At 42.1% G+C, this 125,098-nt stretch overlaps 2 protein-coding genes and 1 pseudogene across 9 annotated transcripts; 2 read left to right on the top strand and 1 right to left on the bottom strand.

Annotated features, from left to right (window-relative positions):
- The first annotated feature begins 19,912 nt into the window (after positions 1-19,912).
- RBBP7 (RB binding protein 7, chromatin remodeling factor) lies at positions 19,913-46,969 on the top strand. 4 transcript variants are annotated; one of them, XM_059050861.2, is made up of 12 exons: positions 19,913-20,342; positions 21,171-21,315; positions 27,020-27,165; positions 30,767-30,940; positions 32,068-32,183; positions 36,449-36,609; positions 37,360-37,486; positions 37,603-37,680; positions 39,068-39,144; positions 41,094-41,151; positions 44,438-44,548; positions 45,285-46,969. In XM_059050861.2, the coding sequence occupies exons 1-12, from the start codon at positions 20,327-20,329 to the stop codon at positions 45,351-45,353; spliced, it is 1,278 nt and encodes a 425-aa protein (XP_058906844.1). In that variant the 5' UTR covers positions 19,913-20,326; the 3' UTR covers positions 45,354-46,969. The 4 variants fall into 4 exon arrangements, with proteins under 4 accessions (XP_058906844.1, XP_066879845.1, XP_066879843.1 ...); XM_067023744.1 differs by having other exon boundaries at positions 20,018-20,342; positions 30,794-30,940; XM_067023742.1 differs by lacking the exon at positions 19,913-20,342 and adding an exon at positions 20,506-20,894 and having other exon boundaries at positions 45,285-45,730.
- TXLNG (taxilin gamma) lies at positions 44,405-113,168 on the bottom strand. 5 transcript variants are annotated; one of them, XR_010838697.1, is made up of 14 exons: positions 112,994-113,168; positions 74,526-74,829; positions 70,917-71,008; positions 66,272-66,442; positions 63,049-63,243; positions 60,788-60,907; positions 58,803-58,877; positions 52,536-52,628; positions 50,936-51,031; positions 50,061-50,171; positions 49,722-49,760; positions 48,457-48,502; positions 45,851-45,891; positions 44,405-44,965 (listed from the first exon to the last, which is right to left on the bottom strand). XR_010838697.1 is itself a non-coding variant. In XM_067023740.1 (13 exons), exons 1-12 carry the CDS (start codon positions 113,093-113,095, stop codon positions 48,479-48,481), a joined length of 1,422 nt encoding a protein of 473 aa, XP_066879841.1. In that variant the 5' UTR covers positions 113,096-113,168; the 3' UTR covers positions 46,794-46,940; positions 48,457-48,478. The 5 variants fall into 5 exon arrangements, 3 of the variants coding, with proteins under 3 accessions (XP_066879841.1, XP_066879840.1, XP_066879842.1); XR_010838696.1 differs by having other exon boundaries at positions 44,418-44,968; XM_067023740.1 differs by lacking the exons at positions 44,405-44,965; positions 45,851-45,891 and adding an exon at positions 46,794-46,940.
- Positions 88,349-88,807, top strand: LOC131748675 (cytochrome b-c1 complex subunit 7 pseudogene; annotated as a pseudogene).
- Positions 113,169-125,098: the final 11,930 nt, after the last annotated feature.

Genomic DNA, 125,098 nt, shown 5'->3' on the forward strand with positions numbered 1-125,098 from the left:
TATGTCATATATGGCCTTTATTATGTTGAGGAAAGTTCCCTCTATGCCTACTTTCTGCAGGGTTTTTATCATAAATGGGTGTTGAATTTTGTCAAAAGCTTTCTCTGCACCTATTGAGATGATCATATGATTTTTCTCCTTATAGAAGCTAAGAAAAAATGTCATGAAGAGACTAGGGGTGGGCCGGGAATAAAACACAGACCTACTAGAGAATGGACTTGAGGATGTGGGGAGGGGGAAGGGTAAGCTGTGACGAAGTGAGAGAGTGGCATGGACATATATACACTACCAAACGTAAAATAGATAGTTAGTGGGAAGCAGCCGCAAAGCACAGGGAGATCAGCTCGGTGCTTTGTGACCACCTAGAGGGGTGGGATAGGGAGGGTGGGAGGGAGGGTGACTCAAGAGGGAAGAGATATGGGAACATATGTATATGTATAGCTGATTCACTTTGTTGTAAAGCAGAAACTAACACACCATTGTAAAACAGTTATACTCCAATAAAGATGTTAAAAACAAAAAAAGAAAGAAAGTAATAAAGAGCTTCACTTATTTAAAAAAAAAAAAAGAATACCTGCCATCTAGCAGCTGTCAGACTGCAGCCACTCCCCACAGTGAGCCCTGAGGAAACTCAGGATGTGAAAACACAGGATGCTGGCCCTAGATAGCTGAGGTGCATATCAAAGGAAGCATTTCAGTGAGCCCAGACTCTTGCATCTTCCCATACATAAAAAAGCAGCACTGGGCTTCCCTGGTGGCGCAGTGGTTGAGAATCCGCCTGCCGATGCAGGAGACACGGGTTCGTTCCCTGGTCCGGGAAGATCCCACATGCCGCGGAGCAACTAAGCCCGTGAGCCATGGCCGCTAGGCCTGCGCGTCCGGAGCCTGTGCTCCGCAACGGGAGAGGCCACAACAGTGAGAGGCCCGCGTACCGCAAAAAAAAAAAAAAAAAAAAAAGCAGCACTAAATTTCTTAACTTGAGATATCCAGTTTTCTTTAATTAACAATAATTTTTTGATGTTCCCGACTACCTGCCCTTTGTTGCAACACTCCTATATATCCTGGCTCCCCCCTCACCTCCTCGGAGCAGTTTCTCAGAGCTATCTGAAACTCTGTCTCTCTCCCGGGCTGCAGTCCTCATTTTGCCCCAAATAAAACTTAACTCGCAACTCTCACGTTGTGCATTTTTTTAAGTCAACACTACACAGGACAGAATGATAGCATTTACTAAAAAGGTCCCCATATCAAGCATTGGTTCCTATTATAGATTTCCAGTGTCTATAATAGTGCCTAGCTGATATATTTATTGGCACATTGCCGGTTCTCAAAAAATATTAAATGAGTATATCTGGCTTGATGACTATCTCGATGACTTTGGGCCAGTTACTTCTTCTCTCTGGAGTCTGCTTCTTCATTCATAAAATGGACATACTAATATCCATCTCTCAGGGGCCTAGTGAAGGTCAAGTGAGATGGGTATATAAATGTGCCTGGCACAGTAGCTGGCCAATGGTGGGAACATCACTGTTAGTGTCCTTTACCTCTTAAGTTATTGCTATTAGAGTCAAAATTGTTTAAATGCCAACATCATAAAGCCATTCAGAAAAACCATATTCCTCAGCTTCCCTGGTGGTGCAGCGGTTGAGAGTCCGCCTGCCGATGCAGGGGACGCGGGTTGGTGCCCCCGTCCGGGAGGATCCCACATGCCGCGGAGCGGCTGGGCCCGTGAGCCGTGGCCGCCGAGCCTGCGCGTCCGGAGCCTGTGCTCCGCAACGCGAGGGGCCCCAACAGTGAGAGGCCCTTGTACTGCAAAAAAAAAAAAAAAAAAGAAAAAAAAAGAAAAACCATATTCCTATAAAGTCTAGTCCTCTAGACTTGTGCGGTCCAATATGGCAGCCACTAGCCACATGCAGCTATTTAAATTTATAATTAAATTAACTAAAATTAAAAATTCATTTCCTCAGTCACATAGCCACATTTGAGTTCAATATTCACGTGTGGCTAGTGGTTGATCCACTGGACAGCACACATACAGAACACTAACAGCACCACAGAAAGTTCTACAGGACAATGCTGGTCTACACTAATAACAAGAGTACTATACTGCTCATGTTGTGTTTTGTTTTGTTTTGTTTTCTCTCTCAACCCAAGTAAGGATCTTCCCAAAACGTTTTATACCAAACTTCACTTGATGGATGTATTTGTGCGCCCTCCTGTGGCTATAGATGGAAACTAGTCTGTGTTTTACTGAGGTGAAGTGGCACATTTATGAAAGGGATAGTTTAGAAATCTTTAGTAATCTCTAACAGAACATTGTAAATCAACTATACTTCCATTAAAAAAAATTTTTTTAGGGACTTCCGTGGCGGTCCAGTGGTTAAGACTTCGTACTTCCAATGCAGGGCATGTGGGCTCCATCTCTGGTTGGGGAACTAAGATCCCACAGGCCGTGCGGCCATAAAATAAAATAAACATTTTAAAAGAAATCTTTAGTAATCTGACCGTTAGCAAGAAATGTAACAAAAAACAGTATATGCACTTTGAATTCTCTCTACACTACTAAGGAAAATTGATTTGAGAAGGTATGAGCCTAGGCTTGTGAGAGAGACACTCCCCGTTTAAACAAAGGATAGTACTATGTAACTGCTTAAAAGGGAGGAGAGACAGCAGGGATTATTAGATGAACGATCCCAGGAACTCTCTCAGTGGTAGCTGGCAACAACCAAGCGGGAACCCATGACTCCCCCACTGCGGATTGGGGGTGGAGAAGCTAACCTGAGACCCAGCTTTCCACTGGATGAAGGGCATTCCTGTTTCTGGGCACCGGGCACGTGGCACTTCCTGGCACTCCCCTACGCAGCTGGCACCTCAACTCAGCCTGCTTGGTGTCTGATCCCCCAAATGTATTCCCCACCTCTCCATTCACTATGCCAGGCCGTTCAACGCGCCTGTGCAATGAAAACGGAGACCAGGGGTGGAGGGGTGAGGCCTCTCCTGGATCAGTTGGTGCCAGAATTCAGCAGCCCCTAACCGAGCACGCGCTCCAGCCAATGCGCACAGAATGGGAGGGTCCTGGGCAGGTACTGACTCTTCCGCCCAGCATCCAGTCCGACCACTGACACTCCCGGTATGGTAAAAACAAAAAAGCTAAACTCTTTGTAAAGGTTTATTTTTTTCTTAAGACAACATTACTATATCATTTCCAACAACAACAACAATAAATCAGAGAACTTCTGGGTGGAGGTGCTGGGACAGTGGAGCTAGGAGAGGGCTTGGAAGCTCCATTCCCTTCCCATACCTTGCCCTGTGCATCTCTTTCATCTGGCTGTTCCTGAGGTATGTCCTTTTATAATAAATCAGCAATCTATAACAAATTATTCCTATACTACCCAACTAACAAGCTCCAGATTATAGAACAGCATGCAAACTCTCTAATTCATTTTATGAGGACAGTATAACCCTGAAATTGAATCTTGAAGAGTTTACAGGCATAACTCGGAGATATTGCGGGTTCAGTTCCAAACCACTGCAATAAAGGGAATATTGCAGTAAAGAGAGTCACGCGACTTTTTTGGTTTCCCAGTGCATATAAAAGTTGTGTTTACACTATACTATAGGCTATTAAGTGTACAACAGCATTATGTCTAAAAAAAAGTACGTACCTTAATTTAAAAATATGTTATTGCTAAAAAATGCTAACCATCATCCGAGCCTTCAGCAAGTCATAATCTTTTTGTAATACTAATATCAGCCGAGCCTTTAGCGAGTCATAATATTTTTGTAATACTAATATCAAAGACCACTGATCAGGGACTTCCCTGGTGACGCAGTGGTTAAGAATCCACCTGCCAATGCAGGGGACACAGGTTTGAGCCCTGGTCGGGGAAGATCCCACATGCTGCGGAGCAACTAAGCCTGTGTGCCACAACTACTGAGCCTGTGCGCTACAGCCTGCAAGCCACAAGTACTGAGCGAACTCACGTGCCACAACTACTGAAGCCTGCGCACCTAGAGCCCATGCTCTGCAACAAAGAGTAGCCCCGGCTTGCTGCAACTAGAGAAAGCCTGTGCACAGCAACGAAGACCCGATGCAGCCAAAAATACAAATAAATAAATTTATACCAAAAAAAAAGATCACTGACCACAAATCACCATAACAAATATAACAGTAGTAATTTAAAAGTTAAAATATTGCCAGAATTACCAAATGTGACACACAAAGTAAGCAAATGTTGTTGGAAAAATGGTGCCGATAGACTTACTCAAAGCATGGTTGCCACAAACCTTCAATTTGTAGAAAATGCAACATCCGTGAAGCACAATAAAGTGAAGGGCAATAAAATGAGGTACGCTTGTAGTTGGAAAAAAAACAGAAGACTAAAGCACTAGATGAAAAACTATAAACAGTATAATAGCAAACAATTCAATAGTACGTTAACAGAATCATTCACCATGACCAAGCAGGACTTAGTCCACGAATGCAGACTTCTGTTTTTCAGACCATTTTATTTAAAAAGAAAGAAAATCTTATAGATTAAAAAAAAAATCAGAAAATACAGATAAGTATAAAGAAAATAAAGGTCACCCAGAATTTTGTCACCCAAAGAGAATCACTAGCTAATATAGCTAACTAGAAGAATGCACTACACATTGTGGTAACGCCCCCTCCCACACTAGTTTACACATATTTAAAAGATATGCAATAAGCAATGCAATGCATGTGGCCAAAAAGCAGCTGCTTTCTGGGATGGTCAGGCACGGCTTCCAGGTCCCTCCACCACACGGAGCATGCTCAGTTGCAAGCATTGGGTTGAACCCGGTGCTGAGTACTTCAACTCAGGGCCGCCACCCCTTCAATGCAGCACCTACGTGTACACTACACTCGGTGCCTTGTCTCTGAGAGTAAGTGCCAAATCACCTCCCTCCTAGTGCAGCTGCAACTCATCAGTCAGGGGTTTCACAATGAATGTTTTTGAAAACCAGGTACAAGCTGACCCACTAACATTCCACATTTATCTTACCAAACTACATTTGAGGGAGCAAATACACGTAGTGTTGCTTTTACTTTTAAAAAAAATATATCTTTATTGAGATATAATTCACATACTATACAATTCACCCATTTAAAGTGTACAAATGACTGGGTTTTAGTATATTTACAGGTTTGTGCAACTGTTGACACAATCTACTTTTAAAACATTTTCATTCTCCCTAAAAGAAACCTGGACCCATTAGCAGTCACTCCCCATTTCCCCCCAAACTTCCCAACCCTAGGCAATCACTAACCTACTTTGTTGTCTCTAATGGATTTACCTATTCTGTACATTTCATTTAAACAGACTATTACAATACATGGCATTTTATGCCTGGCTTTTTTCACTTAGCATATTTTCAACGTTTATCCATGGTGTAGGATATATCTGTACTTCATTTCTCTTTATTGCCAAATAATATCCCATTTTAATGGATATACCACATTTTATATAGCCATTCATCAGCTGATGGACATTTGGGTTGTTTCTACTTTTTAAAAAAATAAATTTATTTATTTTTGTCTGCGTTGGGTCTTCGTTGCTGCACGTGGGCTTTCTCTAGTTGTGGTGAGTGGGGGCTACTCTTCATTGCAGTGTGCAGGCTTCTCACTGCGGTGGCTTCTCTTGTTGTGGAGCACAGGCTTCAGTAGTTGTGGCTTGCAGGCTCTAGAGCGCACACTCAGTAGTTGTGGGGCACGGGCTTAGTTGCTCCGCGGCATGTGGGATCTTCCCTACCCAGGGCTCAAACCCATGTCCCCTGCATCCGCAGGAGGATTCTTAACCACTGTGCCACCAGAGAAGTCCTACTTTTTGACTACTGTGAATAATGCTGCAATGAACGTTTGTGTACAACTTTTTGTGTTAATATATGTTTTCATTTCTCTTGAGTACATATCTAGTGGTAGAATTGCTGGGTCATATGGTGACTCTATGTTTAATTTTTTGAGGAACTGAAAACTGTTTTCCAAGGTGGCTGCCTTATTTTACATTCCCACCAGCAATGTGTGAGAGTTCCAGTTTCTCCACATCCTCACCAACACTTGTTATTGTCTGCCTTTTTCATTATAGCCATTCTTGTGTGTGTAAAGCAGCTTCTTATTGTGATTTTACTTACATTTCCCTCTTCATGTGCTTATTGGTGTAGGGTTCAGGACACACAATACCCCAGTTTACTATTCTTAGCTCATATCCTTTTTGTCTTATTATATTTCTCTGCAACTCTCTGCTCTTCATCAAACCTAGCATAAAAGCATTCATGTTTAATTACTTCTTCAGGTCTTCATTTCCTTATGAAAGCTCCTGTGTCACATAGAACTTATATTAAATAAATTTGTATGCTTTTCTCTTGTTAATCTATCTTTTGTTACAGGGGCCCAAGCTGAGAACTTAGAAGGGTAGAAGAAAAATTCTTTTTCCCTCCCCTGCATTGGCTATTTGTATATCTTCATTGGAAAAATGTCTATTCATATCCTTTGCCCAATTTAAAACTGGGTTATCTTTTATTATTGAGTTGTAAGAGTTCTTTATGCATTCTGGATACATTCTCTTATGAGATATATGAGTTCCAAAAATTTTCTCCCATTCTGTGGGTTGTCCTTTCACTTTCTTGATGTATCATTAGCAGCACAGAAGTTTTAAATTATTCTTTAATAAATATTTACTTTTAAAAATAAATTTATTTATTTTATTTACTTTTGGCTGCACTGGGTCTTTGTTGCTGCACACAGGCTTTCTCTAGTTGCAGCGAGCAGCGGCTACTCTTCATTGCAGTGCACGGGCTTCTCATTGCGGTGGCTTCTCTTGTTGCGGAGCACGGGCTCTAGGCGCGTGGGCTTCAGTAGTTGTGGCACATGGGCTCAGCAGTTGTGGCTCGAGGGCTCCAGAGTGCAGGCTCAGTAGTTGTGGTGCACAGGCTTAGTTGCTCTGCGGCATGTGGGATCTTCCCAGAACAGGGCTTGAACCCGTGTCCCCTGCATTGGCAGGTGGATTCTTAACCACTGTGCCACCAGGGAAGCCCCAGAAGCTTTAAATTTTGATGAAGTCCAGTTTATCGGGGGTTTTTTGGTGTGGTTTGTTGTTGTTGTTGTTGTTGTTTTTGGTCACTTGTTCTTTTGGTGTCATATCTCAGAAATAGCTGCCTAACCCACGGTCTCGAAGATTTACTCCTATCCTTTCTTCCGAGAGTTCTACAGTGTGAGTCCTCCATCTTTGTTCAAGACTGTTTTGGTTTTTCCAGGCCCCTTGAACTTCCATCTGCATTTGAGGGTCAGCTTAACAATTTCTGCAAAGAAGTTAGTTGGCATTGTAATAAGGGCTGCACCGAATCTATAGATCACTCACGTTGTTTTCTAATCTGCTTTTTTTCCAGTAAAGTATATTGTGGACCTCGTTCCATTTCAATACTTACAGTGCCATGATCTGTTATTCTTTTTTTTTTTTTTTTTTTTTTGCGGTATGCGGGCCTCTCACTGTTGTGGCCTCTCCCGTTGCGGAGCACAGGCTCCGGACGCGCAGGCTCAGCGGCCACGGCTCACGGGCCCAGCCGCTCCGCGGCACGTGGGATCCTCCCGGACCGGGGCACGAACCCGTGTCCCCTGCATCGGCAGGCGGATTCTCAACCACTGCGCCACCAGGGAAGCCCTGATCTCTTATTCTTATGTAATAACTCAACAAACATTTATTAAACAGTTACAAGACACAAGGTGGTCTGGTTGCTGGTTATACCGAGATGAATCAGGCACGTATTCTATCTGTAAAAAGGAGCTTTCTACCTAGGAAGGGAAATAAGACATGAACATAGATAACTGTATTCCAAGTATGAGAGAGAGATAGATAAAATGCTACTAAAAAAGATTATTTACAGATATGAGGGAGATAAAGCTTCCATGATAATATAAGAATCATTTAGCTAAACTAGGGTTTCTCACCCTTAGCACTATTGCTATTTGGGGATCATTCTTTCCTGTGGAGGCTGTCCTGTGCACCGTAGGATGTTCAGCAGCATCCCTGGCCTCTACCCACTAGATGAAAGGAGCCCTCCCCTCCCCCAGTGTGACAACCCAAAATGTCTCTGGACATTGCCAAAGGTCCCCGGGGAGGCAAAATCATCCGATTGAGAATCACTGAGCTAGACCTTAAATCATCATTGTTAATGGCTGTGTAGTACACTACATGGATAATTTACAATTTATGGAACTAATACCCTGTAATTGCACGTTCCTGTTGTGTCCAATTTTCCACTGTTTTTTGTTAAGTAGTACTTTTATTTTATTTATTTATTTATTTGCTGTGCCATGCTGCATGCAGGATCTTAGTTCCCCGACCAGGAATCAAACCGGTGCCCCCTGCATTGGGAGCGTGGAGTCTTAAACACTGGACCGCCAGGGAAGTCCCTCCACTGGGTTTTATAAAACATAACTTTTAGAAGTATGACATGACATCGGCTCCTTAGGATAAATAGCTAACATCATGCTAGACTTCTTTTGTACTATAAAAGTTATACATGTTAAAAATTAGTCTTTCAAACAATTTGAAAAGTAAAATTAAAAGGCTTGATCTGGGGACTTCCCTGACGGTCTATTGGTTAAGAGGCCACGCTCCCAACACGGGGGCCCAGGTTCGATTCCTGTCAGGGAACTAGATCCCACATGCATGCTGCAACTAGGAGTCCACATGGCGCAGCTAAGAGTGCATGCCGCTGCAACGAAGATCCTGCAATGAAGATCCCACGTGCCGCAACTAAGACGCAGTGCAGCCAAATAAATAAATAGATATATTTTTTAAAAAGACTTGATCTATCAATCTCAATCCCCAGAAATACAGTCTGTGGTATGTCAATTTAAAATTTTTATATGTATTCAGAAGTAAAGTGGTAAAAGCCCTCTTTTAATGCATTTTGATAATCACATGTGACACTTTGGTCTATTCACTGCAAATTTCATCTGGAGCTTTCCAAGCCACATTTTTTAAACTATAGGTCTTGGCCCATTAGTGAAACGAATTAGAGGATCATGATCAGCATTTTTTTTAAATGAAAGAGAACAGAATAGAATAGATCACATCAGAGTGTATTACACACAGTGAGGATAGGTACTACTTTGTGAGAAATTTGTTTCAGTATCATAGAAAGATGGAAAGATGATAGACTGAAAGATTACAGATTGATAGATAATGTAAAATGTATACGTTGCTGTGGATTGCAGCCAAGAAAAGTTTTAAAGCCACCACTTTAAGCAATCTAAATATATATACATATTTTAAAAATAAATTTATTTATTCATTTATTTAATTATTTTTGGCTGCGTTGGGTCTTCGTCGTGCACGGGCTTTATCTAGTTGTGGCGAGCGGGGACTACTCTTGGTGTGGTGCGCGGGCTTCTCATTGCGGTGGCTTCTCTAGTTGCAGAGCACGGGCTCTAGGTTTGTGGGCTCACTAATTGTGGCTTGCAGGCTCTAGAGCACAGGATCAGTAGTTGTGGCCCACGGGCTTAGTTGCTCTGCGGCATGTCGGATCCTCCCGGACCAGGGCTCAAACTCGTGTCCCCTGCAATGGCAGGTGGATTCTCAACCACTGCACCACCAGGGAAGTCCCTAGGGATTTTATAGTTTTACATTTAGGTCTACTCTCCATTTTGAGTTAGGTTTTGTAAAAGATGTATGGTCTGTGTCTCCATTCAGTCTTTTGCACGTGGCTGTCCTGTTCTTCCCACAGCATTTGTTGAACAGACTATCCTTTGTCCATTGAATTGTCTATGCTCCTTTGTCAAAGAAAGGGTAAGACTTTTTCACAACACACCCAGGTGCTCTTCTCGTGTCAGTTCCTGTGTTTAAGGGAATTGCACTGGAGTCAAGGACCTAGTATTTATAATCTAAGCTCCTTCAATTACAAGCTGTGAGATTATGGGTATGTTACCTCTCTGAGCCTCAGCCTTCTCAATTGTATAATGGGTTTGATAATAATAGGATTGATAATAATCGGAGAGTTATCATGAGACAAATTAGATAATAGATGTAAAATAACTAGCACATACTAACTGCCCAATAAATGTTAGCGGTTATTATTCAGTATTCTAAATTTAACTTGCTTCCTGTCTCAGGGACTCACCATCAAAATATATCAGACAGGAATATACACATATTTTTCTTCATTCTCTAAAATTCTTTCTAATTTTTATAAAATCATGTACCATTTAGGTTTGTTGGGTTTTTTCAAAACCACATTCTCTGTAAACTCATCTATAGTGACAGAAAGCAGATCAATGATTTTTCTGTGGCCTGAGACAGAGGAAGGGGCACAGGGAAACTTTGGGGGATAAATACAATGTTCTGGTTTTTTAAATTGTGGTAGTGCTTTTATGGGTGTTTACATCTGTAAAAACTTGATGAATTGTATACTTTAAATCGGTGCAGTTTATGGTACATAAACTATGCCTCATTATGAGACAAGTCAGGAAATGTAAATGCTATCTGGATACTGATATGAAGAAATTCTTACCTAATTTTTTGGCGTGTGAGAATGTATTGCAGTTATTTTGAATTTTTTGAAAAAGAAGCCCTTAGAATCTTCGTACACTGTTGATAAGAAGGTAAACTGGGCTTCCCTGATGGCTCAGTGGTTAAGGATCCACCTGCCAATGCAGGGAACACGGGTTCGAGCCCTGGTCCAAGAAGATCCCACACGCCAGATCCCACATGCTGCAAAGCAACTAAGCCCGTGCGCCACAACTACTGAGCCTGCGTGCCAGAGCCTGCATGCCACAACTACTGAAGCCCACATGCCTAGAGCCTATGCTCTGCAACAAGAGAAGCCACCACAATCAGAAGCCCGCACGCCGCAACAAAGAGTAGCCCCCACTCACCGCAACTAGAGAAAGCCCACGCACAGCAACGAAGACCCAACGCAGCCAAAAATTTTTAAAAATTAAAAATTTTTAAAAATCTCGAAAGGAAAAAAACGAATGTAAACCAGTGCAGCCGCTATGGAAAACAGCATGGAGGTTACCCCAAAATTAAGAATAGAACTACGATATGATACAGCTAATCCCCCTTTTTTTTTGGCTGTGTGGTTTGGCTTGTGGGATCTCAATTCCCCGACCAGGGATTGAATCAGAGCCCCAGTAGTGAAAGCCTGGAATCCTAACCAGTAGGCCACCAGGGAATTCCCCCAGCTATTCCACTTCAGGCTATTTATCCAAAGAATATGAAAACACTAATTCAAAAAGATACACGCATCCATATGTTCATCTCAGTATTATTTATAATAGCTAAGTGTCCATCAATGGATGAATGAAAAAAGATATACACACGCGTGCACACACACACACACTGAAATACTAATCAGCCATAAAAAAAGGTGAAATCTGGGCTTCCCTGGTGGCTCAGTGGTTGAGAGTCCGCCTGCCAATGCAGGCGACACAGGTTCATGTCCCGGTCCAGGAAGATCCCACGTGCCGTAGAGCGGCTGGGCCCATGAGCCATGGCTGCTGAGCCTGTGTGTCCGGAGCCTGCACTCCGCAACGGGAGAGGCCACAACAGGGAGGTGCCTGTGTACCACAAAAAAAAAAAAAAGGTGAAATCTTGCCATTTGTGACAACATGGATGGACCTTGAAGGTATCATGCTGAGTGAAATAAGTCAGACTGAGAAAGAAAAATACCACGATTTCACACATGTGTGGAATATAAAACACACACACACACAAATAAATGGACAAACCAAAAGAAAACAAATACGTAGATACAGAGAACAGAGTAGTGGTTACCAGAGGGGAAGGGAGGAAGGACAAAATAGGTAAAAGGGGGTCAACTGTATGGTGATGGATGGAAAGTAAGTTTTTGGTGGTGGGCACGCTGTAGGGTGTAGAGAAGTAGAAATATAATGCTGTACACATGAAATATGTTATAAACCAATGTTAACCTCAATGTAAAAAATTAATATAAAGGAGCCCTTGTATTTTAGAGATGCATATAGAAATATTTACAGATGAAATCATATGATGTGATATATCCATCAAAATAAATGAGGGATGGTAGGAGTGGCGGGGGGATAGATGAAACACATTTGACCATGAATTGATCACTATTGAAGCTAGGTGGTGTATACATGGGCATTCATTCCACTATTTTATTTTCTTTTGTGTATGTTTGAGATTGTCTATAATTTAAAATTTGAAAAACCCCACACATGCAGGAACTATTATTTCAGTAACTGGAACAAGACTGAAAGCACCACTAAGGTTTTTTGATTGTTGCTGCACACCATTTTTAATTTTAATTTGTAAATAAAAATTTTGAGATAGTTGTGAATTCACATGCCGTTGTAAGAAATATTATAGAGACAGCCTTCATACACTGTGCCCAGTTTCCTCCAAAGGTAATATCTTGCAAAACTATAGTATATTATCACAATCAGAATATTGTTACTGACACAATCCACTCATCGTCAGATTTCCCCAGTTTCACCTGTACTCATGTGTATGTGTGTATCTTTGTGTATTGTGCTACACAATTTTATCCCTGTATAGGTTTATGTATCTACCACCACTGTCAAGATACTGAACCATGCCAATACAACAAGCACAAGGATTCCTCATTTTGCTGTTTTATTACCACACTCACATTCCTTAAACCTCACCCCTAATCCCTAACCTCTGGCCACTATTAAGCTCTCCTTGATTTCTAAAGTTTTGTCATTTCAAAAATGCTATATGGGCTTCCCTGGTGGTGCAGTGGTTGAGAGTCTGCCTGCCAATGCAGGGGACATGGGTTCGTGCCCTGCTCCAGGAAGATCCCACATGCTGCAGAGCAGCTGGACTCGTGAGCCATGGCCGCTGGGCCTGCGCGTCTAGAGCCTGTGCTCCGCAACGGGAAAGGCCACAACAGTGAGAGGCCCGCATACCGAAAAAAAAAAAAAAAGCTATATGAGTGGAATCATAAGGTATGTAACCTTTTGGGATTGGCTTTTTTCACTCAACATAATTCCTTGTAGATTCATCTAAGTTGTGTGTATCAATAGTTCCTTTTTTTATTGCTGAGTACAACTCCGTGGTATGAATTGTAGAACAGCTTGTTTAACTATTCACCAGTGGAAGGACATCTGGGCTGATTTCAGTTCTTGGCTATTGCAAATAAAGCTGCTATGAACATTCACAGATACATTTTTCATCTAACATTTTGTTTTCTAGCAGTATAATAATTTCTCCTATTCATTAATCTTAGAAGACTGGTAATTTTGCAAACTTTCCAAGTAAAATCTGTTAGGTTAATTGATGTATACATTTTAAGCATAAGTAATTTCCCTTAAGTGAGATTATGAAATATTTTCTTAACGATATAATGAATTTCTCTGGCTTTTCTTCTAACATATTTTGAAAAGCAAGTCTCAAAAGGAATTTGTAAATTACCTTAAAATTACAGAACCTCTTGATGACTAAGAAAGCTTTACATCAATGCTGGTTTCCTCTCTGTAATAACCAAATGAAGCAATCTTGCTGTAACTTCTGCACCTCATAAATATGTATTAGGAGACAAATTTTCCAACTGATACATCCATATGCCATCACTAAGGGCCAGAGAACATGTTACAGGTTTGAAATTTGTGCCTTTAGGTCTTTCGGCATAAAGTACAATAATGATGTAATTTACATTCAGCCACAGATATACTGAAAACTTCCAGTTTACCAGGGAATTCTATTTTCAAAAACCACTACAGATCCTTTTAAAGGTAAACCATGCTTTTGTTATTTACCTGCCTCAGAGCTAAGCTGACCCTTTTTTTCTTTTAAAATATTTATTTATTTGGCTGCACCGGGTCTTTGGTACGGCACATGGGATCTTCGTTGTGGCATGTGGGATCTTAGTTGTGGCACGCCTGTGGGATCTAGTTCCCTGACCAGGGATCCAACCCGGGCCCCCTGCACTGGGAGCACAGTCTTAACCGCTGGACCACCAGGGAAGTCTCATAAGCTGACCCTTTTTAACTCTGCTCTGTGGTACCAGGGCTGGGACTCTACAAACTGTTTTACCCAAACTCCCAAGCCATTTGCCTTCCCGTGAGGTTCTGTTAATGGGAGGTTCTGATGGGAGATTGGAAGGAGGGACAAGGGACCTCTGGTTGCCAGCTTCCATCAACAGCCCCCACTCACCCCCCCCACCAGCCTCCAGCTTCTTTCAGCCTTCCCAGCATCACCATACCAGGCCTCCACAGAAGCACCAGCGCCCACCAGCCACGCCTTTTTTGGGGTCTGAGCAGGGGCTGTGTGGAGTGCCCCCACTAGAGGTCCATGCACCAGCCAGCACAGGACCTCTCCTCCAAGCTCCCAGGTTCTGGTAACCCCACTGCTTTCCTTTCGTTCCCCAAACCCCAAGTGTGGTAGCTGCTTCTTGCAGTTACTACTATCAGCTCTAGGGGTACAGGAAGCAGTGACAAATATCCAGGTTATCTTGTCCTTTCTTTCAGCTGTGTACCCAATTTGCTGTATTGAATCCGCTGTTGGAAACACTTTGCACAACTTTCTGTTTTCCTGTAGCTTTCATACAATTGTAAATACACATTTGCAAAGATTTTAGTACCTTATCTATTTCCTCTCCAACTACAGGGCCATAGTCCTTATTCAGGAGAAGCTATGGTTGAATTCAGGACTTGGAGGGGGAAGGGGTTAGGTGAACATCAGACATTCTTTGGTTGTAAGCAACAAATGGACTCAGGCTAACTTCAGCAAAAAGGAAATATATGATAGGGCATGTGGAGCTCATAGAATAAAAGCAGCCATTCTAGAGATCTTGGAAGCAGGAACCAGTGGCCAGCACGTTGGGGTGCTTTGCCAGCAAGAGTTTAGGGAATCCACATTCCGGAAAGGGCATGGCTGACGGGCCCAACGGGGGTTAAGTACCTACACTTTGGCTGGTGGAGAGCAGAGTATCCTGATGGACAGTCCTACCAAACTACAAGAAGTTTGAAGAAGGAAGAGGGGCTCACTCTGGAGAAGGAAGAATGGACAATGGCCAGCAATTACAAATTTTCACTCCAGTGAACTTCAGAAGAGGTCTTCAGTTGTAAATTAAAATGCACAGTACGCTAAAATTTTGAATAAAAGAACAACATGCTTGGGGTAGAATGCTTAGAGCAAGGTTTCTAAAAGGAGGTTCTATGCGTGAAGCCTTCTCATCTCTGCTTATGGACTGGGCCAAGGCCAGGAGGAATTTCCTATTCAACATTTTTCATTTGACAAATATTTATTTACTTTGCGCCATTGATTCTAAGTCTAAGCCCCAGGGATTCTGCTCTAGGTCATTTCCTTCATTCACTGTCACAAATGCAGAGCTCGTGTAGCTTAACATTAATGGCTAGCACAGCGGGGAAAGGTGGCCTTTCAGAAATCCAGACGGACACTCCACAGGGTTAAATATTAACGCATTTATAAGTATAAAACAATTATTTCACTCTACCTAATATCACAATAGTAAATGAAAACAAGGTACAAGTTCAAACAAGTGCAGTGTGCTTTCAATTTTATAATTTTCCTCCAACTCCCTCACACAATTGCATTAAATATTTTAAGAGAAATTACTTAGAATTCCATCACACTAAGACAACTTTTCATTTGTCTGCATCACTCATCTACCATTGCTTTTTATATTTTTTCTAAAATGTGTGGGGTTTTTATTGTTTATAAGACTACTGTCTGTCCGTTGGAGAAAAATTTTAAATAGAGCAATGATATAAAGAATAAAATAACCATCATCCATAATATCAGTAACCAAGAGCCAATGACTATTAATGTTTTCGTGTATTTTCTTCCACTCCTAGTGATTTGAATAAAAACAATTTGGCCAGAAACAAAATTGGTATTCTTTTTTTTTTCTTTATGTTCTTCTTTTGTTTGTGTAATTTTCAGGTTTTTCTGTAACGAGCTCTGCTTTTGTAATAAGAAAAACAAACAATAAAGGGATTTATAAAAGGGCAGGAGAGCTGTATATGTCTTGTTCATTCCAGGTATCTCCAGTTCCCAGAACAACGCTTGGCACACAGTGAGTACTGCAACATTTTTTTGAATGGCTAAGATTTTTTGCCAAAAACTAGTGAGACAGAGTTGCTAATGAACACAGAATCACCCGCAACTATGTCCGGGTATTATTTCCCTCCCTCATTCCTTTTGGTAAACAGTTCATTTTATCAGATACGATCACTTTTTCTTTTTGCTGTCTTTTAAAAATCATGAGATAATTTATTATAATTAATAGTATATGGTATCATATATATATATTTTTTTTAATTATTATTTATTTATTTTTGCGGTACGCGGGCCTCTCCCTGTTGTGGCCTCTCCCATTGTGGAGCACAGGCTCCGGAGGCGCAGACTCAGTGGCCACGGCTCACGGGCCCAGCCGCTCCGCGGCACGTGGGATCTTCCCCGACCGGGGCATGAAACCGTGTCCCCTGCATCGGCAGGCGGACTCTCAACTACTGCGCCACCAGGGAAGCCCGGTATCATATATTTTTGTCAATAATTCCACCGGTCAGCCAGCTGGAAACTTTAAAATGCCCAATATATAATAAGTAGTCAATAAGTATTTGATGACACTTTCCTCCCAGTCACCCTTCATCAAGTCTTGTTGATTTTTCTTTGCAGCATAGCTCACCTTTTATTTTCCTTATACTCCCAGTGCCATTAGCCTTACAACATAATTATTTTACCTAGTTTATCACAAGTAACTCTTAACTAGTCTCTCTCCATCTATTCATTCTTGTCCAAAGTGATTCATTCTCGGAAACACTTTTGCTGTCTTAATACAAGATCGATTAAATTCAAATTCCAACTCCAACACTCACTATGTGACCTTGGCACTGTCTGCCTGAGCTTCCTCATCTGGTAAGCTCTGGTTCAGTTGCTGGGGGTAGTGTAGGAGAAAAAGCCTATGAACAAACATTTGTCAGATGGTGATAAGTGCTATGAAAAAAAAAGAAAGGGGATAGAAAGTGATTACCTGTGGAGGAGGTGTGTTGCTATTTTATAAGGGGTGGTCAGAGAGAGAACAGACTTGTGGTTTCCAAGGTGGAGGCCAAGACGGGGGCTGGGGAGGGAAGTATTGGGAGGTTGCGATTAGCAGATGCAAACTACTGTACACAGGATGGATAAACAAGGTCCTACTATAGCACAGGGAACTATATTCAATGTCCTGTGATAAACCATAATGGAAAAGAATATGAAAAAGAATACGTATATATATGTATAACTGAGTCACTTTGGTGTATAACTGAGTCACTTTGGTGTACAACAGAAATTAACACAGCATTGTAAATCAACTATACTTCACTAAAATCTTTAAAAAACATAAAAGGTGGTCAGGACCTGGCTAGAGGTTTCAAAAAATACACTAGTGTCCAGCCTCAAACCACAAGTTGTGACTCAGTGTGATCGTGAAAGCAATGTAGGGGGTCGTTTGCATACTTTTAAAAATGAAATAAAATACCAGAGTGCATCACACATATTAAAGGCCAGCAATGTGTGATCTAACTTGTTTTGGTTTATATAGAAGTGTACTAGTCTGTAAAACACGGTCGGCATGAAGAAAGTGGTGGTTAACACTATAGCAACTTTGAGGTAAGTAGTCTTAAGAGAAAGGTACCTGAACAGGGCATCTCTCGGTTAAGAGAGCCCACACCTCGTGCGCACACCTGTTGGTGCCTTATTCAATTAGTGGACTCAGCTGACTGCAAGAGAGACAAAAAGACAACCACAGAAAGTGAAAGATTAGGACCAGAGTTAAGAAGGTGGAGTGAAAGGCAAAACCAAAACTGAACAGTTCGCAATTCAACAGAGAAAAACTGATACTACATTTTTGACGCAAAAAAGTACCTGACCAGAAAAAGACCAAAAAAATTTAGAGAAACAGAACTGACAGATTCAATTTAACAACAACAAAATCCCAAACTAACAAAATAGGCTGTACCAGTTACTTTTGGATTAAGTGTATGATAGTGCCTGAGTATTTTCACAAACTCCCAAAATATCTGCTCCATATTTCCTACTCAGACCCTCAGTGAGGTGGACAGCATAAAGATTTTAAAGTCAAATCGTCTGGGAAGATTTCTTTCAACCATTTAAACATTTAATAGGTTTTGGAAATCATGCCTACTCACCAGAAAATAAGTAAAATATATTAATGGGAGACTGGAAATTGTCTGCCAAGCCTTCTCTTACTGTGCACATGAGGAAGTTCCCATTGAAGCAGAGTTACACGACACAATTATTCTAGAACACGGTGGGCAAACTACAGTCCTCCATCTAAATCTAACCCGCCACTTAATTTTGCATGGCCCACGAGCTCAAAATGATTTTTCAACTGTCAAGTGGTTGAAAATAATCAAAAGAACATTTTGTGACACGTGAAAAATATATGAAGTTCACATTTCAGTGTCTATAAAGTTTTATTGGAATACAGCCAGGTTCATCCATATTGCCTAGGGCTGCTTCCGCGCTATAACGCTGCCAAGTAGTTGCCCCCAAAGCCTAAAATATTTACTATCTGGCCCCTTTTAGAAAAACGTTTACCAACCAGTGTTTTAGAACAAGAGGGCTGTATTGTTTAAACACCCTTCCAACCCTCTTCCCTGCCCAGCCGCTCCCCCCTTCCCCAGCTTCAGTCACTAACATTCCTGAGGCTGACATGAAAGGGAGAGCGTTATAATAATGAATTGTACCATATCGGAAACCAGAGACACCAGACAGTAAATTTCTATATAAGGTAATACGAGTGGTTCTGCCACGGACTAGAGTAATGCCTGGGTTTGTTTCCCGATCATAAAAGTGGGCATCAGAGCAGCAACCGCACGATTTCATTTCAGAATCACCATCGTCACTTGCAAGAAGGTGCTTTGAAAGCATCACGGCAGCAAGTGTCCCGGCGCGGGGGTGCTTTTGCAGCGGGGGCCTCTCGGAGTCTGGATGTAGACTGAGGCTCCCTTTGCACTAGGCACCTCGGCCACCTCCCCCACAGCCCGTCCGCTCTGCTCCTGGCCCTCATTTTCATTCCCTTTTGGCCTTGCAAGCCTGCTTTCTCCTCACCCCCGAGCACTCCTCAGGGGCTACCAAGTTCCAGGGCAGAGCAAGCCTCCGGCAAGCCGGCGACAGGTCAGCTCTGCCCAGCTCTTTCCAGCTTCGCCAGCGTGGGGTGGGGCCACACTGGGACCCCCGCAGGTGACAAGTATGACTCAGCAGGGCCCGGGGCTAGGACAGAGACCAGAACGCCAGTGCAGGGACTAAATCCCCTGCAGTTCAAGAGGCCTCAAACATCATTTGAAGGACTCAAATTTGTGAACAAACAAAAGTGTAATTCAAATCAGTTTCGGAGCGTTTAAGGCCTGTGCCTGAACAGGCCGCAGGTTTAGCCTACTAGGAAGGCCCAGCGGCTTCTGCAGTAACAACACGCCCGCGGCCTCTGCAAAAGGCCCCCTTTGCCTCCAACAAACCCTACCTCGGCTCGACCAGGCCCCAGAAAAGGCCAGTCGGCTGGAGGGAGAACTTTCGGGTGCAGAGAATTGCATGCCCGCGACTGTCAGGGAGACTTTGAGGGCACGGTAGTCTCTCGAGACTAGAAACCATTTCCCTTTCTCGCTCTGAGATTTTGCTTGGCTAAGCGGCAACAGCCTCCCTGCCCCCTACCCCCACCGCCACGGCCACAGCCGCTGCAAGCAGCCACGCCCCGCGGCCTCAGGGCTCGCCGCCCCGGGCCTCGCAGCCCCCACGCAGCTTGCAAGCCGCGCCTCCTTTCGCCCCACCCCCGCGCGCCCCCATCCGCCCCCGCGGCCGGCCCTGGGAGCGCCGGGCGAGACCTCGCGCCTGCGCCTCTCCAACTTCCTGCCGCGCAACGCCCCGCCCACCCCCAGAAGCCCGCCTCCGAACGCCGCGTGAAACCTGCCTGCCGCACATCATTGGTCGAGGGGACGAAGTCGTCGGCTCCCAGGCCCGCCTCGCCACCGCCTCTCACTTTTCCCAGGGCGGATGCGCCTGCGCTCAGCTGCCTGGGCGGGCTGGGAGGCGCGGGTTGAAAAGTCTCGTTCCAAGTTTGGAGAGAGAGAGAAGAGCGCCTCAGACCTCGGTACCCGTAAGCGGGGAGGAGGCAAGAGAGAAGGACGCAGCGTCTGGGGAGCACCCAGGCTGTAAGACGGGGCTCAGGCTTCGAGAGCTAGAAGTGTGTGACGTGCCTGGGAAAGGCAGGAGCGCCTGCGGTTGGGCTGCTCTTGGCTCGCAAGGGGAGTCCGAGGAGGCGGCGAGGGGCGAACACTCGACGCAAGATGGCGAGTAAAGAGAGTAAGAGGCCCTGCGGGGCGGCGCGCGCCGGGCGGCGGGGGGCGGCGGGCGGCGGCGGGCGTGCGAGGCCGCGGCACGCGCCGGCGAAAGGCGCGAATTGGCGTGAGGAGCAGGGGGCGGGGCCGGGCGCGAGGCTCGGCGCGCGTCTCGAGGGGCCTACGCGGGACGGGGCCGCGGCGCGGAGGGCTCCGAGCACTTCCGGAGCCGGGCGTGGGGCCGCGGGTTGGGCCCCCTTCCCGCCACCCTCCCCTCCCGCCACCCCCCTCCGGCGGCGGCGCTCCCTAGGCCCCCGGGCGGAGGCGGCCTAAGCAGCCGGAAAGCGGGCACGGCGCCTCCTAACGCGCGCGCGTCGACCGCCTCGGGGTCGCGGCCCTTGTCCGGGGGATTCTGGAACCCGCTGGCTTATGGCTGCCGACGCGGGCTTCGTGGGATCAGAGGCTTCTCCTGGTGGGGGATGGAGGGAGCGGGCTGATGGGTTTCCGCTACACGTGGATTCGTCTCGCCGGGTGGGTCCGGGAGGTCCTCTACATACGGGTCGTCATCTTGGAACAGGTGCGAACAGCTGTTACCTGTAAAACAATTGCGATGGCTGTGTAAATTACCCAATTTTGTATACGCAGGCGGCATTGATTTTAAAGTGCAAAAAATAAGCTGCCTGGTGTTAATATTATCTCCACGTTCTGGAAGAGCAGTTGGTTGTTCGTGTCCAAATTAGAGGTAAAGGGAAAGAGGAGATTAGGTGTGGCCGTCTCGAGGTGACCTCCAGTGGAGATTATGACTCCGATCCCTCTCAGCCACTTAATCGTGTGGGCTTTCTCCAAATTTCAGTGTTTGAAGATACTGTGGAGGAGCGTGTCATCAATGAAGAATATAAAATCTGGAAGAAGAATACACCGTTTCTGTATGACCTGGTTATGACCCATGCTCTTCAGTGGCCGAGTCTTACCGTTCAGTGGCTTCCTGAAGTGACTAAGTAAGGGTTTTTGGCAACTTTTATTTCGCATAAATTTAACTGTTGACTTGAATTTCCTAGTTTGTTTTTTTGGGGGGCGTTTTATACATGGAACATAAGTAATCAATTTAGACCTTGCGTCATGTGGCAGGTGATTTTTATTTTCAAGACTTAAGCGATTTATGGGGTGGTTTCTGACGTATAAATGTGGCGTTAAAGGGGGACAAAGAATCTGTTGTGAGATTAAGGATATATGTAGGATGCACTGGATATATTTGACATTTCTTGGGCTTAAATATAGATCAGCATTTCTTTGGGCCCCAGACTAATGGATTTCTTTATAACTTTATGGGAAAATAGCATGTGTACAGAAAAGTGCACAAATCATAAGCGTGTGGCTTGATGAATTTTTACAAAGTGAATACACTCTTGTAACCAGCCCCCAAGATGAATACGTTTTAATTGGCAAAGGTGAAGAGAATTTAGCAGCAGTTTACCAACGAAAAGGTGGTGTTGTTGGCCTATAGTATGGGATACACTTTGAGGTTGCTGTTGGTTTTTATAAGAGTGTTCTTTGGGGCTTCGCTGGTGGCGCAGTGGTTGAGAGTCCGCCTGCCGTTGCGGGGGACGTGGGTTCGTGCCCCGGTCCGGGAAGATCCCACATGCCGCGGAGCGGCTGGGCCGGTGACCATGGCCGCTGAGCCTGCGCGTCCGGAGCACACGCAGCGGGAGAGGCCACAGCAGTGAGAGGCCCGCGTACCGAGAAAAAAAAAAAGAGTGTTCTTTGCACCTCTTTGTAAAATTTCTCTGGTAATAATTGCTGACATTTATTGAGCACTTAGAACAGGGCCTGGCACATCTGAAGAGCTTTATGTCCTATTATTTGGTTGAATACAACAGTGCAATAATTACTTTTTATCATTCTTTTTTTTTCATCATGTGGAAATTGGGGCTGAGTTATGACGTAACATGCCCCAGATCACACAGCTGGTAAGTGGTGGAGCAGGCTTTCAAACCTAAACCAGGTGGCCCCAGAGTTGAGGCAACCTCTGCGCTAGGTTATCTTTCTCATGCAGTTGCACTTTTCCTAGTACGAACTTGGCCTTGTACTTAATTTTTTTAATATAAATTTATTTATTTATGTATTTTTGGCTGCATTGGGTCTTCATTGCTGCACGCGGGCTTTTCTCTAGTTGTGGCAAATGGGGGCTACTCTTCGTTGCAGTGTGCGTGGCCTTGTACTTTAAAAGAGTATTAAATTTTGAGTATTGTGAGCATATAATTTAATGAGGATTAATCAAACTCTAATCTAGAGAGGGGATTTTGCAACAGCTTTTAAAAATAAGAGTAAATTACCTTCATATAAAACTCTTCGTATGATGGCCAGATTCTCCATATGTGAACATTGACTTCCATACAGTTAGGGACTTCCACTGGGCCTCCGAAAAATCTCAATGTAAATACGCACATGTGGGAAGAAGAGCCAAGAACTAAATAGTGGAGGTTTCTAATCCTTGACATATATAACTTTGACCTCACATGCTTAAGGGTATTGAGGTTCTGGTTTAGAGCATAATGTGCATTTGACTCTCTTTGTCTTCCTGTTAAGCAAATGATTTACATTCGCTTGGATCTTTTTGACCTACTCTAACCATAGAAAAGAGCCGAGGCTTTAAGGTTAGAGACATGAGTTTGAATTCTGCCCCTTGCTTCTTAGCTTTGTGAATTAGGGCAACTTGGTCAGTCTCTATTCTGGAGTAGTCTGGTCCGTAAACGGAGGTGCTGATGGTTCTGACAGCCTACACTTGAGGAAGTAAATAAGATCATGCGCAGGATCAGCGGCCATGGCTCACGGGCCCAGCCACTCTGTGGTATGTGGAATCTTCCCGGGCCGGGGCACAAACCCGTATCCCCTGCATCGGCAGGTGGACTGTCAACCACTGCGCCACCAGGGAAGCCCTGTTTTTCTCTTTTTGACTTACTTCACTCTGTATGACAGACTCTAGGTCTATCGACCTCACTACAAATAATTCAATTTCATTTCTTTTTATGGCTGAGTGATATACTGAAGTCTTTTTTTTTTTTTTTTTTTTTTTGCGGTATGCGGGCCTCTCACTGTTGTGGCCTCTCCAGTTGCGGAGCACAGGCTCCGGACGCGCAGGCCTAGCGGCCATGGCTCACGGGCTTAGTTGCTCCGCGGCATGTGGGATCTTCCCGGACCAGGGCACGAACCCGTGTCTCCTGCATCGGCAGGCGGATTCTCAACCACTGCGCCACCAGGGAAGCCCCTGAAGTCTTTTAAAAATGTTACCTATAACATGTTTTGCGAAAAGATTTTAAAATTATAGATCTGTGTGTTCTCAGCCCAGATATTACTTTTTAAAAATTTATTTATTTATTTTTTAAATTTTTGGCTGCTTTGGGTCATTGTTGCTGTGCGCGGGCTTTCTCTAGTTGCGGCAAGCAGGGGCTACTCTTCTTTGCAGTGTGTGGGCTTCTCATTGCAGTGGCTTCTCTTGTTGCAGAGCATGGGCTCTAGGCACATGGGCTTCAGTAGTTGCGGCGCACAGGCTCACTAGTTGTGGTGCACGGGCTTAGTTGCTCCATGGCATGTGGGATCTTCCCAGACCAGTGCTCGAACCCATGTCCCCTGCTTTTGCAGGCAGATTCTTAACCACTGTGCTATCAGGGAAGCCCCCCAGATATTACTGTTATATTAACACTTAGGAACTTAACAGAAAATACTTTAACTAAATTATGTATTCCATGGTGTTCTTTGCATGCAAAGAAGTGGGATCTGGTTGTGGGACATGCAGTGGCTCTGGGAATGCAAGAACATGCCAGCCAGCCTGCATTCTTGGGTGTTGAGGACGGCTGTCTGGTGCTTTTCAGGGTTCTGTTTGGGGGTATGAAGGGACTGTGATTGTGTTTCGTCACTATGTAGGGTCACTATGTAGGGCAGTAAAAATGTTGGCTACTCTTTTAGCCTGGCTCTTTGAAAGCTAGGCTCTACTCAGCCTCATCAGGCTGGCCTCCTGCCTACATACAACATGCTTCCGAATGATTACTTGCACTTTCTAAGCTGTTGTCCTTAAATTCACTTAGGTGATCATCCATGTAATTGATTTGGCTCCTTAAGTTTTTTATATAGGTATCTCTACGAAATTATTTTTCAAAACTGGTAGATCATTATTTCATATCTCTTAATTGGATAATTTCTTAAACATGTTAAGACTTACTCTCTACCTAAAAACCTGTGTATACATTCAAACTCAGATGATACAAAACTGCATAAGTCCCCCTTCCACATCCTCTATTCTCCTAGTTCCCTTACCCAGAGCGGAGGCAGTCCTTGTTTGCGATTTCTTATCCATCCTGCCGGCATGAAGAAGTACATGCTATGTCCCTCCATCTTTTTTTCTGGTAGCAAGTTGTTGACTTGACTTTGCATCTTAGTTCCCTGACCGTGCCCCCTGCAGTGGAAGCATGGAGTCTTAACCACTGGACTACCAGGGAATTCCCAGTTCACTTGACTTTTTAATTAGAAGTTTATATTGAAGACTTTTTTCCTATCAGCATACTTCGATATATGTTCTTTGTTTTAAGGGCTCCATAAAATTCCATTTATGGATATACTATAATTTATGTCACCAGTTCCTTATTGATGGATATTTGTTTTCAGTCTTTTGCTGCTTCAGGCAGTGCTACTGAGAATAACCTTGTGATAATCTGTGATTGTTGGGTGAATGTCTTAGCAGTAGAGTTAAAGTGATCAAAGGATTCTGGCACTGAAAATGCACAAGGTCTTTTATAATGAGTGCTTCTGCAGCCTTAGGTGCATCCACTATTGGAGGAAAATAGATATTGATTGGCTCAGGAAAATAGACTTGTATTTTAATGATGGAGATTGAAAGAATTTGTAGTAAAAAGAAAAATCCTTATATGATGATCGGGTCAGGGGAAACCAGAATAATTGAATTTTAGAGTCAGAAGGAGTTTTTCAGATCCTCTAGTCCATCTTGTGATCCTGCTCCTTAGAAAGGTTGTATGATGAATTGACGTGTTTAACCTGTAACTTTACGTGTTGGTTTTAGTTTTTTTCTGCTTAATGCCATTAAAAAGAAGTCACTTTCTTGCTTTTATGTCAGTCCTAACCTTGCTCCGTGCTGCCTCCTTTCTCTCAAGTATTCCTGTTTCTTTTCAAATGGTTCTCATGAGATATGTTTAGGTTCCCTTTCATTTTAAGCCATTATTCCTTGTAAAGGTTTCATTTTGTCTAAATCCTCCTAAAGTACATTGCTAGAGCCTAATTTCCTAAGTGTGGTTTTTCCAGTTAAAAATAAGCGAGTGAATGCTCATGTGTTTTGCCTTCTTCCCTATATAAGTTCATCTAAGATGAAATTAATTACCTTTTTTGATAGCCACATCGTATTCTTGGTCACTGAATGTACGTTGACTCAGACCCATGTCTTTTTTCAAATAAACTGCTGTTGCTTAGCCATGGCTGCCTTATTCTGTTCTTGGAGTTTTTGTGTATTTATTGCTGTTTTTTTACCCTAAGCCAAATATTGGTAAAATTTCATCTTGTATTTTTTAGTTATTAATAGATTTTTAAAAATTTATTTACTTTTACCTGCGTTAGGTCTTTGTTGCTGCTCACAGGCTTTCTCTAGTTGTGGTGAGCGGGGGCTGCTCTTTGTTGCAGTGCGCAGGCTTCTCGTTGTGGTGGCTTCTCGTTGTGGTGGCTTCTTGTTGTGGAGCACCGGCTCTAGGCGCGTGGGCTTCAGTAGTTGTGGCACACGGGCTCAGTAGTTGTGGCTTGCGGGCTCTAGAGCACAGGCTCAGTAGTTGTGGTGCCCGGGCTTAGTTGCTCCGTGGCATGTGGGATCTTCCTGGGCCCAGGGCTTGAACCTGTGTCCCCTGCATTGGCAGTCAGATTCTTAACCACTGCACCACCAGGGAAGCCCAGTTATTAATAAATTACATGCCTAGAAGTAACCCACAAACCTTTTTTCTAAACCACTGAATCCTTTGTGCAACTGGAATTTAGAAACAGATAAATAGTCTAGGCTGTCTGATGCTGGGGCCCAGAGCCTTACTTCTCAGCCTTCCTTACTGAGATGGGACCATGGAACAGAGGTGAAAATTGCTCTTCTAGATAATACAAATGGGAAAGCCTTGTTAATAGATACAGATGCAGAATCACTGCTTAAGCCTTGTTAATAGATGCGGATGCAAAATCATTTCTTGGACCAGGGTGCCAAGAGGCATCAGTGATTTCTTCAGCCACGAAGTAAGTTTCCACAGAATAGGGTAACAAAGACCCACCTCCCCTCTCCCGTAAAAGTGAGAATGCCTATTTTATAAGTTTTAAGCACCATAAATATAAACAAGGGGTTTTCACATCGTGCCATTTTCATTCATAACCTGTTGTTTAGGTGAAGAAACTGAGGCCCACAGGGAAGTTGTGATATAAGGAATTGCATATAACTAATTTTAGTTTGAGCCAGGATTTAAACCCAGTTTTTCTGACACAACACTTTATTTTTTCCATTTTACTTTGTTGCCTCTTACTCGGAAACCAGAAACAACTAGTGTATTAAAATTGAAGATTTTTTTTAGGCAAGAAGTCATGATTTATGAACATGGGGATGGATGGTGGACTGGATTTGTTAGCAACTGATTTCTTAAAGGATTAGTATGACTTTCTTTCTTTCCTAAACAGACCAGAAGGAAAGGATTATGCCCTTCATTGGCTAGTGCTGGGGACTCACACATCTGATGAGCAGAATCATCTCGTGGTTGCTCGAGTCCATATTCCAAACGATGATGCACAGTTTGATGCTTCCCACTGTGACAGTGAGAAGGGTGGTAGGTATACCATATATTCCAGCATTGGTGTCTAAAGGAATAGACCTCGAATTATATGTTATTAAAACATTATACTAATATCTTTTGGCCCAGCAGTTTAACTTCTAGGACTTTACCCTACAGAACTACTCACCCACATGTGCACAAGGATTTTATAGTAGCATTATTTGCAAGATTGAAAAATTAGGCTCAACCTAGCAACCCAGATGTTAGTTCATAGGAAGTTGGTCAAACACATTATGGTATGTTTGAAATACTGTGCAGCAATTACTAAGAATGAGCTAACTTTGAATTTTACACACAGACAGGGAGATAAATCTGTATGCACTGGTATGGAAAGGTTTCCAAGATAAAGTGAGTAACTGGTATGTGTGATTACAGTAACTATTTTGGTAACAGTAAGAATATGTGTTGGTGTAGGCATAGAAAAAAGTCAGGAGGCATTTACACCAAACAGTTAATAGTGGGTTTTTTATGGAAGCTGTTGACTCCCATCCCCCAATCCAATCATACATTCCCCTGTTTTAGTGTTCCCACAACCACCCAAGTTTGGTGATTTTGCTAGGAGGACTCACAAGACTCAGCAGATTATGCTCATGGCTAAAGTTTGTTACAATGAAAAATACAGAAAAAGATGTGCATCAGGGAGTCTACAGAGGTCCAGCACAAGTCTCATCCAGGGCCACACAGGATGTGCTTTCCCTCTGGCAGCGAACGACAGGGACACGTGTGGACTGTCTCTGCTCAGGGAAACCCATTCAAGGGTCAGGGTCTCAGTCTTTCATGGCAGTTGGTTTTGTAGGCACATCATGTTGGCAGCCAGCCATGACAGCTGAAACTTGGGGACCCCTGTAATGAAATCAGGTGCGAATCATCAATCTTGATATTTGTGCAAAGCAACCCTGACAGACTGGTACAGAATGGTCCCTTGCTTCAGGTGTACACCACAGAATCAACCCGTCAGTGATATCGAGAACATTCTGAGGTCCATGTTCCTGGGAGTTGGTCAGGGGTCAGTCATGGGCCCATTGCCCGTCAGAGCTGTGAGGGCTAAGCAACCAGAACTGCTGGGTTAATGCTTTCCCCACAGCCCCAAATGGTTGAATAGAGCTTTCTTATTGAAAATAAAATTCTACTTTTTAGCTAAAGTCCTGCCATTCCTACTCCGTTCCTCCTTGCTTTCTTCTCCAGAATTCATCACTGTCCTGAAATTAGTGTGCCATTTTCAACTATTTGTATTTTTATTATTCATACAGTAGTAAACATACATAATGTTGTTTTGCAGTTTGCTTTTTTCATTCAGTTTTGTCTGTGTATACTATGTAAACGTCTAGGTCATTCTTTTAACAACCGTATAGTATTCCATTATGCTTAAACCTCAATTTATTCTTCTATCAAGGGGCAGTTGGATTGTATCTATGTGGGCGTTTTGCTGTTATGAGCAATGCTTCAGTGAACATCCTTGTCCCATCTCCTCCTACACGTGGGAGAATTTATGTAGTGGAGTGGAATTGCTGAGTTGTGTGGTATATTCATTGTGAACCTAAAATAATATAAACCTTTTCCAAAACGGTTTACTCAGTTTACCACTTCTGCAATTCATAGTCCATTACCCTACAACCTTATGCATTATTTCTGTAAATATTGTTGTAATCAGAAAAATTTTAATCGCTGTTAGTCCTAAACTATGTACTTAATTGGACTTTCAGCTTAAGAATTAGTCTCTGTGCATAATACATGGAGATATTGTTTTTAGTAACTTGTTCAGTGAATTACATTCTAACAAGTGACTACAATAATTCACAGTTAACACCTTTTTAAGTTTTCAGTTACGGTATTTTTAATGGGTACTATTGTCATTAAGTTAGTGATTTTTCAAGCTTTTCCTTTTGAGTTTGAGAAAACAAAGCCCTGTGTACACAGTAAATCTTACCTGGAAGCCCAGTTTTTATTAAAGGAGAGCTGTTGAGTTTGTTTTCACTAAAGGAATTTGGAAACTTGAGTATCTTTGTAACAGAAGGGTGAGAAAGAATCCTTGGTGTCCACGGTGGTGGGAGATTGAAAATATAAAAACGGCAGTTTTGGAGCAGGGTCTCTGGAGGTGGCAGGTGATAGGATCAGGAGGGGTGTCTTAGAAAGGCTGAGGCATTTTCTTCCATTGACACGATGGGAAGGGGAAGTGCTAAGAGGGAAATGGGTGATTGCGTATGGTTGTGTGAAATGGGATATGACTTTGAGCCGCCGAAATAGTAAGCAGTGTTTGCCATAGAGGAGAATGGCTAAATTCTTCCCCCCATCCCCCCACTCCGGCCCCGAGGCTTGCGGGATCTTAGTTCCCCAACCAAGGATCAAACCCGGGCCCCGAAGTGGAAGCACTGAGTCCTAACCACTGGACCGCCAGGGAATTCCCAAGAATGGCTAAATTCTGATAGTAAGGCATTGGGAGCTAGTGTTGCTTAAGCATTCCCACATAGCAAGACCTGGCTGAAACTGAGAAAATGGCTTACTGCTTTCGGTGTGTTTTTGCCAGGCCCTAGCCAGTCTGTTTTAGTTGTTACCTGCCTGGTTTCATTAGGCATTTGAGTTAGTGTTACTTGACCTGAGACACAGGGTGAGCTAAAAAGGAATGTGCAGAGGAGAAGAGATATAGGTCAGGAAGAAGTAACAGTTACAGTGTGAAGCCTCCGAATTTTTAAAAGTCAGCAGCTAATTCAGATTTTTATCTATAAGCACAAAAAACCAAATGTTCTTGTTTGCTATTATCTGCTTAGGTGTTCTCTACTTGTATTCTTTCTGCTATCACCTTGCTGCTGCTCCGAAGTTAGACTTTTTATGTGGCTTTCTCACTTTTCCAAGGCCTTTTCAGTAACTATTGAACATTGTAGTCATAGTCCTACACCGGATATAGAGGTTAGCCCCGCTCATTTAGGCTTTGGCACTCCACTGCAAGTTGAACCGACGTGTTCAACTGGATGGAATGTGTTCAAGGATTCTGGTGGGACTGACGTGTGTGTGTGTGTGTGTGTGTGTGTGTGTGTGTGTGTGTGTGTGTCTGTCTGTCTGTCTGTCTGTCTGTCTGTCTGTCTGTCTATCTGTCTATCTGTCTTGGGATTGGGTGGGTGTTAGTTGGATTTCCGATATGAGGATGTTTTTGATTTTAGACTCACGGAGTGTTCATACTCCTGAGGAAGAACCTGTGTTAATGAAACCTAAAATACAATTCTAATTTCAGCACTTCCAAATGAGTTGTCTTCGAACTAAAAGGCTGAGGTGTGTTAATTGTGTGGTTATTTGAATTTTCGTGAATAATTACATCATCTTCACAACTGAAAGAAGCCAATTTTTAAATGTTTTAAGTCCAAGGTGGAACTGAACTGCATAAAATAGGTATCAACATTTTCCAATTCACATGGGCTTTGAGAATAAATTAATTCCAAGTGGCAAGTGAGCCTATATTTTTGTGTGCTGGTGTGCCCTCTCGCCCTCTCTCTTGTCAATTTGTGTTGTATTCTGTCAGATTAAAATCTCAGGTTGATTAAACTGAGTGACTTGTGAATTTTAATCGTAAGTGTATGTGTTTATTTCTTTCTTCTCACATTAGAATTTGGTGGCTTTGGTTCTGTAACAGGAAAAATTGAATGTGAAATTAAAATTAACCACGAAGGAGAAGTAAACCGTGCTCGTTACATGCCGCAGAATCCTCACATCATTGCTACAAAAACGCCGTCTTCTGACGTGCTAGTTTTTGACTATACAAAGCACCCTGCTAAACCAGGTATGTAGTAATAAAGTCAGACCATTGCTTGACCCTTCTTCTTGATTCAAAATAATTGCTTTGACGTCATTCAAACTAGTATACTTTAATTTTTAAAGGTTTAGAAATTGTTTCAGGGGTCCCCAAACTATGCTCAAGTTCAGTGATTTAACAGAAGGACCTCACAGCAGGTTATTATATTCCTGGCTAAAGTTTATTAGAGTGAAGGATATAGAGCAAAAAAACGGGAATAAAAACTGGCTAAGGTTTATTATAGCAAAGGATACAGAGCAAAGATAGGAGGAGAAAGATACACATCAGGCAGAGTTCAGAGAGGTCAGGCATAGACTTGAGAATCCTTCTTCTCCTCTGGGGCCACATACCACAGGGGCATAAATATCTCTGCCCAGGGAAGCCCATTTGAGTCTCGGTGTCTGGAGATTTTATGGAGGTCTGGTCACACAGGTACATTCTGCTCTGTGACCAGCCATGGTAAGGGAAACTCAGGGCCCCAGCAGTGAAGCCAGATTCATCATGAATCTTGCTCAACAATCCTACAGGTCTCGACAAGCTGCCACAGCGTGCCCCACTGCTCTGGGCGTACACAGCTTCATCAGATGGCGACATGAAGAATTTTGTGAGGGTCACATTCCCAGGGGCTGGCTAGGTCAGTCATGGTTGCAGGCTACCTTGGAGACATGCAAGGACTGAACAGCCAGACCTTCTGTGTTAACTATTTCCTCACAAAAATGTTTTTAAAACTTGACTTGGAGCTGGGGTGGGTTGTCACTATGTAAATTTGTGGGCTGGTATAGTTTTCAGTATTTTGTGTTAGAGCTTAGTACTCGGTTTTGCAAAGGAACAAGTCATTTTATGGTCACGAGACCTGGTTTGCATTGAGTATTTGAAATGAAGCACAGAGAACAGCTTTTCAGGGTGGTCGTGGGTGAAACCAAGTCCTTGTTTGTGTGCAGTTCTTTTTTCCAGTCATTATGATAAATGTTATGGCTCACTCAGGAGTGAGAGTTTGCTCTTACCAGTTCTGATAAACAGATAATCACTTAGTAGTTAATATATTTCTTTTTCTTTTTTTTTTTCTTTTCTTTTCTTTCTTTCTTCCTTTTTTTTTTTTTATTTTTTTTTTTTAGACCCAAGTGGAGAATGTAATCCTGATCTTAGGTTAAGAGGCCACCAAAAGGAAGGCTATGGTCTTTCTTGGAATTCTAATTTGAGTGGACATCTCTTAAGTGCATCTGACGACCATGTGAGAAACCTATTCTTCCTAATCTACTCATGCACTGAGAGTTAAAGACTGTGTCACGGACAGCTCTGCACTGATGGAGACTAATAGATGAAAGGTTTTCTAAGATAATACTGATTGTTGTGATAACATTTCCACAGGATTTAGAGAAATGGTTATCACACTGCCCTTTTGGAGCCTTAGAATTCCACAAAGCTCTTTTGAAGCAGCAGCCTTAGAGTGGAAGGAAAGTGGGCAAAAGGTGTCCCATTATTTAAAAGTGGACCTCTGTAACGGAGACCCTTTAAAGTGTTTGTGAGGCCTGATTAATATAAATTACATTTTAGTTTAGTTGTTTTTTGCTTTTGGTTTTTTTTAATACTGTTTTTTAAGTGTACAAGTCTGTGGGTTTTAGTGTATTTACAAAGTTGTGAAACCATCACTACTATCTAATTCTAAAACATTTTCATCAAATGTCACAAAAAGTAACTCCATACCTATTAAACAGTCACTCCTCGCTCCTTCCTTCCCCCAGCTTCTGTCAACCACTAGTTTACTTTTAACCTATAGATTTGTCTTTTCTTGAAATTTCATATAAATGGAATCATATAGTATGCGGCTCTTTCTGTCTGGCTGCTTTTATTTAGCATTAATGTTTTCAAGGTTCATCCATGGGAAAGCAGTGTCGGTACTTCATCCCTTTTTATGGCTGAACAATACTCCATTATATAGATATACCACAATTGATTCATTTATCAGTTGGTAGACATTTGGGTTGTTTCCCCTTGGGGCTACTTTGAGTATTGCTGCTGTGAACATTTTTGTATAGGTTTTTGTGTAGATATGTTTTCATTTCTCTTGGGTAGTCACCTAGGAGTTGAATTACTGAGTCATGTGGTAACTTTATGTTTAGCTGTTTGAAGAACTGCCATACTTTTCCAAAGCAGCTGCACCACTTCACATTCCTACCAACAATGTACGAGGGTTCCAGTTTCTCCATGTCCTCCCAACACTTGTTATGGTCTATCTTTATTATAGCCATTCTAGTGGTGTGAAGTGGTACTTCATTGTGGTTTTGACTTATATGTACTAATGATGTTGAGCATTTTTTCATGTGCTTACTGGCCATTTCTGTACCATCTTTGGAAAAATTTGTATTGAAATCTTTTGTCCATTTTCATTTTGTTTTTCATTGTTGAGTTGTAAGAGTGCTTTATATATTCTAGATTCAAGTTCTTTATCAGATATATGATTTTTAAAAAATTTCTTCCATTCTTTGGGTTGTCTTTTCCCTTTTTTTTTTTTTTTTTTTTTTTTTTTTTTGCTGTACGCGGGCCTCACTGTTGTGGCCTCTGCCGTTGCGGAGTGCAGGCTCCGGACGCGCAGGCTCAGCGGCCATGGCTCCCGGGCCCAGCTGTTCCGTGGCATGTGGGATCCTCCCAGACCAGAGCACGAACCCGCGTCCCCTGCATCGGCAGGTGGACTCTCAACCACTGCGCCACCAGGGAAGCCCCCTTTTCACTTTTTTGATGATTTCCTCTGAAGCCTAGAAGTTTTAAATTTTGAGTTCAGTTTATATATTTTATGTCACTTTTGCTTTGGATACCATATCTAAGAAACCATTACATAATCCAACATCACAAAAATTTACACCTATGTTTTTTCTAAGAATTTTAGTTTTCGCTCTTATATTTAGGTCTTTGATCTATTTTGATATGGTGTGAGGTGTAGGAGTCCAACTTCATCCTCTGCGTGTGGCTATCTAGCTTTCCCAGGCAATCTTTCCCTGTTGAGTTGCCTTGGCATCTTTTAATATAAAGTGTTTTAATTAACAATGAAAAGTACCACACAAATGCAAAGTGATCTTGTTAATTTATTATAGATCAACGTTTGTAGCATTCTCGCCACTAACAGCCCCATATTTTATTTCATGGTTCCCATGCTGTAAGCCTAAAGTGTCTGGTATGACTCCAAGTACAAGCCGAGAGTAAACTTCTGGAGCTTTTGAAAGCTCATGTAACTTGGCCACAGTTAGCGTTTTATGTCAGCTTTGTGAGAGAAGGTTCCTTGCCTTCTTCCTTAGCACATCCCCATACGTAGAACAGGGCCTGTCACATCGCAGATCTTCTTTATATGTCTGTTAACTGCAATTTCTGTTCAGCTTTTTGAAATATTGAAAGTAGGCAATCGGCCCAGTCAAGACTGTTTAGTTACAAGCAACCAAAACCAACTCTGGCTGATGGTTTTGTTTTGTTTTGTTTTCTATAATTTTCTCTACCTTTTTGTAAATTTAAAATTTTTACTATTTTTATTTTTTGTTTTTAAGGATATTCTTCAGGTGCATTTTCTGAGTGATCTTTAAAAAAATATCTCTTTTAATTTGTTTTTAAAAAATAAATGTATACCCCCTTCACCTATTTCTCCCACCCTCCACCTCTGGCAACCACCATCGTTCTTTGTGTCTATGAGCTTGTTTTTTGTTGTTGTTGTTTTTAAGTTTCCATATATAAGAGAGATCATGTGGTATTTGTCTTTCTCTAACTTATTTCGCTTAGCATACTGCCCTCAAAGTTCATGTTGTCACAGATGACAAGATTTCCTCTTTTTATGGCTGAGTAGTAGTCCATTGCCTATATATAGCACATCTTTATCCATTCATGCATTGATGGATACTTAGGTTGTTTCCTTGTCTTGGCTATTGTAAATAATGCCACAGTGAACATGAGAGTGTATATGTCTTTTCAAGTTAGTGTTTTCGTTTTCTCTGCATAAATACCCAAGTGGGATTGCTGGATCGTGTGGTAGTTCCATTTTTACTTTTTTGAGAATTTCCATAATTATTTTCCTTTGTGGCTGCAAAGATGGTGCTGGCTGATTTAAATAGAAAAGGAATTGATTGGAAGGGCATTGGGTAGGGTAGCTCACAGAAGTGCTGTGGCGGCTAGAAAATGGCCTGGAAAAGAGGAGAGACCAGGTCGTTAACCCAAATTAGGCCAGTGAGGATGTCACTCTTGCCACCCTTGGAAAGTGGATGTAACACCCCCACCCCCCAGTCATCAGAACAGATTCTCCTTTGTTGCTGTTCACAATTCGAAGACCTGGTCAGATGATTGAGCCCATGTCATGTTCTTGGAACCATGCTCCAGGGGAGGCTGGGAAGCAAGGGTCTACCTCAGTTCTCTGGAAGGAAGCTTTCCTTTGTTTCCCTCAAAGTGAACATCCTCCCAATAGGGAGGATGGGTTATACTCAGGAACTTAACTGCTAGTACTTTCTGAAGACACCAGGCTGGGAGTTGCTAGTCAGAATTAATAGCTGACGTTCCCCAAGGGCTGCACATATGTCAGGCATCTTGCTAATGTTCCCAGGATCCTTCTGAGGTGAGGAGCAGGTGATGGCAAGAGTTCCACACGTTCCTTCTCTTCCGTGCATGTAAATTGTGCATCCGAGTGTGTAAGTATCAACAGAGACTAAGGGCCATGTATGTGTATTGTGTAACAGAAACCCTTTCAGGTAAAAAAAAAAAAAAGTGACTTATAAAGAGATGAAGCTGATACTAGTGTCAGTGGAATTTAGGTCGAGTATAGCTTAATGGAATTACCTCTTGTTTTAAACCATTGAGATGAGAATCATTGCGCTATAGCTTGCAGTATTTTTTCATAGAAACTTAAGACTTTTCTCAACTATTTTTATGATGAGATGCTAAGAAGAGACTCAGCTCCCAGAGCCTGCTGATCTGTGATCTTTGAGGTCTGGGCAGTCCCTGTGGCGTCTTCCAGTAGCCTCGCAGGGGTTCCTAGGTCATTCACTTCGCACTTCCTGATGTTTCTGCCATGAAGTGAGACTTGTCCAAAGGCTTTTGCTTTTTAAGAGGCATATTTTAGTTTTAATTCCCAATCTCCCAGCCCAGCGTTAAGTTTTAAGATGTGCGTTTCTGCTCAGTAGATTCCGAACACCAGGCTCTCAGTGTTGTGTTGTGTAATCTGGGTGAATTTTAGATACTTGACTGAATGTATGTAGGTGGAAACTCTAACTTGAATTTCTTGCCTGCCACCATGCTGTCTTCCTGTCCCCATCACACTGTATCTTCCTTGCCCTCTGCATCTCAGATTGTGGAAGCTGTACCAATACACTCTTCTGTTTATGAAGCTTCACTTATGTTTATATTTCCTCCTCGTGTTTATTTGTAACTTTTATATAGTTAAGTAGTTTTGTTTTTAATAAAGGTGTTTTAAATAAGGTGTTAGCATTTAAATTCAGTATCTTATAACTTGTTTTGTTCCTTCTTCAGACTGTCTGTCTGTGGGATATTAATGCAGGACCAAAGGAAGGCAAAATTGTGGATGCTAAAGCGATTTTTACTGGCCACTCGGCTGTTGTAGAGGATGTGGCCTGGCACCTGCTGCATGAGTCATTGTTTGGATCTGTTGCTGATGATCAGAAACTTATGATGTAAGGTGGAAAATTCAGTGGGGTCTCATTATATGGGTGTCCTGAATGACCATCAGTGATTGTGGTGGCCTGTAGTTTGATTTCTTTTTTAAAAAAAATTATGTCTTGGCCTTCAGAAAAGAAAAAAAATAGCTTTAGTGAGGTATAATTGACATAATAAACTGCAAGTAGGTATGGCCTTTTTACATAAAAGTTACTGTGCTGTATGATTGAACACATTTTATTTAGAAAAAGAAAGGAAAACAGGTATGTACACACAAAGAAACATGCTTAGGGCAGTGGTAGGTATCAAAATTGGGATCAGGGTGGTTTGCATTGAAGTTGAGGGGGCTGCATTCAACTGCCTGGAATGCTTTTTATCTCATAAACTAATATCTGAGGCAAACAAAGCAAAACATGGAAATTTGACAAGGCTACGTCGTAGGTATCAAATTGTTACATTTTTCTTTATGTAGTATTTTGTGTGTGCTTAAAATAGCTGGTAATCCAGACAGGAACCTAAGGAACAAGGAAGCAGAAATGGCCCTAGTTTGTTTTGCGCAGGTTTAGCACATATCACGTAGTGGTTGGACATATCGCTTAGTGGTTGGAAGTCCACCTCTGCGTGGTTGGTGTCCCTGAAGGGACGAGTTAGCGAGAGAACAGTGGCGTGGAGCGGTGCTGGCGTGGCCGCCGAGCGTTGGGGAGAGAGGCTGGGTTGGGTTGAGCGGCCTGCTCGTGTGCTGTGTGCCTTGTACCTTTGTGTTTTAGATGGGACACCAGGTCTAACACCACCTCCAAGCCGAGCCACCTGGTTGATGCGCACACCGCCGAGGTCAATTGCCTGTCGTTCAATCCCTACAGCGAGTTCATTCTCGCAACTGGCTCTGCAGATAAGGTTTCTAAGTTTTTCCATACTTGGTGTTTACAAACCCAGTGGTCTTGTTACTGCAGTATTTTAAAATTCTTATGTAAAGTGCAGAAATGAATTCCTTTTCATTTATTTTTCTTCAGACTGTAGCTTTATGGGATCTGCGTAATTTAAAGTTGAAACTCCATACCTTCGAATCTCATAAAGATGAAATTTTCCAGGTATGTGACAGTTTTCTGATGTCTCTGTCAGATTTTAGTAACATTTTGGTAGAGGGAAATCAAAAACTTTTTTTCTTTTATATCATGGGCGGTGGGCGTTGTTGTTGTTGCTGTTGTTGCTGTTGTTGTTGTCGTCTGCACCTCGTGATTTGCAGGATCTTACTTCCCCGACCAGGGATTGAATCCACGCCCTTGGCAGTGAAAGTGCAGAGTCCTAACCACTGGACTGCCAGGGGAATCCGTTTTTTATTTTTGAAAGCTCCTCTTCTCCTGTGTAAGTTAACTAGTGAGAAATAACTTGGAGCTTTTTAGAAACTATTAGTTCAGAAGTAGAAGGAAAAAACCTTGCAAAATAGGATCAGTTTAAAAAGTGAAGGGAGTTCCCTGGTGGTCTAGTGGTTAGTATTTGGCACTGTCACTACTATGGCCTGCGTTCAGCCCCTGGTCGGGGAACTGAGATCATGCAAGCCATGTGGCACAGCAATCAATCAATAAAGTAAGTAAATAAAATTTTAAAAAGTGAAATCTAAGGATTCTTCCCATAAGGTATATCAGCATGGTGGGTCCTCTAGTGAAAAATATCTTGTATGTGGTTTAAAATAGAGATTTGCATAGGCTAAAATGTAGTTCATTGAGAATGTTAAAAGCTTCTGGGACGGTTTTGGGGCTGAATAATTTTATTTGGATCCCTAGCTGAGTTCCCCTGTGTTGGGGAGTGTGACCTTCCTGGGGGCAAGCTGAGGAGATGGTCCAACGAAACTGAGTTATCTGTAGTGAGGTGGATGGACCTAGAGTCTGTCATACAGAGTGAAGTAAGTCAGAAAGAGAAAAAGAAATACCGTATGCTAACACATATATATGGAATCTAAGAAAAAAAGATGTCATGAAGAGACTAGGGGTAGGACGGGAATAAAACTCAGACCTACGAGAGCATGGACTTGAGGATATGGGGAGGGGGAAGGGTAAGCTGTGACAAAGTGAGAGCGGCGTGGACATTTATATTCTACCAAATGTAAAATAGATAGCTAGTGGGAAGCAGCCGCACAGCACAGGGAGATCAGCTCAGTGCTTTGTGACCACCTAGAGGGGTGGGATAGAGGGAGGGTGGGAGGGAGGGAGACGCAAGAGGGAAGAGATATGGGAACATATGTATATGTATAACTGATTCACTTTGTTATAAAGCAGAAACTAACACCATCGTAAAGCAATTATACGCCAATAAAGGTGTTAAAAAAAAAAGTATCTGAAGAGATAGGACAAAGAGGGTGAGGGCCTGTAGGCCAAGGAGAGGGTATAGAACACGAAATGGGAAAATGTCAAGGATTAGAACAATATCCACAAACCTAGGAACGGATGATTCTTTACATTTTCAAATATGTATTGCTAGGTCCACTGGTCTCCACATAACGAAACTATTCTGGCTTCAAGTGGTACTGATCGCCGCCTGAACGTGTGGGATTTAAGGTAACTCAGTATCTGGTGACAAGAAATTGCATAAATATGCTAATCTGGCAGATTATGTAGTAATTGATAAACTAGAAGAGCACTTTGCTAACCCCAGTCTAGTAAGTCTAATATTAATTTTAAGTACCTTCCTGAAGAGTCTTTGTTCCATAAAATAGAAGTGAAAAAAAAAAGTTTATCAGCAAATGGACTGTAAAGTAAATTTATGCAAACGTGAGTTTTGTTTTTCTGTTGATAATTAGGACTGAAGTCGGGGCGGGGGTGCATGTGTGTTTGAACATCCAAATGATGGCATTGAAAACACTTCTGCTGTAGAAGGGGATAAAGACGTTAGCTGTTCATGTCTTCTTGGGTTGCAGGTACACCTGCAGGACTGGTCTTTCTCAGTTTTTTTACCATTTGCTCTTCTGTGCTTTCATTGGTTCTTTTCGCAGGTATGAGCTCCCGCTGTGGGTTGTGTAACTGCTGGGGTAAACTTGGGAGCAGGATAAGCACAGGACGTGCTCTCAGAGATCTTAAGTTCTTCTGGGCGCTCACTGTGTTCCTCCCAATTCTTAAAGTTCCTTGACTGCAGAGTTGCTATTGCAAGAATTTCAGACTCCTTTGCTTATTTTGAGCCTTTAGAGCCATTAATAATGTTCCATTACATACATCTCTGTAAGATGTCCTTATCTCAAAGTTAAATCATTAAATTCCTGAAGGTAACTTCTTTCCTACCTGGATTGCTTTCAAGTGGACTAAGTTTTTAGTCAAGGCTGCCTTACTTACAGAGACAGTAGACCGACTTTTTGGTGTATGGAATAGAGCCAGTGCAGAATAAAATGCTTGTGTTATAAAACTGCTAAACATCTAATGTTCTGTGTTCTTATGGAACAAACTCTGGCCTTGATAGATGCTTGAAAATGTAGAGAATCTTTAAAACAGACATTTGAGTGGTTTTTTTTTTTTTACTTGAAAACAATTCTGGTAGTAAAATTAGAAACCTTAAACAAAAACTATAGTGTTGTATGAATTGGTACAGCAAGGTTTGTAAGTCTGATGTCCAGGCAACTGGATTGTCCTTAGGGGTGCCGTAAATAAATTTGCAGGCATTGTATGATTTCTTCTTAAAGTTCATTTGTGTCTTGCTTGCTATTAAAAGAATACGTTAGATAAAATTGTGGATTAAAATGGTCGATGTTAGCTATTGTACTCCTGACAGTGGGAGGAGAAACATAATTGTCTAGCAGTCCCACATGTTTGGTTTGTTTGATTAGTTTTATTGGAAAGAAAAAGTCTAGCGAATGGAAAGTTGTGTTTTGGCTCTTTTTTTTTTTTTTTTTTTTTTTTAGCAGCTATTACTAGCAAAGTCCGCCTGTGTACCTAGGTATCAGGGCTGATGATTGGTGTGTAACGAGTGATTTCACTGTTGGAACTGCTAGCAGCAAATTCTACAAATTGAAGTTTTTAAGATAAGAAAAAATTAAAACTTAACCTTTCCTTGGCTTATACATGCCATAGTTAAAGTTCTTTTGTTATCATATCTTTAGACACATCTACAGTACTGATGTGTAATTGTATTTCACTCCTGGGATGAAAAAGGCTTTAAGAGTGAAGTGTAGGGACTGGGCATCAGTTCTTCTACAGATATTTTATATTCTTTTCACCTTTTAATCCTAATGCAGGAAACACCTCAGTTAAAATATTGAATGAATTTTAAGTTAATATTTATTAACACTAATTTCTATTCTTCAACTTCGGTTATGAACGGCTCTTATTACCATTTCCAGAAAGTAAACACCCCACCCTCCCACCAAATAATTAATACAAAAACTCTAACCGATAACACTAGAGAAATAAGTTGCTTTTAGAGTGTGTGTTTTAGGATGGGATTTCTGGGCTGATGCTGGCTTTGCAAACTGATGCTGGAAGAATTTCAGTAATGAAGGCATTATGTTCTTTCTCAATAGCAAAATTGGAGAAGAACAATCAGCAGAAGATGCAGAAGATGGGCCTCCAGAACTCCTGGTATATATTGGCTTTTCTTAATGCAAGATGAAATGTCATATGCAGATTGGACTGTTTGTCATTGTTTCATGTATCTGGAAAATGAGTGAAGAACCTCAAATTCTAGCTCTTGAAGATGATTTCAAATTGGAGGCCTTGGAGGTTATTGTGATAGTTTTGACATTTATTGAAAATAGTAAATAGAGCCCAGTAGGTTTTACCAATGTTTCACTAAGAATAATTTAGGCTCCTGGAAAATAGTGTATTATAATTTCTCACTGATTCTCTCAGTTACGATGTTTCTGAGGGTTTGGGGGTGAGGGGCATTGATATTCAGTTAGTAACACTTAACACTTTCTAACAGTATGGAAAAACTTAATGACCTAATTAAGTTCCCTGCCCAGAAAAATGAATGCTTCCTCGATTTTTTTTTTTTTTTTTAAGATGTTGGGGGTAGGAGTTTATTTATTTATTTATTTTCGTCGTGTTGGGTCTTCGTTTCTGTGCGAGGGCTCTCTCTAGTTGCGGCGAGCGGGGGCCACTCTTCATTGCGGTGCACAGGCCTCTCACTGTCGCGGCCTCTCTTGTTGCGGAGCACAGGCTCCAGATGCGCAGGCTCAGTAGTTGTGGCTCACGGGCCCAGTTGCTCCGCGGCATGTGGGCTCTTCCCAGACCAGGGATTGAACCCGTGTCCCCTGCATTAGCAGGCAGATTCGCAACCACTGCGCCACCAGGGAAGCCCGCTTCCTCGATCTTGTTGATGCCAACAGTGCCCACCATCTTCCTTCCATTCCTAATTAAATTATCTTGGCATCTCCTTGGCCCTTTGAAGGTTTGCATGGTGGTATCTGTCCTCATCCTTCCTGACTCTGAGTCCTTCACTGTACACTTCAGGTCACTTTTATATGAATCATTGCCAGACTTGGTAATGGTTCTTTGTCCTCACTCTGAATTCAGCATTTGTCTCCACCAGTCATTTGGCGGATACTCATTCGTTCCTCTGTAACGTATATTTAGCTCTTAGGCCAGGACTAATTTTTGGAATGCTTGAGCTTTGCCCACCACTTTTAAAAGGTAAAGAAGGCCATTGAGGATGAGCCCTGCACACAGATGTTCACTAGATCCCACACAGTATGAACATCTGAGACCCCCTTACTCCTTGTCCTGTGTGTTACCATGCCCGACAGTGCTGGACTGTGGCAAAGACATACTAGCATGTTCAGTGTTAATACTTCTGCTGCTTATAGTATTTCTCAATAAAGTGCTACCACAGACAGATGACAGCATCTAAATGCTGTATTCTGTATTGGGTGTCTTAATCTGAGAAGTCTTGTTTTGTGATGCAGGGCCTCGTAAAATTTTTAAGTCTTTTTTTAGCTAAGGTGTTGCCACCAACCATTTTTACTTTTTTTTTTTTTTTTTTTTACTTTGTTAACATTTACTGAGATATAATTTACAGATCATACAGTTCACTGAAGTATACGCTTCAGTGATTTTTAGTATGTTCAGAGTTGAACAACCATCACAAGTCAATTTCAGAATATTTTTGTCACCCCAGAAATTGTACCCTTTAACCACCATTTCCCAGTCTTTTGTGAGCCCCTGGCTACCACTAATCTTTCTGTCTGTCTAGATTTGCCTGTTCTAGACGTTTCATGAGAGGAATCATACAGTATGTGGTCTTCTGTGACTGATTCTTACACTTAGTGTTTAATGTTTTCAAGGTTTCCTGGTATTTTTTGATATTGCAGGGAGAGGACAGTGTATTTGTATATAATGTCTCTGTAACAGTTTCATGGGCCTTGACAAAATCCACTAGTATTTTGCTGCTTTTTTCATGAGAGTCTGAAATCAAGGGACATTTAAGTGTAGTAAACTGGATACTAACAAGAATTTAAATATAACAATGTCTTGATTTAATGACTCCTATATATATTCCAAGCCTGTGGTCTGAAAGTATTTCCACTTATGTCCCCTTTATGACTATTTTTAAAAGCTGTTTATCCCATCTTAATTTTTAAACTAAATTACTAAGTAAAGTAGTTACACTGCATATAACCTAATTGGTGGAGATAGACCTCATTTTCAAACCTTTCTGTCAGGAAGGGTGACTTACCAGTTCATAACAAAGTATTCATATTGTCCATGTGAAAATTGGTGGTTTTTTTTTTAGTTTTTATTTCTTTTGGCTACACTTGGTCTTGGTTGCTGCACGCAGGCTTTTTCTCTAGTTGCAGTGAGCAGGGGCTACTCTTTGTTGCAGTGTGCGGGCTTCTCTTGTTGTAGAGCACGGGCTCTAGAGCATAGGCTCAATAGTTGCGGTGCACGGGTTTAGTTGCTCCGTGGCATGTGGGATCTTTCCGGACCAGGGCTCAAACTTGTGTCCCCTGCATTGGCAACTGGATTCGTAACCACTGCACCACCAGGGGAGTCCTTTTTTTTTTTTTGGCCACACTGTGTGGCATGTGGGATCTTAGTTTCCTGACGAGGGATCGAACCTGCGCCCCCTACAGTGGAAGCAAGGAGTCTTAACCAGTGGACCGCCAAGGAAGTCCCAAGAATTGTTTCTTCGGGATCTTAATTCTAAGATAAGGCCCAGTGCAGGAAGTAAGACTGCCCCCTTCAGCATTTCTTAGCAAATACCTCGGTTTAGCCCTTATGGGGGACTTTCTGGAGTCCCGAGAATTTTTTTTCCCCCAGCCCTGGGGCAGTGTGCCTTGGAGAGATTGAAGGATGGCTGATAAGTATGCCTTTCCGTTAGTAAGGGGGAGAAAGGGATCCTTCAGGGGCCCACAGAAGAACCAGGAGACTCCAGGTGGGGCAGTTTTAGGAAAGAGTATGTAACATAAGACATCCTGGAAATGTATTACCTTGAATATTTGTATCTAACTATGTATTTGCTAATGAGGCAGAATTTTAGTGTTGTATTAGCTATGGAAACGGCACTGTGGTCATGAAGGAAAATGTCCTTTGTTTTTGGTGATGCAGGCTGAAGTATTTAGGGGTTAGGTGTGCTGTCTGCAACTTCGTGGTGGCTCAGCAGGTGGCATGTTAACAAAATAGTTATTTGGGGAACCTAGGTGAAGGTAATCCAGGCGTTCGTTGTACTGTCCTATCACCTTTTTGGAGGGTTTGGAAGTTGGCAAAATCAAGAGTGGTGGAGGGCTGGCTTACTAAGCCTGCACCACCCTCCCTCCAAACTGCAGTTCTGTGACCCGTTAAAAGACTAATGCTCTACAAACTAACTTCTAACATGAGATACGAAACCAAGGCTTTTTTTCTTATTAACAGTTTTTCTTATTAACAGTTTATTCATGGAGGACACACTGCCAAGATATCAGATTTTAGTTGGAACCCCAATGAGCCTTGGGTCATTTGCTCCGTGTCCGAGGATAACATCATGCAGATATGGCAAATGGTGAGCCTAAAGTATTTACTTTTCCTCAATGACTATTTTGGAGAGATTTTGCTAATGATATAATGTAATAGACATATCAAATATTTAGGTACATATTATATCAAATATTTATAGAAAGTCTTAAAAGACCTTTTTCCATTTTAACAGCAGTCTTTAGTTCAATATGCACCTGTTGGGTTGGGAGAAATCTGTGCACATGTTGATGTAGACATGGCAGCTGCTCCGATTTTCATGATCGTTACGCCCTTTATCAGCTGGCCTCTTGGCGGCATCACTGCTCCACGTCCAGTGTCTGATGTGTCGTAGGCATGAGGGACACGGGAGGAAACGTCAGTGCGTTCACGCTGAGACGCTGAGTTCTTCGGTGATGCGCGCTAAGCACTTCAGGGCTGTCGTTCCGTCGAAGTGTCTGAAATGCTTCTGGAAAACACCTTTTATGGATAACTGAAATAAGTAGTAGTGCACGGGCAGCTAGGGGTATGTGTGGAGTTACACGCTGGCAAATAGTTTTTGAGAACACTGGCCTGCCTTTTCCTCATGAATTTATTAGTCTTTGGGGGTAAAACAAAAAGGAAACTAAGTTTACTCTAAAATGTGTCCACATTTAATTTCCAGCACTAAATCACGCTGACCAGACAGCTAAAATCTGGATAGAACTAGTGAATGCTATTTTTAGATAGTCTTGTAAAATCCTTGGGGAGTTTTACCTCTGATTTTATTTGGTTGTTATCTCCAGGCTGAAAATATTTACAATGATGAAGAGTCAGATGTCACAACATCGGAACTGGAGGGGCAAGGATCTTAAACCCGATGTACGAGAAACATTTCTATTGAATGTAATGCTACACAAATGCTTGATTTATCAAGCGCCAAAATGGCATTGTATAGTAGGAAGTCTAAGTGGGGTGGCATATGGCGTTCTTTACCTTCTGATCCTAGCACTTTCAAGTGAGCTATTGCGTACTGTATCATATTGTAGCTTTTAGGGAAGAAAGGAATGTTGCTTAAGAAAGATCATCGGCCATTGTTTTAAAATACAGTAGCAGGGTACTGCCTTTGATTCAACTATTTTAAGTCCTTGTTTTCTCAAACTAAGTGCTTGCTGTTCCTAAATATGCAAGAATAACTTTTACACTTTTTCCCTCCAACACTTCTTGATTGGCTTTGCAGAAATAAAGTTTTAAAATAAGCTGTTTTATTCTTTTAGAACCTGGGTTAGGGGGGAGTGTGTGCATATGCATGTATCTATGTATGTCCCTTTCTTATGAGGAGGCTGTCAGGGTATACATGCTGAGAACTTACCTGAATTTCTTTCCAAGGTACGCGACGTATCCTATGCAGACCTGGGGAGAAGTTAGGTGTCTGTATTTTGTGCTTGATTGGTGAATCTAGAACTACCTAACTTATTACATACATGTCATTTGACCCACGTGCTATTTCTGCCTTAACTTGGGCAGGTTTAAACAAACACGAGATTTCTCCCCAGGAAAGAACAAGCGCTTGTGTGGCAGGTGAGAAAAGGGGACAAACTGGCCTGCAGCTTGGCCCTCGACCTCTTTTGTGAGGCCTGCCAGCTAGGGATGGTTTTCGCATTGATTTTTTTATAAATATTTTTTAAGAATTTGAGTGAGTGAGTGAGTTGCACTGCACATTCCCTGACCAGGGACTGAACCCGGCCCCAGGCAGTGAAAGCATAGAGTCCTAACCACGGGCCAGCCAGGGAATTCTCTACATTGAATTTTTAAAGGTTGTTGAGGAAGAAACAACCACACTAACCCTAACAACATACTTATTCGACCTGACTGACTGACTGACAGGAAAAGTTCGCCAACTCCTCCTTCTATCTGACTGTACGTGCTTAAATACCTTTTGCTCACCATCAAATAAGGTCTTTCCTATGTGCCCCTGTGTACATACCTACTCTCCTGCTGTTGAGATAGGTACACCTTGGAATGTGCTAAGAGCGCCCAAACGGAAGAAATCCAGTCCTTGTAGATTTTTAAAGCTTTGACAGCAACTACACTGTAGAGTTTCCTAGTCCTCTATTTTAGAGGTTAAAAAAAGGGTCTGGCTACATAAAACTCGTCTTCTGTCACCCAGTCTGAGTGGCTGGTGCCCCATCCCTTCTTTCTTAAATCTTACAATAATGAAACTTTTTTAAGGCACAAGGAACAGTATCTACAACTGTCTTTGCACTTGACAGGCATTAAGGTCACATGGGCAACAAAAGAATACACAGAAGCTGTTAAATTTATCATACATATTTACTTAATCTATACAGAATTGAGTAGATAAAATCAGATTCACATTAGTGAAAAATCTCTACAAAATGTCTTTGAAAAGCAAAACAAGACTGCCTCTTAACAATTCGTATCCTCATGAAAGACGTGGGCTGTAAAAATAAAGCAGTGTGTTTAGCACAAACTAGAAGATATCTGCATCATTTTTTCACAGTTATTTCCATCTACAGTCTGAAAGAGGTAGATTTTTCTGCAACACCTGAGAATTGAATTGATAACCAGGTGTAATAAAGGCAGTTGCATACATAACTAAACAATACTGGTCTCAAGACCAAGAAATGTACTCCTACAAGTCTGAGGATGAAATGGTCCATATTATCCAAGACCCAAGTTTGCTCTACTCCTCGGAGTCTCCTGCCACTATAAATAATATACATCAGGATTCCATGATGGTACAGCAAATGCAGTTGAAGCAAATTTGACATTTCAGTCTTTCCCGGGCCAGCCTTAGTAGCATTACAGTGTTCTAGAATGTGGTAGAAACAGGGTGTGCTACAAAGCCACAACACGGGGCTGGCGAGGTGCCTGCTTTAGGAGTGTGTCCTTCTCAGAGGGTCCCGTTTGTATTTATTCACAGGGTAATGGGAGGAGAGATTCTGAAAGGATACCAAATGCACCCCAGAGAGAATCCATGTCCTTTAAACACCATGAGAGCATCTAGCTAAAAATACACAGTAAGCCAAAAGCAGCAGGCCAAGTACTGTAAATCACGTCGCTTTATAAAGCCCTTGAAAATATGCAACAGGTCCGTTACAATCTTCCACACAGGACAAGCACAAGGAAACGTGGTGGGCTACACAATGGCTTAAGACAGTCAGAGCTATACATCCAGCAGGGCGCTTGTGAAATGGGGTCATGAGCACTAATTTGACACTAGAGTGTATTTCTGACGTGAACCTCCATTTCCTCTCAGGGAAATGAGTCCAGGATTTCATTTAGTAACCGAAGGGGCTATCCATAAAAGGCTGTTGGAGGAGGATGTGTGTGTTTTTGCTTCCGACTCATTTTGACAGTAATTAGACAACCAACTTTGTGGGTTTCTTTTCCTTCACTGTCTGGCCCTTTAATTAACATGACTGATGGCGGAAGCTTAGCTATAATCCACCACTCCAGGCGCTGTTGCCTATCTATCTATTGGACAGTTTTCAATTCTTCAACCCAGTTTAGACCATGAACGTGACAGGACAAATAAAACTTTAACAAAGAGAAAAACCCTTTTAACTGGACAGAAGAGAGTTTTATTCGGTCCAGTAAGCAATATAAGAAGTGTCAGTTTGATAGTTTTGCTCAGTGGAATGTGCTAACATCAGTTATAATAGAGCCTTTTTATTTCATAAAGTATTTCAATGCAAATTATACCAGGGACAAAGTCAAAACTCTCATCAGTGCACCCTGGTTAATGATGTGTATAAACTCGACCACATGTGACATTGTGAAGAACAAAGGAAGTTAGAGAGCAAATCCAAAAGTCATGTGCTGCATTTCCAAAGTCCCCCATTCCAAGTGCAGACACCTTGATAACACTGGTTTTTACTTCAAAAAAACCACTAAGAAAAGGGGCAGAAACAGACTGAAAGCCTAAGTAATAAATAGATCCGGGCTACTTACTCTCTGCCAAGTTTCCTCAAAGTTAAAAATGCTGGTTCCAGTCTTTCTGTTTTAGAAATGGAATCAGTTTCAGTTAGCATGATCAAAATTAAAATTCCCTGTAAAAAACCCTGGAGAACGGTGCTATCTGGACTGTGAGAACAGCTGGACACCAACTTTCAAAGCAGCCAGAAGGTAGTGGAGGGACTTCCGCTTAAGGAAAGCTACACACGATTGTACCCTCATCACCTGACACTTACTGACAAAGCACTGTCCGTGGCAGCTCTCCGTGGGGAGTGGAGGATGCGCACCCAAATGCCGAGTTAAAAGCAAGCGAACCACCAGGGTCCCCACCCAGCGGGCATCCACGTGGTCCAAATTCAGATACTGCTTCTATCCTGAAAACAGCGGTGGGACTGTTTAATCACATAAACATTAGCCCTGTTTCTCCAATGATTTGCCTGTATATACTACTTTAAACGTTACACCTTTATGTACATATTCTGCCAAAACCAAGTCTAGGCTTGCGGCCATCTCAATTTGTCAAGTGATAGAAATATCAAACAGCTAATTTGAATCAAATATGCTATGTTTTTTTCTTTTTTTTCTTTTTTTTTTTTTTTTTTTGGTGGTACGCGGGCCTCTCACTGTTGTGGCCTCTCCCGTTGCGGAGCACAGGCTCCGGACGCGCAGGCGCAGCGGCCACGGCTCACGGGCCCAGCCGCTCCGCGGCACGTGGGATCCTCCCAGACCGGGGCACGAACCCGCGTCCCCTGCATCGGCAGGCGGACTCTCAACCACTGCGCCACCAGGGAAGCCCCGCTATGCTTGTTTCTGACCCAAGCCTAGAGTTTTATTTTTACTTGGCATTTAAAATGAGCTATTAGACAAATATCTAATCATCTTGATATTTTTGAGTGATATTAATGGGGGGGCAGGATGTTTAAACGAGTATTGTTTTCACATCAGGAACCATTATCAGGGACTTCCCTGGCGGTCCAGTGGTTAGGACTCGGCGCTCTCACTGCCGGGGCCTGGGTTCAATCCCTCGTCAGGGAACGAAGATCCCACAAGCCGTGGGGCGGGGGACGGGACGACGACAGACCGTTATCAGAACAAAGTTCCCTTGTAATGGTCAGCCCTGGTGAGTGACATTTTAATTTGGACAATTCTGTGCCAGCAGCAGGGGAGAGGGAGAAAGGCGATGAGCACATGCATTCCGATGAAGGGGAAAGAGGCAGATGTGCAACACAGCTGAGGAAAATGTAGAGTAAAACTATTCAAACCTGCCAAGCAGCCTCCTGTACCACATAAGTCCAGTAGTTCTAAGAAAATACAGATATGGTAGAAAAAGTAAGAAAATTTTCACCACAAAACCAAGTTACTACTAGCAGAGAAAGTTATACACAAAATAGAGCTCTCGATAACAGTGATCATACTTGATCTCAGTCAACTGACTCGATGCTGGGCCCGGCACCTGGGAACTCGGCCTCCGGGCTGCCGCGGGCAGCGCTCCGCCAGGCGGCGCCGGGCTCCTCGGCAGAAGCCGGGGCAGCGCAGGGCCGGGCCCCGGGCAGTGCTGGGCCCCCGCCTGCCGCCCTCCCCGACACCTGCTCCTTCAGCACCTCCACCTTCTCGCTGAGCTCGTTCCTCTCCGTCTGCAGGGCCCGGCACAGCTTCTCCAGTCGTTCCAGTTTTATGTGAAAGGCCTTGTACTCTTTATCTCGCACAGTTTTCTGCAAAGAGGAAAAAGCAGGATTTATGTAACCCAACTGAATACGAATTAGGTTACCAGATACAACAAAGTTAAGTCTTTTGAGCCACTTGTTGGGTCACCTCTTGAACACGTTCAGTTTCTTCAACACCTCCCGACGTGCCGCCACCTGCCTTCCGCACACATGGCTACGGACACCAACTAACGTGGTTCTGGGGTGACACAAATGAAATTCCCTCTCGTGTTTCTTATAAAAGAACCAAAGCCCACTTTTAGAAGCATTTTGTATTGATGAATTACTAAGGAAATTGAAGATACTCACCACCAAAGACTAGCAGATAAAAAAATGAAGGGCCTGCCTTAAAAAGAGGAGGACTCATCTTATTTTCACCTAGATTTCTCTTGTTTTTACCAATCCTCAGACGAGAACAGGATCTGAGGTGTGACATTTAGTGTTTGCAAACAGTACATCTCAGCTTCGTGAGACTGGCAAAAAGTACTGTGCTACCTTTTCGGAAAGAGTAAGGCGAGGCGGGGAGAGAGGCACCCGAGTCAGTGGCCTGTCCTGGCCAGGTGGGCGCCTGGTCGGAAGGCAGATTCCCCGACCCTCAGCCCCAGCCCCAGTCAATCAAAGTCGGTAGCAAAGCCCACGTCACCCGGGGCTCTAGCTGCGACTCCTGCCGGGACAGAGCCCACTCAGCAGCTCTGGCCAGAGGCCTCGGCTAGGACGCCAGTGTCACAAGGCCCGTGCCCTGCCCTGTCAGCTACCGCGGGAAACCACCTCACCTCTTCAGCCATTTGCAGAAGTGCTTTGTTATTGTTTTCCCATTTGGTCCGCCATATTATCGTTTCTTTTTCCAGTTTTTTAATTTTCTTTGTCATCTGCGAATTGATACAATTGCAAATTTAAATTCAAGGTTCCCTTTCTTATCTCTACAGCCCGCCCCACCCCCTGGCTGGCTGACCGGTCCTTCCCGCCCCCATCACGGTGCCCAGGGCACAGCTCATCCCACAAGCTCCCCGGATGGTGGTGGCAGGACCAAAGCGGGGGTTCATATGATGAGAAAGCCACATCTCATCGCCTCAGTTTCAGAGGCCACACCTAGAGGAAGCTGCCTGCCGGCACGCTCTGAACACTCACTTCAGGCCGAGGCCAGCCTTCCTCCTTCCCAAGTCGTACCAAAAATACATCTCCGTTCCTGAATTTTCTGTGCATTAACTACTTCACGAGAGTTCTGGAAGGATCAAGGTTCCCCCCTCCTCCCCAAGATGAAGAGCTGGCGCTCTGCCCCGGCCGCCGAGGCTGCAGCCGTCCGGGAAGCAGCGGCAGCGGAGAGGAGAGCAGGTGAGGGACCGGGGACCAGGGGAAAGTTGTTAACCCTCGGCTTCCCTTATCCTCACGACTCACATGACCGTTCCACTTCACATTCTGCTAAAAATAAAACGGGTCCAAAAGTCGGGGGAACGTTCTTAACCGACGCTGCCAGAGTCCACTTTTCAGAAATTCGGAAGGTTTCGTTCTGGCACCTACGAGGCTGGTTCTCGGGTCCTGTGTGCCGGGGGCACCCGCTCCCCGGCCCCCCACCGAGGGCTCCCGATACCCGCAGGGGCTCACCGGAGCGCTTCCCACGGCCAAGCGCTGCCTGAAGTAGTCTGCTCTATGAAGGGCAGGCGTTTTTATTTGTAACAAGGAAGGCACAGAAAGGGTAACAACTCGCCTGTGGTCACACAGCGCCGCGCGGCGGACCCTGCCCGCAGGGCCGGCCGCCACCGCCTCCCCTGCCGCCCATCCCTAAAAGCCCCCGACATAAGGCGGAACGCGTGGATACATGGGCGTACTGGTTCCTAGTTTAATATCGAGGATACCGCCGCCTTCCTTATCACAGGCAGGAAAAAGAACCAGGCGCCAAAAAATTGGTTTGCTCGAGGGAGAAAGAATTCAGTGGGAGTATAAATGAAGAAGAAGAAAAAAGCTAAAAAGGTAGAAACACCAATCTGCATCGACCAACCAAAATATGTAGTTACTGTTCTGGGCTTGGATGTCTTTAAATAATGTGATCTCCAAGGACACTGAGCTTTGTGAAAGGGTACCGGGTGGGGCTGGCAGGTATCACCTGAAGCAAATAAAGACACCGCTTTACTGCTAACAACAAATTGTATTTAATAGAGGGGTGAACTTTAATAAAGACAACTGTGAGGGCCTAGAGGTCACTAGCTACGTGGGCTACCAGCGAGGGCAGAGTGACCAGGCATGATGCCACTGCAGGGTCAGGAGAGGAAGACAGCACAGTAAACACATGAACTCATCCAAGTAGCAAACATGCTGAAAATAGCTTCGTATATAAATTCCCTTCGAGGCAATACTCCACTAAAAACAGGCAAATACCTTTTCCATTTCCTGCCGGAAGGTTGTAAACAGTTCATTACTTTTTGCCATGGTAGTCTGGAATTCTTCAAACTTATCCATATAAAGAGAAAGCTACAGAAAACAAGTATAAAAAATTCAGAGTTCTAGGTAAATGATTTAAAATCCCAAACGCTTTCAAAAAGAACATAATATGGTTAAACGTTACCTGTTACAAGCGGCAGAAATAAGAACAAACGCACACCCAACCCTCGACCCCAGACATCAATGGCTGCAGTTCTAAGAACCCACCGAAATGCACTGAAACTTAGGAAGTTATGTTAACCTCACCATCTTTAGATGTAACTGTTTAAAATGTACAAATAAATATTTATTAGCTCCATTCCTCCAATTATAATAAAAACTGAAGTATGTGGAATAGCTATAAATTTCATACAATTAATCCTTTATGAACTTATGAACTTAACTCTCCTTATATTTGAAAAATTGTCCTTGGAAAAAGATCATTCTTTTAGAATACCACCTGCACAGTTCCTAGCTTGAAATCAGGGATTATCTCTCTTCTTAATGTAGGCAGGAAAATGAAACAGAAGCCAAAGGATTGGCGTGGTTAGGGGAGAAAGAATTCAGTGGGAGTATAGTTAAGAGAAAAAAGCTGAAAGAGGTAGAAACACCAATTTTTCTTTTAACTCCCACCCTTAAGGAATTTTTATTCTAGCTGGGAAAATAAGGCACTAACCAATAAGGCAAGCAGAATTTAGAACACAGTCACCTTCTTCTCCCCCAGGACAGGAATTCACAGAAGCCCGGGGTGTGGGGAGGTGCGGTAGGGGTCAGAATAGAATAGTTAGGGAAGCTCCTTGTGGCCGAGGCTCAAGCTAGGTCTCAAGGGCAGGCTGAATTATTTCATTTCAGACAAGGCAGGAACCCTGAGAGCCCACCTAATGTAACTGCATTATTTCAGGATGAGGAAACAGGCCTGGAGGAATAAAAGTGCTTTGCTCAAGATCACACAGCACATATACAGAAAGCGGAGAAGAAAAGATCACCAGAGGCCAAGAAGCAGCGTCAGCGATGCCTTTCCACCTTCAGCAGTGCTGTGTGCAGAGCATAAAGAGAAGCCAAGACCAGGGCGGGAGGGGAGATGCCCTGGGAGGGGAGATGCCCTGGGAGGGAGCGGAGCAGCAGGTGGAAAGACAGGAGGCCAGCTCTGCTGTGTGGGAAGAAGACGCGGACCAAAAGCGACGCTACCAATAGCAACAGGCCAGGGGAGGCGACGATAAGACAGCCAAAGCACACCCCCAGGAGGGGGAGGCTGCGGGCCAGGACGAACAGAAATTTCAGGGTGAAGAATATAGCGCAAAGGATTTCCATGCAGAGCAGTCCATAGAGGGGCACATGGTGACAGAGCCTCCAGGGCCACTGGCCTGGGGTCGGAACAGCGGTAAGACTCGGGCAGACTGATGGAGCAGTTCTGGCACTTGAGGGAGATTAGAAGTTATGGCAGTCTTAGCATGGTCTGTTTTTATCAAAGAACATCCCGGTGGGCTGTCCCGTCAGAGTTCAACGCTGGCCCCCTCTGGGTAATGAGTAAGTGGCAACTGCCATCTTGGACTTACGGGCCTAGATTACAAAATTGGTCAAAACACACCAAAAAGACTAAGATCATCAACAAAGCCTGGTAACGGACATGGCGAGCAAGAGCAGAGAATGAGATGGACTCTTCGGAAGAACAGGAAAAGGAAGGAGCGGTGCAAAGGAAACAAACTAATGATCAGATAACATGACTCAGGGCGACACAGATCACAGACAAGAGAAGCTGCACTGCTAACAATACAACAGAACTGGAGCTGTCTGTGAACTCGGTAGAAGGGCCCTCTGGGGCCCTGCATTAAAGTCCATCTTCCAAAGCCATCTATAGACTTTTTATACCTTTTCCACACTGATTCTCTTCTCCATTTATATGGACAACTGAATTTATAGGGCTAGTAAGGGGCTCAAAGTTTCCTAGAAGCATTCTAGCACAATAACTTATGGTGGAAAGTTCAAAAGACTTCTTCAATTTTCACTCTAAGTTAGGCTAGCTTTATAAGAAATGAGTGCCACACCACTGTAAAACGTGCCCAAAGACAAACAGCACTCAAACAATGTGTTTACCTAAAGATTCAGGCCAGTCTGCATTTTAGAACTAATTTAGAGTCCTTAAATTTAAAAAACTTGTTACATAACAAACTTTCAAAATGCATAATACACTTTTCATCAAAATGTAATCTACTTTTCTGAGAAAGGGTGAATTGTAGGTACAAATGCCTCATTTCACCTGTCTGTGAAGACACGTGAAGTCCTTCCTGTACCTCTTCTTTGAGTGGGGAGGCATCTGCCACCCTTACTGCACACAAGGCACCAGAGAGAAAGACTGCATTAGAACAAACCTAAGGGGTCTGGACTGAAAAGCAGGGAGGCAACGAAGAAAAGCCTAGGCCTACCTAGACAGCTTCATGGATGGGTGGTGAATTCTACCAAACACTGAAAGAAGAACAAACACCAATTCTTATCAAACTCTTCCCAAAAAGCGAAGAGAAGGGAATACTCCTGAACTCATTCTACAAGGCCAGCATTGCCCTAATACCAAAGCCAGATAAGACAGTACAGGCCAGATAAGAAAACTACAAGGATGGTTCAACACAGGCAAATCAATAAATGCGACACACCACGTTAACACAATAGAATGAAAGACAAAAATTGTACGATCTAATAGATGCAGAAAATGCATTTGGTAAAATTCAACATACATTCACGATAAAAAAAATACTTAACAGGGAATTCCCTGGTGGTCCAGTGGTTAGGAATCTGCGCCTTCACTGCCAAGGGTGCGGGTTCAATCCCTGGTCAGGGAACTAAGATCCCACAAGCCGCGCAGTGCAGCCAAAACGAAACAAAACAAAACAAAATAACGCTCAACAAACTGGGTACAAGGAAGGAACATACTTAATATAATAAAGGCCATATGACAGAGCCACAGCTAACATCATACTCAAGAATCAGTTAAAGGCTGAGAGCTTTCCCTCTAAGATCAGGAACAAGACAGGATGCCCACTCTCACCACTTGTATTCAACGCAATAGTGAAATTCCTAGCCTGAGCAATTAAACAAGAAATAAACAGCATCCAAATCAGAAAGGAATAAGAAAAACTGTCTGTCTGCTGATGACAGGATCTTATATACAGAAAATCCTGAAGACCCCACAAAAAAAAACCTGGTAGAATAAATTCAGTAAGGTTTCGGGATACAAAATCAACATACAGAAATCAGTTATGTTTCTATGTTTCTATACACTAACAACAAAATATCTGAAAAAGGAATAAACAGAAATAAAATAATCCTATTTTCTATACCATTAAAATAAAAATATTTAGGAATACATTTAACCAAGAAAATGAAAAATCCATACACTGAAAACTCTAAGACGTTGATGAAAGAAATTGAAGACAAAAATAAGTGGAAAGATACCCTGGGTTCATGGATCAGAAGAGTCAATATTGTTAAAAATGTCCATACTAGCCAAAGCCCTATCAAAATTCCAGTGGCATTTTCCATAGAAATAGAACAAATAATCCTAGAATCTGTATGGAACCACAAAAAACAAACAAAACAAAATAGCCAAAGCAATCTTGAGAAAACAAAGCTGGAGATATTACACTCCCTGATATCAAGCTTTATTACAAAGCTATAGTAACCAAAACAATATACTACGGGCATAAAAGCAGAGACATAGACCAACGGGACAGAACTGAGAGCCCCCAAAAAAACCCACACAGGGACTTCCCTGGTGGCGCACTGCTTAAGAATCCGCCTGCCAATACAGGGGACATGGGTTCGAGCCCTGGTCCAGGAAGATCCCACATGGCACAGAGCAACTAAGCACATACGCCACAACTACTGAGCCCATGTGCCACAACTACTGAAGCCTGTGCGCATAGAGCCCATGCTTTGCAACAAGAGCAGCCACTGAGATGAGAGACCTGCGCACCACAATGAAGAGTAGCCCCTGCCCGCTGCAACTGGAGAGAGCCTGCGGGCAGCAACGAAGACCCAACGCAGCCACAAATAAATAAATAAACTGTAAACAAAACAAAACAAAAATAAACCTACACAAATATGGTCAATAATATTTGACAAGGGAGCCAAGAATACTCAATGGGGAAAGGAAAGTATCTTCAATAAAAGGTGTTGGGAAAACTGGATAACCACATGCAGAGGAATGAAACTGGACTGCTATCTTCTACCGCTCACAAAAATTAACTTCAAACAGGAGATATGAAACTGTAAAACTCCTAGAAGAAAACATAGGTTAAAAAGCTCCTTGACAGTGGTCTTGGCAATGAAGTTTTAGATATGACAACAAAAGCACAAGCAACAAAAGCAAAAATCAACACGGGGGACTACATCAAACTAAAAAGCTTCTGCACAAAAGCAATCAACAAAATGAAAAGGCAATCTACTGAATGGGAGAAAATATCTGCAAACCATATATATCTGATAAAGGGTTAATAGCCAAAATATATAAGGAACTCATACAACTCAATAGCAAAAAATAAATTACATTTTTAAAAATTTTTTTAAATTTTAATTTAAAAACCAGCTTGAATAGACATTTTCCCAAAGCCTTACAGATGGCCAAGAAGTACCAGAAAAGGTGCTCAGCATCGCTAGTCATCAGGGAAATGCAAATCAAAACCACACTAAGATATCACCTCACAGCTGCTAACAAATGCTGGTGAGGATGTGGAGAAAAGGGAACCCTTGTGCACTGTCAGTGGAATTGTAAATTGGTGCAGCCTATTATGGAAAACAGTAATAAAGGCTCCTCAAAAAGTTAAAAATAGAACCACCATATGATTCAGAAATTCCACTTCTGGGTATATATCCAAAAGGAATGAAAACAGGATCTCAAAGAGATATCAGCACTCCCATGTTCATTGCAGCATTATTCACAATAGCCAAGATACGGAAGAAACCTAAGTGTCCATCAACATGTAACTGGATAAAGAAAATGTGGTGTATATACACAATGGAATATTATTCAGCCATAAGAAAGAAGAAAATCTTACAATTTGTGACAACGTGGATGGGCTTTGAGGGCATTATGCTAAGTGAAATAAGCGAGACACAGAAAGACAAATACTAAATACTGTATGATATCACTTACCTGTAGAATCTAAACAAGCCAAACTCAAAGAAACAGAGTAGAATGGTGGTTGCCAGAGGTGGAGGGCAGGGAGAAAGGGGAAGATGTTGGTCAAAGGGTACAAACTTTTGATCAGAAGATGAGTAAATTCCAGGGATCTCATGTACAGCATGGTGACTGGAGTGAACAATATTGCTCAGGGGAAGGGAGGAAGGGAGGATGGGAGGGAGGGAGGGAGGGAAGAGGGGAGGGAGGGAGGAGGGGAGGGAGGGAGGGAGGGAGGGAGGGAGGGAGGAGGGGAGGGAAGAGGGGAGGGAGGGAGGGAAGAGGGGAGGGAGGGAGGGAGGGAGGGAGGGAGGGAAGAGGGGAGGGAGGGGAAGGGGGAGGAGGGGAGGGAGGGGAAGGGGGAGGAGGGGAGGGAGGGGAAGGGGGAGGAGGGGAGGGAGGGGAAGGGGGAGGAGGGGAGGGAGGGGAAGGGGGAGGAGGGGAGGGAGGGAGGGAGGAGGGAGGGAGGGAGGGAGGGAGGGAGGGAGGGAGGAAAGTCGGGGGCCCCCATTAAGGAGGCCACCACCTCCATACTCTACCTGGGAGTGGAAATGCATGATCAATAGGCAGTTTTAAAAAATAGGTTACAGGCTCATAGCACAAAATTCTAAAGATTTCAGGTTACACTATATGAAAATGCCATTTTGTAGGTCAAGTAAGTATCAGCAATTTCATATGGTTCAACTTCACAAAAAAGAACTAAAATCTGAAGATGTATCAGTTTTTCTTTAGTAGGAAGTTAGCTGACACACATGGGAACAGACAAGAGAAAGGGAGGAAGTATGTGGGATACTGGAAGGAGGACCTGCAGATAGTGGGACAAACTGTCCCATCTGCCTGGTTTCTGGGACCGAGTGCTAAAAGCAGGAAAGTCCTAGGCATATCAGGATGAGGTGGTCACCCTAAACGAAGAGGGAAACTCCAAGAGGGACGTGTGATCTACTCTCAGGTCTGCTGGGAACAAGCAAAATCATCTTAGAGGAGATTCAAGGTATGTATCAAATGAACCATAGATTTTTTTCTTACAAATTCTACTACCCCTGCTGTCAAGTTACCTGCTGTTTTAGTTGTACTTCTTGTTGTTTCATCTGTTCATATTTGTGTCTTGATTCCGTTGCTTCTTTTAATAACTAGAAAACAGAAACATTCTGGCAAAATACTAATAGTCATTACAAATATGACTACAACGTCCAACGACCAGATAGTGAGGCTTAATCCTTCCACTCATTATTTTAGCAAGAACCACGATTCTGTCGCACCAATTGCTAATTACCTGTATCTTTGATCTGTTCCATTGTTAACACTTAGCAATGTAGGAATACTCTTTTATTGCTTAGAAGAAGTACCCAGGAGGCCTAATAACAGGTTTACAAAACTCATGGTTAAATTGTTGTCTTTTAGATGAAAATAATTAGAAGTCTATTATTGAGCAGAAAACATGGCTGAGAATCTCGACATTATCTGGGTCATTTAGAAAGCCCCTCTGGGACGTCCCTGGCGGTCCAGTGGTTGAGACACTGTGCTTCCACTGCAGGGGGCACAGGTTCGATCCCTAGTCAGGGAACTAAGATCCCACGTGCTATGCGGCATGGCCGAAAAAGAAAAAAAAATTAGAAAGCCCCTCTGCTCCACGAGGCAAGATGAGGCATTGTATGGAGCAAAACAATGAAATCAGGAACTGATTTCATTTTTTTAATCACTTTTTTTTAAAGCTGGGGGCGGGGGTGTGGGGTGGTGATGGGATGGGAGCTTTAATTTATATACTTGAGTTTAAGAAAATTATGTAGTGAAATTGCATAGTAGGCAGCTGTGAAATTCAGCCCCTGAAGTAAAATGTCACACTTAGTCCAGTAGGTTTTGAAAAGTCCTTAAAACCAACCAGAAATACATGTATCGTATGTATTTATTTAAATATGTGTATCATATTTCTATTCTAACTTGGGAAATGACAACTGTCTCTTCAGTTATGCACGGGACAGCGCTGTCAGTTCACATGGAACGACCATGCTGTGTGAAAAATGTATCTCTCTTAACCCTAGACTCGCACTCAGAGGGACATGTTCACATCACGAGGGCCATTCAGGATCCGAGTCTTCAGACCTGGCTTGCCTCAGGGCCTAGGTTACTTGAGTGAAATCTGGATGGGACAGTCCTCATTATCATAACCACTTCTGACTTTCTTTTTTTTTTTTTTTTTTTTTTTTTTTGGTTAAGCAGGTAAACTTAAATTTGCATGTGTTATACATACCCAATGACATTCCACTGTATTCACAGTTATTGACAGGCCATATAATCTGAGCACACATTCTGAGAATAATGCTGAGTGATTAGGATGTAGAAAATTCTGTTAAAGTTTTTCAGAAAATTATACCAGAGTAAACAAATAGTTTCCCTAGTTTCAAGTTACTTGTTTGGAAATAAACTGTAACAGTATGAAGGACACCCATGTTTGGTAAGCTTGCTATTAAATCAAATCCCCAAATTTAATGTGCTAAATACTGCTATAATTCTTAAACTTGGTGGCCATTATCTAAAAAGTGAAATAAATATTCTAAGCACAGAAAAGTCCAATCAGTGCAGGTCTTTGCACTAACTTGGTCTAACCTCTCCAGTGTATCTTCTGTATATAAAGTTAAATAGAAAGAAAAGGCTAATGTTTTCTAACACATACATGCCCTTCACAATCTAGAGCAAAAAAACAATTAGCGGGGCTTCCCTGGTGGCGCAGTGGTTGAGAGTCTGCCTGCCGATGCAGGGGACACGGGTTCGGGCCCCGGTCCGGGAGGATCCCACATGCCACGGAGCGGCTGGGCCCGTGAGCCACGGCCGCTGAGCCTGCGCGTCCGGAGCCTGTGCTCCGCAACGGGAGAGGCCACAATGGTGAGAGGCCCGCGTACCGCAAAAAACAAAACAAAAAACAAACAAAAAAACCAATTAGCACAACCCAGTGCTAATTTAAATGTAGAATAAGTTTCAATGTTTTAAATGGCTTTGGTTACAATTTTGGCAATCATTTCTTTTTTTAAGAAATTGCACTTACAAACTCTCTCTCTCTTTGATGTTTCTCATCAGCTTCTTTTATCAGCTGTGTTGTCTGCTGCAGTTTGGCGTCCACAAGCTGTTGCTGCAGTTCCTTATGTTTGAATACTTTATCAATGTGCTACGGGGAAAGTAAAATTTCTTCTGTCACTTAATGAAAAAAGGGACAGAATGACGAGGAAACACGACACAAGTTACAAGACCTCACTCACGAGGCTGCTTTTCCTGCTAATACCACCAGGGCTAATACCAGCAGGTGCCTGTCCGCGTGCTGTGCTGGCAGAAGCCTGTGTCAGCATCCCTCCCTCCGCTGATGGCCCATCAGCACCTCAGCAGCTGGCCTCGTACCTCCTATTTGTGCCCTAAGGTGAAAATGAAGCTCAACTTGTATCAAGAAAAAGACGGCTAAGGAGATCAAACTGTTAAATCCATAATGCATCATACACATAATTCCTGGATATTTTTTTCTCCCCATTAAATGTTCCCAAATCTCTCAGTTGGAGGCAGCATGCTGTGATGGGAGGAACGGCCCCAGGAGAATTCTCCCCCTTGCTCAATGTCAGTCCCCTTACCCATGGCGGGTAGCCACATCCACACTGCAGAACTGTAAAGGCCAAAGCAATGGCTATACTATGTAAGGTGCTTGGTGCCTGGCACTTAGCAGATAAATTTGGTAAAAGGTCATTATGATTTCCAAGTGAAATTATTAAGTGGTTATTTATGTATAATAAAGTCATCAGAACATCCCTCCCTGACCAAGGAAAGAACATTCAATAATACTCAAACTGAATAAGGCTCACAAGTAATGTGATTTCAACATACATAGCTTTCAAATTTTCTACATCTATAATGTGGCAGACTGTCATATTAAACAACAAAACTAAAACAATAATTTTAAGAAAAGTGAGGGATTTATAATCTAATAGAAAATTTATTCTCTAGGACAAAAAAAGTTTCTTCAATAAACACACTGTAAGAAGAGAAAAGGAAATCTTTATGTTAGAGACTTGACACATATCAACCAGTGAAACAGATGGGCTTTATTTGGATGAGTCAAATGGTTTTTTTCTTTAAAAAAAAAAAACAACGGGGAGACAATCGGAAAAATTTAAACGATGACTAGATTTTAATATTAAATAATTACTGCTAATTTTTTAGGTGTGAAAATGGTATTGTGGTCACAACTAAAAACGAATCCTTAGTCTTTCTGAGGCACACCCTCAAATATGTATGAATGGACTGATACCTTGGATTTGCTTCAAAATAACCCAGGGGAAAGTGATGGGAATATAGTTGAAACTATGGTTTCATCTGCTAAAGCCAGGTGATACAGTCTCTACTTTTCTTCATTTATAATTTTCCATAATAATAAGGAAAAAAAAAGGTAAGCAAAAAGCATCGAGAGTGATAAAAAGAAAATCTTTACAAAGCTAACAGTTTTTGAAGGGCTATATGGAAAACTCTAAATGAATATAATGTAAAATTTGCCTTGAAAACTAGATAAAATAACCCAGAGATACCACAATCTTTTTTTTTTTAAAATCAGCTATTTTAATCTATCTCTATAAAGGATACAACACACATAAGAGAACATTTTACTAACTTAAAAGGCAGGGGATGTGTCATTTAAAGAACCTAACCCTTTGTTCCTGCCCATTTGACCTCTAAAATGGAGGAACTTTAAAAAAGCACATGATCGCCTATTTGCGTTTAATCTAGACACCAGGCCCAGACTTCCCAACCAGCTTGTAGAATTCTTAGTTGGAGGCCAGTGACCAAGATGAGGTGCCACAGATCCTTCCAGTAAACTTTTTACTTCAACTGGGTGTATAAGGGTTTTAGAAATAGGTTCATTTTTTTCTCCCAAATACTATAAAACCTCCACTAAAAAAAATCTCTGAAACACAGGCATAATGGAATGACAGTGTAGACCATACAGATTATCATAGACATCTAAAATACAGTGTATTTGGGGGCCAGGTATTTTACTCACTTTTAGTCTAGATAAGGGGAAAATCTACGCTAAAATTACAGTCTTCCAGAATCACAGAGAAGATGAGTAGTGCCTAACACTGCCTCCAAGAAATTGCCTCACGCACCCAAATCCACTGACTTCTGGGCCATCGAGTATGGTCCCCACGAATCCTGTGAGGGAAAGCCAGACTTCCACCATGCATACACAAAGGTTCTAAAACACCCTGAAGACAGAGTTTTAGTGAATGCTTTTGGTTCGCAGTGAGGGGGACACACCAGTTGCCCTACCTCCTCCCTCAGTGCGTACTGCTCGATAAGCTTCTTCAGCTTCTCGCCAAGCTCGACGTTCTCCTGGCGGAGCTTGGCGTTGTGTATGTCGTGTTGCTCCAGCTGTGCCTGGATTTCATTCAAAGTGATTTGGAAGTGCGCAGTGGCCTCTTTCCGTCTTTCTTCCTCCTCTCGTGCCTGCTGCATATTTTCTTCCTTATGATCCAAAACAATTTCTGTTAATCATACAGACCTATAGATGGCACAGATGCCCACAAAAGACACTACTGCCATGTGGGTTCACTGCTTGCTGCCCTGAAGTGGTGCTTCTGAACTAGAATTCCTTCCCTTTATTTACGACCAGAAGGCTCTCGTTTGAAAGCAAGCAGCTTCTCCTAGGTAGATAATCAGAGAGGCGCCGCCTGCCCTGCTCTATAGTAAGCGCTCTGTGGCCAACTGAAGCTCACCACACTGAGAGACGAGGAAGGAGTCTCGCCAGGCTGCCAGCCCCCTCCACGCAGGCTTCCCCAATACCCTCCCCCTTGCTAGTCCTGCAGGGCAGCATCTGAAATCAGACTGAAGAGGGAGATCCCTTCCTGCCCCTTACTTTCTGGGTCACACCTTCTACTCCCTACAGGGTAAGGGACAAAAGGAATCTGCATCTTCAAAAAAAACAAACCCAATCCAAAAATGGGCATTTCTCCAAAGAAGATATACAGACTGCAAACAAACACATGAAAGAATGTTCAACATCATGAATCATTAGAGAAATGCAAATCAAAACTACAATGAGAGGGCTTCCCTGGTGGCGCAGTGGTTGAGAGTCCGCCTGCCGATGCAAGGGACACGGGTTCAAGCCCCGGTCCGGGAAGATCCCACGTGCCGCGGAGCGGCTGGGCCCGTGAGCCGTGGCCGCTGAGCCTGCGCGTCCGGAGCCTGTGCTCCGCAATGGGAGAGGCCACAACAGTGACAGGCCCACATACCACACACACACACAAAAAAAAAAAAAAAAACCTACAATGAGGTATCATCTCACACCGGTCAGAATGGCCATCATCAAAATATCTAGAAACAATAAATGCTGGAGAGGATGTGGAGAAAAGGGAGCCCTGTTGCACTGTTGGTGGGAATGTACATTGATAGTCACTATGGCGAACAGTATGGAGGTTCCTTAGAAAACTACAAATAGAACTAACATACGACCCAGCAATCCCACTACTGGGCATATACCCTGAGAAAACCATAATTCAAAAAGAGTCATGTACCAAAATGTTCACTGAAGCTCTATTTACAATAGCCAGGACATGGAAGCAACCTAAGTGTCCATCATCGGATGAATGGATAAAGAAGATGTGGCACATATATATAATGGAATATTAGTCAGCCATAAAAAAACCGAACTTGAGTTATTTGTAGTGAGGTGGATGGACCTAGAGTCTGTCATACAGAGTGAAGTAAGACAGAAAGAGAAAGACAAATACCATATGCTAACACATATATACGGAATCTAAGGGGAAAAAAAATGTCATGAAGAACCTAGGGGTAAGACAGAAATAAAGACACAGACCTACAAGAGCATGGACTTGAGGATATGGGGAGGGGGAAGGGTAAGCTGGGACGAAGTGAGAGAGTGGCATGGACATGTATACACTACCAAACGTAAGATAGCTAGTGGGAAGCAGCTGCATAGCACAGGAGATCAGCTTGGTGCTTTGTGACCACCTAGAGGGGTGGGATAGGGGGGGTGGGAGGGAGACGCCAAGAGGGAGGGCACATATGTATACATATAGCTGATTCACTTTGTTATACAGCGGTAACTAACACAGCACTGTGAAGCAACTATACTCCAATAAAGATGTTAAAAAAAAGAATGGAGTATATATGTGTGTGTGTGTGTGTGTGTGTTCACACACACACACACACACATACTACCAACTAAGAGTACTGTAGAAATTTAATGAATTGACATAGGACAAGTGCTTGGAACCATGGCTGGTACATATCTATCTGAATCACTGTGCTGTACACCTGAAACTAACACAATATTGTAAATCAACTCTACTTCAATAAAAATTTTTAAAGGAAAAAAAAAAAAAGCTTAGTCCCAACTCTTGCTCAGATCCAAGTGCTAAGAGACCTACCTTTACATGTCTAGTGTCTAAAGCGTTACCAGTCCAATCAAAGTGTGGACTTGCTATGGGGAAAAAATACAACTCAGTTTCATGAACACCGAAATCCAAGGATTCAAAAGCAAAGAAACCTAACGGCTCCCACATCAGGTAAAGATGCATTTCCTGAGGGCTCCTATGTTCTAGGGCCTTGGGTGCCTGCCATGGTTGGGGAGTCTCATGAGCAATCCGGCTCAGTCAAAATCATACCACAACTGCACATGAGGACGGCCCACCCCTGTGTCTCTGCCTTCTTCCCGTCTTCCTCTGTTGGTACCAACTAACTTCTGGGTACCTGATGCTTTGTCTTTTCATCAGCTGAGGAAGAAGCGCTCTTCTAAAAGTACTTGGCAATGGGGAACTGGGATGGACAAGGGTGGCCGGTGATGTAACCAACAAACAGCCCTTGAGCTCAATGCGGCCTTTCCCTTACTCAGCTTCTCATTTCACATCCACTTTTTCACACATGCTAATGAACGACCTCAGTGCTCAGCAGGAAACTGCAAATTTCAGCTTCCTAAGCCATGGCTCCTAGTGGGAAAGCTGTGGTCTAAACATCAATCTCATCTAGATTCCCCACGAGCAAGTATGAGCAAGTATGAGGTGCGTTAAGAAGCACAAGGCCAAGCAAAATAGAACAGTGGCATCCCTGTCTCCAAGGAGAGACAAGGATTTAGTTCAAATAGGTACACAGTGACTATACATCAAGCTAAGTCAGTCCCTCCTGAAAAAGAGAAAAAGGAACCAGACTTCCCTGGTGCTGCAGTGGTTAAGAATCCACCTGCCAATGCAGGGGAGAGGGTTCGAGCCCTGGTCCGGGAAGATCCCACATGCCGCGGAGCAATTAAGCCCGTGCGCCACAACTACTGAGCCTGAGCTCTAGAGCCCTTGAGCCACAACCAGTGAGGCCATGAGCCACAACTACTAAAGCCTGCACTCTGCAACGAGAAGCCCGTACACTGCAACAAAGAGTAGCCCCTGCTTGCCCCAACTAGAGAAAGCCCATGCACAGCAATGAAGACCCAGCACAGCTAAAAATTTTTTTAAATTGGAAAAAAAAAAAGGAACCAACTCACCTTTAACGTCTTATTGTGACGCTGAAGTTCCCTGCAAAGAGACTCGAGTTTGCTTCTTGCCAAGATAGCCTTGCTGTGTTCACTCTGCAAATGAACTTTCTCTTTCACGATCTGGGCTTGCTTCTTCTGCAGAATCTTCATTTGCTTCTGAACGTTCCTGCTCTCCTCCAGCTAAAAGTAATAAGCACTTTACATTTACAAAATACAGCGAAAACATATGAGTTATGGCTGGAAGGATTACAATAAGAACTAAGGAATACATTTCCAAAAACCCACAGTAGTGTAGTGTAATATTTCATGCCATGCTGCCCTGCCAACCTTCTCTTTTCCCATTATGATAGGAAAGTAAGCAAATGATTTAGGGTAGGAAAAAAACAATCTTAATCTCTTTATTTATTTATTAAAAACAAAAAAAATGATGTTTTGGACAACTCTTTAGGAATCAACACCATAAAGTTTTACTTTCTTGAAAAACACACTCAAGCTACTTTATTGAAACGATCCTCCAAATTAGAACTCAAGAAGCAGCACTCAGTTCTTTGCAAGTGAGAGGGGGAGCACGACAACTATAGGTTTGGAGCAAATGCGTCTGTTTCAAGGTTACACCAACACTAACAGATAAGATGGCAGCCTTACTGACCTGTTAACTGGAGAAGGAAAGGATGCTGAGTCACTATTTCAAGAGCAAGAGCGACACCTAGTGGCCTCTCAAAACATACCACGCATCCTTACAGGCGAGATGCTTATAGCTATTAAAAACACCTTTACGGAAATTCCCCCCAGAAAATAATTTTGTTTTTGCAAAAAACTCTCGTAAAGTAACCTTACTCAGGACCGTGGGCTGCAGGATCTACACACACGATCAGTAACTCCACCAAGGGCTGGAACTCCCCCTGCCCTCCCCGGATTCAAGGTAACCACAACCCTGAATCCTGGGGTCACTATTCCTTTGCTCTCCTCCGTATTTTATGTCATCCGTCTGTGGTCCTAAAAGAAATCGTTTTGATTTTAGTTGTTCCGACTTTATTGTGGCTACTGCAACTGAGAAACCAAAATTTAAAATTTTCTTTAATTTAAATGAACTCAAGGGACTTCCCTGGTGGTCCAGTGGTTAAGAATCTGCCTTCCAATGCAGGTGACGCGGGTTCGATCCCTGGTCGGGGAACTAAGATGCCCCGCCTGCGTGCCACAACTAAAATGAGCCTGTGTGCCGCAACTAGAGAGCCCACATGCCGCAATGAAAGATCCCGCATGCCACAACTAAGACGACGCAGCCAAAAAAGAAAGAAATATTTTATAAAATAAAATAAAAATATGCAGCACACAACACACTTTGTTGACCCAGTCTCTTGTCAATAGGCAATTGAGTTGTTTCCAGGTACTCACAACAATTTGCATATTCTCACACATGGGCTTCCTGGTATATACCATGCAAGAATTTATCCTGAGCAAAAACGTAGAACTGGGGTTGTGGGGAAGTGATTTCTAAATGTTCTGTTGCACATGACAATGGCACACTATTTTCCAGACTGGCCGGCACATTTACTCTCACACCAGCAATTTATAAGAAATCATGTAGATGCACTTCTCCAAAACTTCATACGATCACAATTCTTCATTTATGCCACTTATACTGGACACAAAATAGCATGTTGCTATGGTCTTGATTTGCATTTCCCTGATTATTCACAAGATCGAACATCCCTTGTATGTTTATGTACCTTTATGTTAAGGTATCTTCGAATCTTGATGTTTCTCCACTTCTATGAAATGCCTCTTACACGTCTCTTGCCCAGTTTTCCATTGGGTTAATCGTCCTTTTCGTATTCATTTGTAGGTGTTCCTTAGATATTCCTCACATTGAATCTTCTACTGGTTCTTATTTGTTGGAAATATGTTCTCCCCAGTTTGTAATGTGTCTTCTCACTTTTAAAATGTTGTTTGATGAACAGAAAGTCTTAATTTCAATACAGCCAATTTCTGAAATCTTTTCTCTGGTAGTGCTTTTTGTGTCGTAAGAAATCCTTCTCTTAATCCAAGTTTGGAAAAATATTCACCTATTAATATATTTAAATAAACCTAAATGATATCTAAAATTTTCATTTAAGTCCTTAATCACTGTATATGGTGTTCAAGGATCTAAATTCATTTTTTCCCCCACAAGGATATCCACTTTTTAGGCTCTGTTAATTTCTTAAGGATGGTATAATTCTCCCCTAAATGCAACTACAGATTGCATAAAATGCTCCTCAAAATCCCCAAGGGGTGTTTTCTTCCCATGGAACTAATAAGTTGAATCTAAAATTTTATAGAGTAAAGAGTCAAGAATAGCCAAGCCAAGATACTTCTGACGAAGAGAAGATACACCTACCCAACCAGAAAAGTCAAGATTTATTATTACACTATAATAATCTACACAAACTAAGGAATGGGAAAGAACAGCACCACTATGTACTTAAGGACCATGTTACAGGCCTAATGGGATCCACACTTAGCAAGTGAAATGTGACAAATTTCATAAACCCATGTACCCATGTTATCTGGTGAACGTGGCAGCCACAAGATCTCCCCAGAGGACAATCCCCATCACAGCGCAGGTACCCCTCCAGCTGCTCTACAGGACTGAGCTACAAGCACCAGTGATGTCAGACGATGCTGTCACCAAAAGGACAGAGGACAGTGATGGCAAAAGGGAAGTATTTGGAACAATCCTCGGGAAAACCCTACTCCCTTGACAGTCTCACTGCTACATAATCTATATGCTCTACCTTTTTTTTTTTTTTTTTTTTTTTTTTTTTTTTTTTTTTTTTTTGTGGTACGCGGGCCTCTCACTGTTGCGGCCTCTCCCGTTGCGGAGCACAGGCTCCAGATGCGCAGGCTCAGCGGCCACGGCTCACAGGCCCAGCCACTCTGCGACACGTGGGATCCTCCCGGACCGGGGCACGAACCCGCGTCCCCTGCATCAGCAGGCGGACTCTCAACCACTGCGCCACCAGGGAAGCCCTATGCTCTACCTTTTAAAAGAAATGAGTGTTGTTTCAAGAAACAAAGCTTAATAACATTTTCGGAAAACAGTACGTTTCGTCCTTCATATGCTCAGCACAAATCTAAATCAGAGAGGTTGCTCACTAAGCAAGTCTTCAACGTGTCACATCTTAAAATGAATGTAGCGATGATTACCAGTGCTTTAAAAGAATTAACCATACCCCCCCCTCCCCCCAACACACAAAACAAACGCCAGAAACAAAACACCCTAGACCCTTGCTGATTAAAAAGTGTGATCCAAGGGCTAAGAGTATCATCATCAACCTCACCCGGGAAGTTGTTAAAATGAAGACTCTCAGGCCCCAGACCCAGTGAATCACGAGCCTTTGAACAACAAAAGTGCCAGCATCTGTGTGAGTCTAAGAAGGACTGCTCTGGGCCACTACCTGCCCTTCCTTCTCCTGATCCACGCGTGACTGTCTGCTGTTGTCCCAACAACACTGCGTCAAGTAGCTAACCTGCTACACTGCTTTTTCTCTTTTACTCTTTTCTCCATTTTTTTTTCTTTTCCCTTTTTTGTTTTTGTCTTCTTTTTCTACCACTTCTCACATGATTCTCTTCATGTGGATGGAACCAATAAGGACTGTCTTCCATAGCCAATGGAAGTGTTCCTTTCCTGAAGCCAACAATCTGACCTTGTTGTGTTTTCTGCCATCTTTGCATTTGTTACTGTTCTAGGCCATTTTCATTGATGCACGGGGTTTCCTGCTGCTCTGAACAGAAGGTGCCAGACTGCTGAATGCCAGCTAAGTGGGGGTATTCATGGACCCCTTTGTAAACCGAAGGAAAATATAACTGTAATTGACTAATAATAATTCATTTTCAAAGCTGGTCACTGACAAAAAGTAGCGTTTACGGCATGGAATAACTGCTTTAACAACAGATGAAAATGCATAAACACTGTCCATGATAATTCATCTAAGTATTTCACAGAAGACATTAATTTAGCATATTAGAACCATTCATTCTAAAAGCTTCCCACAACCCTTATTTCAAAGGGTTCAATGGCCTCCCCATTCTTCAACTTAAAGAGGACAGCAGTGTTTCCATATAGATAGAGACTGCTTTCATAATTTGACAAAGAGAATTAATGCTACTTGAAATAATTCAGGCAAAGAATAAATGAGGTTAATTTCTTTGGAAGGTGGAAAAAGGAATGCCTGGCACATAGGAGATACTAAATAAATATTTCCTGAGACACAGTATTGTTTTAGGAGACTATTTCACCTAACTCACAATTTCAGTCACAATGGTTAGAGACTTTATCTCTAGAATTCCCTTGGGAAAAGTTAACTACAGGAACCACCACACTCCAACTGACTGGCATTTAAAAGCACCACAACACGAGACTGAGTTTTAGAAAATCCATGCTGTATCTTTAGCATTATAATGCTCTATACATGTAACACCTTACAAAATGAAGTCACACAAGCAACAAAAAGCCCCAAGAAATCAGATTCTCCTCTTCAATTCTGGAGTGAAGTATAATTTTACATTTAAAGCTACATCAAAAGCTACATGATATTTTAAAAAGCTTATCAAGCACATATACATTTTGATATACTTGATATGGACCTCACTACCTTGATTTAATACTCACAAGATCGGCATATTTCTTACAGAGAGCTGCCAGCTTTTCTTCTGGAGTTGAAAGGGTGTTTAGAGCTTGCATCAATAATAAGACTTCTTTTCCTGATGATTAACAAGATAAGAAATAAGTCCCAGAAGAATGAGATCAACCTGTAAATTCTAAATAACACTTCCTATGTTCTGACATCCAGAGTAAAATAATTTATGCCTATAACTAGAAGTAAGAGATTTACTAGCTAAATTAAGAAAGCTATTTTTAAAATCTGGATCAGCAGGCACCCCTTCCTCCCCATCTCCACCCCAAATTTCTTCACTAACACTGTGAGCTATTTGTGAAAAGAACTCTTGCTGAAGGCTTAAAAATTCCCTTGCTTAACCACTGATATCCAAGTTAAGACAAAGGGCAAATTACAAAGGGCAGAATATTTTTATATGCTTCCTCCTAACCAAGTACGAATATAGAAGGAAGTTCAAAGGCAATTTCGGATGGTACTCTTCACCTATCTAAGACGCTCAGTATCACTGGTGACACAGATCTTTTCCTTTAAGCAATGTAAATAACTTCTGATAACTTAGTAAGCATATTCTGTGTGTTAACCAAATTTAGTGTAAAAAAAAAAAAAAAAAAAAGAAGGATGTCAAGATGGCACTTCCCTTGGGAAAAAGAGCTGAACAGTACTGGTAAGTACTCTGGCAGGGAGAAGCAGGTGACTGAGAAAGGATGGAACAAATGGTGTTTTAAAATAAGTGATAAGTGATAAGTTTTATTTCTTCAGCTGGGTGGTAGGTACCATTTTTATTTTTTTAAACGTTCACTCTTCATGAAGGGTATTTCATTAAAAATACATATGTGATGGCAATTCCCTCGTGGTCCAGTGGTTAGGACTCCATGCTTCCACTGCAGGGGGCACGGGGTTCAATCCCTGGTTGGGGAACTAAGATCCCGCATGCTATGCAGCATGGCGGGGAAAAAAAAAAGTGAAAATGACTTTGACTTTGGTATACGGTGTACAGATTGCTATGAGGAAAACAAGCAGGCTAACTTCAAAACAGAATCCTGGGCTTCCCTGGTGGCGCAGGGGTTAAGAATCCCCCTGCCAATGCAGGGGACACAGCTTTGAGCCCTGGTCTTGGAAGATCCCACATGCCGCGGAGCAACTAAGCCGTTGCTCCACAACTACTGAGCCTGCGCTCTAGAGCCCGCGAGCCACAAATGCTGAAGCCCGCATGCCTAGAGCCCGTGGCTCCGCAACAAGAGAAGCCACCGCAATGAGAAGCCCCCACTCGCGCAACTAGAGAAAGCCCGTGTGCAGCAACGAAGACCCAACACAGCTACAAATAAAGAAATTAAATAAATAAATTTTAAAAATAAAAATTAAAAAAAAAACTAAAAAAAAAAACAAAAAACAAACAAACAAAAAAAACCAGAATCCTTTTCCATCCACAGAAAATTTTAGCAAGAAATCCTCTCTCGTTTGGCCCAAGACCAATAAGAATTTTAAAAGAGATGACAAAATATGATTATTGAATATGATTAGAAATAACAGTAAGGTAACTTGCAATTTTTATGAAGTTTTTTTGTGTTTTTTTTTTTTTTTTGCGGTACGTGGGCCTCTCACCCTTGTGGCCTCTCCCGTTGCGGAGCACAGGCTCCGGACGCGCAGGCTCAGCGGCCATGGCTCACGGGCCCAGCCGCTCCGCGGCACGTGGGATCCTCCAGGACCGGGGCACGAACCCGTGTACCCCGCATCGGCAGGTGGACTCTCAACCACTGCGCCACCAGGGAAGCCCTTTATGAAGATTTTAAAACTCACTCTCTACCTGGTGTTTTCTGAGATACAACTCACATACCATAAAATTCATCCTTTTAAAGTGTACAGCTGAGTATAATCACTAAGTCGTACAACTATCACCACTGTCTAATGTCAGAAACTCCATATGCCCATGAGTGGTCCCTCCCCAGGCTCCCTCCTCCAGGTCCCTGGCAGCCACTACTCGACTTCCTGTTTCCATAGATTTGCCAATTCTAGACATTTCATATTAAGCGGAATCATAATTTGTGGCCTTTTGTGTCTAGTTTCTTTCACTTAGTATAACAGTTTAAAGGTTCACCCACAATGTATCAAGACTTCATTCCTTTCTACCACTGAATAATATTCCATGTACAGAGAGACCACATTTTGTTCATCCACTCATCTCACCCAGCTGAGTTACTGTGCCTGGGCACTGAGTTTCTGGAATTGTGTTTTCAGAGAGCTGTAGATGTGCTTATCTCAGAGCCAGAGGGGATTAAAGAGAGGGCCTGGTTCAGCTCTCTTGCTGGCTCCCCCTTTATATGGTGATGTTCAGAGAGCTTGGTTAGAAATTGCCCAGCCCAATAGGCAAACACTCAAGGTGCACCTCTCCTTGGTGGAGGAAGCTCATTAAACAAGACGCCTCTTTCCATCAAGCCCCCTTGGAGAAGGAAAAGAAAGCTGTTCAGTTGATCTGACACCTCTGTTTTGCATGCACATAATGCTCCATTTTCTTCTGTTTCTGGATGAGGCCACTGAGGCACATCAGCTGATGGGTAACTGTGTTGTTTGGACTTTTCAGCTATCATGAATAATGCCGCCTCAAGCACTCCTGGACACGTTTTTGTGTGGACACGTTTTCAACCGTCTTGGGAACATAACTAGATGTAGAACTGCAGGGTCATGTGGTAACATTATGTGTAACTTTTTAAGACTCCTTCGGCTTTTACACATTTAACTGGGGCTGCTAATACTGAAGAAATTTTTTGTAAGGAATTAAAAATTTATAGAAATATGAAAAATAATTTTAAGTTTGCCAGGTTAACAGAAAATGGGTATAATACGAAGGATCCTTCGTATTATTTCAACTCAGCCTATAGAAAACCAAACAAATTTAAACACTGTTAGTCTCAGGTAGAATAAGTATACAAAACTTAGGGGCAACCAGTAAGCTTAAAGTAAAAGGGGAATTCAGATTTCCTAATGAGACTTAACGTACCACATTCTTCATCCTTAATCTCAAATACAGCAGAAGAAAACATACCCTTGAAAACCAGTCTTAACCTACTTCTTGAACTTCACCTAACGTTATATCATCTCTAAAGTTTTGTGACTAGGTTTAAAATAAAACGATCAAATAAATATACAGTTTTCACAGTAAATTTTGATCAGACTACATTAAAGATTCAAACAAGGCAAGTCAAATACTACTTCTGTCTGGGACTTCCCTAGTGGTCCAGTAGTTAGGACTCGGCACTTTCACTGCCAAGGGCGCGGGTTCAACCCCTGGTCAGGTAACTAAGATACTGCAAGCCTCGTGGTGAAGCTGGGGGTGGGGACTACTCCTGTCAAACTGGCCTCAGATTTTTTTCATGAAAGCCCATTCTTGACTACTGAGAGAGACGTAACCTCCTCCTCTGCTGTCTTGGGCCCCCGGCACGTCACTACAGCAGACAGGCCGCCTGCCCCACTGAAGACAACAGATGTGTGTCAGCTGAGCAACATCGCCCCCGACGCTGGCCATGTCCATCATCACCTGTGCTGCGGACAATACAAGTCAAAGGAGCAACGTGTGAAACATGCAACCCCCAAGCTGAGGTTGTTACCTAAGGTTTTGTCTTTGTTCCTGTCGCACTCTGAATCTTGCTGACCATCGGGGGGATCTGTTCGAGCCTCTCGCCCAGGAATTTCCTCCCTTGACTCTCGTGTGCAGTACTCTGGGCTCACCAAACTCCTGCCCTTCGTGATAAAGTCACTATGTGCATCCTCTTCCAAGGAATGCTTGTTACTTGTGCCACCACAGTGTGAGCCTTGATGCTGAAGAATATCATTGGACTGAGAGTTATGCAACATATCCGTTTTCACCCCTAGCCCGCACATTCCAGCTTCTTCCATTGTGCCAATCACAAACTAGAGGGAAGGGGAGAGGAGAAAAAAAGATGCGAAGGGGGGTTAAATTAAATGTAATCAATGTTTACAATCCATCACACACCACAGGTTGACAGCTTTTTTCTTTCTTAGTCGCTTGTAAAACTGATGTAAATACGGTAGTTTCTAAGTTTCACTGAGAGGTGACCTCACTGTAAATAAGAAAATTAAAGTTAAGATGGCCAAAAAACACATGAAAAGATGCTTAATATCACTAATTATTAGAGAAATGCAAATCAAAACTACACTGAGGTATCACCTCACACCAGTCAGAATGGCCATCATCAAAAAAAATCTACAAACAATAAATGCTGGAGAGGGTGTGGAGAAAAGGGAACCCTCTTGAACTGTTGGTGGGAATGTAAATTGATACAGCCACTATGGAGAACAGTATGGAGGTTCCTTAAAAAACTACAAATAGAACTACCATACGACCCAGCAATCCCACTACTGGGCATATACCCTGAGAAAACCATAATTCAAAAAGAGTCATGTACCACAGTGTTCACCGCAGCTCTATTTACGATAGCCCCAGGACACGGAAGCAACCTAAGTGTCCATTGACAGATGAATGGATAAAGAAGATGTGGCACATATATACAATGGAATATTACTCAGCCATAAAAAGAAATGAAACTGAGTTACATGTAATGAGGTGGATAGACCTGGAGTCTGTCATACAGAGTGAAGTAAGTCAGAAGGAGAAAAACAAATACCATATGCTAACACATATATATGGAATCTAAGAAAAAAAATGTCATGAAGAGATTAGTGGTAGGACGGGAATAAAACACAGACCTACTAGAGCATGGACTTGAGGATATGGGGAGCGGAAAAGGTGGGCTGTGACGAAGTGAGAGAGCGGCAGGGACATATACACACTACCAAATGTAAATTAGATAGCTAGTGGGAAGCTGCCGCATAGCACAGGGAGATCACCTCTGTGCTCTGTGACCAGGTAGAAGGGTGGGATAGGGAGGGTGGGAGGGAGGGTGACGCAAGAGGGAAGAGATATGGGAACATATGTATATGTATAACTGATTCACTTTGTTGTAAAGGAGAAACTAACACACTATTGTAAAACAGTTATACTCCAATAGATGTTACAAAAATAAATAAATAAAAAATAAAGTTAAGATGGCCAAAAAACACATGAAAAGATGCTTAATATCACTAATTATTAGAGAAATGCAAATCAAAACTACAATGAGGTATTACCTCACATCAGTCAGAATGGGCATCATCAGAAAATCTACAAACAATAAATGCTGGAGAGGGTGTGGAGAAAAGGGAACCCTCCTATACTGTTGGTGGGAATGTAAATAGATACAGCCACTATGGAGAACAGTATGGAGGTCCCTTAAAAAACTACAAATAGAACTGCCATACGATCCAGTAATCCCACTACTGAGCATATACCCTGAGAATACCATAATTCAAAAAGATACATGCACTGCAGCACTACTGACAATAGCCAGGACATGGAAGCAACCTAAATGTCCATCAACAGAGGAATGGATAAAAGAAGATGTGGTACATATATACAATGGAATACTACTCAGCCATAAAAAAGAATGAAATACCATTTGCAACAACGTGGATGGACCAAGAGATTATCATACTGAGTAAAGTAAGTCAGAAGGAGAAAGACATATCATATGATATCGTTTATATGTAGAATCTTAAAAAATGGTACAAATGAACTTATTTACAAAACAGAAATAGAATCACAGGTGAAGAAAACTTACGGTTACCATGGGGGAAAGGGGGGGGAGGGATAAACTGGGAGGTTGGGATTGACAGATACACACTACTATATATAAAAATAGATAACTGATAAGGACCTACTGTATAGCACAGGGAACTCTACTCAATACTCTGTAATGGCCTGTATGGGAAAAGAATCTAAAAAACAGTGGATATATGTATATGTGTAACTGATTCACTTTGCTGTACACCTGAAACTAACACAACATTGTAAATCAACTATACTCCAATAAAAATAAACATTAAAAAGGAAAATTAAAGTTAAAACAAATCACAGAACCCAGTGGTACCAAAGGAAGAAATGCCATTTAGTTGTACATCTAAACTTATTTCAAAAAAAAAAAAAAGTATCAAGTTGTTAGTGCCCTAGCCAATAAAAAATGAACTTATTTCCTTATAAAAATTCACCACTTAAAATAATCAGCATCTTAAAAGACATGAAATTATCCCAAGTTAACGAATGTTAATTATTCTGGTCTTGGCCTCTAGGACACAGTACAGCAGAGCTGGCTCACTGGCTGTCCAGCAGAAACCCAGGCTCCTCCACAATCCTGTGGAGCCAGGACTGGGGGCCAAGCGCTCAGACCGGCCGACACTTCCCAGCCCCTTTCATCTGGCCGAGACTCCCATGCAAAGTTCCCACCAATAAAATGTGAGCCCAAGGGATGACTCTTCCTTCTGCAACAAAACTTTTCTTAGAAGCACACGTTCTTTCTCCCCCATCTCTTTCCCGCTCTGGCTGGACGCAGAGGTCTCCAAGACCCCAAGAGATGGCAGGGCCACAAGTATGAAAGCAGCCTGCACCCCTAAAGCTCACATACCTATACAAGGAAAGCCATCCGTCTTACTAAGAACACCCACAATGGACTATCAGATGAGAAAGAGAATACCTTTTCCTCTTATAAAGCCACAGACATTGTGAGAATTAGGTTTTAAACTGCTACCCCTGCCCTAACAAATACAGACAGCAGGCATGGGACAGACGGCTTCATTCTAGTATTTTATTCTCCATCAGTACTTTAAACTTCCCCTCTCTTCTATCATACTGTTAACCCATTTACTTATGGGGGGGGTATGTGTTTTTCCCCTGGTTGACACTACTTGGTCATATGACGGGGCACAAATTTAAATTCTCTATATTTCCTCTCTGCATGAAAGAGGGCCTCTTCCTTTTTTGAATAACATAACTGATGGGGAGGTGGCTAACACCTTTCTTTTATCACAAGTGGACAAAAGCTACTCTACAAAGTTAATAGGAAAAGAGAGATTTATTTTTTCAAGTTACAATAGTATCCAGCTGAAGAAATGAAGATAATTTAAAGTATCAAAGTAGCCGGGGATGGAGAGGTTAAGGGAACTAAATCCTCATCTTTTATAGTCCAACGTTGATAAATCAAGTACTGTGCTTTTGCAAGAACAAACTGGTGCAGCCACTTTTAAAACCTCTTTCGCAATATGGCTACCTTCCAATCCAGTTAATTCTACCCCTAGGATTTTACCCTAGTATGTACAGATGTGCAGCCAAAGGCCAAGAATGTTTAAAACCACACTATTTGTAATTGCCCCCGAATGAAATCAACCCAAATTTCTATCAACAGAAGAATGGATGCATTGTAGTGTGTTCATACCATCCAGCAGTGAGAACGAAGTACTGCTAGATGCAGCAACAGGGATGAGTCTCATAGAATTTTGTGAGGAAGGTGCCAGAAGAAAACATACTACAGGAAACCATTTACATATAAAGTTCAGAAACAGGCAAAACTAATCAATGGTGCCAGAAATCAAGAGTGTTTACCACTGAGGGTAGGGCCTTCTGGGGTGCTCGGTAACAGTCTGTTTCTTGATCTAGGTGGGGTAACGTAGATGTTCACTTCGTGAAAATTCATTAACCCTAAACCTTTATGATTTGTATACTTTTCTGAATGTATGTTTTACTCCAATAAGGTTGATTTTTAAAGTTGCAATTTATATATTATTCAAGCATTATGAAGAACCAAAACAGAAATATTTTCCTCTGGGGAGAGAGATTAGAGATGCATTGCTTTTCTGATACTACTTTTAAAAAAATGTGCCTGTAATACTTTTTCTTAAAAAAATTAATGCATTAAGGGGAAATGCGTTGTTTAGAGTTATGGTTTGATGCTACACTCAAATTCTTTCCAAAAAATTTAAAAATTCTCTTCCATACATAATGCAGTCCATAAAGCAGTATTTCTCAAATGTAATCCAGAGATATTAGGTCTACAAAAAATTACCAAGTATTTAGGAAATGTCTTTTGTTAAATTTCATTACTGCAGAAACTTCCTTAAGTCCTTGAGAGGCCCAAATAACACACAGAAGTATTAATATCAAACCAAATGCAAAGTGATCTTTTTTTTTTTTTTTGGCTGCACCATGCGGCTTACAGAATCTTAGTTCCCCGACCAGGGACTGAACCCGGGTCCTGGGCAGTGAAAGTGCAGAGTCCTAACCACTGGACCACCAGGGAATTCCTGCCAAGTGATCATTTTAATGCTACATTATACACAGAACTACTACTTCCACCTCTATTTTATACCAAATATTAAACTGTCATATACTAGTTGGGCAGATGGATAATGTTACCAGAGACGTAAAGCAAAAGCAATACTGAGAAGAAAAAAAAAAAAAACCCAGTGCTATTAATATCATCTTCCCCAACTTTTAAAAAATTAATTAATTAATTAATTTTAATTTTTGAATGCATTGGGTCTTCGTTGCTGCGCACAGGCTTTCTCTAGTTGTGGCGAGCAGGGGCTACGCTTCGTTGCGGTGCACGGGCTTCTCATTGCGGTGGCTTCTCTTGTTGCAGAGCACAGGCTCTAGGCACGTGGGCTTCAGTAGCCATGGCTCACAGGCTCTATAGAGCAGGCTCAGCAGTTGTGGCGCACGGCTTAGGTGCTCTGCGGCATGTGGAATCTTCCCGGACCAGGGCTCGAACCCGTGTCCCCTGCATTGGCAGGCGGTTTCTTAACCACTGAGCCACCAGGGAAGTCCCCCTAATTTTTAAAAAATAATTTTTAAACCAATTCCCTGAAAACCATTAGCCCAATATTAAGAATAGGGCTACAAAACCACAATGCTGGCTTTAAACATTGATGAAAGTCTGTTAAAAGATAATTAAAATGGAAGATTGCTCATCTCTAACACAGAATTTCTCAGAAGCATAATGATAATAAAACTCACATAATACCAGAAAACATGGGGTCAAGCAATATCAAAAATAAAACGAGCAAGCAATTTGTTCGAAGAAATGGGAGCATAAATAATTTTCACCAAGGAAAACCCAAGGCCTCTCCTAAGATCAATTTTATTGAGAAGCCTACCTGAGGATTGGAATTGGGTTATTTCTAGTTTCCCAGTTCAATTAGTGGATTTTTCGTAACACCTTTATTGAGATATAATTCACATACCACCCAATTCACTGGTTTTTAGTGTATTCACAAAGTTGTGCAACTATCACCACAATCTATTTTAGAATACTTCGGTCACCTCAAAATGAAACTCAGTACCCTTTTTCAGCTATAAACCCCTAATCCGCCCAAAACTCCCAGCCCTAGGCAATTAATGTGCTTTCTGTCACTATAGATGTGGTTATCCTGAACTTTTCATATAAACGGAATCATACAATATATGACCTTTTGTGTCTAGCTTCTTTCACACAGCATAATGATTTCAAGGTTCCTCCACAAGGTAGCATGTATCAGTACTTAATTTCTTTTTATTACCAAATAATATTCCACTGTATGGACAGACCATATTCTGTTTATCCATTCATCAATAGATGGACATTTAGATTATTTTCAACTTTGGCTACTATGATTATTTTCAACTTTGGCTATTATAAATAATTTTGCATGAACATTAATGTACAAATCTTCGTGGGGACATCTGTTTACATTTCTCCAGGGTATATACCTAGGAGTGGAACTGCTGGGTCATATGTTCACTTTATGTATAACCTTTTGAGAACCTGCCACATTTTTTCTAAGCGATTGTACCATTTTACATTCCCACCAGCAGTGGGTGAGGGTTCTAATTTCTCCACATTTTCATCAACACTTGTTATTATCTGTCCTTTTCATTATAGCCATCATAGTTGGTGTGAAGGTATCTAATCTAATGACCAGTGATGCCGAGAACCTTTTCATGTGCTTATTGACCATTTTTGTATACCTCCTCTGGAGAAATGTTTATCCAGATCCTTTGCCCACTTTTAAATTTGGGTTATTTGTTATTTTATTATTGAGTTGTACGAGTTCTTTATAGACACCAGATACAAGTCCTTTATCAGAGGTATGATTTGCAAATATTTTCTCTTATTACTGTCCTTCATTCTCCCAATTTTGGAGAAAACTCACAGTATATTCATTCACCTATTTCAAAATGCCATAGGAGATTTAACTGCAAGTTATGCGGTCTTTCAGATTAAAGGCATATATGTCAATTACAACTACCAGAGACAGAAAAAAGACAGTTTAGAAAGGCCAAAATGTTCACCTAACTCAAAATAATAGCTGGTGGCAGGCTTCCCTGGTGGCACAGTGCTTAAAAATCCGCCTGCCAATGCAGGGGACATGGGTTCGAGCCCTGGTCTGGGAAGATCCCACATGCGGTGGAACGAAGCCCATGCGCCCACAGCTACTGAGCCTGTGAGCTAAAACTACTGAACCTGTGTACCACAACTACTGAAGCCCACGTGCCTAGAGCCCGTGCTCCGCAACAAGAGAAGCCACCGCAACGAGAAGCCCACGCACCGCAATGAAGAGTAGCCCCCACTCGCCACAACTAGAGAAAGCCCGCACGCAGCAATGAAGACCCAATGCAGCCAAAAATAAATAAAATAAATTTTAAAATAGCCGGTGGCACTGAGCATAAATAAGGATGTTAAATTAATCTGTATAGTGCACAACCATCATATCTAACGTTATCCTTCTAATTTTATTTCATCATTCTCTATCTTTAGCTAAAACTACTTCTTTTTAGTCTTTCCAGACACTCCTTTCACCTTGAAATTCCTGCCACACATATTACATTATCACTTATTTGGTATGTACATCCTCCTAGATAGTGACAGCTTATGCATAAAAGGTGCTCAAGTGCCAACTGAGTGGAAAACATGAGGGGCCAAAATGGCTGCTTAAAACAAGCCATGGGAAGTATCTATTGAGAAAAACACCGCTATTATTATTTTATCACTAGAAGCAGGACAGTATTACATTTCCCTTCTCTCCTGTACAGTTAAGTTTGATTTATTCTTCACATATGCTAATGAAAGACTTACTCTGGCTCTACAAAATTTTTTATGAATAAACCCAGTTACAGCTGGGCTTCATTCCAACCCTAGTCTACAAATATTCTTGATATAGTAGGCCCCAATTTTCCCCACTTGAGGTTCCGCACTGGACCATTTGATATGAAGCAAATTCTTAGGGCCAACAACTTTATTTAAATTGTAAATGATTTCTCAGCCTTCAACTCCTTAAGCAGAGAATTCTCTATCATATGGTCAATACAACTTCCTCCTCTGCCCTCTTTGACACCCATTCTGGATGCTTTTGCTTGGGTACACTCTCTTGGATAAACAACAGCAGCAATAGCTAACACTTATACAGCAAATACTACAGCCAGGCACTACTGTAAGCACTTTCCTATACTCACTAATTTAATCCTCACAATAATGTCAAGAGACAGTTACCATTATTATCTCTATTTTACATACGAGCAAACGGCAGTGTGGTAAAGTTAAGTACCTAGCTGAAGGTCACAGTCAGTAAATTGCCCGGCAAAGATCTGAACCCTGGCCAACTAATTTCCGAGTCCACGCTCTTAACCACAACGATGTACTGCTTCATGACTCACCTTTGTCTACTGTACAAACACCCTTGTCCTGACTGAGCCATCTTACAGAAGTCTATTTGATAATGGGGAGAGATGCTCCCAAAGTATTATATATAAAAAGAAATTACAAAATAGTATGCACCATGTATTATGTATGCATACACAGACACACAGAAAGTATTGGGAGGAAATACATCTAGAAATAGATGAATTTGGGAGTTCCCTGGCGGCTCAGTGGTTAGGACTCTGCGCTTTCACTGCCTGGGTTCAATCCATGGTCGGGGAACCAAGATCCTACAAGCCGTGTGGCCAAAAAAAAAACCCAAAAAACAAAAAAACAGTTCAAAAACTTTCACTTATGCTCGCTCAAATATTGTTGAAGCTGAAGAACCATCTTCCTTTGGCTTATTTTGTTTAAAAAGAGCTTAAATGTTTTTAGTGATGGTTGTTCTTTTACTAAGACTGGTCTAAAGGAAAAAACAAAAAAGCCAACAACCACATTCACTTTCAAATTATTTCAACTACCATCTGCTTAACCAGTGCCAGGCACGTGCTCAGCGCAGACACTCCCTGTGGAGGGCTGGGCGGCCACAGGAGGGGCAGGGGGGAAAGGCTGTGCACACAGATACATTTCCCCATCCCCAGCAGAGGTCCTGAGCTCGCCTCTAGTTCCCAAAGAGTCTCGAGAAACTTATCAAGTAGGTAAAGGTAAACCTTCAGAAGCTACAAGCCCAATTACCCCATTTAACCTTCTCCACGTCACTGAGAGGCGGGTCTTAGGAAAATGAGACTCAGTGACGTGAAGTAACTTGCCCAAGATCATATTCAAGCCAGTAAAATGGGCCAGTAAAACTCAAAACCAGGTCTATCAAATTCAAGAGCCTATGTTCTTTCCATTACACCGCTCCTCTCCCTTCACACATCAGCCTTGGAAAACGAAAGTTCAAAGTCAAACAAAGAAATCTGAGACATTAAATGTCTAAAAATACATACCATGCTAGATATACCAGCATGAATTTAGGAAAACATTGGGAAAGAGCTGGAGAGTTTTTAGCAGTAATTAACTCTGGGATTTAGGGAGGCGAGACAACACTAACTTGGGAGTAGAGACATCTTTAAATAATTCTAAGTGATTATATTTAAGACATTGAAGGGTTTTTAAAAAAAAAAACTTTTTGTGTCTTAGGATTAAACTAAATTATCTCTAAAAATCCCTTCAACCCTATGTTTCTAATAATTTCCTCTAAGAGTTATCAACTACGAAGCAGGAATGTGCAAAGAGAGTGCACGCCTGCCTGGCCGCAGACACCAGGCGCTTCCCGCTCTCAGCATGGCCACGACCGGCCTTATTTGGTTTTGAAAATATGAACCTCTTTTGTAAACGTTTCCAGTATTTTGAGGGGCTTTTACATTTCCAAATACAAATTTTACAAACAAACCTACCGATAAAACTTACATTTTCATATGCTTCTTTATTTGCTATTTTTTTAAATAGGTGGTTGGAGTTGGTAGGTTCATGTTCTTTTTAAATTAGAAAAGTGGCAGAAGATCTAAATAGACATTTCTCCAAAGACCCAAAAAGCACATGAAAAGATACTCAACATCGCTAATTATCAGAGAAACGCAAATCAAAACAACAATGAGGTATCACCCAACACCAGTCAGAATGGCCATCATCAAAAAGTCTACAAACAATAAATGCTGGACAGGGTGTGGAGAAAAGGGAACCCTCTTGCACTGTTAGCAGGAATGTAAGTTGCTACAGCCACTGTAGAGAACAGTATGGAGGTTGCTTAAAAACTAAAAATAAAACTACCATATGACCCAGCAATCCCACTACTGACATATATCTTGAGAACACCATAATTTGAAAAGATACATGCACCCCAATGTTCACTGCAGCACTATTTACAATAGCCAAGACATAGAAGCAACCTAAATGTCCACTGACAGATGAATGGATAAAGATGTCACACACACTACTCAGCCATAAAAAAAGAATGAAATAATGCCATTTGCAGCAACACGGATGGACCTAGAGATTGTCATATTAAGTGAAGTCAGAGAAAAACAAATATCATATATCACTTATATGTAGCATCTAAAAAGATGATACAAATGAACTTATTTACAAAACAGAAACAGACTCACATAGAAAACAAACTTATGGTTACCAAAGGGGAAAGAGGAGGGAGAGGGATAAATTATGAATTGAGGAGTAATATATATACCCCACTATATATAAAATAGAAATAAGGACCTACTGTATAGCACAGGGAACTACACTCAGTATTTTGTAATAACCTACATGGGAAAAGAATCTGAAAAAGAATATATATTTGTATAACAATCACTTTTTTTTTTTTTTTTTGGCTGCGTTGGGTCTTTGTTGCTGCGCGTGGGCTTTCTCTAGTCGCGGCAAGTGGGGGCTACTCTTTGTTGCGGTGCGCGGGCTTCTCACTGCAGTAGCTTCTCTTTTGTTGCGGAGCACGGGTTCTAGGTGCGTGGGCTTCAGTAGTTGTGGCGCCTGGGCTCAGTAGTTGCAGCACACAGGCTCTAGAGCGCAGGCTCAGTAGTTGTGGCACACGGGATTAGTTGCACCGTGGCATGTGGGATCTTCCCGGACTAGGGATCGAACCCGTGTCCCCTGCACTGGCAGGTGGATTCTCAACCACTGCGCCACCAGAGAAGTCCCTAAAAAATTTTAAAATGGTGTCATTTCAAACTGGTAAAGGAAATAAACGATTTGAGATATCTCTCAAGTCATATGGGGGGAAAAAGTGATAACCCATCTCACTCCTCCAGATATATCAAGATTGAAACGTGAAAAATGAAAACCACAAAGAACTAGAAATTCTAAGTGAAACTCTGGTCTTTCTAAGGAAACCAGAGAACTCAGAAGCTATTTTATTTTTTAAAGAAAAGGAAAATCAATTTACTAAATATTAATTAAAAACTTCAGACTAGCCAAAAGACCACGTTCATAAGGGCTTCAAATGAGTCAGAGACCCAATTTTCAAGGATTTCTGAACAAGGAAATCACAGTTAAAGAACTAAAAATGCCCAACATACAAAAACATGTTCAAACTGGACTTCCCTGATGGTCCAGTGGCTAAGACTCCACGTTCCTAATGCAGGTGGTGCAAGTTCCATCCCTGGTTGGGGAACTAAGATCCCGCATGCTGCAAGGTGCAGCCAAAAAAATAAAAAAGTTCGACCTCATTCATAATTAAAGAAATACAAATAAAAATGCAAATCAGGGCTTCCCTGGTGGCGCAGTGGTTGCGAGTCTGCCTGCCGATGCAGGGGACACGAGTTCATGCCCCGGTCTGGGAAGATCCCACATGCTGCGGAGTGGCTGGGCCCGTGGGCCATGGCCGCCGAGCCTGCGCGTCCGGAGCCTGTGCTCTGCAATGGGAGAGGCCACAAACAGTGAGAGGCCCGCGTACCGTAAGAAAAAAAAAAAAAAAAAAAAAAAAAAAAATGCAAATCAAAGCAATAATGACTAGATTTTTTTTTAATGATTTTTTAAAAAAAACAAAACAAACCTTCATGTGGGCCAACAGGTCCCCCAGTACAGTCCTGAGAAGCCTACACTGGTAGCATATTGGTTTTGCAGAGGTATTTAGCAGTATTTCTCAACATCTGAATGCACATTCACTTTCACAAGTGAGTCCACCATAGTTTATTCCACAGATATTCTCACTCAAGGGCAAAGGCTATTCAGCACACCGCCACTTGTTACTACACACACGAACCAGAACGTTTACTGATAGTGAACTGATTAAAGGGATTTCCCTGGTGGTCCAGTGGTTAAGACTCTGTGCTTCCTCTGCAGGGGGTGAGGGTTCAATCCCTGGTCGGAGAACTAAGATCCCACGTGCTGCGCAGTGTGGCCAAAAAATAAAAATAAAAAAAATTTTTAAATAAAATTTTAAAAAGAACTGGTTAAATAAAGAATGGTCATCCACACAAGTTAAAGGAGGCAGCTATTCAAAATAGTAAGGTAGAGCCATGTCAATATGAACAGATCTCCAAGGTATAATTAAGTAAGGAAAAAGAAACATTTGATCCTGAATGAACATGTCAGTATAAACAAAAATGTATTCACACAGAAGCCAGTAAATGGAGAAAACCTTTCTATAAAGATATCCCCCAAACTGTTCACCATGACCAGTATTATAAGAAGTATTATAAAAAGCAGTATTATATTTTTTCACTAATCCACCACACCCCAGCCTCAGAGTCTGAAGAGTTGCAGGAGTTTCTTTCGAGTCATTTCATGTCATCTTCTCCCTTCACCCTGCTCAAAAGACCTCTGCATCTGTCCCCCCAAATCTTTACACTACACCTTCTACTAGATTATAGTAGGAACACGATCTACTAAGCATGAATTTTTGTAGCCGTTCTGATATATCTCCTTCTTAAAACAATTCTGAAAATTGAAATATCTCATTTAAACTTGGCCTCAATCTATAACTACGGCTAGGACACCTACTAAATCATTTTACCAGTTTAAAAAATAGGTTCAGTCATGGATAGTTAACTCTTCCCAAGTAGAATCAGGCAGTCAAGAGCTAAGCCTATTCATGGAATACACAAAAGAGGGTTAACATACTGTATATAAGGCTAAGTTCTGACTGAAGGGAGAAAGGAAAAAACCTAACATTTACTAATTGCTATGTGGTAGACATTTAAAATACTTTATTTAGTTTAGCCTTACAATTCTAAAACAGTGAGAATATTACTTCATTACACAGATAAACTAGGGAACAAAGTAGGAAGTGAGTGAGGAAAAAAAGCCATGATTTGAGACCTACATGTACTGAGCCTGGTATGAAGGTAGTGTTTCTATGATGAATGTCCTAAAGAATCACATCCAAAGTTAAGAAACGTGAAGACTACCCAAACGTCCACTGATGAATGAATTGATAAATAAAATATGGTAAAGGCATACCTGGTTTTATTGTGCTTCACAGATATTGCGTTTTTTACAAATTGAAGGTTTGTGGCAACTCTGCATGGTCAGATGATGATTAGCACTTTTTAGCAATAACATATTATTTAATTAAAGTATGTACATTGTTTTTTTAGACATAACACTACTGCACACTTTAAATAGACTACACTACAGTGTAAACAACTTTATATGCACTAAAAAAACAAAAAATTCATCTGACTCACTTTATTATGTTATTTGCTTTACTATGGTGGTCTGGAACTGAACCTGCAATATCTCCAAGGTGCACCTGTATATACATACATCAGGATATTTTTCAACCTTAAAAAGGAAGAAAATTCTGACACATGCTACAACATGGATGAACCTTGAAGAAGACATTATGTTAACTGAAAAAAGACAGACACAAAAGAACATAGTATGATTCCACTTATATGAAATACCTGGAGTAGCCAAATTCACAGAGAAAGAGAACAGAATGGTGGTTGATTGCCACGGGCAGGGCAGGGGGAATGGAGTACACACGTTCAGTTTGGGAAGATGAAAAGGTTCTGGAGATGCATGGTGGTGTAGCTTGCACGACACTGTTAACCTCTTAATGCCAATGAACTGTATGCCTAAAAATGGTTAAAATGGTAAATTTTATGTTATGTATATTTAACCCCCCCCCCCCAAAATCATGATGAATCACGATTTCAAATATTCAAGCCTTTAGCAAATAAAATCTAACTTTATACCGGTCATCAGGAATTAATGTAAAAATATTCCAGTTGCTAGGATTACTGAATTGCTCCATTAGCAAGATAAAGCAGTTGAGTCAGTAATAATTGGGATGCCACGTTCCTCAGAACAAGTCTTAGGAAAAGGCCCATGAAAAATAAGCCTAGGACCTCTAGGACTCACCCAGCAGGCAACGCTTCTGTCTCGGGTTAAAATGGCGAGTAGGCCTGCCGTTGCAGCATCAAGCAAATGGCTGGAGGGTATTCGAAAATGGTATTACAGTGCTGCCAGGTTCAATAACTGGGCTTAATACGAGATGATACAATACATGAGAAAGACGATGTAAAAGAAGCCGTAAGAAGGCTTCCTGAGAACCTTTATAACGACAGGGTGTTTCACATTAAGAGAGCACTGGACCTGACCATGAGGCAGCAGATCTTGCCTAAAGAGCAATGGACAAAATATGAGGAGGATAAATTCTACCTTGAACCATGTCTGAAAGAGGTTATTCAGGAAAGAAAAGAGAGAGAAGAATGGGCAAAGAAATAATCATGTAGTCTAAATCTGGATGCAGCTATCCTAAAGTATTTGTATGAAGTTGGTTAAATCTGAAATGTACAATGTAGAACTATCTGGGCTGTAAATGTATTACTTTAAATAAATCTCTATTACAACTGTTGGGGAAAAAAAAGCATATTCACTTCTGACAGAATACAGAATAATCTTGGGAAAGATGAAACAAGAAAGAGCAGTCCCCGCTTCTAATAAAACCAGAGATCAGGGCTTCCCTGGTGGCACAGTGGTTAAGAATCCGCCTGCCAATGCAGGGGACATGGGTTTGAGCCCTGGTCCGGGAAGATCCCACAGGCCCCGGAGCAACTAAGCCCATGCGCCACAACTACTGAGCCTGCACTCCAGAGTCCGCAAGCCACAACTCGAGACTGCGTGCCACACTACTAAGCCCGCATGCCACAAATACTGAAGTCCACATGCCTAGAGCCTGTGCTCTGCATGCAACAAGAGAAGCCACTGCAATGAGAAGCCCGCGTGCCGCAACCAAGAGTAGCCCCTGCTCACCGCAACGAGAGAAAGCCCATACACAGCAACGAAGACCCAATGCAGCCAAAAATAAATAAATAGATAGATAAATAAACAAAATTTATTACAAAAAAAAAAAAACAAACCAAAAAACAGGAGAGCAGCTAACAGCAGCCAGGTGGTGACCAGGACATTTTAGTGCTTCAGAACCCTGGAAAGGCTCAGGAATTCTGAGCTACCTCTGAAGGCTGAGGAAAAAATTGGTATCAGGTGGGCAACTAGCAGTGTCTGCCACAGTTTAAAACAAAATGAAGAAAGAGCAGAAGTGTATTCTGAGATATAGAAGCAAACAGGTGCAACTGCTAAGGATGTAAAATGGTGGTTTCTGGGAAGTGGGAAGGAATTGGGATGGGGAAAAGCAGCTCGGGGTTTTGCTCTTCTGAAAGCCTTGTCATTTGACCTTTCAAATTAGGTATATACATCACTTAGATTTTTTTTTTAAGCTGCTTTTGAAACGGGTATGGGGGAAAAGGCATGCAAGCACTGTGGATGGGAATATAAAGTTGTACAAGCTTTCCGAATGGCAGCTGGGTAGTATGGATCAAACATTTTAAGGAGTGGAACATTCAGTCCAGCATTTCCACTCCTGGAATTTATTCTAAGGAAGTAATTGGACAACCACTGCTTTGATTATAAAATAGAAAAATTGGAGACTATCTACATGCCCTGCACCAGAGTCTTGATTTGAACAAGTGATGGCTCATCCACACAGTGCAATTCCAGGCCAATGCTTTAAACGATGGATTTCATACCTACCAGATGGTCAAAACTTGTAAAAGCCTGATGGACTTCCCTGGGGGCGCAGTGCTTAAGAATGCACCTGCCAGTGCAAGGGACACAGGTTTGTGCCCTGGTCTGGGAAGATGCCACATGCCCCAGAGCAACTAAGCCTGTGTGCCACAACTACTGAGCCCACGCTCTAGAGCCCGTGAGCCACAACTACTGAAGCCCGCACGCCTAGAGCCCGAGCTCTGCAACAAGAGAAGCCACCACAATGAGAATCCTGCGTGCTACAACAAAGAGTAGCCCCTGCTCCCCACAACTAGAGAAAGCCTGTGCAAAGCAACGAAGACCCAACGCAGCCAAAAATAAATAAATTAATTAATTTTTAAAAATTAAAAATACTGGTATGGCGTTTGTCTTTTTTGGTGTTGACATCTGCACTGATAGTACAAAAGCAATAACGAGTAACACTGCTGGTTCCTTAGAATAAATCAAGGCAGTGGCACCAAACTATACTAGAAGTCATGGATTTTGTCACTACATCATGTACTCGAGGCAGTAGGGGGGCTCTTTTACTTAACAATGCCCTTGAAAAAGCAATTAAAAATTATTAATTTTTATTAAATCTCAGACCTTGAATACATTATCTTTTTTTATTCTGTGTGAAGATACAGAAAGTACACAGAAAGCACTTCGGCTACACAACAAAGTGTGGTAGAGATCCTGAGGAAAAGCACTAATGCAGCTGCTGGAATCATAAGCCCAACCATCGACTTTTCCATGGATCACCTTGTTCTTGTTCTTGTTGTTTCTTTTAAAGACAATCCATGGCTGTTTACTCAGATTTGGGTATTTGGCAGACATTTTCTCCAATATATATGAATTGAGCCTGTCACTTCAAGGCAAACAACTGACAGTATTTGTTGCCAAAGATAAAATGTGAGTTTTCAAGCAAAATTTAGAATTTTTGAAAACTATCTGCCACCATGAGCTTCCCAATACTTAAAGACTTTTCTGATAAGATCAGTGGTGATATTAACTACTGTGGTTTTGATATTGTAAAAAAAAATGTGGTAACGTTTGTAATATCAACACAATTCTGTAAACCGATGTTTTCCAAATGACGAATGGATGACGTTACAAAATGATGCATGAGCAAAAACATCTATTCAAAGTGAAAAACAGACCCATAGTTTTAAAACAGTACAAAAAGTTACATAGAGTTTCAGATCCCACGCTAGCAACTTACCTTCAAGAACTACTACTTGCTGAGTTTTGGTGTAGTATCAAAGAATTTCCACAATTATCTAAAAAGGCTATTAAAATACTCCTCCCTGTTCCAATTACATATGTGTGTGAGGCTAGATTGTCTTCACATACTTCAACTAAAATGGCATATTACCACAGATGGAATGCAGAAGCAGTTAGGAAAATTCAGCTATCTTCTACTAAGCCAATCATTAAAGAAATCTGCAAAAACGTAAAACAATGCCACTCTTCTCAACTTTTATTATGGAAAATCAGCTATTTTTAATTTTAAAAACAACATTATTTACATTAACGTGTAGTACGCAGCTCTGACATGGCCCCCAATGATCCTCCTAGTATTCACGACCTTGTATAATCTTCTCCCCTTGAGTGTGAGCTGGACCTAGTACCTGGCTTCTAATGAAGAGAGAATTTGGCAAAAGTGAGAGGACGTCACTTCTTTATGTGACAAAGACTGCAGCCTCCTTCTCTCTTGTGCTGGCACTCTCTCTTGCTCGTTCTGATAAAGCCAGCAGCCATGTTGTGAGCTGCCTATGGAAAGGCCCCAGTGGCAAGGAACCAACGAAGGACTCCAGCCAACAGCTCATAAGAAACTGAGGCCCCAATACAACAACCTGCAAGGCACTGGATCCTGCCAACAACCACACGAGCGTGAGCTTGGAAGTGCATCCTTCCCAGGCAAGCCTTCGGATGACTGCAGCCCATGAGACCCTGAAGCAGAGGACCAGCTAAGCCATGCCCAGACTCCTGAGATCATAAATGCTGTTTCAAGTGCTAAGTTTTGGAACAAAATGTTATACAGCAATAGGTAACTACACAATGCCAGTTGATTTTTAAAATGAATAACTTTAAACTGTTTTAATTTCTAAAATATGGGAAACATTATTAGATATAACCCACATTAACAAAAGCTCCTTGGGGTAATCAATAATTTTTAGGTATGCAAAAAGACCCTGAAACCAAAAAGTTTGAGAACTGCTGCCTAGCTGCAGTAGAGGAGGAACAGAGAAAGACAAGAGGCCAGCTCAGTGAAAGCATGGTCTGAGAGGGCTCCCGAAACAAGCAGATCCATCTCTAGGGAACACACCCTGGGACCGGGTTGGAGCACAGAGAAGAGTGTCCTTTCCTTCCTATTCAACCACACCTAACAAATCAGACTCTTTCCCTTTTGGTTAAGTCACTACAGTACCAATCACTATAATCCATATGGGTGGTGAGGGAGAATTGGTATAAGCCATTTTCCCTTGGCCTTTCTTTGTTGCTCTGGTTCATTCAAAAGCCTCTCCAACAATACTTGATATACTTCCTCACTGAACCCTCAGAATTGTCTTAAAGGCAGGTATGATGAACAACAGCCTCAGTAATCAGGAAATCTTAAGTAATGTGTCCAGTCATGGACCTAGGACTTCAAAAGCAGAGACTGAATTCTCTTCCTTCTCTATAATATTCCAAAGAGTACATTCTTCCAAAGTATGTTAAAAATAAACAAGTGTGGTGATGGCCACACTGAATATACTAAACACCATCGAATTCTACACTTTAAGTGGGTGAATTCTATGGCATATGAATTATACCTCAATAAAACTGTTACACAAAAAATGAATGAACATGAGCAATGATGGAGTTCTGCGGAGGGACACAAATTGGAGGCAAGGTAAGTTTAGGAGTCATCCCAACTTTTTGTTTTGTTTTTCGCTGCGCAGCTTGTGGGATCTTACTTCCCCAACCAGGGATTGAACACAGGGCCCTGGCAGCAAGAGTGCCGAGTCCTAACCACTGGACCACCAGGGAAGTTCCAAGGAGTTGTCCCAGCTTCTAACTTTAGGCAGAGAAAGGCTCCAGAGTGATGTGTCACAGCATGTAGAGGACAAGGGAGCACACAGAGGCATTAATTAGGTAAGTGAGAAGAAAAGAGGTGCAAACCAGTGCTGAAATTAGGGCGAAGGCAACTGATTTCTCCCACTAGTGAAGAAAAGAGAAGGAGCCAACAGAAGCAAGAAGAACTACAATCCTGCAGCCTGTGGAACAAAAACCACATTCACAGAAAGACACACAAGATGAAAAGGCAGAGGGCTATGTACCAGATGAAGGAACAACATAAAACCCCAGAAAAACAACTAAATGAAGTGGAGATAGGCAACCTCCCAGACAAAGAATTCAGAATAATGATAGTGAAGATGATCCAGAACCTCGGAAAAAGCATGGAGGCAAAGATCAAGAAGATGCAAGAAATGTTTAACAAAGACCTAGAAAAATTACAGAAAATTACAGAACAAACAAACAGAGATGAACAATACAATAACTGAAATGAAAACTACACTAGAAGGAATCAATAGCAGAATAACCGAGGCAGAAGAATGGATAAGTGACCTGGAAGACAGAATGGTGGAATTCACTGCTGCGAAACACAACAAAGAAAAAAGAATGAAAAGAGATGAAGACAGCCTAAGAGACATCTGGGACAACATTAAATGCAACAATATTCGCATAATAGGGGTCCCAGAAGGAGAACAGAGAGAGAAATAACCTGAGAAAATATCTGAAGACATTATAGGCAAAAACTTCTGTAACATGGGAAAGGAATTAGCCACCCAAGTCCAGGAACCGCAGCAAGCCCCATACAGGATAAACCCAAGGAGAAACACGTCGAGACACATAGTAATCAAACTGGCAAAAATTAAAGACAAAAATTACTGAAAGCAGCAAGGGAAAAATGACAAATAACATACAAGGGAACTCTCATAAAGTTAACAGCTGATTTCTCAGCAGAAACTCTACAAGCCAGAAGGGAGGGGCATGATATAGTTAAGTGATGAAAAGGAAGAACCTACAACCCAGATTACTGTACCCGGCAAGGATCTCATTCAGATTTGATGGAGAAATCAAAAGCTTTAAATACAAGCAAAACCTAAGAGAATTCAGCACCACCAAACCAGCCTTACAACAAATGCTAAAGGAACTTCTCTAAGTGGGAAACACAAGAGAAGAAAAGGACCAACAAAAACAAACCCAAGACAATTAACAAAATGGTCATAGGAACATACATATCGATAATTACCTTAAACGTGAATGGATTAAATGCTCCAACCAAAAGGCTCAGGCTTGCTGAATGGATACAAAAACATGACCCTATATATGCAGTCTACAAGAGACCCACTTCAGACCTAGGGACACATACAGACTAAAAGTGAGGGGATGGAAAAAGATATTACACACAAATGGAAATCAAAAGAAAGGTGGAGTAGCAATACTCATATCAGATAAAATAGACTTTAAAATAAAGAATGTTACAAGAGACAAGAAAGGACACTACATAATGATCAAGGGATCAACCCAAGAAAAAGATATAACAATTATAAATATATATGCACCCAACAAAGGGGCACCTCAATACATAAGGCAACTGCTAACAGCTATAAGAGAGAAAATCAACAGTAACACAATAGTGGGAGACTTTAACACCCCACTTACACCAATGGAAAGATCATCCAGATAGAAAATTAATAAGTAACCAGACGCTTTAAAAGACACATTACACCAGATAGACTGAATTGATATTTATAGAACATTACATCCAAGAACAGCAGATTGCACTTTCTTCTCAAGTGTGCACAGAACATTCTCCAGTATAGATCACACCTTGGGTCACAAATCAAGCCTCAGTAAATTTAAGAAAATTGAAATCATATCAAGCATCTGCTCTGATCACAACACTGTGAGAATAGACATGAATTACAGGGAAAAAAACATAAAAAACACAAACACATGGAGGCTAAACAATACATTACTAATTAACCAAGAGCTCACTGAAGAAATCAAACAGGAAATCAAAAAATACCTAGAGACAAATGACAATGAAAACACGACGATCCAAAACCTATCGGATGCAGCAAAAGCAGTTCTAAGAGGGAAGTTTATAGCTACACAAGCCTACCTCAAGAAACAAGAAAAACCTCAAATAAAAAATCTAACCTTACACTTAAAGGAACTAGAGAAAGAAGAACAAACAAAACCCAAAGTTAGCAGAAGGAAAGAAATCATAAAGATCAGATCAGAAATAAATGAAATTGAAACAAAGAAAACAATAGCAAAGACCAATAAAACTAAAAGCTGGTTCTTTGAGAAGATAAACAAAATTGATAAACCATTAGCCAGATGCATCAAGAAAAAGAGGGAGAGGACTCAAATCAATAAAATTAGAAATGCAAAAGGAGAAGTTACAACAGACACCAAAGAAATACAAAGCATCCTAAGAAAGTACTACGAGCAACTCTATGCCAATAAAATGGACAACCTGGAAGAAATGGACACATTCTTAGAAAGGTATAACTTTGCAAGACTGAACCAGGAAGAAATAGAAAATATGAACAAACCAATCACAAGTAATGAAATTGAAACTGTGATTAAAAATCTTCCAACAAACAAAAGTCCAGGACCAGATGGCTTCACAGGTGAATTCTATCAAACATTTAGAAAAGAGCTAACACCCATCCTTCTCAAACTCTTCCAAAAAATTACCGAGGAAGGAACACTCCCAAACTCATTCTATAAGGCCACTATCACCCTGATACCAAAACCAGACAAACATACTACAAAAAAAGAAAAATACAGACCAATATCACTGATGAATATAGATGCAAAAATCCTCAACAAAACACTAGCAAACAGAACTCAACAACACATTAAAAGGATCATACACCATGATCAAGTGGGATTTACTCCAGGGATGCAAGGATTCTTCAATAGGAGGTTCTAGAGAAGATGGCCGAAGAGTAAGATGCGGAGATCACCTTCCTCTCCACATAGACATCAGAAATACATCTACACGTGGAACTGCTCTTAGAGAACACCCACTGATTGCTGGCAGAAGACCTCAGACCTCCCAAAAGGCCACATACCTGGGTAGAGCAAAAGAAAAAAGAAAAAAAAGAGAGACAAAAGAATAGGGATGGGACCTGCACCAGTGGGAGGGAGCTGTGAAGGAGGAAAGGTTACCACACACTAGAAGCCCCTTCATGGGCGGAGACTGCGGGTGGCAGAGGGGGAAGCTTCAGAGCCACAGAGAAGAGCGCAGCCACAGGGGTGCGGAGGGCAAAGCGGATAGATTCCTGCAGAGGATCAGTGCCGACCAGCACTCACCAGCCCGAGAGGCTTGTCTGCTCCCACGCCAGGATGGGCGTGAGCTGGGAGCTGAGGCTCGGGCTTCGCAGGCAGAGGACTGGCATCATGAACACAGCCTGAAGGGGTTAGGGAGGGAGTCCAGGAGAAGTCTGGACTTGCCAAAGAGGCAAGAGACTTTTCCTTCCCTCTTTGCTTCCTGGTGCGCATGAGGAGAGGGGATTAAGCACACTGCTTAAAGGAGCTCCAGAGATGGACGTGAGCCGTGGCTATCAGAGCAGACTCCAGAGACGGGCATGACATGCTAAGGCTGCTGCTGCAGCACCAAGAAGCCTGTGTGCAAGCACAGGTCACTATCAACACCGACCCTCCCAGGAGCCTTTGCAGCCCACCACTGCCAGGATCCTGTGACCCAGGGACAACTTCCCCGGAGAACACACAGCACGCCTCAGGCTGGCGCAACGTCATGGAGGCCTCTGCCGCCGCAGGCTTGCCCCACACTCCATGCCTCTCCCTCCCTCCAGCCTGAGTGAGCCAGAGCCCCTGAATCACCTGCTCCTTTAACCCCATCCTGTCTGGGCTGGGAACAGACACCTCAGGGGACCTACACGCAGAGGCGGGGCCAAATCCAAAGCTGAACCCCAGGAGCTATGCCAACAAAGACAGGAAAGGGAAATTTCTCCCAGCAGCCTCAGAAGCAGCAGATTAAAACTCCACAATCAACTTCACATAGCCTGCATCTGTGGAATACCTGAGTAGACAACGAATCATCCCAAACTGAGGAGGTGGACTTTGGGAGCAACATATATTATTTTTTCCCCTTTTCCTCTTTCTGTCAGTGTGTATGTGTATGCTTCTCTGTGAGATTTTGTCTGTATAGCTTTGCTTTCACCATTTGTCCTAGGGTTCTGACCGTCCAGCTTTTTATTCCTTTTTTTTCTTAATAATTATTTTCTATTTTAATAACCTTGTTTTATCCTACTTTATTTTTCCTCCCTCCCTTTTTTCCCTATCTATCTATCTATCTATCTATCTATCTATCTATCTATCTATCTATCTTTTCTCCCTTTTATTCTGAGCCGTGTGGATTAAAGGCTCTTGGTGCTCCAGCCAGGAGTCAGTTCTGTGCCTCTGAGACGGGAGAGCCAACTTCAGGACACTGGTCCACAAGAGACCTCCCAGATCCACATAATATCAAATGGCGAAAATCTCCGAGACATCTCCATCTCAGCGCCAAGACCCAGCTACAATCAACGACCAACAAGGTACAGTGCTGGACACCCTATGCCAAACAACTAGCAAGACAGGAACAAAGGCCCATTTATTAGCAGAGAGGCTGCCTAAAATCATAATAAGGCTACAGACACCCCAAAACACACCACCAGAAAGACAAAATCCAGCCTCATTCACCAGAACATAGGCACTACTCCCCTCAACCAGGAAACCTACTCAACCCACTGAACCAACCTTAGCCACTGGGACAGACACCAAAAACAACGGGATCTACGAACCTGCAACCTGTGAAAAGGAAACCCCAAACAAAGTAAGTGAAGCAAAATGAGAAGACAGAAAAACACACAGCAGATGAAGGAGCAAGGTAAAAACCCACCAGACCTAACAAATGAAGAGGAAATAGGCAGTCTACCTGAAAAAGAATTCAGAATAATGATAGTAAAGATGATCCAAAATCTTGGAAATAGAAGAGAGAAAATGCAAGAAACATTTAACAAGGACCTAGAAGAACTAAAGAGGAAACAAGCAATGATGAACAACACAATAAATGAAATTTAAAATACTCTAGAAGAGACCAATAGCAGAATAACTGAGGCAGAAGAACGGATAAGTGACCTGGAAGAAAAAATAATGGAAATAACTACTGCAGAGCAGAATAAAGAAAAAACAATGAAAAGAACTAAGAACAGTCTCAGGAACCTCGGGACAACATTAAATGCAACAACATTCGAATTATAGGGGTCCCAGAAGAAGAAGAGAAAAAGAAAGGGACTAAGAAAATATTTAAAGAGATTATAGTTGAAACTTTCCCTAATATGGGAAAGGAAATAGTTAATCAAGTCCAGGAAGCACAGAGAGCCCCATACGGGATAAATCCAAGGAGAAACACGCCAAGACACGTATTAAACAAACTATCAAAAATTAAATACAAAGAAAACATACTAAAAGCAGCAAGGGAAAAACAACAAATAACACACAAGGGAATCCCCATAAGGTTAACAGCTTATCTTTCAGCAGAAACTCTGCAAGCCAGAAAGGAGTGGCAGGACATATTTAAAGTGATGAAGGAGAAAAACCTACAACCAAGATAAAACCTTTACAGACAAGCAAAAGCAGAGAGTTCGGCACCACCAAATCAGCTTTACAACAAATGTTAAAGGAACTTCTCTAGGCAGGAAACACAAGAGAAGGAAAAGACCTACCATAACATACCCAAAACAATTAAGAAACTGGGAATAGGAACATACATATTGATAATTACCTTAAATGTAAATGGTTTAAATGCTCCCACCAAAAGACACAGACTGGCTGAATGGATACAAAAACAAGACCCGTATATATGCTGCCTACAAGAGACCCACTTCAGACCTAAGGACACATACAGACTGAAAGTGAGGGGATGGAAAAAGATATTCCATGCAAATAGAAATCAAAAGAAAACTGGAGTAGCAATACTCGTAGCAGACAAAACAGACTTTAAAATAAAGACTATTACAAGAGACAAAGAAGGACACTACATAATGACAAAAGGATCAATCCAAGAAGAAGATATAACAATTGAAAATATTTATGCACCCAACATAGGAGCAGCTCAATATATAAGGAAAATGCTAACAGTCAAAAAAGGGGAAAGCAACAGTAACACAATCACAGTAGGGGACTTTAACACCTCACTTTCACCAATGACAGATCATCCACAACGAAAAAAAACACAGCAACACAAGCTATAAATGATACAGCAAACAAGATGGACTTAATTGATATTTATAGGACATTCCATCCAAAAACAACAGAATACACTTTCTTCTCAACTGCTCATGGAACATTCTCCAGGAAAGATCATATCTTGGGTCACAAATCAAACCCTGGTAAATTTAAGAAAATTGAAATCATATCAAGTATCTTTTCAGACCACAACACTATGAGACTAGATATCAATTACAGGAAAAGATCTGTAAAAAATACAAAAACACATGGAGTCTAAACAATACACTACTTAATAACGAAGTGATTACTGAAGAAATCAAAAAATACCTAGAAACAAATGACAATGGAGACATGACGACCCAAAACCTATGGGATGCAGCGAAAGCAGTTCTAAGAGGGAAGTTGATAGCAATACAATCCTACCTTAAGAAACAGGAAACATTTCAAAGAAACAACCTAACCTTGCACCTAAAGCAATTAGAGAAAGAAGAACAAAAAAACCCCAAATTTAGCAGAAGGAAAGAAATCATAAAGATCAGATCAGAAATAAATGAAAAAGAAATGAAGGAAACGATAGCAAACAACAATAAAACTAAAAGCTGGTTCTTTGAGAACATAAACAAAATTGATAAACCATTAGCCAGACTCATCAAGAAAAAAAGGGAGAAGACTCAAATCAATAGATTTATTTATTTATTTATCTGTTTGTTTGTGGTACGTGGGTCTCTCACTGTAGTGGCCTCCCCCGCTGCGGAGCACAGGCTCTGGACGCACAGGCTCCGTGGCCATGGCTCATGGGCCCAGCCGCTCCGTGGCATGTGGGATCTTCCCGGACCAGGGCACGAACCCGTGTCCCCTGCATCGGCAGGAAGACTCTCAACCACTGTGCCACCAGGGAAGCCCTCAAATCAATAGAATTAGAAATGAAAAAGGAGAAGTAACAAATGACACTGTAGAAATACAAAAGATCATGAGAGATTACTACAAGCAACTCTATGCCAATAACGTGGACAACCTGGAGGAAAAGGACAAATTCTTAGAAATGCACAACCTGCCAAAACCGAACCAGGAAGAAATAGAAAATAGGAACAGACCAATCACAAGCACTGAAATTGAAACTGTGATTAAAAATCTTCCAACAACCAAAAGCCCAGGACCAGATGGTTTCACAAGTGAATTCTATCAAACATTTAGAGAAGAGCTAACACCTATCCTTCTCAAACTCTTCCAAAAGATAGCAGAGGGAGGAACACTCCCAAACTCATTCTATGAGGCCACCAACACCCTGATACCAAAACCAGACAAAAATGTCACAAGGAAATAAACTACAGGCCAGTATCACTGATGAACATAGATGCAAAAATCCTCAACAAGATACTAGGAAACAGAATCCAACAGCACATTAAAAGGATCATACACATGATCAAGTGGGATTTATCCCAGGGATGCAAGGATTCTTCAATATACGCAAATCAAGAAACGTGATACACCATGATAACAAACTGAAGGAGAAAAACCATATGATCACCTCAATAGATGCAGAGAAAGCTTTCGACAACATTCAACACCCATTTATGATAAAAACCCTGCAGAAAGTAGGCATAGAGGGAACTTTCCTCAACATAGTAAAGGCCATATATGACAAACCCACAGCCAACATCATCCTGAATGGTGAAAAACTGAAACCATTTCCACTAAGATCAGGAACAAGACAAGGTTGCCCACTCTCACCACTCTTATTCAACATAGTTTTGGAAGTTCTAGCCACAGCAATCAGAGAAAAAAAAGAAATAAAAGGAATCCAATACAGAAAGGAAGAAGTAAAGCTGTCACTGTTTGCCGATGACATGATACTACACACAGAGAATCCTAAAGATGCTACCAGAAAACTACTAGAGCTAATCAATGAATTTGGTAAAGCAGCAGGATACAAAATTAATGCACAGAAATCTCTGGCATTCTTATACATGAATGATGAAAAATCTGAAAGTGAAATTAAGAAAACACTCCCATTTACCATTACAACAAAAAGAATAAAATATCTAGGAATAAAGCTACCTAAGGAGACAAAAGATCTGTATGCAGAAAATTATAAGACACTGATGAAAGAAATTAAAGATGATACAAACAGATGGAGAGTTATACCATGTTCTTGGACTGGAAGAATCAACATTGTGAAAATGACTCTACTACCCAAAGCAATCTATAGATTCAATGCAATCCCTATCAAACTACCACTGGCATTTTTCACAGAACTAGAACAAAAAATTTCACAATTTGTATGGAAACACAAAAGACCCCGAATAGCCAAAGCAATCTTGAGAACAAAAAATGGGGCTGGAGGAATCAGACTCCCTGACTTCAGACTATACTACAAAGCTACAGTAATCAGGACAGTATGGTACTGGCACAAAAACAGAAATATAGATCAATGTAACAGAACAGAAAGCCCAGAAATAAACGCATGCACATATGGTCACCTTATCTTTGATAAAGGAGGCAAGAATACATAGTGGAGAAAAGACAGCCTCTTCAATATGTAGTGCTGGGAAAACTGGACAGGTACACGTAAAAGTATGAAATTAGAACACTCCCTAACACCATTCACACAAATAAACTCAAAATGGATTAAAGACCTAAATGTAAGACCAGACACTATAAAACTCTTAGAGGAAAACATAGGCAGAACACTTTATGACAAAAATCACAGCAAGATCCTTTTGGATGCACCTCCTAAAGAAATGGAAATAAAAACAAAAATAAACAAATGGGACCTAATGAAACTTAAAAGCTTTTGCACAGCAAAGGATACCATAAACAAGACCAAAAGACAACCCTCAGAATGGGAGGAAATAGCTGCAAATGAAGCAACTGACAAAGGATTAATCTGCAAAATTTACAAGCAGCTCGTGCAGCTCAACAAAAAAACAAACAACCCAATCCAAAAATGGGCAGAATACCTAAATAGACATTTCTCCAAAGAATATATACAGATTGCCAACAAACACATGAAAGAATGCTCAACATCATTAATCATTAGAGAAATGCAAATCAAAACTACAATAAGGGGGCTTCCCTGGTGGCGCAATGGTGGACAGACCGGCTGCCGATGCAGGTAACACGGGTTTGTGCCCCGGTCCGGGAAGACCCACATGCTGTGCAGCAGCTAGGCCCGTGAGCCACGGCTGCTGCACGTCCGGAGCCTGTGCTCCGCAACAGGAGAGGCCACAAGAGGCCCGCATACCGCAAAAAAACCCAAACAACAACAAAAAAAACTACAATGAGATATCATCTCACACCAGTCAGAATGGCCATCATCAAAAAATCTAGAAACAATAAGTGCTGGAGAGAGGTTGTGGAGAAAAGGGAACACTCTTGAACTGTTGGTGGGAATGTAAATTGATACAGCTGCTATGGAGAACAGTATGGAGGTTTCTTTACAAACTACAAATAGAACTACCATATGACTCAGCAATCCCACTACTGGGCATATACCCTGAGAAGACCATAATTCAAAAAGAGTCATCTACCAAAATGTTCACTGCAGCTCTATTTACAATTGCCAGGACATGGAAGCAACCTAAGTGTCCATCAACAGATGAATGGATAAAGAAGATGTGGCACATATATACAATGAATGGAATATTACTCAGCCATAAAAAGAAAAGAAATTGAGTTACTTGTAGTGAGGTAGACGGACCTGGAGACTGTCATACAGAGTGTAGTAAGTCAGAAGGAGAAAAACAAATACCGTATGCTAACATATATATATGGAATCTTAGAAAAAAATATATCATGAGGAGCCTAGGGGTGGGATGGGAATAAAGACACAGACCTACCAGAGCATGGGCTTGAGGATACGGAGAGGGGGGAAGGGTAAGCTGTGACAAAGTGAGAGAGTGGCAGGGACATACATACACTATGAAACATAGGGTGGATAGCTAGCGGGAAGCAGCCGCATGGCACAGGGAGATCAACTAGGTGGTTTGTGACCAACTGGAGGGGTGGGATAGGGAGGGTGAGAGGGAGGGAGACACAAGAGGGAAGAGATATGGGAACATATGTATATGTATAACTGATTCACTTTGTTGTAAAGCAGAAACTAACGCATCATTGTAAAGCAATTATACTCCAATAAAGATGTTAAAAAAAAAGGATTCTTCAATATACGCAAATCAATGTGATACACCATGTTAACAAGTTGAAGAATAAAAACCATATGATAATCTCAATAAATGCAGAAAAAGCTTTTGAGAAAATTCAACACCCATTTATGGTTAAAAACTCTCCACAAAGTGGGCACAGAGGGAACCTACCTCAACATAATAAAGGCCATATATGACAAACCCACAGCAAACATCATTCTCAATGGTGAAAAACTGAAAGCATTTCCTCTAAGATCAGGAACAAGACAAGGATGTCCACTCTCACCACTATTATTCAACATAGTTTTGGAAGTCCTACCCCCGGTGATCAGAGAAGAAAAAGAAATAAAAGGAATACAAATTGGAAAAGAAGAAGTAAAACTGTCACTGTTTGCAGATGACATGATACTATACACAGCGAATCTTAAAGATGCCACCAGAAAACTACTAGAGCTAATCAATGAGTTTGGTAAAGTTGCAGGATACAAAATGAATGCACAGAAATCTCTTGCATTCTTATACAATAATGATGAAAAATCTGAAGGAGAAATTAAGGAAACATTCCCATTTACCACTGCAACACAAAGAATAAAATACCTAGGAATACACCCACCTAGGGAGACAAAAGATCTGTATGCAGAAAACTGTAACACACTGATGAAAGAAATTATAGATGATACCAACAGATGGAGAGAAATAGCATGTTCTTGGATTGGAAGAATCAATATTGTGAAAATGACCATACTACCCAAAGCAATCTACAGATTCAATGCAATCTCTATCAAATTACCAATGGCATTTTTTAACGGAACTAGAACAAAAACTCTTAAAATTTGTATGGAGACACACGAGACCCCGAATAGCCAAAGAAGTCTTGAGGGAAAAAACGGGAGCTGGAGGAATCAGACTCCCTGACTTCAGACTATACTACAAAGCCACAGTAATCAAGACAGTATGGTACTGGCACAAAAACAGAAACACAGATCGAAGGAACAAGATAGAAAGCCCAGAGGTAAACCCACGCACCTATGGTCAACTAATCTATGACAAAGCAGGCAAGGATATACAACGGAGAAAAGACAGTCTCTTCGATAAGTGGTGCTGGGAAAACTGGACAGCTACATGTAAAATAAACTCAAAATGGATTAGAGACCTAAATGTAAGAGAGGACACTATAAAACTCTTAAAGGAAAACATAAGAAGAACACTCTTTGACATAAATCACAGCAAGATCTTCTTTGATCCACCTCCTAGAGTAATGGAAATAAAAACAAAAATAAACAAATGGGACCTAATGAAACTTCAAAGCTTTTGCACAGCAAAGGAAACCATAAAGAAGACAAAAAGACGACCCTCAGAATGGGAGAAAATATTTCCAAATGAATCAACGGACAAAGGATTAATCTCCAAAATATATAAACAGTTCATGCAGCTCAATATTTAAAAAAAACCAACCCAATCCAAAAATGGGCAGAAGACCTAGACATTTCTCCAAAGAAGACATACAGATGGTCAAGAAGCACATGAAAAGCTGCTCAACATCACTAATCATAAGAGAAATGCAAATGAAACTACAATAAGGTATCACCTCACACCAGTTAGAATGGGCATCATCAGAAAATCTACAAACAACAAATGCTGGAGAGGGTGTGGAGAAAAGGGAACCCTCTTGCACTGTTGGTGGGAATGTAAATTGATACAGCCACTATGGAGAACAGTATGAAGCTTCCTTAAAAAACTAATAATAGAATTACCATATGATCCAGCAATCCCACTACTGGACCTATACCCAGAAAAAGCCATAATTCAAAAAGACACATGCACCCCAATGTTCACTGCAGCACTATTTACGATAGCCAGGTTTATGGAAGCAACCCAAATGTCCACTGACAGACAAATGGATAAAGAAGATGTGGTACATATATACAATGGAATATTAATCATAAAAAGGAACAAAATTGGGTCATTTGCTGAGACGTGGATGGATCTAGAGAGTGTCATACAGAGTGAAGTCAGTCAGAAAAAGAAAACAAATATCGTATATTAACACATATATGTGGAACCTAGAAAAATGGTACAGATGAACTGGTTTGCAGGGCAGAAACTGAGACAAAGATGTAGAGAACAAACGTATAGACACCAAGGGGGGAAAGCGGCAGGGTGGTGGTGGTGGTGGTGGTATGAATTGGGCCATTGGGACTGACATGTATACACTGATGTGTGTAAATTCGATGACTAATAAGAACCTGCTGTATAAAAAAATAAAATAAAATTCAAAAATAAAAAAAAAAAGGGCTTCCCTGGTGGCGCAGTGGTTGAGAGTTGGCCTGCCGATGCAGGGGACACGGGTTCGTGCCCCGGTCCGGGAAGATCCCACATGCCGCGGAGCGGCTGGGCCCATGGGCCGTGGTCGCTGGGCCTGCGCGTCCGGGGCCTCTGCTCCGCAACGGGAGAGGCCACAACAGTGAGAGGCCCGCGTACCACAAAAAAAATAAAATAAAATAAAATAAAATAAAAAATAAAAAATAAAAAATAAATAAAAAAATAAGAAGGAGCCAACAGGTCTGGAAAAGGCCCTGTCAGAATGCAGCTTCTCTGGGGGCACACTCTCTCCAGCAGGAGTCTGTGCTATCTCTAGCGGTCGGTGCTAACATCTTAGACTGCGCACACCGTTTGCCTTTTAATCCAAGGATGACGGCACTCGATTTCACATTTAACTTCTATGGCCATTTCTTTTACTAAAAGGAAGGGTGCTGGACTCCATAATTTGCAAAATCACTTCTTGCTCTAAAACTGTAGTTCAGTGATGAGAAGCAATCTGAGAGATACCTGTATCAGCCTAAACACCTATCTAGGTGGCAAAAGGATCAGAAAATAAGATGTTAATTCCCAAAGCTACTGAAATGTGCTTGGTCCTGATCTATTTTGCAGAAGGGCAGGGGCCGGGCCACACATTTAGCATCTTCAAGCCACAGATTCCTGAGATGTAAAATGGTCCTCTACTTTTACAGGTTATGTAAATGCAACACCCCTGTTCCAATTTTATGAAGTCATCCTTCGCCAGCCCCACATGGACCAATCATGAGGCACCTTTGAAACATCAGACCTTCTCTTTTTCTTGTCCTACTTAACCCAACCACTTCAGCTCTTTGTTAACACTGTGTTGTGTAGACTTTGAGATGTTAAAAAAAACAGTCTCTCTCTAAACCCTCTACCTTTTACTTCATCCAAACTATACTTGGAGGTGCCTTTGCAGGGAAAGCACACCTCCTAAATCAAATATCTTAAGGTCAACCTGGGGCCTAAGGCAATGAAACAAAAGCTATAAGGCTCAAAACTCCCTGGGTTCCTGGATTACAATAGCTTTCCTATACCCCCAATGACCTAACCCCACCCTTCGTAATTTGTTTTCATTTAGCAAAAACTATTACTCATTTTACCCATCACCAAGTTTTACTCACATTCAACGAAGAGCACATTTTTATTTACCATCCTCAAGAAATGTGTTTAGAGAGCACAAGACACATGGAATATGGCTAATGGCTTTGGAGCCCAGAGACCCCGGCCTTTGAATATACCACTTACTACCTCCTGTGTTGCCATAGGGAGGTCAACCTCTCAGTTTCCTGATCCGTAAACTAGAGATGCACAGTACCTACCTTCTAGAGTAGTAAGATTAGCTATAATGAATATATATTGCTACCATGCAGAACTGTTTATAATAATATCTGAATAAAGATGCATTTGCAAATTATGCAAAATGCCTCCATTCTCACTTTTAAATATGACCCACATGTCAATCTAAAACATCCTTGGGACTTCCCTGGTGGTCCAGTGGGTAAAAGACTCCGCACTCCCAATGCTGGGGGCCCGGGTCCGATCCCTGGTTGGGGAACTAGATCCCGCATGCATGCCGCAATTTAGAGTCCACATGCCACAACTAAGACCTAGTGCAACATAAATAAATAAATAAGATTAAAAAATGAAACATCCTTAACAAAACGTGCTTCTAAGCTACTGGCACATCTTCCTCAACAAACCATTCTACTTTGACCTGAGGAGGGAAATAAGAAAAATGAACAAGTGGTAGTTTAGCAATATTACTCGTGGCAGACTACAGAGTAGGAAGTGGGGGTAATGGGGGTCATCCTGGGGACATTTTGGAAATGTAACACAGAATGCAAATCAGCACCCTGAGCAATAAATGTTAATAAAATTATCTTGCCAGCACAACAGGACAACAATGGTCATTTTATATATCTTTTCCTTCAAGTAATAAAATTTAAGTAGTTATAAGTCCCAAGAGAATTTCAACTAGGAAATAAATTGAATCATAAAAACATACTCAAGGTTCAAACCCTTAAAGGGTCACCTGACCTATTTTATCCTCTTCTAGAAATGCCCCACTTGGGAAAATTTTTAACACAGCTAATTCTCAATGTTGATGAATACTATATTAAACTTGTATACCATTTTACACACTTTAAATACTGTCACATCCATTACATTAACTAAAAGTTACTGATAATCGTGTTAGAACCAAACAAAAAGTAATTGGGATGGGGGGGAGGCAAAGGGATTTCTTTGGGATATTAGGTTAAAAAAGCGGAAACTGTCCCTGCAGTAGGGTACATCAGTTGCGTTATCAATTACACAATTATATACCAGCTCTAGGCCAACTTCACCAACTCTGAGCTGTGTTACTTAATTTGAGCAAGGCTTGCTGTTGTTGTTTTGACTGAGCTTCAGATGCCTTATCTACATACCTAGGGATACCACCTATTCTGCAGAGGTAAGGAAGATATCAGAATGCAAGCACATTTTAAGTGCCTACCACAACGCAGGAAACAGTGAGAACTCGAATTCCTTTCCTTTGAAACACAACTCTCTGCAAAGTGTAAAACCTGAACAGCGTATCTATTGAAAGGAAAACTATTATAGTGACTCCTTCTGTGAAGAATCCCACACAAAGGGAAATCACATGTGCCCTGTTTTATGGAATCTGGATTTGGCATATTCACTCCTAAATAAAACTTCTCTAGTCAAGACCAATATAAATGACACAAAATAACATATACAACACCTTCCAGTAATGTAATAAATCACTGTGGCATATTATGATCTATGAACGTGGTATTGCTAGAGGGATGTGCTGTATCTGGTCTGCTCTCATTACTGCTTTGCCCGTTTGGTTCTCCATGAAAATAAAATTTACCGAAGTTTGCTGATAGAATTAGATGACAAAGTCATAAAGAGAAGGTCACTTCGATTCTTCTTACTTAATCTCTGTGCTAGAAGAGTGGAAATTCATCATCAAGTCCGCAAATGGGGAGAAAAACAAGATAACGAAATGGTTTCTTCCTACCCCATACTCTCGCCCCACCCTGACCTGATTTCTCCTCATTAAGTCTATCACAGAGAGATTCTGGGAAGAGTGAAGGACACAAAGGTTGGAAGACAGATTTACAGAATAACACCCTAAAAGCAAGAGAAACGGATCTTTCATATATGCTCCCCTCCCCACCAAGTAAAATTCTACATGCCTGGCACTGTGCTGAACGTGTCACATCAACTTCTTTTTTAAAAAAATTTTATTTTTATTTATGTATTTTCGGCTGTGTTGGGTCTTCGTTGCGGTGCACAGGCTTCTCATTGCGGTAGCTTCTCTTGTTGCGGAGCAGGGGCTCTAGGCACACGGGCTCAGTAGTTGTGGCGCACAGGCTTAGGTGCTCCGGGGCATGTGGGATCTTCCCGGACCAGGGCTCGAACCCGCGTCCCCTACACTGGCAGACGGATTCTTTTTTTTTGCGGTACGCTGGCCTCTCACTGTTGTGTGGCTCACGGGCCCAGCCACTCCAGAGCATGTGGGATCTTCCCGGACAGGGGCACGAACCCGCGTCCCCTGCATCGGCAGGCGGACTCTCAACCACTGCGCCACCAGGGAAGCCCGCAGACGGATTCTTAACCACTGTGCCACCAGGGAAGCCCTCAACTCTCATACTGCACAACAGTCCTATGCGGTATCATCGCCACTTTACAGATGATGCAATTGAGGCTTAGAAAGATTGCAAAACCTACCCAAAGCCGCACAGCTAATAGGTGGCAAGAGCCACGAGTCTTGACTCCAAATCCACACTATTTGCCCACTACCACCCTACTTATTACTGTAGTGAAGATGAAAGGGTACTTTACACACTCGGCTTCACCTCTTGGGCAAATCACTTGACCTTGCTGAGCAATTTGTCATCTATAAATGAGGACAATGACAGTTGCCCAGCCTTCTCCACAGCACCTGAGTGATGCTGAAAGACTTAATATATGTGCAAAAATAGGCTATAAAATCTATAGGGCAACATGTAAATGTAATATTTCATTAATTTGAGGATAGATTCCATATATCTTTATCCTTTCTATTCGACCTAAAAGTAAGTTTTTAAGAGTAGTTAAATAATTTTTAACACTCCCAAGCAAAAATCTAGGGGGGAAAAAAATCAACGTTAGACACTCTGGAAAAGGCAAAACTATAGAGACAGTAAAAAGATCAGTGGTGGTCAGTGGTTTGGGGGAAGAGAGGAAGGGATGGAGGTTTTTAGGGCAGTGAAACTGTTCTGTATGATATAGTAATGGTGGACACATGTCATACATTTGTTAAAACTCATAGAATATACAGCACCAAGAATGAACCCTAATGTAAACTATGGACTTTAGTTAATAAGAATGTATCAATATTGGCTCACCAATTGTAACAAATGTACCACAATACTGCAAGATATAAATAATAGGGGAAAGGGGTGTGCTGTGAGGGGATAAATGGGATGTCTGCAATTTATGTTCAATTTTTTGGTAAACCTAAAACTGCTCAAAAAATAGTCTATTAATTTTTTGAAAACTCAACCTTATAAAACAAATTCTAGTAAAAATACAAACAAAAAACCCCCACAAATTCTACACAAGGATTTAGGAAGTACTATGAATGAGCCTGGTGTTCTAAACAATGCCTGGAACACTTGACAAAGTAATATCCCATCTTTTTAGACCAGTGTTGTCCAATAAAACTTTACGCAATGTGCAATGATGGAAATATTCTAGATCTGCTCTAACACAGTAGCCGCTAGTCACATTGGCTGTTGAACACTTGCAATGTGGCTAGTATACTGAGAAAGGGAATTTTTAATTTTACTTAATTTTAATTAACACTTAAATAGCCACAGGCGCCTAGTGGCTATCACTTCAGACAGCAGTTTTAGACAAATCAAGAGACTCTTAGAAATGTACTGTAATGTTAAAAGAAAAAAGTCACCTTAAGAGACCATCCAAATGGCAGTAGTTAAGAAACAATGCCACAACTACCCGAGTTCAAGAGTGACTAGATGGTTAAGACAAACAGGAAGCAACAAAGCCCATCTCCAATTGTTTCTCACTTTTAAGTCTCATAATGTAACCCAGAAGTGACAAAACGGTCACTGTTCCTTTAATTCCTTCAATATTTTCAAAACAACCCAATTAGTTAAACACCATTTCTGCTTCCTGAAAAATAGGGCAGAGGTCAAGTTAGAATTACGAATATATTTTCAAGCTAGTGGCCCAGAGGAAATAAAAAACGAGAGGTCCGAAGGAAATAACTTAAAAAGTGACTTCTGCAAACACAAGATATTCACCCAATTTTTTAAAACGAAAATTCAGAAACTAATATTTAACCATGTATTTCAATTCCATGTCAGTCAATTGTAAATCAAAAGGAAAAAAGATGCCCAGAAAAGTCTGAGCAAAGAAGATGCCTGAGTAAGTAAACAAGACTGAGACAGTACAGACACACCTGACTATTCTTACCCAGCTGTTAACCAAAGAACTGCGTCAAAGGGTCATTACCTCTTCATCGTTTAAAATGCTAGTTGATTACACGTCAGTTCCTACTTCAGACTTTTTATCCTTATGCTAGGGGCATAAAAAGGAACTCAGGTCCTCAACTGCAGTGGCTTTTTTTCGGAGTCCTCCCCTGGGGGGCCTATGAAATCAAACCCTGAGATTGGCTCCCCACCCTCAGGGAATAAGTGAGGTGTCCAAAGTGACAGTGTTGAATCCCTAGAGTTCCGTTCGGTCCACAGCTTCTTTTTCAGTCCTTCAGGTACTGGATCTTTCTTTTAGAGTACAAAGAGAGGGAGAGAAAGACAGGTAACTGAGAAGCAGTAACACCCTCATGAAGACAGACGTGAAAACACCTGACCTTAGAAACAGGCCCCCAAAAGCTAATTCTTGACACTCTGCACAGAGATAAAGCGAACCTTTGTTCTTTTTTTTCAAGTTCACGAGTCGCATTAGAAAAATATTATTCCATAATTTCCAACAGGAGTGATCTTTAAGAGTATTCAAACGCATAATTAAGTGACATTAAACAGCCCCGAGCGATCAAGCACGACGATCAACAACTTGAATGTCTCAATCTGTTCAACCGCAAGGAACGAGACGGGTTTCCAACTTTCCAGTCCTTTTCCCCGCACTTCTCTCTTCCTGGGCCCTGAAAGCCCTGTATCCCGTTTGTTGTGCAATCTTTCTCGAACTCTACCCACTGACTCCAGAACAAGTGGAATTCTCCCATTCTGAAGATCGGGATTTTCCTCCAGAAAGGGAGACACTGAAAACTCCTTGACGTGAGTCAAATAAGGCAAGGGGAACAGTCCAGCCCGACTCCCAGATTAAGAGAGACCAAAGGCCAAGCTGGGGGAGGCGCTCAAATTTCCGCTCACCAAGGTTGCGGGGGGGAGAAAAGGGGCAGAAATAAAGAGCGAGGAGAAGAACGGAGGGCTGGATTGGGAAGACCGGTTATCCGCGATGTTGCTCCCGACTCTGCGGGACCCAGGTCCTCCAGCATCTTCTCCCCACGTGCAGCCAAGCCCGTGGCGCCCAGACAGCAGCCCCAGGGCCTGGGTCCCGAGGGCCGAGAGGCCCGGCTCGCCAGCCCGCGCAGTGGCGGGGAGCGCAGGGGGGCGGGGGAAGGGGGGCGGGGGAAGGGGGGCGCAGTGCAGCCCCGGCTCCCGCGCGGTTATCTTACTGCGCAACAACCTCGCCCGCGCCGCCCGGGAGCACCCAGCAGCGCGCCCCGCGCACCTGCCCGGCGCGAGGAGGGCGAGCCCGCGACCCCTGGCAGCCCCCAGACGGCGGCGCCCAGCGCTAGGAGCACGGGAAGCACGCGGAGGGCGGGGGCTGGGAGAGGGAACACCTGGCGCCCGGGGCCCCGCGGCGCCGGCCGCACGTGGCTGTCACACCTGGCGCGCCCCCGCCAAGCACCCCTTCCCCCTCCCACCAGGTTGCGCCCTCTGCCCTCCCTCCCGCCCCCGCCTCAATCCCCAACCATCGCCCCCTCCCACCCCATCCACACCGGTTCCACTCCCCTCACCTGCTCCCACTGTCGTCACCCAGGGAGCGAAGAGGGCCGGATGCTCGTCCCGTGGCTAAAGGTAACCCGGGAGAGTGAAGAGGTGCACCCCGAAACAGCTAGCCCCAGCATTCCCCGGGCCCAGCAACAACGCAGGCACCCCCCAGACTGACCTTCTGCCGCGGGCTGCGTCGCCGTCCGCCCCGTCCGGCCTCAACTGCCTCCTCGGCGCCGCCGCCTCTTCCCCGCGAAGCCTCCTCAACCCGCGTCGCCATGAGGTGACGGCAGCAGCCAAACAAGCAGCCCGACAAGGGGCACGGAACCTCGCAGGGCCTCGCGCCCCACCCCTGAATCCCCCATCCAATTGCCGCATGCAAGGCTCCCCACGTGACCGGAGGAGGTTGGCCCCCGAAGGGACGGAGCGGGATGGGGGTGGGGAGCATTGAAGCCGGGGCTGGGCTACTGCAGGGCCGAAGGGCGAACAGAGGCCGCGCGAGTCTGCGCGAACGAGGAAAGGGACTCTGGAGTCGACTACAAGTCCCAGCAGGCTGCGCGGCCACGGCTTGCAGACCCGGATCAGGACTGGCGCATAATGCGGCGTTCTGAAATGGGGGAAGAGTATCCGCTGTGGTGCGCGTGCAGCCTCCTGGGATTTGTAGTTTTCTAGGGGCGATGTACCGGTACCGGAAGGTACTCTTTATCATCCTGCGGGAAAAGTTCAGAAATAGTTCAGTGTCTGGGAGGGAGCTGGGTCGGGGACACATTGTTCTGCTTTTGTTTTGGTTGCTCTTCTTCGGAACTGAGCCCGAATGATTGGGGGATGAGGAGAAATACTTCGTGACTTTCAAGGCGGGAGAGTTATAATGGCTTTCAGAATTTGAGGTTTCTGGCTCGACACCTATCCCGAGTCCTGCCCCTCCACCAGAACTCTCAGCACCGTTTAGCGGTCCCGAGCTCCTGCGGGGTGGGGGCTGCGTCATATTCACCTTGGCTGAACCGCTCGGGCTTCTAGCACAGTTCTCCACCCTTAGTTGGCGCTTGATACACATTGAACGTACTGGCTTTCTCCGCCAGTTGTTTCGTTACTGAAATTTTCTAACAAACTCGGTTTGCTGAATCGATTTTTTTTTCTTGACGAGATTAGGGCGGGGATGGATTTTTTTCTCGGGCATACTCCCTATTTACATCTGATGGAACCAGATCTCCAATGACCGAGCTTCTGATAGTCACGGACCGTCATGAAATCCTGACATGTGGCCTTAAATAACTCATTATGAAAATTTGTGTAAATCCTATGTCATTTTTTTATGAGAGAATACTAAGTAGTGGTGTCCGGCGCCAAAAATGTAATAACTTATGTGAGAGTAAATTTCAATATTGGGGAAATTCCTTCTATTAATTTTAATTATTTCTGTAAATTTGGGGAAAGTAACATTATTTCATTTCACAGGCAAAATACCTCAGTCCAGCTTTGAGATTTCAAAACTAGAGCAACAGATAATGAACCCATACCTAGACACTATATAAAGCTGATGGCCTCGGCCACTATTCCTCACCTTCTTAAAGGCAAAAGTCCCAGTGAGATGCAGAAAAAATCTATCGGTAATGCTGCTTCTAACCTGCCTGGGGAATTGAGTGTTAAATGCACCATAGTTAAACTATGGTACAAGAGAACACCATGCAGCTACTAAAAATGATAAACATTTTTTAAATTGACCTAGAAAATATACATAGCACAGTGAGCTTTTAAAAAAATCCATTTTCATAGAATTGCCTCGAGGTTTATAAAGAGATGTTTAGAAGGACATTAATCAAAGTGTTAATAATGTTTTTCCCTGGGAGATGAAACTTGGGAGTATTTTTACTTCATGATTTTCTGTATTGTTTGAGTATAAGTATGCATGGAATTAAAAAAAATAGTTATCTTTATTAAGAAGACAAAAGGACTATGCAAGTGACCTCAAGTCTTAAGAGAAATGAAAAATACTTAATTGTATTCGTTTTATTTATATGCATTCTTATTTCAAAGGGATTTGGAAGGCTGTAAACATATACACGATTTGCCACGACATACATATGTGTGTGTGTAGATATATAGATATATGTCATATCATTCGTTTATATACAAATAGAGAGGCAGAGAGAGAGAGAGAGAGAGAGAGAGAGAGAAATGACAAAGTGAAAGTGAAAGAAGGATCAGGAAAAATAAGATGAAGTCATGGGTGAGTTGATTCTATAAACCACATGCCTTGAGGTCTTGTCCACAAGCTGGACATGAGCCAAATTTTTATTTTGAGCTTCTTGACAGCTGGGAAAAGAGGAAAACACAATTTACAGAGTGATTCACAACATAAAATAAAAACAAACTGGGTGCTCAAGAGAAACATAGCTATTACTGCTCCCGCGAGAAATATGAATTTCAGAGTTCTGCTTCTTATAACGTCTTTAATGGAGGGGATGGTGTTTTTTTAAATCTGTCCACAAGTTCTTTGATGCTCCTCCCTTTAAAAGGTGGAGTCTGACTCCCCTATTCTTGCAAGTGGGCCAGGCTTAGTGATCCGTTTCTAAGGAAAACAGCTTAGCAGAAGGGAGAGAGAAAGAATAGCTTCTGTCTGGCTCTCTGGGTCTCAGATCACTCTCTTCTTCCTCAAGTCAGACTAACCTGATTTTTGATAGACCCATTCTTTGTTTAAATGCCTTCAAAGGGGTTACTGTCCAGCCTTAACCCAAGGCTCTATAAAGCACTGTACTTATCTCAGCTGGGATCCATTATTGGGGTTATGTTTTAAGTCTTCACGAGCTAACATTTCTTTTTTAAAAAATATTTATTTATTTGGCTTTGCCAGGTCTCAGTTGCAGCATGCAGGATATTCGTTGCGGCCCGAATGCAGGATCTAGTTCCCTGACCAAGGATGGAACCCGGGCCCCTTGCATTGAGAGCACAGAGTCTTAACCACTGGACCACCAGGGAAGTCCCAAGAGCTATCATTTCTTTATTTCCAAGTCTTTAAGAGGCATCCCATGATCTATCTGCATTAATTATTCTCACGTTTTGCTCAAGGACTTATGGTCTCTGTTAAGAGCTCTTCCTGCCAAAAAGGTGAAGGTCACAAGAAAAACAGCTCGTCGCCAGTAGGGGGTATTCTCCCCACTTCCTCCCTAAAGGCTATGTATGGGCCCACTTATTCAGATGCTTAGTAAACAGCCAGGAGCCTGAGGCAGAAAGTTCTTAAGAGCAGTAAGCTCAATGATGCCCCCAGCTCTCTGTCCTGTTAAGAGGCCAACTTGCCTCTATTACAGAGGCAGGATTCTGTTGGCCTTATGGCCACTATCAGGGAACTGGAACCCTCAGAGTCCATAGCTGGACACGGCTATTTAGAGGTTTGGCCTGTAGTATTACCCCTTAGGGAGCAGGCTTCAGATTGCTATGTTCTCATACCCTGTCAATGCAAGGGTGAAGAGACTCACAAATTTTAAGCAATACACATCTTGAATATTACTAATTTCACCACTGTGAGCCCATTTCTGACACCCATCATACTGGCTAACAAGCCACTACTTTCACCAATGAAAACCCATTTTTAACCTTCATTTTGCTACTTAGCAAAGCCTCTGCTATTGATTGAGCTATGGCTAACAGAAACATTTGTCGTAGCTAGAATCTGGAACACAGACTCCCTGATTAATATAGCCGACTACCCCTCCCCTGGTGTGTGACGTCCTGAGTGGGGTCATTGCTAGCCCTTAATTTTACACAACACACACACACACACACACACACACACATACACACAGAGGCTACTACTACAACTACTACACGGTCTTTGCCGACAGTAAATTAACAAACCCCGTCATACCCTATAATATGATCAAAGGTACTGACAAATCTCAAGAAGCAGTGTATCTCATCAGAAGAGCGGAAACCTAGAAAAGGGAGAGTCGGGGAGGCCAGGCTGATTGGCCCATCCAAGCAATGTATGGGAGAGAGAGAATCTTGGTTAAAAAAGAGAACTTCACAAATAATGGCCCCGGGCTTCCCTGGTGGTGCAGTGGTTAAGAATCCGCCTGCCAATGCAGGGGACATGGGTTCGAGCCCTGGTCCAGGAAGATCCCACATGCCGTGGAGCAACTAAGCCCGTGCACCGCAACTACTGAGCCCACTTGACACAACTACTGAAACCCACGCGCCTAGAGCCTGGGCTCCGCAACAAGAGAAGCCATCGCAATGAGACGGCCGCGCACTGCAAAGAAGAATAGCCCCAGCTCGCTGCAACTAGAGAAAGTCCATGCGCAGCAACAAAGACCCAACGCAGCCAAAAAAGAAATAAATAAATGTTTCTAAAAAGCCAACTGAAATGTAAAATATGTTTTTAAAAATAAGAAAGAACGGCCCCATTTCCAAGGCTATCCTTAGTGTGGGGACAGAGGCTCCAGAATGCTATCTAATGCCTTTGAACAGGAGACTTGTTTTGATTTCTTACTCACCAAAAAACCTTCCCATTAGAATCTGTCTCCCTATGTGGGTCTGACTCTGGAGAGGGAATGTAGATGCGTGTAGTCAACTAAAAAAAAAAAATGCACAACCTAATTGTGGAATCTCAGTTCCCCGACCAGGGATGGAATGCCGGGCCCTGTCAGTGAAAGCCCAGAATCCTAACCACTAGGCCACCAGGGAACTCCTGAGAATTATGTTTTATTCAGCGAACTTACTGAGGACTTGAGCCTGGGATACAGCCTCTCAGTTAGCTCTGAGAGACTGCTCCAAAGAGTAAGGAACGAGGGACTTCCCTGGCCGTCCTGTGGTTAGGACTCCATGATTCCACTGCAGGGGGCATGGGTTTCATCCCTGGTCAGGGAACTAAGATCCCACAAGACGAGCAGTGTGGCCAAAAAAATTTTTTTTTAATTTCAATAAATAAATAAAAGAGGTAAGGGAAGAGCCAGAATATATGAGTATTTTGCTGAGAAAAGAAAACCTGTAGTCAACCATCAGAACATCAAAAGATTACTGCTAATCACAAAAACAGACATCTCAGTTAATGATTTTAGTATGGGAAGATGCAAGAGTCTGGGCTCATTGAAATCCTTCCTTTGATATGCACCTTAACTATCTAGGGCCACTACCCGGTTTTTCTCCATCCTGAATCCACTCAGGGCACACCCTCAGGGGCGGCTACAGTGAATGGTGGCTTTATGGCCATAACAACCTTTGTTTACTGAAAGGCAGGCATTCTCTGTCCACAGTGTATATTTGTATTCAGTGAGCTGCTTCCACTGCTCATTATTAATAAAGGTACATTTTGACTTTGTAAATGAGGACTGAGAGCCGTATTCTGGAGACAGTGCCTTCTGGGAGTGTGTTCAGAAGCCCCTGGGGGGCCGGGATATTTGGGGTACTCCTGTTTTGCATCTCTAGCATGCTGTACTTCCCATACCAGGCCAGTCCCACACTTCACTGTAAGGGCTTGTTTTTATTTTTTCATGAATTTTTTTTTTTTTTTTTTTTTTTGCCTTGCTGAATCTCAGGTCCCCTACCAGAAATTGAACACGGGCCCCGGCAGTGAAAGCGTGGAATCCTAACCACTAGGCCACCAGGGAACTCGCTTGAGTTGTTTCCTTTTAGGGCTTGTTGAAAGGACTCCTGCAGCTAGGTGGTAAATGAAGTGAGGGCAGGGGCCGTACCCATGGAACTTCTATATTCTCAGCATTCAGCAGAAGACTAGGCTCGGAGAAAGCTCTCAATACATACTTTTTGAGAAAAAGACTGAATAGCAAAAGTGCACTGGCCACTCAATTTTCCGAATCTATACAGATGAGGGCCAAACCTCCAATTCCCCAAGGTGATATCCCTTCTCACAACCTCTTGGAGAGTCTCCTAGTGGCAACATCCCGCTGCCCCACTGAGAAGACCTCAGGCAGCCGCGGGACCAACATCATCCCAGGGTAAACTTAGTGGCAATAGAAAGTTCATTCATCAGTTAAACATTTACTGAGCACCTACTACATTCTGAGCACTTAATTAGACACCAGGCATACCACGATTTAGAATAAGGGCTCTCAGGCCAACACTGCCAGTGATACAAATAACAAACAGTAACATAATTCATCTGTAATGATCTATATGGCAGTAGAATCTACAAAAGAGTGGATATATGTATAACTGACTCACTGTACAGCAGAAACTGACACAACATTGTAAATCAACTATACTCCAATAAAAAAATTTAAAAAAAAAACAGTAACAAAATTCTGAAGATAAAGGTATTGCAAAGTAACAGCTTAAGTGTAATTTTCTACTGGCGGTAGGGAAGTTTAAGGAAGGTTTAAAGTGACATCTGAGCCGTATCTTGAAGTGTCAAAAGGAGTTAAACCACGCTAGTTTGACTTGTCTACCTTGGAGTATTTTCAGAGAAAGAAAAGCTCCTACTAACCTTTAAAGTAGCCAAGAGTATTATTTCAACAAAAGAGTTCAATTTCATGTTTGTTGCATGCTCTTGGGGTTGTAGGTAGTGAAAAGGAGTATTTCCCTTTTCATAGAACAGAGAGCTTATTGTTTAATTCGATTACCCAATACTATCCTTCTATGCACACCCTGATTTTAGTCGTAGGAATTTGGCCAATTTCAGCATTTGCTATACACTTGCACATTTCTGGCAGATACTGTAAGATTTAAAAAATGATTATACCTTATACTTAGCTTGCTCACGCATACTGATGGCAGGCTGTAGAATGTACAATTAGATTGGCAAACACGGGTGCCAGGTCCAGCAGGAAGAGGATACTTAAAATAAAAACTCTTGTCATGTAGGGAATATTGGGAGAGAGTACATGCATTTCAAAAATTCAAATACATATATTGCATATACAGGCTTCATGAATTTTGTTCTGATTTATTTCTACAAGTCTTGGCCTGAATTACAGACTTTCAAGGAAATGGAAACTATATGTATAAAGAGAGGGGTAAAGAAAAATACAAAATACTTGTGGGGTTAGGCACTGTTGAAAATCTCTATATAGGACATTGGTTCAAGATGGCAGAGTAGAAGGACGTGAGCTCACGCTCTCTTGCAAGAGCACCTGAATCACAACTAACTGCTGAACAATCATCGACAGGAAGACACTACAACTCATCAAAAAAGATACCCCACATCCAAAGACAAAGGAGAAGCTGCAATGAGATGGCAGGACGGGTGCAATCACAATAAAATAAAAACCCATAACCACTGGGTAGGTGACTCACAAACTGGAGAACACTTATAACACAGAAGTCCACCCACTGGAGTGAAGGTTCTGAGCCCCACGTCAGGCTTCCCAACCTGGGGGTCCGGCAACAGGAGGAGGAATTCCTAGAGAATCAGACTTCGAGGCCTAGTGGGATATGACTGCAGGACTTTGACAGGACTGGGGGAAACAGAGACCCCATTCTTGGAGGGCACATACAAAGTAGTGTGTGCATCAGGACCCAAAGGGAAGGAGCAGTGACCCCATAGGAGACTGAACCAGACCTACCTGCTAGTGTTGGAGGGTCTCCTGCAGAGGAGGGGGGAAGCTGTGGCTCACCACGGGGACAAGGACACTGGCAGCAGAAGTTCTGGGAAGTACTCCTTGGTGTGAGCCCTCCCGCAGTCTGCCATTAGCCCCACAAAAGAGCCGGTAAGGCTACAGTGCTGGGTTGCCTCAGGCCAAACAACCAACACGGAGGGAGCCCAGCCCCACCCATCAGCAGTGAAGTGGATAAAAGTTTTACTGAGTTCTGCCCACCACAGCAACAGCCATCTCTATCCACCACCAGTCCCTCCCATCAGGAAACTTACACAAGCCTCTTAGATAGCCTCACCCACCAGAGGGCAGACAGCAGAAGCAAGAAAAACTACAATCCTGCAGCCTGTGGAACAAAAACCACATTCACAGAAACACAGACAAGATGAAAAGGCAGAGGGCTATGTACCAGATTAAGGAACAAGATAAAACCCCAGAAAAACAACTAAATGAAGTGGAGATAGGCAACCTTCCAGACAAAAAATTCAGAATAATGATAGTGAAGGTGATCCAGTACCTCAGAAAAAGAATGGAGGCAAAGATCGAGAAGATGCAAGAAATGTTTAACAAAGACCTAGAAGAATTAAAGAACAAACACCTAGAATAATTAAAGAACAAACAAACAGAGATGAACAATACAATAACTGAAGTGAAAAATACGCTAGAAGGAATCAATACCAGAATAACTGAGGCAGCAGAATGGATAAGTGACCTAGAAGACAGAATGGTGGAATTCACTGCTGCGGAACAGAATAAAGAAAATAGAATGAAAAAAAAAGAAAGCAGCCTAAGAGACCTCTGGGACAACATTAAACGCACCAACATTCACATTATAGGGGTCCTAGAAGGAGAAGAGAGAGAGAAAGGACCCCAGAAAATATTTGAAGAGATTATAGTCGAAAACTTCCCTAACATGGGAAAGGAAATAGCCACCCAAGTCCAGGAAGTGCAGAGAGTCCCAGGCAGGAGAAAGCCAAGGAGAAACACACCAAGACACATAGTAATTTTTTGACAAAAATTAAAGACAAAGAAAAATTATTGAAAGCAACAAGAGAAAAATGACAAAGTACAAGGGAACTCCCATAAGGTTAACAGCTGATTTCTCAGCAGAAACTCTACAAGCCACAAGGGAGTGGCATGATATATTTAAAGTGATGAAAGGGAAGAACCTACAACCAAGATTACTCTACCAGGCAAGGATCTCATTTAGATTCAACAGAGAAATCAAAAGCTTTACAAACAAGCAAAAGCTAAGAGAATTCAGCACCAGCAAACCACCTCTACAACAAATGCTAAAGGAACTTCTCTAAGTGGGAAACACAAGAGAAGAGAAGGACCTACAAAAACAAACCCATAACAATTAAGAAAATGGTAATAAGAATACACATATCGATAATTATCTTAAATGTGAATGGATTAAATGCTCCAACCAAAAGGCACAGGCTTGCTGAATGGATACAAAAACAAGACCCATCTATATGCTGTCTGCAAGAGACCCACTTCAGACCTAGGGACACATACAGACTGAAAGTGAGGGATTGGAAAAAGATCTTCCATGCAAATGGAAATCAAAAGAAAGCTGGAGTAGCAATACTCATACCAAATAAAATAGACTATTTTTAAAAATTTTATTTACTTATCTATTTATTGGTTGCGTTGGGTCTTCGTTGCTCCATGCAGCCTTACTCTAGTTTTGGCGAGTGGGGGGCTACTCTTCATTGTGGTTCATGGGCTTCTCACTGCGGTGGCTTCTCTTGTTGAGGAGCACGGGCTCTAGGCGCACGGGATTCAGTAGGTGTGTCAGGTGGGCTCAGTAGTTGTGACTCACGGGCTTAGTGGCTCCACAGCATGTAGGATCTTCCTGGACCAGGGTTCAAGCCCATGTCCCCTGCATTGGCAGGCAGATTCTTAACCACTGCATCACCAGGGAAGTCCTAAATTAGACTTTAAAATAAAGAAAAATACAAGAGACAAGGAAGGACACTACATAATGATCAAGGGATCAATCCAACAAGAAGATATAACAAACATAAATATATATACACCCAATATAGGAGCACCTCAATACACAAGGCAACTGCTAACAACTATAAAAGAGGAAATCAACAGTAACACAATAATAGTGGGGACCTTTAACACCTCACTTACACTAGTGGACAGATCATCCAGACAGAAAATTAATAAGGAAACACAAGCTTTAAATGACACAGAGACCAGATAGATTTAATTGATATTTACAGAACATTCCATCCCAAAACAGCAGATTACACTTTCTTCTCAAGTGCACATGGAACATTCTCCAGAATAGATCACATCTTGGGTCACAAATCAAGCCTCGGTAAATTTAAGAAAATTGAAATCATATCAAGCATCTTTTCTGAACACAATGCTATGAGATTAGAAATCAATAACAGGGAAAATAACATAATAAACACAAACACATGGAGGTTAAATAATACGTTACTAAATAACCAAGAGATCACTGAAGAAATCAAAGAGGAAATCAAAAAATACTTAGAGACAAATGACAACGAAAACATGATGATCCAAAACCTATGGGATGCAGCAAAAGCAGTTCTAAGAGGGAAGTTTATAGCAATACAATCCTACCTCAAGAAACAAGAAAAATCTCAAATAAACAATCTAACCTTACACCTAAAGGAATCAGACAAAGAAAAACAAAGAAAACCTAAAGTTAGTAGAAGGAAAGAAATCACAAAGATCAGAGCAGAAATAAATGAAATAGAAACAAAGGAAACAGTAGAAAAGATCAATAAAACTAAAACTGGTTCTTTGAGAAGATAAACAAAATTGATAAACCTTTAGCTGGACTTAGCAAGAAAAAGAAGGAAAGGAATCAAATCAATAAAATTAGAAATGAAAAAGGAGAAGTTACAAAGGACACCACAGAAATATGAAGCATCCTAAGAAACTACTACAAGCAAGTCTATGCCAATAAAATGGACAACCTGGAAGAAATGGACAAATTCTGAGAAAGGTATAACCTTCCAAGACTGAACCAGGAAGAACTATAAAATATGAACAGACCAATCACAAGTAATGAAATTGAAACTGTGATTTAAAATCTTCCAACAAACAAAAGTCCAGGACCAGATGGCTTCACAGGTGAATTCTATCAAACATTTAGAGAAGAGCTAACACCCATCCTTCTCAAACACTTCCAAAATATTGCAGACGAAGGAACACTCCCAAACTCATTCTACGAGTCCACCATCACCCTGATACCAAAACCAGACAGGGATACTACAAAAAAAGAAAATTACAGACCAATATCACTGATGAATATAGATGCAGAAATCCTCGACAAAATACTATCAAACAGAATCCAACAACACATTAAAAGGATCATACATCATCATGATCAAGTGGGATTTATCCCAGGGATGTAAGGATTCTTCAATATATGCAAATCAATCAATGTGACACACCATATTAACAAATTGAAGGAGAAAAACCATATGATCATCTCAATAGATGCAGAAAAACTTTTGACAAAATTCAACACCCATTTATGATTAAAAACTCTCCAGAAAGTGGGCATAGAGGGAACTTTCCTCAACATAATAAAGGCCATATACGACAAACCCACAGCCAACATCATTCTCAATGGTGAAAAACTGAAAGCATTTCCTCTCAGACCAGGAACAAGACAAGGATGTCCACTCTCACCACTATTATTCAACATAGTTTTGAAAGTCCTAGCCATGGCAATCAGAGAAGAAAAAGAAATAAAAGGAATACAAATTGGAAAAGAAGAAGTAAAACTGCCATTGTTTGCACATGACATGATACTATACATAGAGAATCCTAAAGATACCACCAGAAAACTACTAGAGCTAATCAATGAATTTGGTAAGGTTGCAGGATACAAAATTAATGCACAGAAATCACTTGCATTCCTATACATTAACAACGAAATATCAGAAAGAGAAATTAAGGAAACAATCCCATTCACCATTGCAACAAAAAGAATAAAATATCTAGGAATAAACCTACCTAAGGAGGTAAAAGACCTGTACTCAGAAAGCCATAAGACACTGATGAAAGAAATCAAAGATGACACAAGCAGATGGAGAGATATACTATGTTCTTGGACTGGAAGAATTAATATTGTGAAAATGACTATACTACCCAAAGAAATCTACAGATTCAATGCAATCCTTATCAAATTACCAGTGGCATTTTTTGACAGAACTAGAACAAAAAATATTAAAATTTGTATGGAGACACAAAGACCCCAAATAGCCAAAGCAGTCTTGAGGGAAAAAAACGGAGCTGGAGGAATCAGACTCCCTGACTTCAGACTCTACTACAAAGCTACAGGAATCAAGACAGTATGGTACTGGTACAAAAACAGAAATATAGATCAATGGAACAGGATAGAAAGCCCAGAGATAAACCCACACACATATGGTCACCTTATTTTTGATAAAGGAGGCAAGAATATATAATGGAGGAAAGACAGCCTCTTCAATAAGTGGTGCTGGGAAAACTGGACAGCTACATATAGAAGAATGAAATTAGAACACTTCCCAACACCATACACAAAAATCAATTCAAAATGGATTAAAGACCTAAATGTAAGGCCAGACACTATCAAACTCTTAGAGGAAAACATAGGCAGAACACTCTATGACATAAATCACAGCAAGATCCTTTTTGACCCACCTCCTAGAGAAATGGAAATTAAAAACAAAAATAAACAAATGGGACCTAAT

This window comes from Kogia breviceps, chromosome X, assembly GCF_026419965.1.
Source record: "Kogia breviceps isolate mKogBre1 chromosome X, mKogBre1 haplotype 1, whole genome shotgun sequence".
Taxonomy (NCBI): domain Eukaryota; kingdom Metazoa; phylum Chordata; class Mammalia; order Artiodactyla; family Physeteridae; genus Kogia; species Kogia breviceps.

Coding starts and splice junctions, on each gene's coding strand:
- RBBP7 (XM_067023742.1), top strand. CDS start 20,747: ATGGCTGCCGACGCGGGCTTCGTGGGATCAGAGGCTTCTCCTGGTGGG. Junction 20,895..21,170: donor GGGTCGTCATCTTGGAACAG/GTGCGAACAGCT, acceptor TCCAAATTTCAG/TGTTTGAAGATACTGTGGAG. Junction 37,487..37,602: donor CAACTGGCTCTGCAGATAAG/GTTTCTAAGTTT, acceptor ATTTTTCTTCAG/ACTGTAGCTTTATGGGATCT.
- TXLNG (XM_067023739.1), bottom strand. CDS start 113,095: ATGGCGACGCGGGTTGAGGAGGCTTCGCGGGGAAGAGGCGGCGGCGCC. Junction 51,032..52,535: donor TCCGGCAGGAAATGGAAAAG/GTATTTGCCTGT, acceptor ATCAATTCGCAG/ATGACAAAGAAAATTAAAAA. Junction 50,172..50,935: donor TTCTGCAAATGGCTGAAGAG/GTGAGGTGGTTT, acceptor TCCTCTTTGCAG/AAAACTGTGCGAGATAAAGA.